Here is a 144179-nt window from a genome sequence, read left to right on the forward strand (position 1 = left end):
TTCAACATACCTCAATTCAAACTGACATTGTGAAGCCACATTCATTGAGTTTCTATTTGTTTTCACCAAGTGGTCTTCTACTACGTGGTGAAAAGAAAATGAAAACTAGAGATCCATTAATCAAAGCAAACTCAGTCTCTTATGTGATGTGTCTAGCGAGTTGCATGTGTGTGGTCTTTTTAACATTGGATTCATGTGCTGTGAGTGATGGCCAGAAATGGCAGAAATGACCAGCTGTCATTGGAGTTGTGGCATTGATCAATCAAGCCCCAAGGTTGCTGGGGGCCACTGGGTGGCATGTTCTGTGTAACATGATGGGAATGCAGGTCACAAAGAGCATGTCTCCCTGTAACACGAGCTGTGCAAGGACAGCAAGCTGGGGCTTATGGAGCATTTCTTTTTCCCAGCATTGATACACACTTGATACATGTTGCATGTATTAATGATACATGATGATTAATCATTTTTTCATAGAAATGACCTTTAATATGCTTAGAAACCTGGGTTATATATCTGGATTGCTCTTTCTTTAAAATACTTTTCAGATATTTTCCACTGATGTATAGTCTTTAAAGCTGTATTTCTCTCATGAAAGGTGATACATGACTTTAGTGCACTGAAATAATAATGATAAAAAAAAAATGCATAGGTCATAAGCTATATAAAACAATTCCAACTGCAGTATTTTCTAAAGCGCAGGAGAGAAATTATGAGAAGAAAACTCAGTAAAGCTCAGGGTGGTGCATGGTTGCCATCTTGTGGTTGATTACTAAACCACACACAGTGCTAAGTCACAAATATCCAGCTTGTTTACGTAGTTGATTTTCTTATCATCTCTCTGGCAATGTGAATCAGTGCTTTACTAACACAGTCCTCTTATATAAACCTCCCTGGCTGCACAGCTCCAGCACCTCTAGTCAACACTAGCACATATTGTTGTAATGTATGTATTTTACACATTTTTTTCCCCTGTTCTTTCTTTCTACATATTTCCTACCTATTTTTTCATCATACTTCAGTTTTGCACATCCATTCTCAGATGAAAATATACAGATATTTATTCATCATCGAAATGGTTACTGTGAATTGTGAATTTGCAACTGAAATTATTTTCCTGTATATATTTTGAAGATCTTTCTCAGTATTTTTCATTTTGCTGTTACCTGTTGTTGCTGTCTCTGCTGCTGTAACACAAGAATTTCCCTCACGAGATCAATAAAGTACATTTATCTTATCTATCTTATCCAGTCCATGTGAAAGAAGCTAAGCACTGAGATCTGATGGAGTGTAAGCTGGTGCAGGCTCCAGCTGTTTGAACTGGACAGCTTTGGGCATGTGCCAGTTTCGGCAGAGCAGTTGGCAGGCCAGCTGGTAGTGGAGTAAGAGTTTAAGGCAAGAGGCCTTTCTTTTGCTGTGGTGCTGTTTACTAAAGAGCACAACACTGAGGGGATTTTACACCCACTCTGCTAAATAAACACAAAGCAACCTTTAAGCTTTTATTTTTATTAGGAAATAATAGACCTAACAAAAACAGTCTCTCTCCAGGTTAGGAGACAGATCAAACATTAGGTTCTTATCACAAAATTAAAAATATGACCCTCTGCGATAAATTTGCAGAGAAGGAACAATAAAGTTAATCTACGATGCCTTTGGAGGAACATTCATAAACACACTGCATTTACTTACATTCAAGTGTCAGTCATTCACCACTAAAGCAAGACTTCACTTAAAAAAGAAAAAAAGTCCTGCACGGGTGGCACTTGAAGATAAACACATTTTGCTGGAGCAACTTTCGAAACTGGCTTCATATTAACAGCAACCAAAGAGTTAAAATCAGCTGCACAAAAAATAATATCGTAACATGAAAGGTCCTTTCAGTGTTTTTTTTCATGCTGTGGTTCATTTACCACAAATTACATTCCTGTTGTTTGGACTGTTTTTGGAACATAGTTCTCCAGGCTCCACTTCACTGTTTTCATGCTCTTACAGAATAAAGGAATACCTAACTGCTGAGACTTAGGTAATCAGCATCATTTTTGCTCCTACTTTTGTCAGAGCTGCACTGCTGTTGCATGGTTACATGGTTTTAAGAGGAGAGTGATCCAAAAGGTTTTTGCTGAGCTAACATCCTACAAAAATGTAGGAGACATAAATAACAGTGGACATGATGTTCACTTTGATGGATTACTGAACTCAAGTTTCAAGTCTCTGCAAGTTGACTTTCATGCCACAATCTCAAGAAGCCTGAATGTAAGGAAAACACAATTAATGCACTACATCATACTGAAAGCATTCAGTGTAAGTAATTTGGGGTAAAATTGAAAAAAACACTGGTACAGCCATTAATAAAAATTATTGTTATACTGTTGTGTTTGGAACAATTATCATGGATGGAACAATATTCACAGATGGCAAAGTTTTACCAAAGCTTGAGCTAGACCCTGTTCTGGACCCATGTAAGGAAATAAATCTCTCAAATTGCTCCTGAATTTCCACAGGTGACTGCTGTCAAATATATCCAGGTTTTATTCACATCTGAGGCTCTCTGGGAAGATTTACTTGGAAAAAAAAAATCATCTAGTCTTGCACAAGAAAAACAGAAAATACCCCTGACACAGTTAAGTATAGAGCGTGTGTGTGTGTGTAGAGCTGTGTACCTTTGCTTACCTGGAACTAATTCTCTATTTATTCCTATCTCATTTCTATTTTTTCTAATAAAAGATACTAAAAGTTAAACTGCCAGATACAGAATAAGGCAGTGTAAATATCAATGACACAGTCCCAAGGAAGAAGCTCTTTTAACCTTTTTTGTTTACATTCTTGTGCAACTGTAGAAATGTTTTAGAGAGCTGTCTAATGCAACAGTTGTATGGTTAAAAGACCACAACTACATTTCTATGATGCACTTGAGAAAAGGCCTTTAATTAAACAGTATGGACAGAATGGATGACAGAAACAGGATATTGGTTTTATGAAATGTGCCCTAACCCCAGCAGTATGCCATCCAGCTATGTTGTGGATTCCGAGTGTCAGATAAGAAACACCAGTGACGGATATTGTGACTTACTAAAGAGAGAGAATGAGAAAAGCCACATTGAATACAAAACGTTATGTGAGATTAATTTTTCAAACAGTGAGCATGCAACAAATATGAAAATAAACATGCTTAACATTCTTGAGGAATTCTACTTTGGTCACAAATAAAGAAATAAATAAAAACAATACAGTCGTCACGAGTCACTGTTGTCTGAACTGGAGTCACTGGAGCTGCTGGTGGCAGAATCTGAAGAACTGCTGCTTCCAACGTGATGAGATGCAGCTTGACTGCTTTTCTCTGGATGAAGGGAAGTAAAGGAAAGACCATAAACAATTAAATATATGAATATATGAATATAAATATAATTATATTATGCTGAGGAATCCTAGTATTGAAATTCTTTGAATTATTAGCACCTTAACTTAGCTCAAATGTCAGGAAGGAAAGCTTTGCACTTACTTTGAAACTTCTTAAACTTCTGATACAGACAAGACTTGACATATTGCTCCAGCTCGCGCAGAGTGGACGGCTTCAATACCTCAAAGTCAATCTCGATCCTCATCTGGGTTGGTGTCACACATTGAGGGCTCTCGTGTCTGAATGATGTGCACCACGCGGCCCAGCTTCATACCAGGTAACCGATTGATGTCCAGGCTCAGCTGGTGCTTCTCGTCATATGTCATTGGCAGAGATTCATCATCTGAATCCCAGTCTTTGCTTCCCTTCCACAACTGCCTGAAAAGGAAGACAAAGCAGTCAAAGGTCTCTATGGAGCTGATATACTCTGTTAAGAAAGTTCTTCAGTTGTATAAAATGTCATACCTGGAGCTGGAGTTTGAAGCACATTTGGAATTTGTGCTGCCTTTGTTTTGCCTGCTGTCCTTTTTCTTGTTTTTTTCTTTTTTCCTCTTTGGTTTAATTACAGGGCCTTCAGAGAGTGCAGCAAGCTGTTCATGAACAGCTTTAAGCTAGAAAGAGAGTCAACAGAAGCTGGTTACTGTGGTGCCACATAACAATAATAACCATAAAAGTGCCAAGAAAAATAGCTGCACTTAGAAACCTAAGAAGTTGTATGCTAGGAAGTGGGAGCGGGTACTAGCACTGTGTGCTAGGGTCCAGCTCAACATATGATTTTATCAGTCAACAACATCATCTCCAGTTAATATTCTTTATGCACCCATTTCTCCCTGCTGCATACTGAGAGCCAGGACGCAAGGTGGCAGAATTAGTTTTGGAAATGTTCATGCAAATGGTCATCATAAGGTCCTGGCAGAGCGCAGGGCAAATCTCATCACACACCAAATCCCTTTTAATGTTGCCGTATGGAGCATTATTGATCATGTGATCCCATTTTTATATACAGAATGGTGACGGTTGTATGTTGGCAAAATTGAAGGAGCTGGCTGAAAAACATGTTGTTGGCTCCAGAAAACTCTCATCTAATGTGAAATTAAAACAAACCTTTTAATGATTTGGTATGTGGTGAGGTTTGAACCTATACAAAAGCTATATTTTCATTGTATTAAACAGCAAACAGAAGATTTAACAGGTAGCTCACGCCAGCATTTGTAAGGAAGATAACAAGTTAATGAATGCATGAAGAACATGTCTGGAGAATACAACAAGCCTTTGTCATATAGAGATCTGTGCCTAAACCCACCTGTTCTGCACCCACCTGTTCTTGCAACTCAGCAAGTCGGGTGGCACGCTCCTCTGCAGAGTCTGATTTGTCCCCGCTGGAGGAAATGCTGCCACTTATCCCACTGAAACTTGTGCTCTTGGTGGACATGGCGTTCACTGGTGAAATCAACTCCACAGGCTCATCTGGCATCTTTGCAAACCTCTTTTCAAACACACCCTAAAGACAAGTGAAAGTGAATTGGAACGCTGAGCTTAGAGAACAAGAAAAAATATTTAGAACTCTTTAATTGTCAAATTTAATTATTGAAAACACACCTGAAGTTTTCTGGCCTTGGTGACAACATCATGATGTGGAGGGTTGTATTTATAGCAGTTAGAAAAAATTAGTCTAACATCTGCAGCGAAGCCTTGTGCATCCTTGTACTCTCCTCTTTCCATTTTTTCCTGTAAAATAAAACTCAAGGTCAGACATTAAACTTATGTGATTAATAGACAGAAAGTGTTTATATGTGTAAATTTATATGTACCTTAACAGTGCTGAGGTCCATGGGGTATTTGATGATGTCATGGTAATCGTGTAGCTGCAGGGCTTCAGCATCGACAGGCTTGTAGAAAGGCCAGGCATAGGCTGCGTGTTTTTTTGAGAGCATTTCCTTCATGATATCATTACAGTACTTGAGCTGCTCGCTCAGTCTGCCCTGTTCAGTTTCTTGTTGAGGCAACTCCCTTTCTTCAGAGTCCCTACTCGAAGGATCGATGGCTCGCCCCGTGCTTACATGTCTTCTCTTGCTTTCTGGTAAATCACTCAAATTGGTTATGACTGCTGAGGAGAAATCAGCCTCTTCCTTCCTTTTCTGCACTTTCTTCTTTATTGGTACAAAAAACACCACAATAAGGTAACATTTTCCTCATGCTCTCAGGTTTTAAATTTATATGACTGAGGGACAGAGACACAAATGGTGACTCACTTTTGGGGGTGTTGTCGCTGAAGGACATGTGGTCACAGTTCCATCCTGTCCACCTGTATTGATACAGATTTAAGGAGGAAAAACTGAAATAATGCATATTTTAGACCTCAGTGTAGGGTGCCTTTGGATTTTTCACTTTTTCCTTGTTTGTCTTTTCTGGCAAAAAAGTGGTTGCTGCAGTGGTAGGCATTACCAATGTTATACAGTGTTCAGGCACACAGCATAACTTGCCCACTGGACCCACCGTTTTTTCCCCATTTTTTTGTGTATTAGTATATAGTGCCTATGTTCAAAGAATAAAAATGAACTCTCTGGATGCCTGAGCAGCAGCATTTCACACAGAAACATATGTATATTTTAAAGGTAATAAGTAGCCTAGTACAGCTTTCATACAAGTAGAAGTTCATTACCTGGAGAGCTATTTTTTCTGCCCTTCCCTTTGGTTACATGAGGTAAAATCTCCACTTCCCCCTGAGGCATCTGGGCAACTTTTTGCAAGAAAATCTTCTCCAAGGCCAGGGCCATCAGTACTATGTCATCTGTAGGCTGGAGGACAGGTGAAAACCTATGAGGATTGTGTGTGAATTTGTGATGAATTTCCAATCACAATTCTCCTCACCTTGTTATATATGTAGCAGTTGGTGAACATGGTGTTGAAATCTTGCATGCATTCACTCGCACTCCAATAGTAGCTGTTCTCTAGTCGTTTCTTGATGGTTCCCAAGTCCATGGGAGATGTTATTATTGTGTGATAATCCTAAGAAAAATAAATAAAATAGTGTGTCAGATGAATGTAATCTTGCTTTTTGCTTCTGCCCCACAACTTGAAAAGCATCTGCAAAGGTTGACTGATAAAGAAGAGTTTGTTAGTGTACATTCCCTGCATTCAACACTTCATGTGTTAGCTCAAGCAAATTACACTTTCTTACTTCCAGAATCACTCAAGTTCACTGCAATTTGGGTCTTTACTGTCATAGTTTTGGCCATCATTGCTATCACTCATGAAAAAAAAAACAAAAAAAAAACATGGTACTCATCGAGTTAATTTGCTGGAATGTGGGAACATTGCAACACTGCAGGTCAGACAGGTCAAATAGTCAGACAACTGGAAAGAAAACTCACAAAGCTAGCCAGACATATTTGGAAGAAAAAGCAAAGCCGAATGGTAAAATTATTACCCAACTATCTAACCTGTCTGTTCAGCTGAACACTCAGTTTCTGGTCTCAGCTGGTAACATAACTGATATAAATAAATGATGGCAAAAATTACATGTATGAAGACCCAAGTTGAAAAAACAAACAAACAAAAAAAACAAAAATAAATATTTAACAAGATATCTGGCCATGCATATAGTTTTGATTTTATTTGCTGAGGTTCTGAGATATCTGCCTTTGGCATCTCTGCCTCCATCCTAATTCATTACAGATAACTGGAACAGTTTATATATCATGTCAATTCAACACCAACATCTCAAACAATGCCCTAGTTACTCAGGATAATCCCCAGTTTCGGGACTAATTAAGACCTACAGCAGAGATCACTTAAGGATCAGCCCCTATTTTGCAAGTTAATAAAATTAGTTACATTTTGGAACTAAAGCATCTACTTCAAATTAATAAGTAATTAGCTAAATGCTAACTAAGACGTTAAAAATGCAGTGATACAGGATAAACCAATTAATTAAATAATTCAGCTAATTTTAGGGTTATTTCTTCATGTATGGCTATAAGCTGTAAATACACACTAAGATTGAGGTTGAGTGTAACACATTCCAATGTCTCTGTACTCACTGTGGTGTGTTGTTTAAGTGGGGAGTGCATGAGGATTAGGAGGATACCAAAGCCAAGGGAGAAACAAAAACAGTAGTGAACACAACTTTGACAAGAACGCCAAAAGCTGCGATGAAAGAATAATGAAAACAGAAGAAACTGAAATATTTAGAAGCAATTTTACTCCAGTGAAAGAAAAAAGGAGAGCAGAGGTGTTTCCACAAGGCAAGCCAAACACATACGACATTTTAGACTGTACAGTTACACCATGAGGAAAGTCTGAGGGATAAGGGGTCTGAGGGGTATTAATATCACACAACACTTGCAAACTACTCACTGGTAGTCCAAGAGTGACTGCATCCACAGGCTGGTAAAAAGGCCAAGCAAACTGGTGCCGCCACAGGGATCTGATCACTACATTCTGCATGTACTGTAGCTGGTTGGTCCTTCGGCCTGGCTTGTTGAGGTTGATCACCTCTGGAGGTGGAGGATTCACAACTTGTGAAGGAGCTGGGGCTGTGTCTGCTGACATGATGGTTGCAGCCAAAAGTGACTGGTGAACACAACCTCCACTGGTTTCTGTTATCTTCTGTGAATTCTGTGGCTTTTGCCTGTCAGCTCATCAAAAGGTCTGGGGGAATACCAGCCAACTTCATACATAGTTTTCATACCACACAAGGTGACCTGTGGATATATAAAAAAAAAAGGGTATGATAGTATGGCAGACAAGAGTCCCCCCAAAGATAAATACAGAAGGTAGCCTCTACTGACAGTAGTATTCTGCAGCTATGTTTAATTCATTCTCAGATTTATATGGTAATTTTGATCCTTGTTAAAACCTACATAATGTTTATTGTAAAAAAAAAAACAACAACAAAAAAAAAAAACATAACAGTGAAAGCATTAAGACTGCATGTATTCTGACTTTCATGTATATGTCAGATTTCTTTTATCCATACAAATGCAATATCATGGATTTGGCCAGCAGATGTCGCCATCTGTTATTGTGTCAATTGCTTGACAACAGTGAACCATTTTCAAGTTACTAAATAGTGATTCAGTGCCTCAGGTCACCCAACATGCATCTGATGTATACACTACCAAGTCGAAAGTTTTAGAACACCTCAATTTTTCCAGTTGTTGCTGAAATGTACATAATGTACAGTCTCAGTGTACTCTGAAATTTATATAGGAATCATCTTAAACCATAATTTAATCTATTTTTTGACTCATTCAGCAGCTGAACACACTTGTGGCATTCTTGTTTCCTTGAAAATTAAACATTTTTTGAAAAATTCACAGCAACACTGTTGCTGAGGTTCCCACAATGTGTTGCTCTTGTAGGCTGCTTTGCTTTCACCCTGCTCTACAGTCATTTGCTGCAGGATGGACCCCTGACCAACTAGTCTTTTTTTGTACTTCCCACCATTCAGTAACACACTTTGCTCCAATGCTGCCTTTGTGCAGTCAGAGAATTTGCAAGTTATCAACAGAAATTGAGACACCAGTGGGAACTATTTGCAGTAACTTTCAACTAACTTTTTTCTATGAAATTAACATGCTTTTTCAGTTTTTGGTGACCTAAAACTTTTCTTTTTTGTTACCTTGGGAAGTTTACCACTGAGGTTTGTACCATTTAGGGTTATTCACTGAACTGTTTAAATTTACGTAAAAACAACAACAACAAAAAAAAAAAACCTTTGACCAGGAGTCTTAATGGTGAAGTCTTTATCTTTTTTCCCCAAATTTTACAGACCAGTTGGAAAAACAGTTCTGGCCTTTGCAAGCATGTTTAAAGATTTTAGTGGGCATGCTCATCAAATGTTGAAACATGAACAGAGTGGACAAAAACACATCAAATCATTGATCTAAACTGTGAACCACAAACTCCATACCGAAGTAAACTGTGAGTTTACTTAAGTAAATACCACAAAACATCATTTCAGCTGAAAAAATGTTTTGAACCACTCACACAAATGAATATGTCCAGTGGTTCTCCACATACACAGCTAAATGATTCCGAGCTGTGCATCCATGTTTTTATGTTTTACAACTATTGTGATTCATGTGTTTTTCTTCACCTTTTAGACAAGCCAAGGTGTGCCTGTATCATCTGTGATGACTGAAATGTTTGCTCTATGACATTACATGTTATTTTTTTTATTTTACAGTTTACAGTTATCAATAGCAGCTTTCTCTGGCTAGGAAAAAACACTGACTTGTAGAATACTGATTTCAATTCATCTTAATAAAGCACAAGCAGTGGAATAGAGAGCTAATGTTAATATACAACGTAATACTGGGGTGTTTACTTGTCATTTTGTACAGGAAATAAGATATAAAGTGAAATAAATGGCATATTCACAGGTATCCTATGCGTTATATCAATAAATTATTTAACCTGAAAGCTTTAATGTCTTCACATCGCCAGTTTTTACATGAGTAAATCAAACATCGCAGTATTCGGCAATAGGTAGAGATAACGGCTGAGCAAACATTTAACATGGAAAGCTACAATTAAGCTAACGCTGGGTGTGTTGTTAGCTCAGCAATGTGACGAAAATAAACGTTGACGATACCATAACTCGATAAACACGTGACGCCATTTCACGTTTTACTACATTTAATACTCTTTAATACTAGATTTTGCGTACTATAATCAAGTCCAACAACGCTGCTTTGTTTCGTGGTCAAGCTTCAGCATAAAGTTCTCACATGGAGAGCCTTGGCGGAGCAGCTAACCTAGCTCTTATCCTCGGATAACGGCAGCACAAACGTGTACTTGTTTCTCAAGGGGTGACGTGAGAGTCACGGGTAAAACATACGAGACAGGCTGCTGAAGTTTTTACCAACTCGTCCAACTTATTTTCTTATGAAGACACGTTGGGACGACTGTTCAGGAGCTGCTGTACTTCAGAGGACGCTACATCACACAGAGAAGTCTCACTAGAAAGCCCACTTAATTGCACGGCGTATTGTTAGACCAGCGATGGAACCATGGACTAAGAAGTTTGCTACTGAAACAAACCTGCAGCCAGCGAACGTGCTTTCCTTCCAAAAGTAAAGATGGGTGCTGCCACCTAGTGCACCGGAGCGTATTCAGGCATACAGTCTATGATACCAATACATAACAATATAATATAAAATAGTTTTAAAATATTAGCGATGACAAAAAAATGGTGGTCATAGTTTGTTGAAATGGTAGATATTTACCAGTCACAGTGGGCATTAATAAACATAAAACGAATTTATAAATGTACCACCATGAAGATAATTTGCAGCTGCAGGCACTTACCAGAATTGTCCAAGATATTGCTCCAAAGTACACATAATAAGTTGTAAGTAATATAAAAGGTACAGATGTACAAAGCTGGACAAACAAAATTAAAACAATCCAGAAATACAGTGCTAAACACGGTATGCCTTTGACACTTTATGTCCCTCATTATTTTCCGTCACTTCTTATCGTAACACGCATGCGCAAAAAATCAACAGCACACCACATTCCCCGCTTCTCTTCGCAGCTTCCTTCCCGCAGTCAAACATCCAGGAGCAAGCAGACTGATTTATGCTTCCTACACGATCGTCTGAATAGATGTGTGTGTATTTCTCTTACCAGTCTTCACGAGGAGTAACATTCTGACGGTGGAGCTGCATCAAATTCCTGTAAGTATCGTCTTATGACTAATTCCTCATTGTTTGAATGGAGGGCCCCTCCGTAGCAGCTCTGGCAATTTGTCAGCAGCATCAATGATTTTATAGAAGAGGGCTACATGATCAGACTGCCTTCAGTTGTTAGGTTAAAACCAGTGGGTTTAAGCGTCGTTACCTCTCTCTGCCGGAGTTTAAATCCCAAATGTTGAAATAATCATCGTATTTCCTCTGCGATGTAGTGCCTGATGGAGTTGAAGGGTTCCGTTTTAGCCTTTGTTTGATTTTCCTCTAACAGCTTTGTTGCATTTAAAACACAAATTTCCGTTAAAACATTCGAAATGAACACATACTAGCCTCGGCTGAATGTGTAAAATGTTTCTGTTTACCTCCTTTAACATTAGCTGGGCAAATTAGCATTAGCTAGCTAAAGCTAGCTGAGAAAAGCTACATTTGTAGCTAAAGCAGAAAACAGCCTTACAGGTCAGGTCTTTTAACCACTAAACAAAAGGAAAATAAACTGTCATATGCCAGGTGATTCAAGTAAAACACTTACCGAGAATTACATAGACATTTCCAGTAGCTGCAGAGCTCCACTCTGTTAAATACCTGCCATGGTTTATGTGATTAGCATACTTATCAAAGCAGTCACCGGGGATTTATGTTAAATAATTTGCCAATGAAATCTGACATATGAATCTTTTGGAGGGACCAGTGTTACCTTAATTATTACGGATATTAACCAGTGCAAGTAATTAGTGTAATTACTCATTTAGTATATATTTTATAATTTACATTAAACACCAATGTATCACCATGTGTTGTGTTATGATACTGGGGTGTTGGTGGGTCCTCTTATTGCAGACCTTTTAAATCTGGAACTGTTCAGCTGTTTCACATTTGAATAATGATTGATATCAAAACCCTTCATGTTGCTGTGTCCCACAGAACTCTCAGACTCTGTACAGTTTGTTTCACATTGTCATCCTTGGTTGTCCGGTGAATGTAATAGCACTTACTAACTTGTAAATGATTTATCTTCTAACTTGTTTCAATATCTGCATCTTCTCTGTCTCAGGATCGTGCACAGCAGTAGATGCTAATTTCCTCACCATGGCAACAGAAGATAAGAAACCAGACACTGATACAAAACCCCCAGTTGTACCATCAGCTTCTGCCAGTCAAAGCAAGGTTTGGATTTCTTGAATATTTTAAGTGTTTCCCACAGCTTTTCATTCTGTAACTGCAGCATATTACCAATTCGTTTATTTATGGTAATTATAGGGCAGGATCAGGAAATGTCTGGAGGTGGGACTTGGGGAAATATTTTTTTAATAGATAAATGTTTGCTCACTTGTCACACGTCAGTGGAGATTTTTAAATGTTGTGTTTTGTTTTCATTCACAGTCTGCACCTGCCAAGCCAAACTACAGTCTAAAATTCACATTAGCCGGCCACACCAAAGCTGTCTCCTCTGTCAAATTCAGTCCCAGTGGAGAGTGGCTCGCCAGCTCCTGTGAGTCCCTTTTCCATTTTCAGTGTTGATTCCTTAAGCCACATACAGGAAAAGTAAATTAGGGCTGCAGCTAATAGTACTGCAACTAATTAATTAATTAACTCTAATGCAAATTATATTTTAAGATATCTTTCATATACATTATCAATGCTATGTCATTTTGTAAAAAAACAGCAGTAAACAACACTGATTGCATACTTATTTTGTCATCACAGCTGCTGATAAACTCATCAAAATCTGGGGAGCGTATGACGGCAAGTTTGAGAAAACCATATCTGGACATAAACTTGTGAGTTAAACAGGTTCTCATCTTTACTGCTGTAAGATTTTTGAGAGATTGAATTACATTTGTTAGAAGTTTTTACCCATGTGAATTTCCCAATTCGGGATCAATAAAGTACATCTATCTATCTGTGTGTCTGTCCAGTCATAGGATCCTTAAATAAAAACGGTCAAAAAACTCTGTAATACCGTGGAGTTGATATTTACATTCATTTTATGCTCGCTGTCCTGTTCAGAGCTGTGACCAATTATTTCCTATGAATCCACAGGGCATATCTGATGTGGCCTGGTCCTCTGACTCCAACCTCCTGGTGTCTGCATCAGATGACAAAACCCTGAAGATCTGGGACGTCAGCTCAGTAAGAGAACAGTTGTACTTGCACAGTTATACACACAAACTGGCTTCACAACATTGCCAATCTAAACGTGCACTACTGTAAATAAAGGGTGGAGTGTGATTGGTAAGGCCCTGTAACATTATACATTCATGAGGTGTGAAAATGAAATCCTTGCACACTCTTAGGATTCCTATCTGTGGTTCCTGTCTACGTTAAAATTTTATCACTGTTAAAGCTGCAGTTACTTCCACTGTGTTAGCTGAAGATGGTCTGATGCTGCTTACGCTTCGGGTGACAAGTAATTGTTCACTTATGTTGGCAGCGAGAATGTGACATTTCAATTCATTTTTCTTTTATACAGGGAAAATGCCTAAAAACTCTGAAAGGTCACAGTAACTACGTCTTCTGCTGCAACTTCAACCCCCAGTCCAATCTTATCGTGTCAGGATCGGTGAGTATGAAGCTTTTGGCATGAAACAAGCAGTAAATGGAAACCAGATGTTAGACCCTTTCTAAAACACTCACTTCAAACATTATAAGCATGTCTCTGTGTGGTTTGAAAAAAGTAAACAGTGACAAACGCATGCTTTTTTTTGTTTCTAGTTTGATGAGAGTGTAAGAATATGGGACGTGAAGACTGGGAAATGTTTGAAAACACTGCCGGCTCATTCTGATCCTGTCTCTGCTGTAAGTGTTTGTTTTTTTTATTCTTACCACTACTTGGATCTTGTGGTCTTAAGATTAATATGGAACCAGTAATATGATGATCTGTGTCACCTCACAGGTCCATTTCAACAGAGACGGCTCCCTGATTGTGTCGAGTAGTTATGATGGCCTTTGGTGAGAATAAACTGTATTATTTCCCCACCCCAACTCTTTTTTTTTTTTACACAAACTTCACAATAGTCATAACAATCAAATTCAGCAGTTTTTTTTTCACTGTTACTCTAGGTGTGAGGCTAAGTACACCATTAGACACGTTGCCTCTTTGCCCTCAGTAATAGCACAGTGGAAAATGTCAAGCTGGGATCTTATATGTCACAGCACAGCTTACAGCATCTTTTCCTGTTTCTATGAAATGAAGGAAATTATCTGAGGTCTTGTCACTTGAATAATAATATAAGATGGGTGCTTAATAGAAATGTCCTATTTATAAATATAAAGGTCATACTATAGTACTTTGACAATTAGAAGCAAAGTGTGACTGCAAGAGGCAGATGTAATTTAATAAGCCATATTCTCAGTGTATTGGTGTATTGGAAATGCTAATTAGTATTGGCACCACTACAGAATTGTAAAATTATGATGCTATGGTAGCTCTGCTTTTAACTGTGGACTGGCTTGTTTGTTGCATGTTGCAGGTATAGTGGCATTTGTGATCAGTTGTTTTCTCATTTAGCAGAGAGCAGACAGACAGTTATGCCTGAAAAATGCACAAACATGCCATTTAACGTTCTAAAGAACAAAAATGAATTAAGTATCCAGCAGGATATTAATTTTTACAAGAAATATTTGTTGTGGTCAGTTATATTTAAATCAGCTGGGCCAAAAGTGTTAATTTTCATGTCATGCTGTCACATGTATAATCTTAGTTTTAGAATCTAGACACTACCTTAAAATAAATGACAACTCTTATTATAACATAACAAAATTTGCTACATAGTTAATAAGCCTGCTGCTGTGTGTCTCTGGCTGGAGGTTTGGCTCTCCAGACACAGTTCAGTTATCATCAGTGCTTATAAAAATAAGTCTGTTTTGCCTTTGACAGGAACTGGCAACACTCCACACAGTACATATGTGTGTAGCTGGGCTGTTGGCTGCTCAAATCAGTGAAAGTCTTTCTTCCATGAAGAATAAATGCTCTGCTTCGCTTTTTCTCATGGCTGTATTTTGCTGCTGCCACTTATTTTTAAATCCTGATTTCATGGCAGTCTACAGAATGTGAAGATGATAAAATGTTTAAAAGGACTGTACAGACTAAACATGAACACTCTCCATATTCCTAAGGATGGAATATCCTAACAAACTTAACAACTGCTAATTACATGATTTTTTTTTTTACCCTTCCACAGCCGAATCTGGGACACAGCATCGGGGCAGTGTTTAAAGACACTCATTGGTAAGATCATCCAGTATGTGCGGCACATCTTCACATCCTCTTGACCTGGTTCTATTGAATCTGTTACAGAAAACAGTTGAGATTAGTGACAGAAAATCCAACAAGCTCTCTCTGAATTTAAGCAAAAATGTGTGAAAATAAATCAATATTTACCTCTGGTTATATGCTGAGTCTGCTCTCTTTCTTGTGTTTATTTTAGACGATGATAACCCTCCTGTGTCATTTGTGAAGTTTTCTCCCAATGGGAAATACATCCTGGCTGCTACACTGGACAAGTGAGTATGACATACCCACAGCAGTGTGAAGTCACTGATCCTTTCTGTTGTAGAGGTTATTGTGTTGTTTATTTGCTTTTTACCAGCAGAGGGCAGTATAAAACTATGATAAGCTTTCTTCAGCTACAGTTGGGTGTAAACAGAATGTACATGAACTAAATGTGATTGTTGATTTTTACTTTGGTTTGATGTTGTTTAACAGATGTACTGCTGTATTTGTATTTATTTTTCAGCACGCTGAAGCTGTGGGACTACAGCAAAGGAAAGGTGAGCTCTGTTCTGTTATGAATTCATGTTTTCAGATATACTCTTTCTGAATTATTATACTATATACTATTTAGTTTCATCTACAAAGAGTGTAAATTATTATGAATATATTAACATGTAAATATCCACTACTGTCTCCATGTTGATGATGGGATTTGAGTGTGATTAAATTTTTCTTTTCAGTGCTTGAAAACGTACACGGGCCATAAAAACGAGAAGTACTGCATATTTGCTAATTTCTCTGTCACTGGTGGAAAGGTAAGAGCTCTCGTTTTTATAAGCACGTGTGGTCTATTGATAGTTTAATTATGTCTCACCGGTATTTTTGCGTGTTTATTTACACTTTAAAAAAGATGCGCACAGATTAATGTAACTCACACCTAAAGCTAAGTGGCTGGTCTCTTGCAGTGGATCGTGTCGGGCTCAGAGGACAACATGGTTTATATTTGGAACCTGCAGACAAAGGAGATTGTGCAGAAACTCCAGGGCCACACAGGTACGAAGTCGTATTATCTTAAAAAGACAGATTTCAAGTTTTAATAGGCTTAAAATCTGAAACTGTCTTGTAATGCAGTGTGGCTTGTTTTTCACTAAGCACTGGTTGACACATGCAGGTCATTTACGAAACTCTTAAGAAGATAAGACAGAATTCATTTTAAAGATTACTAAAGATACAGATATTTGTGGCCGAGTTTAAATAAACTATTCTGGGCGTAATATGTTTACAGAACTTTCATTTGCATATCTTAACACCTTTTCGATTTTCCTTCTCGCCTCTTTTCAGATGTTGTTATTTCGACCGCCTGCCACCCAACAGAGAACATCATAGCATCTGCGGCTTTAGAAAATGACAAAACCATCAAGCTATGGAAAAGCGACTGCTAAGCCCTCTTGGATCTTTTGGGCCATTCATATTTTTCTTTTTTCTTTTTTTTCTACATTTTGTTGTAAGAAAAGAGGACTTTTTTTTTCTAACAGAGAACTCCCGCTGGATGCAGACGGCTTTCAGGTAATGAAATTCAGCAAGGAGAGCCAAACGATGAGACACATCAGACCACACACCGTGTCAGCCGAGACAGTTCTGCAGTGGACACACCCCGTCGCATTTGAGATATTTCACCTGTCTTTTCACATGTGCCAGATTTTGTTGTCTTGTAAGGGAAATTATACTTTACAACAACACTCTGGTGCTTCAGTATTTTTTAACACTGCATTAATTGATGTCACTGCTTCATACCAGCTCATTTCTGGTCTTATACAATAAATGTAACAGTCATTTGGCCTTTTTGTATGATTTCTTTAGTCTTCTTAATTTGTCTGTGTAACTGTGTAGTACTGTCTAAAATACTTAAACGTAGGAAGGTGACTTTGACATCAAGCTTTAAGTTTAAATTTGGTACCTAAGGCCCTTTTGTCTTTTATTTATTCAAGTGGTACCACTATTACTATTCTTTTTTTCACTTAATGTCAAATGTCAGATCTTAAGTAAGCGCTGTGTGCCATGCCAAGACTTATTTCCCAGTTTTTTAAGTTCTGTGCTGATTATTAGGGAAGTACATGAACAAAGTCAAAATGCCTCAAGAAAATGTGATGTCACATACAGTAATACAATTACAACAAATATCTAAAGGATATTTGTAGGATTTTTTTTTACAACCACACTGGAGCATTGATTTGAGATCCTTACTCCTAATTTTAACGTTTTACAGTTCACCACGGTGACCAAATGCAGTTATTTTGTGTTGTAGGATTTGTACATATTACACTGTCATGTATTGTGATTTGATTTTTTTGGTGTCTTTGTTGTTTTGTTTTTTTTCTATAATTCCTTCTTCTTTTTGATTAGCTCATAGTTCTGCACACAAAGCCGACAGCCTCTGTTCTCAGTAGTTAACCTGGATTTTTGTGGAACATGTTCGCATTCGACAGCTATAACCTGCAACTTAATAAAACCAATTTTTGTATGTTTCACGTAGCCGAGTCGTGAGTGAAAACATCTTTGAGTGTTTACCGGGATCCCTAACGTTACACGCAGAATCAACTGGCATCAGTCAAGCTCACTTTAAGTTTTTTAATAACTTTTTTCTGTCCATGAAAGATAGAACATCAGAGAACAACCCACAAAGAACAGATGACAAAATTCCACCTCCTTAAAAATAGACAAAAATATAATGAAAGAAGACATTCCCATCTCACAGCGACAGGTTGAAAATGGCGAAGTAAAGGCGACACAGTTACCAGCCAACTATTCCTCTCATTTTCAATCTGAAAATGTTATCTTTGCCTCATCGAATAAGCTTTTCCACAATGTATACAACAGCCCACAGAAGAAAAGGCAAAGAACAGAGCACATAAGCAAGGGATAAAATTACCTTTGTACAAAAATAGATCTTTTCCAAGTGTTTTTTTTTCTTTTTTTTTGACTTGAACATTTTACTGTCTATGCAACAAAGAAAGCAGTGATTGTGTCACAAGCTCAGCTTTTCCTGATTACACTTTTTGAACATACAATTGCCAAGCAACACACACATTTTGGAGGGTTTAAAGACTTAACCTTTTTTTTCTCTCTCTCTTTGATAGTTTTTTGAGGTCCCATAAAACTGCTGAGGAGCTGGTTCTTTTGAGTTTCTGCTGGTTGATCAATATTCATTTTATAAAGTCAAGATCGAAATGCTAAAAATTTGTGAAAAAGAAAACACCTTAAAACTCTGAGTTCAAGAACACCTGGTGCGCAAGAGTTTGGTCTGAAAGACTTGCCTGCTCCCTCTTTTGATGCTGGAAATACTCAAGGAACAGATCTGTTGATATATATTTATAAATATATACACATATACATATTAACAAAATATAGCTTTATGTTATAAAGCATTCATGTAGGTTATCATTCTATGTAGGTGATCATTTCTTTTTCTCTTCTAAAGATCCTTGTCTGTCCATTTCCTGCAGGGGAGTGAGCTCCCATGTCTTCCACTTTATGGCTTAAGATATCTGCGGGAACCAATCACAGTAAACTAAGAGCAGGAGACCTCATTACACTAAAGAGAACAGGAGGATTTTCAATTTAAAGTTGGGTCACCCTGACGAAAATGCATACATTTAATTGCTTAATATCTGCTTCTCTTGATGAAAATCTGCATTCCTTTAAAAAATAATTCAACAAATCTAGCCCAGTCGTACAGAAAAAGCTTAAAGAGAGTAGAGTGAGAGTAGAGTCTTTGCCAAAATGCTTAAATTGACAACAATTTAATTAAAATTTAACTTTTCTTTTAACAGACAAACGAGTCATTTCCAGAATATAAATACTGTAAACTGAGCTCAAGCTGGCAGTCAATACTGTCCCCTGGATAGTTTGTAATAACACAGGCCACCTCATTGAAACTTTTGAGTGATAATAAAGCAACAAGCCAATAGTTCATACTGAAGTTATTGCTACTTAACAAGCACAGACACTGAGGTTTTGTCTGATCCAAAAGAACATTGATGATAATAACACTGTAAGAAAGTGCTGTCTTGTTGTCTGATTAAATAAGTAGAAAAATTCAAGTAATGTTGCAGTGCTGCTTCTCTTCCACTAGATGGAGCTCACAGCTCTTAAATCTCCGCCATATCGCTCACTCGCTCATTCTCCTATCCAAACTGCTCTGAGGCTGAAAGTAAATGTCATAGTCCTGCTTGAAGCGTACAGTATCTGACATTTCAAAGCTGGCGTCTGAACCGGGTCTTTGCTTTTTCTTCATAAGGAAAAAGATCAGCGGATGTCTGGGGATCAGTTTCTCAGAGGTGGATTATGGCCCCAGTGGAGGTCCTTCAGTGATGCACATCTGTGAAACCAGCCCTGAATCACGCTGAGAGAATGATGCATAAACATTGTTTCATTGGTGTATTGGTCAGAGTTAGCACTCTATGGAGTCCTAATGGTGCCAGCAGAATAATAATTAGATACTTTTTGTGACTTTTTTAACAGACTTTATTTTCAATTAATAAGTCGACAAATTGAAAAAAGCTGTAATGAGCTGAAATCTGAAGTTGGGTCGGATATTGACAATTGGCCAATAGTAGCTCCTGTTGCTCATGTGTGGGTCGGCGTTATTTCAATTTTAAGTGACGCTTCAAATGCTATAAATGAAAGCTTTCAAAAAATGGAAACTGTGTGATGTTAAAGCAGTTAACAAATTAAGGCAGACTATATTGAGGACATGGAAAGATTTAAAAGCCTTTTTTTTAATCAGTATTATGATTCAATTTTAAAGTCTAATTATTATTTAATGTAAAAAAAATCATAATAATTTGAATCCTCAAATGGAAATGTAATTCTCTTAATTTACTTTTTACTTTCAGTTTTATAATGGAAGATTTAAATGTAAATCTGATAATTGAAGTTTTCTATATTAATTGAAAAAAAAAAAAAGATTCTTTACGTGGCACTCTAAAGACTCCATACACTCACTCTGACCATTAACCGATGTAAAGTGGTATATATACAGACACTGGAGAGAACTCCTTGAATTTAATTCTCTTTTAGTCCTTTTCTCATATCGCACTCTACCATGTCCTTATACTCTGCTATACTCCACTGTTCCATAAAACACTTTGAAATGAGGGCTAAATGGCTGTTTGTTTTCTATATAATCAGTCAAGGCTGAATAAACCAGTACAGAATTGGGAAAATAATCTAAATTAGATTTCTGTTCCTGATCAGGAAAATATTACAGTGGACCCACACCTCACAAAACATTTGTTTTAAAAGGAATTAGACCTTTTTAAGCTGTAAGTAATATGCACCCGCTCTGTGGACAATCTTTGGAAATGCACTCGATGCATAGTTTTGCAGCAGCTGCAGCATTTAGAGAAAAGGAGAAGAAAAAAAGCAGAATATGGGCATAAAGCATATTTATACATAACATGGAGACATTTAACATTTCAGTTCAACTTGAATGACACTTTGTTGTCCAGAGAAGTGCAGAGAGAGCGAGTGTGCGTGCCCCTCTGAGGAGGACAACAATTGGGGCAATCCTGATTGGGCCCGAGCCAAATTCCACCTCAGAGGTCGATTGCATCAACATCAGCTCTCCGTTTAGGAACCCGACTCCACTGTCATGAGGTTAAGTGCCAAGTAACAAACAAATAAACAAATAATGGCTCTGCTGCAACAACACGCACTTCTGGTTACATGAGTGTCAAGAACTGAGGGTCTGACGGATGGAAACAGAGGTAATTGTGCATTGCTGTTGTTAAAATGAAAACTGAAAATAACGTCAATACTGTATACGGTTGTAACTTTCTGTACAGGTAGATATGAGGTGTTTTGAAAAGCTAATACCCACTGCTTTGAGCAGAGGGATTTCTGAGTGTGGAGGTGTAAATGGTGTGCTGAAATTCACATGAAATAAGAAGTGGGGAGGTTGGACAAGGGACGAAAAGGAGCTCAGGGGCTGATGAAACAACAATGCTCCCCCACAGATGAGACTGTGCGCTCACTTTCAAGCCATCCAAGTTTGTTGTGATCACTTGAAAGGTTTTGATGAAGGCCATATGTTTAAAACAGGATGACAAAAGTTGTTCCAAGTCGCTGCGCTTGCTGGTTGCCTTTCAGAGCCTCCAGAGATGCTCTTGTAGCATAAAGCTAATGTGAGGCTAATTTACAACAGCCAGCATTTTCCTATGTGCAGAAAGAACAGCGCAGGTTGTACATAACAAGCTCTCCCAACTCTTTATCGATCAATATATTAACTGAAGGGCTGATTAGTGGACTAATAACGTCGTCCTCCCCGATGTTGCACAGTGCTAACAGAGTAAGACATGGTTGTATTTGTTGGAATTGGGCAGAGACCTGAGGTTTTTGAACACTTGCAGTCCTGTTAACCTACCTCTGAGTTCTACTCCAGAGAGCTCACACTTCAAAAACAGCTAGTGCAAGACCTGATGTGTTCAGTCGAGTCAGGCAGGAACGGACGAGTTCCTTTAAGCACACGTGTCTTTCTCCCGCTGTCCCTCCCCAAAGTTAAGTTCAGTTCTGAAAGACAGAGAGGGCTCAGGTCCAAGTCTAGACAGCCCTGAGGCTCTCCAAGTCCACGATTGTCCCAATCACAATGCTGAGTGTCTGAATATGACATCATCACCAATTTTTTTTGAGTATACCTGGAAGCATAACCGTGGGTGTTAAAACCTGATCATCTCCGCTTTTTCTTGTCAAGGTGTAGGAACAGCAAAGATGAAAACGATGGCTCAATACGTTTCTTTTGTCCTCTGTCCGTCCTCATTTCAGTCCACTGTTGTCACTTGTGTTGTCGTGTGATTTTTCATATATATATTTCTTATTTATATATTTTTACAAGGTATAAAACAGACCCATAGACATGATGATTTCATTGTTTTCGAAACACATCAAAGGGAGCCAAGGAGAGGAGGGAGGGAGGAAGGGAGAGGTTCTCCAACCAAAGTCGTCACATGATCTGTCCCTTGCTGGAGACAGGATTTTTAAAAAGAACCCTGCTCCTGATCCAGGGCTGGTGGGAGATGTAGGGGAGGGGGAGGCGGAGGGAGGAAGAGGAGGAGGAGCGGACAGGGAGGGAGGGAGAGTCAAACCCTCTATGCTATTATGTCATTTGATGCGGAGCTTCTAGCATCTCCATGAGAAAGGTGTCGATGGGCGTGTCGCCGATGAGTTTGAAGAAGAACAAGTGCTCCAGACACTTGAGGCCAATGGAGCGCAGCGCTGGTAACCGCAGCAACAGCTTGGCAAACCTGTCACAACACAAGACCAAAATAAAAGACGAGACGAAAATAAAATGTCGCATTGCACATTGGACAGGAAGACGGAGGGATGAGGAGATGACCCAGAAGCATTGCGATCTGCTTCAAACTACACGTAGAGTACATGCAGTACCTTCAGTACAATGTGTAGCTGCCACATGCTGGGCTGTGTGCAACAAATTCACTCTCAAGTGCTACATACAAGTTATTTCAGAGAATCTGCAGCATTCACAACTTTCTCGTACTTTCTCTCTGGTACGCATGCAAGTTACAAGTGGTCCAAGTCTGTTGTCTCAGTTGTGTACAGACAGTCTGACATGCTTCACAGGGTTTGACTTGTTTGACTTAGAACTGCTATTTTTTCAGTTTGTTCCAGCTCTTCAAACATGACTAGCTGGCTAAATTTGTTGTCTTTTCATCTGCTGATTTCAAACAGCAGGACTTGAAACTCCACACGCAAAGTTTTCCTGCACTTTGGGTAACATTTCTGTGAATGAAACCTGCCCTGAAACGGAGTAGAACAACTCCTCGTGAACAGCTGGCCGTCCTCAGGCAACAAGTTTGTGCAGTTAGGAGAGTTTGATGACTTGGAACTCTTGTACAATTGAGCCTCACGGAAAAAACGCAAGCGAGATTTAGGAGAAGAATATGAAAATTCTCTTGCGTGATGCCTACTTATTGTCAGACATTTAAAACTTCTTTTCAGACCTTTTCAGTCAGATCTTATCCTCAGAATGTTGAGATTACAAATGGAAATTGAAAGGAAAATATATGGGGAAAAACTTTATAGCATTTTTCTTTTGTCATTAATTCAATGCCCATTTGATCAAACCAAAACATCTGGTGAAGAGAAATTGTGTATTAAAAGAGAGCAACAATAAGAGTTTTATTGCAAGCTACTACTCTGTAGCATCTGATAACAGGGTCAACTCAGAGCTACTGTGTTGATTAAAATTAGTGCTTGTGTGGATATTGTGCATAGCAACTGTAAATTTTTTTACCTTATAAAGGCTCATGTGGATTGGAGCTTTGGATAAATGCAAGTTGCGAGCTCTACTCTTTTTTGATTTCTTTATGTGTGGATTTAACTCAGCGCCAGAGTCTGGGGATGTGCACAATCATTTCTGTGTTTGTCTTCATACCTGCCAGGCTGCTCGGGGTATTTCTGTTTGCAGTAGGCCTCTAAAGACGCATAGACTTTCTCTCTCAGGGCTTCTACCTCGCCTGGGTTGGATAGACCTTTAGAATCTGTGGAGAAACACACAAAAATAAAACATAAACATCAACAACAACCTGAAAAATCCTGCTTGTGTAAAGTTGTGCTGCTATGGTTTTAACAGTTAGACAGGAAAGACGTATCACGTGTTTGACTTTATTGCATTCTTCTTTACACTGCCAGTGAACAACTCAACTGGTGTAAATTGTAGTTGAATGCCTTGCTCAAGGGCACCTTGCAGGAGTTTATGATGGAGAGCACAGCCTAACTTACAAGTTGAGTTTTAACCTCGAAGCCTCATTGTGGACGTATGTCACCACATTCTGGGTTAGTCCAATTAGGACTGTAATTTCAAAGCTGCGCTAGTTTAAGCTTCACTGGAGGACTCATCTTTGATTAACAACACAAATACATCACTGATTAACATTTCTGATGAACAAAGCTTTGTGCAATTGATCAACAGTGAATGAACATTTGTTGTTAATGGTTGGACCAGATCACAGTGTGGGAAAAGAAGGACTGAGGGCCTTTTTACCCTTGGCGTCCCCTTTCTCTGCCGCCCCCACCCTTTGCTTTCTCAGTCAGGCCAATCTGACGAACCCCTAATTAACAAGGAATCAGGCCGAGAAGTGAACCAGGGCCAGCGAGCCTGGATGTGGCCTGGACAAAATGCGGGACACAGAGGACCAGTGTGTGGGGGCCACTGTGGATCTGTGGGACAGAGGGAGGCTCCCATACTGAGTCATTAAAAACCTGGGTCACACTGATGGTTTGGTTTAGTAAACTCCAGTGCCATATGGATGAGGTTTAAATACAGAGCAGCATACTGATCTCAGGACACATGCCAAGGCAAGACTCACTGCCAGAGGCTGCTTTGAATTCACTGCTCTACCTTCATTCATCAATTAAACATGTACTATACCAGCTTTTATTATGTACTTTTTAAATTGTTTTTATTTTATTTTATTTTTTTAACTCAGTGCTATACATAGGTGGGACCACATCATTTTTACAAGTCACAAGCAAGTCTCACTTCCTCAAAAAGCCAAAGTTAGGTTCAAGACAACAAAGACAAGTCAAAAACCATTTCCCAAATCTCATGTTACGGTAATGAGGTCAATCTGAGCCACCAGCACTAAACCTAAAATGATACTCCACCCAGCATCTCATATTTTAGCATCAATACTCTTTATTCGGCTTGAAAGGTTAATGTAATATTTGCAGTTTCCTCATTCTTCAGATCACCTTACATTCAGTCATTAAAAAAGACTCAAATGGGGACATGTTTTTATTTATTTATTTTTTTCTCCTGCAGCATAATCCTTTTCTCCATCCATACGCTTAGTCTGTGCCAAACATATGGCTGAATACGCTGCTTCTGTGTCCTGCTATCATCCTTTTGGAGGCTGTAAACCTCCACTTGAAGATCCATATTTATTTGAAAATATAAATGTTTCCCAAAAAAAAAAAGATGTGCAGTGGAGAAGTGGATTAGGCTGCAAGTGTGGTGTGGTTTGAGAAGTTTCTATGGATGTTTTGACACGTCTTTCCGCGCTGTGAAAAGTTGTTACCATTGGAGTCGATTGTAAACAAATTCAGGCTGAGTCAATGAGGAGCACATTTCATATTTCACATTCATACCTCCAGCCTACTGTGGGTCTTCAGGTCTTAATGTGTCATATTCTATTCTAGCAATATTAAAATCTGTTGAATGCCATTTTACCTTGTTATAACTAGAAACAGCAGCAGCCCTACAGCTCACAAAGATCTTTGAACTTTAATAAAAGCTCCACTTATGCTGCAGTCTGATTTATGGCTGATTCTTTTGGTTCAAAGTGAAATTCGATCTGAAGTAAAAAAAAAAACAACAACAACAACAACAACAGACAGTATTCTATAGAACATGGTCTTTTAAAGTCACACGTCTTTGAAACACCTCATTTACACCTTCACAGCAAATGAAATCATACATATTGTGATAGTTACCAGGGTTGAAAAGGACGATAGCTCGAAGGCACCCCAGTTCTGTCTTATCCATCTGCATATCCCTCATCTTAGACACCAGTTCTGTGAGCACTCTGCAGGCAAAAAAAAAAAGTCAGAGATTTGGCTAATTTAAAATCAGACATAAAAATACTATTTCAAGTGTGTGTGTGTGTGTGTGTTTAATCGTTCTTGGCTACTAGACTATTTTTGTCTTATATCAGAAAATCAAACAAGTGCCAGAAAAGTTAAGATCACAGGAAACCATTTGAGTGTAATTGGTACAGTTTTGTAAATGACACACCACGCTTCATGTGAATTATCCAGATCTAGACAGGGACATTAAAAATATGTTTTAACTACTATCCAGCTCACATCTATTTAAAAACAAATAATACACACAAGCGTACTCCCTGCCCACATAGGCACAGTTAGATCAGTGGAAAAGTTTACAGCCCTGCAAAGTAATTATATTTAGTACATGGTTTTCATAAAAGGAAAGCCACAGAGTAAACACAAGCTGTAATCTAACACCAGCACTCCCACTGTCTGCGTGTGACATCACTGGTGGGAGTGTCAGTGCACGGAGTCGCTCGAACTCCTCACCCCTCTTTGACTCGGTCACACCCTCTCCCCGGCGCTCTTTATTTTCCCTCTCACTTCATTTCTTTTTCTCCCCCACCCGCCCCCCTTCACTCTCGGATAGTAAAGTCAATTGTGGCTCTTAGCTCATTCTAATTCAATTTGCTCTGAGGAGGAACAACAGGGCTGAGAAAAAGGAAAAAAAAAAAACAGAAAAAGAGAGGACTCAAGTGTTTAAGTTAATCAGGCTCTTCATTTGTATGGTGAAGAGAGAAGGGGGGAGTAGATAAAATAACATTATCAGTTCTCTGCATCTTAATGCTTGCCACAGTTAATGCAGAGATGGAATATGTCCTGTGGCTGTGAACGCTGATGAGCGAGCACAGACGCTGGTGATTAGAGGGGCAGAGACACAAGAAAAGAGAGAAGAGAAGAGGAGAGGAGACAGACAGACTATTATTGGTGTGGATTTGATGACAGCACCTGCAACTGCTAGTTCACAGTTTGACGGGCATGTACACTACAACTGCAATCTTCACTTTCAAAGTAAATTACCTAAGTGATCAAGTGGTGCCCAGAATTGTTGACAAATAACACTGATCAATAAGAACAGTGAATACTTAATACATATTCTCCTTGTATCTTTTATAACTTTCCAAATCATATACCTTTCAGCTCCAGGTGTAACGCTGCTGCCTGTCAGACAGACTGCTGCCCTGGAATGTCAATAACAGTCACCAGGGTGGTTCCTGCACACACCTGACTTCTCTGTGTCTGACATGGATTTTTTTTTTTTTTTTTTAAACATTTTCTGAACAGTTTGATACTTCTGTGTGACCCCAGATACATAAGTGCACTGTACTGGAGGAAATCAATGGTTTCTGTGCTGCTTTGCCTTTCATGATGCATGCTTTGATGTAATATTTTGGTGAAACAAACCTAAATGTCAAATGCTATAAAAGCTTTAACTGTTTTCTAATGAAGGACTTCTGAACTTCTAAGTATTGCTTTATTAATGGTTAATAAATGTTTTATTGATACTTCATTGATCAGTAATATGATATTAATTTAGTCAACATCTGAGCTACCTAAAACAACACAGCAAATTCACCTGAAGGAGTATATACACTGGTCAACTTTGCAAGCAAAAAGGTGATAACTGGTAACTGGTGGCAGCTGCTTCCATTAGTTTAAACATGGATACTTCCAAGTGGAGGAAAGTTTAGTAATATGGTAATAATGACCTGTCAAAAATGGCTCCCACTCCAGCACTATGGGCACTGTTGCGGTGGACATGCAACCCAGTTGCCAACAGGATCCCATCTTTAACCGCTATCGAACGGTGCGAAAATGATGCAATGAGGAGCTCATTCCAACCTGAAGGAGAGATGGGAGGAGAGGGATCGAGGAAAAGTATGAGAGGGAGAAAAAAAAACTAAGAAAATCCCAGTACAGAAGTTCACACAGCATTCAAGCAAAATGAAACTGACAACAAAGGGGGAATTTCAATGAATCAATTAAGCTGTGCGGCAAAAGCGTGTAGCTTTCTCAAGCACAGGCGTCAGGTTATTACTAAGACATTCGAGTCATGCTTTCTGAGGGACAAGCGTGTAAAAGGGATGAACTGCGCCTGCCATCACAATAAAGACAACAGGCTTGATGTGCCAAAGCAGGGGCTTGACACAGAGAGCACTGAAGACACAAGACGCTGTCTTTTGAGTGACAGGGCTCCTTTAACTGTTCTGCCTGGCAACACTTGCCTCCTCTCCCCAGAGTTGAGTTGGGTATGAGAGGAGCTGTGATGCTTTTATCTGTGATACAGCAGAACTAAAGTGGTTATTTATAGAAAACCTGAGACGAGCTCTCCAGAAAAACGTCTCTCTCTGCTTTGCTGAAGTCTCTCCATCAGTGTATGTGCGAAAGACAAGGAATGATGGGAGGATTTTTTTCAGGGTAAAGGGAGGAGGTGGATTTATAATATAATGGTGTAATTTGGAGTGACAGGTAGGCAACGAGGGCAATGTGTTGGGAGAACCCAAAAGACCTTCCTGCATGTGATGTTGGTGAATGTAACAGAAGTGACAAATGATTCATTCTCTGTTTTACATTGCTGCTTGTGTGATCCTGAGGGGTTAACTTGCTCCTCCACATACAGCAGATACACACAATGAGCTGTTCTGACCTTGGTGGGTCTGACTCGTCTCATGGTCACATGACCAACAGAGTTATTCACCAGATTAGTCTATTCAAGTTCTGTTTCAATTTTTCTACCCAGATACAGACGCAGAGCTAGCACTAGCATCTGCAATTCTCATAGATGGTTTCCTCTGTTAACTAAAACATACTCCTATTTTTGCTATATTCTAACATAAATGGGTATCTACTGCTGTACAGGATCATAAAACTTCTTCTATGAACTCATTGAAGCCCCTTTTTGACAGACCTGCTCGTAGAAGGATGACCTGGTCATCCAGCGGCAGCTCAGAGAAATGGGGGATCCTCTTAGCCCACTCCACCAGGGTAAAGAGCTGTTTGTCAGCCGCCTGACAGATATTTGTCACTGGGTCGTTGGGCTGCGGGAAAACAGAGAAAAACAGACACAAATCTGGAAGTTAGAAATTCAGGTAATGCATGAAATGAATAGGTGTCATATTTTTGTTTTACTCTGTTTCTCTTGGCTGAGGTGTCAGGTGGGGTTACCTAACAGCATGCATCCACACACACACACACACACACACACACACATTCAAACTAACATGAGTACTGCGCTGTGAATAATTTCCTCTGAGGAGGAGCAAATAGGAAGACAAAACAAACAGTGATTCTGTCCCAGCTCGTGGAGGAAATACCTGCAGAGAGCTGCTGGTGAAAAAACAACTTTCGCCGAGCAGACTCTCTCTTCTGGGACCTTTTAGCCAACACACAAATCAGCCTTTTGGACAGCTAGTGGAGCTCAAGAGGCCCCCTCGTGACACTCTACTGACACTTTACCACAGAATAAGCTCTTAGAAGCTCAAATGGGACTATTACCAGACCAGGCAAGGCTTTGTCAAATCTGCAAATTATTGCACATAATGATTATTCACATTTACTCACAATAAGGCTTATATTAATGACTGTGTAGCTATTCTCTGGTCATGTTACTGAGATGTAATTCAACTAACAAGACCTAGTTTCCTTTCAAAAACTCATAAATAAATTCATGGCTGTATCTTTTTTTCCTCCACAAGATTCATTGTTCAAGGTCAACATTTCTAAGTAGAAAAGAAAATTCATTGAGTTTTGATGAATGATAAAAAACAAGCTGTTCTTGGTGGTGGACTGGACTGACTAATAGACCTCATTGTACATCGTCCATTTAGAGCTCAAAATAGGAACTCTGCCTAGTTCCCCCATGAATTAAAACGTCAAGGTAAATTAAGGAAGGCTACAATCCTTCATTAATTTCACCTCATTAGACCTACTTAAGCCTTGAGGAGAGATGAGCATAAAAGCTGAAAGAAAGGCTAAGGGCTGATCTTACAGCTCAGAGATATGGACATATCTGATATTGTGGTAATTATGTTCTGAAATGTGTTTTCTGAGAGTCTTTTCTACTCCACCAGGGATCCAAATCTGGTTGTGAAATTGCTGAATTATGGAATCTATTTATTTAGTGTTTCTTTTTGTTTTGTTGTCCCAGAAAGAGTCAGATTTAAAGAAAAAACAGGTGGCCAGAATCTTTACATTCCCAGAACGAACATACCAAGGGTACGAGCCCTGTGTTCTTAATGTTATCTACAATGCTGAACATGAAGAGTCTTCTTGTTAAGATGATCATTTCTGTGCATAATTTAAGCACCAGTTCAAAAACAAGACCTGCCTGTCCTTAACTGTCCTGATACATCAGATTGGGAGGCATTATTCTCCGACCCACAGGGAGTTTACAAGCAGTGGTGGAATACTAATGCAGCACTCATACAATATGACTGATTCACTGCAATGTAAATCCATCTGGGAGAGGGAGAAAAAAATCCCAAACAATACTGTCAATCTCTAACGAGTAATTTACCAGCATCCCAGGAGTGCATACCCCTGACATGTATGTGAGCAAACAAAGGCTTTATGCACACGCTTTTGTGCATAATTTTAAATCAAGTAAACATCCTTAAATTCTAAGCATCCCTGTGTGAACTCGCACTCTGACAAAAACAGTCAGCAACTTCTCCCCAACTTCCTTTGCCAAATCCCACTGATCGATGCTAAAAGCTCGGAGGATCCCGACATCAACTGCAGCTCTCGAGAGAAGATTAGTTCAAGATGAAGGAGAAAACATCCCTCCACTCACACTCTCCTTTTATAATTCGCAGGCCAGAGACTATCCCATCCTCTCCTCCATGTTCGCTCCCAGCGGTTTGAACCTCACACTGACTGCAGAGTATCACAGATATGCAGCTGAAATATGAAAAAACTTATACCAGACACAAAGCCTACACTGTTTTGAAAACTGTTTTTTTTCTTCAGGGGAAGAAAGAAAACAGGCATCTTATGAATATTTCAGCATCTGATCTCCGTGGGAGACGTGGACGGCACAGCTCAGTGCGACAGTTTTCGTGAGCTATGCTTCCTCTAAAAAACACATAAACAGATTCAGCTAATTCATTCCAAAGGGCAGCCCGAGCCAAAACAAAGAAAAACAAAAAGGGGCTTCACTGTGCGCCACGGTCGAGCCACCCCTCCTCATAAGAATACAAGTCCCAGGGTTCTCGTTAAACACGACAAGGCTCATGAATGTTGTATGACTATCTTAGCCATGTTTACACTGACCTGGTTTCTTTGCCTCTGTCTGTGGAGATGACAGGGGAGAGGAGCTTACACTTTCCTGCAACAATCCTTGGGCATCACATTACTGTACTTACTGTTCAAGTCACAGAGCAGCATTTAGGATGTTAGGAAGCCACAATGGACGAGCCCACTATGACCTGTGAGGGAATAACATTAACCTCAACGTATAAAGGTACAAAACTCCACCTGGGAAAATCTCATACATACTTCCACTTCTCTTACTATGAAAATCGCTCTGATGGACAGCTACAAATGTGAAGCAAATAAGCAGGAGGAGACTTGGACAAAAAACTACACCATCCACATGAGACAAAAAGTAAGACGAGAAATTTTAAGTTACTGGATCTCAGCCTCTTCTTCTCTTCTTAATGCCTGCCACAAACATCACTGTCTTCACTCTCAGAAAATCAAAGGCTTTATAGAGCACTCCACCGATGTGGTCGATCATCCCAACTTAGAGAAATGCCAGGCTTGCATACTGTCCTATGAAATTTTCATCACTTGAGGAGAGGAGACGCAAGATTTGCCTTTCAATTTTTCATTATTCTGCTTGAACCAGACTATACTAGCGTGACAACAGAGAGAAAATTGAGTACTCATACAGATCAGCATGAAAATGAATTACTCAAGTGCCCCAATTTTATAGTGAAAGAGGAAGCTGTCCTCATATGCTAGCATGGGGATGAATCATGAGCTAATTAGCATCTTAATAAAAGCAATGTTTCCCATCTTAAGTTCAACAGAAGATAAGAAACTAAACTTTTATATAAATTAATGCATATACAGTAAACCAGCCTTCCAGAAATAACACAAAAAATCAAAGTAAAAAACACCCTAAGAATTAGTGCATGATAGCATCTTTTCTTCTTCCCCTTCTCCTTAAGAGAAGACCTCTCCTTGTCTGATTAAAGGCACATTACTAATGCCTGTTTAACTCCTGTTCTAGGTCACCATGAGATAAACACACTTTATTCAGATCCTGGTCATTAGACAGTGGCGGTGGTCTATTCATGGTGTACACTCGTGGCCTGGGCCCTATGATTAATTATAGCACGGGGCAGCGCCTTTCAATGGAGACCTTGCAGGGGGGAGGGGATGGGACTTGGAGAGAAGAGGAGTCCTTGAGGTCAGGACAGCCTGTATGCTTGACATCCTGGGCTCCACTTTGGCTTAAGCATCAGTTCACCCAAACACACACACGTGTGTTTTCTCGCTTACTGCCAGTGGTATCTAGCCTTGCTGATACTTTTGGTTTTGGTTTCCTAGTTTTTAGATACAGCATGTGTTATTTTTCCCCACTTTTCCTCTATGTTTGGACTGCCCACTGCAGTACTTGCCACTGTTGCTCTATGCGATAAACTGCCACTCAAAGTTGAACTTTCTGCTCTGTTGTGTTAGGGTAGCTGCCAAAGTTTGAGAGGTGAATATCTTAAAACCTTGGCACAAAAAAAACAAACTATCTGGACTTGTAGATATTGGACCTTTAGGTTTTAAGTAAGAAAACACTCTGGATTTGGTAAACTGACCTTAAAATTACACAAAACAAAAGTCAGTCAGTTGGCAGCAATTACAGGTATAGAGCATGGCACTGAATATGCTTAAAGAGATATTGGTATACAGTGAGGAATGATCATGCATCAAGATGTAATTACCAAAGAATTGGTGAGCTACAAACCTGACATACTGAATTAAGGCAGGGTTGATGTGGTTCAAATCAATATAACAATATTAATATGGATAGTGTCTTACATCAATATACAATTGCCTCAGAAAGTACTCAGACGCTTTCACTTTATACACACTTCATTGTGTTGTAGATTTAATTTAAAAGTTAAATTGTTGATGATTAATCTATACTCGATATGTGAGTGATTGAAATAAAATGAAAAAGTGAAAGCACGTTTTAGAAATGATTGAAACTTATTGAGAATCAAAAATTGAAATTTGTGATTTATTGAAGTATTCAGACCCTTCATTCACTATTTTGTAGAAGTTTTCTATGGCAGCAATTACAATTTCAAGTCTCCTTGGGTAAGTCTCTACAAGCTTTGCACACCTGAGTTTGGGCAGTTTATCCCATTCCTCCCAGGAAATCCTCTCAAGCTCCATCAAATTGTCTGTGAACTGCCATCTGCAGGTCTCTCCACATATGTTCTATGGTGTTTAAGTCTGAGCTTTAGCTGGGCCACTCAAGGACAATCAGACTTGTCCTGAAGCCACTCCACGCTAGCGCTGTCTCACTGCTATAAAGGCCTGATTGATAGACTGCTGCTGAGATAGTCATCCTCCTGGCAGGTTCTCCCATCTCTGCAGAAAACTCCTGAAGCTCTGTTAGAGGGACCGTTGGGTCTGTCTTGCCCAGTTGCTCAGTTTGGCTGGACGGCCAACTCTAGGAAGAGTCCTAGTGGTTCCAAACTTCTTCCATTTCACAATTATTGAGATCACTGTGCTCGTGGGAACACTCAAAGCTTTAGAAATGGTTTATACCTCAGCCCTGACCTATTCTTCAACATAATTTTATTGCAGAGGTGTTGATGTGTGAATTTTGTTTGCCTTTCTAATCTATATCCAGTCAATTTAATTTCCCACTAAACACATCAAATTAAGCAAATCGGATGCACCAGATCACAAGAAGAGGGTCTGAATACTTTTGTAAATGACAAAACTTTTCATTTTAGTTTTTGATTTTGCAAATATTTCTAAAAACATGTCTTTACTTTACAAAAAGTTTCATACCATAAGTGTAAGACATAAACTAATGATATTACGAATTAATTATGTTTATACTGTGATAACAATTTATAAAATGATAGTCAGAAGTATGGTCACTTTTGTAGCTTGTTAAAATGATATGATTCTCATATGATGAAATTATGAAATTCTCCACCCTGTGCAGCACACCAGCGCTGTTTTTATTTTCTCTGTCAGTCCTTCAGAAAATCTCCTCTTCTTGGTGTCGGGCAGACAGTGGGCATCGAGGGACCCACTGTGGCTGAGCCCAAACACACTCAGTGCATTAGTGTGTCTGAGCTGCTAGTCACTCCCCTGTGACTCCCCTCTCCTTCTCCCTCTCCCTAATGTCAACGCTCATCTCCTACATTTCCATCTGGGCCCCCAAAATAGCTCCCATTTACTCACATAACAGCCTTCACATTTCTACCTTTACTTCACAGGACATTTCCCTCCCCTGAAGCAGACGAATCCCAGAATCCCCTCTTGCTCTCCCTCCTCCAGTCTCACCCTCTGTCACTCCCCCCTCCCCCCCACCTCCTTTGGTAGGGTGATGCACAGCTCCTCTGTTTCTCATGTTCCAGCAGAATTCCTGAGAAAGCTGAGGCTTTGTGGGATGCTTTCAGGAATAGTCTGCCTGTTGCATAATTCATCACTCTTAGTCTCCTCTGTGTCAAAGACAGCCCACAGTCCCCACATGATACTGAGGGGATGGATGAGGAAACTCACAGCTGAGAGAAGGAGCCAATAGAAGTTGAACAGGTAAACCAGCACTGTAGACAAGAAGCACTCACCTCCAAAGGGACCAAAAAAGAGGGGACAAACAGTACTCATATCTAATGTTCATTAACATCTCTACCAGCAGGCAGCAGGGTGCCAGCTTAAGACTCCACAACAAAAACAATCACGGTTTATTAAACAGGAAACAAAAAATTAAAATATCTTTTAAATATTTTCACATTGAAAAATAACTGTACTCTGTGTGCAGACTGATTTGGCTTTGGACTCTACAGTTCAATGCAAAAATGAGATACTGTATAGGAACTACTTGCAGCTGGAAAAAATTGTGAACAATGGTGGGACAGCTCCAGTAAGGTTTTGGAAAGCAGAAAATAAAGCTCAAGCCATAAATCTGAAAAACATTTTGTTTTCTCTTCGGTGAGTTTTACTGGCAGGAGCTTTGGACACAGTCATGGTTTGACTGACGGCCATTGGCGAAATGTTTTACATCATAACCTATTAATGCAAAATGCATAAAATTTCTTCATATTATCTGCATAACACTATATTATATATTAGTATTTAGTATATGAGTAAGCGTCATTGTGTCTTTCCCAATTACTTCAACAATACATTTCAGAAGAAAACTGTTCAGATTCCCATACTGTAAACTAAGTATCTCAGACCTATGTCTGAAGTGACTAATCCTGTTTGAGGTGATTAATTTCAATACATTTGCAAGCCAATCAGAAAACAGAATTTCAAGTGACCATGTTATTGATGGATAAAAATAGAAAATAGTAACCATTTCTTCTGGTGCAATATCCTAATAATTAACATGAGAGAAAATACCAGCCCCCATGATACATGTGTGTGTATGTATGTGTATGTCTATGGGCATGAACATATGCCACAGTGTGTAAGTATTTGCCACAGAATGTATAAAAATACTAACTCACCGAGTTAGATGGCACACCAAGGTTGGTCTCAATGTAGGTCTCCGTTTTGGGTTCCACCGCCTGCTCGGCTTCCAGGATCTTCTCCACGGGCATGTCCTCATTGGCGCAGCTGGTGGACTCCACCTCGTTCTCATTTTTGTCCTTGGCTCTCTGGCGCTCCTCCTGAACGGCTGCATGTAACAAAACTGGTTCCGGTCACTACTGCTGTTTTTTGTTTTGTCTTTTTTTACAATGTTAATGATTTCAAGAGTACATAAGTGATGTGTAAAGAAGATTCAGGATGTAAGACTGCAAGCTTCAGTCAGGGATCAAATCAATCAATAGCCTTTATATATCAATATACAATACACACCTCCAAATTATAATTAATATTAATATTAAAATTGAAATAATGCACTGTTATACAAGTAAGTAACTGTTTGCAAGCATGTTAACGATAATATCTTTGTCAAATAATTATTAATACAACTTAATTCTGCAACTTTTAGTGCAGGTTTATTCATACAGATTTACAACGAAACCTTAGCCACTGCAGTGGAGTACAATTTCGTGATTTAAGAAGGCCATTCTGTCTGTTGTTTGTCAAAAGTCAAAAATATGCCATTGTGGTGAAGGTTTTTACATTTTGTTCCAATTAAGTGTTCAAATCAAACCAGGGGCTCTGCACTGGGAACCACAATGTTGGATGAATGTGAGATGACTTGATAAACAAGATGTTTTTTATTGTTTACAGATGTAATAGTGTGTAGAACAGCTTTCAACACTGAATCTTCCCTTTCATTAAGTGCTTGAATTCTGCTGATTTTGTGAGAACAACTTGTTCAGACTTTGGTACATCATGGATACACAGTTGGTCCTTGTTTGTATCTGCACACACTTACACACATACAATGAGTGCACATGCTAGAGTGTGTGTTTGCTTGCTCATGTCGAATGTCTGCATGTGTGAGTGCCTGCTTCAGTTGGTGTGTCTTGGGTGATCCACTGAAAAGTGCTTGACCCTGTATGTATTATGCCAGTAAACATATCCAAGGGAGTTCAATCATCAATAATTGCTTTGACAGAGCGGATGGAATATATTTAAGACCTTAGACCTACATTATGCACAATGCAGCAGCATGGAAATGTTCAAGGACTTCTCTCAGTATCCTTATCAAAGAGATGTGTTTTTCATGTAGTGCTCAATAACAAACAGCCGGCTCCTTTTATACACAAATCATTTACAGCCAGATAAATAATGTATGGCCTCTCACTCCTTCATTATGCCATGTGTGGTCACTAGAACAGCTTAAATTAAAAAAAAAGCCTGAATACAGATGAATGAACTTTGCCTTGTAGATTTTTTTTCCACGTCTGACTGACTGAAGCAAAACCATGTTGGTTTTGTCACCTGATTGGCTTGGCTAGGAGACACAGGAAATGGTTTATGTGCTGCACAGACAACGGGACTCACTGTGGCCAAGGCAAGAGAAACCGCACCCCCACCCTCAAGTAAGGATGGAAAAGATGTGTGTGTGTGTTTTGTCTTTTCAAAAGGCTATAATTTACTTAAGACACCACAGAAAAAAAGTACTATGGGTTTTTATAAGTTTGTCCTCCACACATGGATTAATAAAAGTTTTCAACACAATGTGCTGTAATGATAAAGAGCTTTTGGAAATTCAGTGTCAGCATGTAAGCTTACATACACACCTGGAGAACAACCCTGCCACATACACACACACACACACACACACACACACACACACACACACACACACACACACACACACACAGACACACACACACACACACACACACACACACACACACACACTGGGTTTGCAGGATGATCTGTCTTCTTACGTTTCCCCTACTCTGGTTTCTTTTCCAAGTCCTGAATCAGAGAGGCCGTGGTCTTGTTGGGGGGAGCAGGGGTTGTTAGACGAGGAGAGAGAAAGGGGCCCCACTTTAGAGGAACTGCTGTCTGGCGGTGGAGGTCAGCCCAAGGGTAGAATACTTGTGTTGGAGTCAGAGAGAGGTGAGGAGGGCTGAAATCATGTTAGCTTTATTCCCGCCCCCCTCCCTCCTTTCCTCTCCTGACTGGGAGAGCATAAATTCATTTAATCCTGTTTTTCTGTGGATTCGCTTAGCTTTTGGGCTACTGCTGCCTTGTTCTCTAACCACAGCCCTCAGGGTGCAGGGGGAGGCTTAGACAGCACTGTGAGTGAGGCAAAAGGCAGTAAATGATAATATCCTTGAAAGGAGTAAAGAGCCCAACAATGATATAAATAAAAGCAAGAGGGAGGGGAGGCCAAGTAAAGGTCAAGACAAACTGGCCTCGGATAGAATAGCTTCCAAAATGTATTTGTCCAAAAAACATGTATTCCTCTTGTTCAGTCAGCTCCATCCAACACACACACACACACACACACACACACACACACACACACACACACACTCACACTCACACTCACACTCACACTCACACACATGTGGTTAACACTTGTTACCATCTTCAGCTAACCTGGCCATAATGTACATCGCTCAGTATAATCTATGCACTCTATATCTGCATTCTGTGACCATACTGACCATAATGGCGAGAGGCAGTGATTGATTTATTCAATGTGCGAAAGAGTGCTTAACAGCACTGCTAAGAGTGCTAATATTTTTAACACCCTCACAGAGTGTTAAAATTCACACCTCACTGGCTGTTTTCTTTTTCCACCTCTCACACAACTCAAGTCTTTCTGGGCTTATCCACTATGTAATCTTTCCTTGAAAGTGCTTTACTGTACTGCCCCACAATGAGTCACAGAGGATATTTGCCAACTCAATATTTACAAGTCTGGATTGCTCTCAAAGACTGGAGAGTGATAAGTGCGGCATCAAACAATTCCAACCTTTTTCAACAATGCCAGCACTCAAGAGGCCACCTCATTCACTGGGACAATATGAAGAGGATGCAATCAATCAAGCAATTCTATTAACAGTGTGAAAAGGCTTCAGTCTTTTCATGCAGATAGATGGCTAAGGCCTTAATAAGGAAAATGTTTATTTTTTTCATTTTCCGATTCCTTTTTTGGATTTCATGAAGGTGTCACTTCAGGGGAGCAGTGTCAAGAAAGCCTGAGATTTGTACTTGTACCTGCTCAGTCCAGGTCAGTGGTAAAAATGGGTGATCTTGAACCACACCCAAGTGGAAATAACAAATCACTTGTGGCCTTGTAAACAGTGACTATGTAGTTTGTTTATTCATGTATTAGTAAGTAAATACATCACTGCTTATAATGCTGTGGCATTTGGCCCGGATTCAGACTGTCTTCAGTTCACTAGTATGTGCAGTTTGTTGCTAGCTCAAGCTGTTACACTCAGCATAAAACTAGGGAACCACTGTTTAAAAAGTGAATAGCTCAGCATCAGCTTATCTGCATCAAAGTTATTACTAATCATTTCTGTGTCTTTTGCTGCTAGTATTCACAGCTGAGCTGACTTTTTTGCATATTACACAACTGACTTTTTTGTATTACAGCCTGCCTCTATCTATCATTCAAAACCAAAAGATAACCAGCTTCAGAATCACAAATGTCATGCACAACAACAAATCCTACTACACACACACACACACACACACACACACACACGAAGGCACATTGTCGGCCACCAAGTCACTTTGACCCAGAGGACAACGCCAGGGTTAAGAACTTCACATGTATGTGCTCTAGTCATTATTACAAAATGGTATTTTGTTAGTTTGCTGCTGTTTACCCAACTGACTCTACCTGTAAGTTGCAGAAGGAGGTTAGATTAATATTTCTTGAATATACACACAAAAGCCTCAAATATACAGTCACTGTAGCTAAAATTAGTAGCTGTTGTTGCTGGGATGGATTTCAGTATGTTGTATAGTTACTTTTATAATAGAGTCTCTCTAGACTTGCATCTGTGTTTGGAGTGGTATAATTTAAGTTTGCAGGAATATTTTATTGTTGGATCATGAATACATATTAAGTCCTTTCTGTCCATTTCTGGATGATATGTTGGCTGACTCTGACTCTTAAAGCTTTCAATGATATACTGAGTAGAGTAGGAGCAGATGGCTAAACGTGACATGTTTGTTGTCAGGAAGCTTTCCAAAGTAGCATCAGTAAATAACAATGAGCTTGTGATTTGTCAGTTGTGTTTTGTGTTTTGTTTGGCTGTACTGTACTGCCAGAGGGGGTGCACAGATATATTCCTTTTTCAGTTTACATTTAATTATTTCACCAAATATACATTAACCCTAAAAATGTGATTTTAAAGTTAGATTAACAGTCTGTCTTCCACAGCTACACTGTCTGTCTGTGGCTCCATCATGTGGCTGATTAAATTCCTGTATCTATTTGAAAGGAACAGGAGCAGTATGTGCATTCCATCAGTAGTCTGTAATTTGAAGAATGTGGTGCACATTGTCACTATGCTGTGCTATTACAAGATATTTAGAAATTTGACTACTTTGATCAAATTTTGTGCCTTAAGTATCACGCAAAATAAGCACGTAAATGTTGTGTTTGTGAAAACAAGCCAGTGCTAAATAACTAAGTAGGACTGTTTCACACCTCTAAGTTTACACTAATCATTAAGAGCACGGATGGTGACATCCAGTTGATACAATGGAAGCAGAAGTTCACAGAGTTCCATTGTTATGTTTTTATTTCTCCAGTCTACATCAGTGAACTCCCTCAGGACTGCCTGTTCTCACAAACTCTCACTCTGTTTCCACATCCAGTAATGCTGGGTTCCTGGCGCTGCAACAGCTGAATGCATCATATCCCCAAAAAGTAGTGCTTGAAGCAGAACATCTTTAATATAGCAGAGCCTATGGGTGCAATGCACAGCATGATGTAGAGCAAGAATCACAGCTGCTTCTGTAAAATTTGATAGAGGCAGGATGGGAAACAAGCTGCTTTACTTGTAGGAAGCAAGTAAGAGGAGACTTCATCTAAAATGAAAGTCATATCTCATGCACTATATGTATTTTTTGTCCAGTTCACATCTGAGTTTCTGTTTCTGAAAAGGGAACATTTTGGATTTGCAAACAAAAGGAAGAACTATAATTTGCTCTGACTACCATTTTCTTCAAGTTATGATTTGTGTCTTTTTCTACTGCGTCACACAAGCTCTTCTATCGGACGTAAATGCCATTACATGAATGGACCTGTAGTCACAGTGAATGTACTGGCATCTGCTCAGAGTGCCATGCTCATAGCAGTTTGAGAAGACACCAAATCAGACTGGATTAGTTTGGGGTACACTCTCAAGTGAAGTCAGTCTGGGCAGTTTGGTTGGTATAATACGAAGGTGAATGCAATGCTTTAAAAGGGAATGAGATTATGTGATTTAACTGGTTGTGAATGGCGTATGATACCCGCTGATAAAATAAGCCTCCTACTCTGATGGTATTACCAAATATTATCCAGGTGTTCTGTGTGTTTCTGGTTGCAAAAATATGAAATAAATTCACCATATGTACTACCTACTGAACTACCGTACTGTCTTACTGTGTGTCTATGTGGATTAGTACAGATTTGAGGGAATGGGTAAGTTGGACTTTATCCTCAACGGTATGTGCTGTACCTTCTCTCTTCATGCCCATGGCTAAACACTTCTGGTAGCGACAGTACTGGCAGCGGTTCCTCTGGCGTTTGTCGATGACACAGTCCTTGTTGTCACGACAGGTGTAGGTCAGGTCTTTGCGCACCGTCCTTTTGAAAAAACCTTTGCAGCCCTCACAGCTGTATACTCCATAGTGTTTACCTGAAGGGAGAGAAGGAGAGAGTTGTTTTATCTATTAGTAGTACAAAATCTTTCCAAAATCATATCTTCCTGTCTATCCCAATTATTCAGTGTTGTTTTGTCTGATGGGCACACAAGGTAATTAGATTGTTGACAGCACTTTTACAGTTTGATTAAACATACAACCACACAACAGCATACAGGAGGCAGCTTCTAAAGAAGCTAAAGAGCAATTATGATCAAAGACCTATCAAACTGAGCTGAGTGTGTGTTTAGAGGTTACACTGAGGTAGCTGGGGAAGAAAAGAGGGGCCTACTGAAGGCAAGCTGCAGGGGGCCCCCATGGATTTGCGTTACGGTACTGTTCTCACATCATGTTGTCTTTCCCCCGTTCCTAACAGCTTTTTTTTGCGTGATGTACGACGAATGAAGTCCATTAGCATTCTCCAGTAAACTGTTTCTTTGTTAGCTCTTTGCTGGTCAGACCACCAGAGAAGATAAATAAAGCCTCTGAGCACAGTTAAATAAAGCATGACTTGCTATTAAACATTGTTTTGATTTTCCCCTGTGGGTCCACGAAGGACCAATGACGCAGGATGACACTAAAACTGTCTAATGAATTACATATCCAGCTTACCCGGGGCAGAAAACTTTTCATGGTTATCCCCAGAAAAACATTTAAACACAGGGTTATTTGTTAACTGTGTGAAAAGTTGGACAACGCTGCAAAGAGGACTGTGTGAGTCATTAGCTCTGGGCCAGTTAGCCATGGGTTAAATGATCCTGTGGTTAAAGTGGTTAAGCTAGCTTTTGACCAAATGATAGCCCATGATTAAGAGAACTCTGGAGTGAGCATGTGCTGTGTGAAAGGGTCAGAAAACATCCAAGAGAGAACACCAATAATGAGCAACTTGAGTTAGAACTTGAGAATTATATGCAAAATTAAGAATTCACTTGAAACTGAGAATGAAGACATTTCACAAAGTTTCTAGTCTGGGATGAGGCAACACTTTCAATCTCCAAAAGTAAGTGGAAGTAGATGACAATGTGACAGCTGGAAGGGTAGAATTTGCCTTTTTTATGGTTTGCATCTTATGTAAGGCTTAGCTGGGCAGGAAAAGCCATTAAAAAGGTCTCAATAGTTTTACTGTGTCACTGTTTCAGTTCATATAGACTATACAGTTATCACAGTAATACTGACATGTTACTCCACTATCATGTATCAAGACAAACCCTTAAATACTGCTGAATGTATCTTTATTGTATTGAATGTATCCAAAGGCACCCCAGTGGAGATGTGCCAGCACTTCTACTGTCATTGTTGGTTGTTCTCAAAATCTGCCTCCAGTCTTCATTCTTCTACGAGCAGGCCCAGCTGCAAAAATGAGGGGAAAAAAAAGACGCCCACCCACACCAGGGCGATGCTGGCGTCACCATGCTTCATGGTGGGGATGCTATGAGATGAGTGATGGGTTGTGCCTGGTTTCCCTAAGACACAGTGCTTCTCTATTTCAGTCGAAGTTGAATTGAGGTTTGGTTTCATCAGACCATGTAGTGCAATCTTTTGCCTCATGATTTCACTTCTTTTATGTGCTTTTTATGCTGCTGTGCTCGTACACATTTTGTCAGGGGTGGCTTCTCTCTGGCCTTCCTGCCATTTAGCCCAGATTTGTGAAGAATTCCACCGACTGTTGTTGATCCAGGAAGATGTCCCACTGCAAGGAGCTGCAGTATGTAGTTCTGCCAGAGCGGACCATGGGGCTGTTCTCTGACCAAAGTTCATCTTTGGAGGTTTCTCAGTGTGGTCAGAGCACTAGTTTAAGTAATATTCTTGGTAGTCCCATTTTCTTTTCATTTGGTGATGATGGAGCCTTGTGTAATCCCAGCTGCCGAGAAATTATTTTTATACCATTCTCTAGATCAAAAGGCCTCCCACAATTCTTTCCTAAATTACACACAAATCTCACTGGACTCTCTGATCTGGGTTTGAATCATGTGCACTTTTAAATATATATCTCCAATCAATTCAACTTAAATAATTACATTTTATCAATGTAATATTTCTAAGAATCTGTTGATAAACCTGACTTTGACGTAATGTATAATTTTGTACACAATACATCAAATGAAATCCCTGTGAGGACAGGACATGGTTATACAGTGGGTGCTCATCCCAGTCTGATGTCACTCACCTGAGGAGCGGTCACCACAGATGGCGCAGATGTGTTTGGTGAGTGACAGGGCTGTGCCTGAGGGCTGGGCAGGCACCTTCATCACACCGTTGAGGCCCAGCGGGGGCTTGATGTCCTCCGTGCTGCTGACTGAGTTCATCGGAGAGTTCAGCTGGAACATCAACACACACAAACACACATGCCGACAGGTCACGAAGCAGCTCCCCCTAAACTCAGCACAGGTGACATCATACACCCCATTACACATGCCTGTCACATAGCACAGCTGATGCAACGTAGTTAGCTGATGACATTAACTATTGAACAAGGGCCAGATCTGCAAAGGTTTGGTTACATATACAAATGGGGATATTAAGAGAGAAGGATATTATGACTTCTGATACTCGATACAGATGGTCAGCAGTCCTAGCAGCAGCTCTTTTTGCCCTCTTTCATTGCTCCCTCTGTCTGTCTCTCCTCCCTCCTGTTCCCCTCTGTTTCAGATCTAAATCTGGCGCAGCAGGATCCTGCACCACTCCACCCCAGGAACTCTTTTATTCATGCTCTCAACAAGCCCCGCTGGCTCCCAAATGTTCAGTGCTAGCATAACTCCACTGCAAAATTTAACAGTACAGCGGAATAAAGAGACAGTATTTGTTTTAGCAGCAGTGCAACTGCAGCCTTAAGTCTTACTTCAATTGCTGCCTACCTCCCTCTCTGAAAAAGACCAAATCCATCTCAAAGTGACCTCCCTCCTTTTGATGAAAGCAGGGAGCAAGGGAAGACTAATTATTCTAACTAGCTACATGCTGTTTCCAGAGGAGATAAATGTTAGGGCGCAGGATATAAATTATCCTAAAATACTAAATGTACTGGATGGAACAGAAGCTAGTTACCCATTTGCAGCATCTGATGAAAAAAAAAACACAACCAGGCAAATGCTAAACTGACATTACACTGCAGGAAGAGAGAAGAAATGAGAAAAAAATTGAATATATTCAGACGAGTGGATCCCTGATAAACGCACCCACAACAGAGCGCTGAGGGACAGAGCAGAGTTGGCAGAGCAGCCACATGGACTCATATAGCCAGACGTGTTTTCATTAGGTTACCACATATGAGATGTCTGACAGCACAAACACTTTTTGGCTCTAAATTTAACTTACTCTGTAGCAGAGGAGCCCTGTCTCTGTCTGCAGGGACTGGTCAAAACAGACGAACCATTTTGTTATTACAATGATGAGACAAACATGATAGTCTGAGATAGTGTGTCACCCTCAGCTGTGTTTACGTTCATGCAGCAAGTACATTTGCTGTACAATGGAAGAATATGGAGATGTATACACCACTGAAAACAATGCCCTCTCTAATACACCATATATAAACCAAACAGCAATGGAATATATATGGATGCTGGCAGGTGTTTCCACAACTCCACACAGAGTACAATTTTTTTAGTTTCTATTTTTTAGTACAACTATGGATTATTTGAATAATTATGACACAAATTCCCATTATGTACTGTGTAATCAGATGTGAATACTTAATGTATTTATAATTAAAGGACTACTCTAACGCTTCCATACAGTTTGGAAGACACAGATTTAAAAAAGAGAGAACAGTTAACATTGGTGAGATATCCTAACCTTTAGTTGTTTGTATGGGTGAAGCTCCCAACAATCCCAGATAGTAGGGTTAATGTCATCTTTTTCTAAGACCATCTCTTCCAGCGCTACAAAAACATATACCACTGTTTTCACATACTGACTAGTAAACTGGCTTCACTGTGAAATCAGTGTCTCTTTTATCTATGTACGCCACTTCCATTATTGGCCTCGAACAAGACTACTGAGCTTGTGTGGTTAATACACAACATCAGCTCTACCTGCTGCTGCAGTGATGAATGTCCATGCACTGACAAACAAATGCATCATTTGAGAGAAGCATTGATCAAAAGCAACGTAGAGGAGTTTTCTGAAACCACCCAGAGACACCAGAGAAAACTTCAACATCTGTTATTGTAATAAAAAGCTGAAGTACCAGATGTGACACACATAAAAACATTTCTATGCAGTAAACATACACATACTGTATATAATTCACAGATGCACAGACACAATATACCATATGCACGTGCATGTGACACAGAACACACAAGCGTGCCCAGAAAGTGTACACACTGAGCTGCTGTGGCTCCTGGCATCTCATTTCACCTTTGAAAAACTCTTACACTCTAACATTTGATTCTTCTTAAATATCTTCAAAGTTAGAAAAACGTCAGCAATGCCATGTAGGCCTACATTTTTGCTTGGAGCTACAATATATCGTGCTTACATTGAGTGGAATATTACAAACCAGTGGTGCTTTACCATCACATCAAATAGAAAATTCTAGATGTCCTCTGCATCATTTTAGACACACTTCCACAGAATTCAGCATGGCATATGTGGTGTCATGGGAACTTGACTCGAGAGCCTGACTGGAATTTTTTTTTTTTTTTTAAATAAAGCTTATATGGGTTTGGATGTTTGCCTGCAATTGAATGATGGATCCACTGGTGGGTTCAGTGGGTTGAAAAGGTTAAAGCCCTCCGCTACACAGGAAAACGTTCAATTCACACCCTAACACCCACTCCTGACCTGCTATTCACACTCTGTTTATACAAATACACAATGAATGCAACACACACACACACCAGGCTAAGCTTCAGGAAAAAAAGAAAAAAAAGATTATTCTTGGGTTATTATCCTGCAGCGCTTTCCTTGTGGATTGTATACCTAATTTCATTATTAGTAAAGGGGAAAAAGGAAATCTTTTGGAGAATATCAACTAAGCATAGTTTATATTAAAGAGATACTACGGCATGTGTGCTGTTTAAACTGTCAAAACAAGTATTGTTTGCAGTATTTAAATTAGCAGACACACAGGAGTACAAGAATAGTTATTATTGTCAGCTTTTTGTTGGTGTGTGATGAAAAAGCCTTTTTTGCAGGGAATAGGATGATTTTTTAGAGAGCGTCTGTAAGACACAAAAGGACCAACAAAGCTGCATCATTTGTTTGGAACCAGCTTTGGTGGCATGTGCACACACCCACATCTCCATACATTCAGCCACATGAACACACACAACATGAGGTCTTACCTCAGTTAAATGCCTGAGTCTAGTCTTTTCCCCTGTAGCGTAGCGCTAACAGAGCTGTCTCCTCAGCTGAGATCGTCTCTATCAAACCCTCTGTCTGCCTGACAGAAAAGACTCTTCCACTCACAATCTATTTTCAGTAAACCTGCAACTCAATCTCAGAGACATTACTCCCAATGGTTGGGGTGGGCATGCTGGGGGGCCTTTCTTTCTCTTCTGCCCATGGCGATGGAGGCAAGGCAGGGGGATTAAAGTGGCTCAGGACTGGTTCTGGAAATAGAATACATGTGCCCTCCCCTACAACACATACATGTGACCCTTCACAGGGTGGTATGCCAGCTGTGTGTACAGCCATATCATCTTGGGAAACCCCTTTACAATCCCTCTCCTTGCATTCTGTCTATGTCTTTTTTTTTTTTTTTTTTTTAACAGAGTTGGCTTCCCTTTCAAACTTTTACAGACAGAGGGAGAGAAACAAATGAGGGATATTTAACATCAAGGACTGGAAATGTAGGACATAAGATTCCCTGCAGAACAATGTACAACACGAGCGCCTGAAATGCTACAGCTGAATACCACCGTTTCATGTGATGCAGGTGTTACGTAACATGCTCTGGAGGACATTTGACTGGTACATCCAGTACAGTGGGGGTCTCTGTCTGCTTGTGGGTGTCAGATTCTACACAGAACTGATATATGTGATTATATGTCCTCTGCCACATGCTGGTTTCAGCACACTGATGGAATATTCAAACATGTAAAGGTGATTAATTAATTGTCCCTCTCAGGCGTGTTAGCCCTGGAGAGTTGAGGTTTGTATGTAGAAGTCTTCAGGATTTTTTTTGTCTCAGAAGACAGCAAGGACTGGCCACCACGAGATCCCAGAGCCCAAAAAAACATCTTGTTTGAGAAGCTGGAACCCATAAATATTTGAGTAAAATGATTAATCAATTCCTTTGATCAACTAATCAATCAGAATTTCTGCACTACTTTGTACTATACCCACAGGCTACAATAGCCATAAAAAATGGGTCAAGACAAATACATTAATAAACAGAGAGAAACCTTCATATCTCCTAATAAATGTAAACTTGAGATTACAGTCAACAATTTGATGAGGTATCATCTCATCAAAAAGTCTGCAGACACTGTTGTGAGTCGACTTGGCTTAATGTAGTTGTCTTTCTCAGTCTTAATTCCTTTTAATAGAAAGGCTCATTTTGGCAGCAGAGCAGGTCCTGTAAACTATTAGTATGCTACGACAACACGCACGGTGGTGGAATAAAAAGAAAGGAGTCGTCCCTCGAGTGTACAGAGGAGAGAAGGAAAGACGAGCGCAGACGGTGGAGGCCTCTGCTTAAGACGGGCTTAGCTCGATTCAGAGAGTCAGAGCACAGACTTTGCTCATAAAGACACTTCAAAAGGAGACATCAAATCCTAGTGCGCCACTCCTCAATGCACAACCCTCATGTGGAACTTCAGTTGCTTTCCAGTTCAAGGGCACCTTTGTTTTTCTTTTTTAACAGAGAAAGTTATCTTCACAGTATTCCTTCAAAACGCCCTTATAGAATTCCTTCATGAAGCTATGCAGGGGCACAACATAGCCAGGAGAAGAATGTTCTACTTTACAATCCAATGTTATACAGTAGATCTCATTCTCCAACCACACTTTACTCAGGAATGATTAACTATCTGTAACTTTAATTTACTTTTGCTTCAAGGGAAGAAGCTAATAATGTCCAAAGCTAGAATGTGAAGAGCACGGAGGTGGGAGCAGACAGGATACAAATCTCCTGTTGACAGGAGACAACACCCAACCAGCTGCCTCCTGAGAGGTGAGGACAGGGATCAGGTGATGATGTAGCCTAATGATAACCCTGTTCCACCTTTGACCTCTGACACCTCTTGACAATCACTTCCTTCCAAAAGCAAACTTATCTCGGCAGTCCCACAAAGAATGAGAGGAATGAACTCTCTCCTCATCCCTACAGTGTGAGTGTGTGTTTGTGTGTGTCTCTAAGTCTTATCTGGACACGTATCAGCAGAGATTGGAGGGTGAGGGGTCGGGTTTCACACAACGGGAGTGTGTTTTAATGGAACCGCTCTTCTGTGGCCTTCAGGGTACATTCACAGCAAGGCACCCTTTGGGATCAATTACGCCACTGTTACAAGTTTGAAAGACACCTGTTTGAACACACATAGCTTACAAACAAGCACAAATCAACAGAACAGACACGTGGGCACAAGCATGCACACAATTCGCAGAATAGTTCATCCTGCAGTTCAGCTATTTGTGGATGTATTTAGGGGTCGTCTGCATGCACGTCTGTCATGAAGCTGTAAATTTAAAGTCACACTCAGGAAAGGAAAGGAAAGGAAAAAGGAAAGATGGATTTAAGCCACTACAATATATGCTGAGTGACTTGACAATTCACATTACTATGCAAATTCAAGCTATTACTGTTCTGAAAAACTAATTTAGCCCTACTATTTGAAAAGACAAATAATAATAATTTAAAAAAAACAAAACATGAAAAACACAGAGGAAGATTTAATAAAGCAAATGTTATTCTCAATGGGGCCATATATACTTAGCAAAGTTAAATTAATCTCCAAATGTTTTAGGAATTAGTCATTGTGTTGAACACAATCCCTCATCTGAATTTGAAAAGATGTGTAAAGCCAAATCAAACCCCCCAAAACTTAATTTTTACAAAAACAGAATCAGTAAAGATCAAAATCTCTGGTACCTTTTAAAATAAGAGGAATAATAAATAATGTTTTTAGCAGAAAATACTAAGATGACTAATAAGATAATTGCAGCCTTGAGGACTTCAAGTGGAAAAGCCTACCCGTTTTTTATTTATGAATGCTTTTAACGTTACAACAACAACTCATTTTGTCTGCTCTTTTAAGTGTTCCTGGAACATTAATAAACTGTGTTTTTGGTCTTGATGTTGTGCAGCTTTCTCTCCAGGTCCTTCTGGATTAAATCAAGAGCGTTAGCAGAGAATAAAATGAAACAGCAATCCCAAAAATTATTTCACTTTATTCTAATGGCTTATTAATGACCTGTAAGTGAATACATAGTTTATTTATTAACCATTAATAAAGTTTATAGTGACAACACATAATTCTTTCCTAAGCATGCCTTATTGTAAAAGAGCTCCATGATTATTGTCACTCAACTCTAATAAAATGCTCTCTACTCTCTCTCCCAGTGGATAGAATTTAGGAGAAGCAGACATTATTCTTGACAGCTCGGAGGTTTCCAACACTCACCCCATGCTGCGCCGCAACAGATAAAATGAATCAGCGCAAGCACTGCTGGCACTTGTGTGTGTGTGTGTGTGTTTTGACAGAAACTTTTGTTACAGTGAAAAATCGGATATTAAGACTATCAGTGGCATGAAAGGCAGCCAGCGTCAGAGCTCTGAAGGAGGAATACACACAGTGACTTTCAGCTGTTGTCTCACCTCGGCATGGCAGTATCTGTGTGTGTGTTTGCCTAAGTGTTTTTGGCATCCATGGGAGTGTGCGTGCACATAGGGGCGGCTCCGCAGCACGCATATATGTATTTTTAATTTCTGTGCCAGTTGTGTGTGTGTGTGTGTGTGTGTGTGTGTGTGTGAGGGACTGTCTGCATATGTGTTACTGGGTTTCATGTCTCTGTTTTGTTAATGTGCACGTGCATAACTGTGTCCTTTTGGCTTTGTTCGTGTCTGTATGTGTCTGTGTATGAGCATAAGGGCTGTTTTCATGGGAAACATTGCTACTGTGGGCACTGACACAGCAGCTCTTACAACACTGGCATCCTCTCACACCAGCCCTCTCCCAACTTTTACGTCTTTTTTCAGTCTCTTCACCTCTATTTACATTCTTCAGTGTGTTTGAATTGCGGCAGCCTGCTCTCCCTTTCCTTTGCTCTTTTCAGAGATAAAGAACACATTTTACAGAGCTTTCACAAATACTCTGTTTAGTTCAGTTTAAACAAACTCTGATCCATTTTCTTGTTTGGTACTATTGGTTTGGGCTGGGGTGAAAACTGCCAATCAAACTCTGGTGCGGACTCAACAACCAGACCAAGTCTTTCTGAATACGATGGTATTATCCAAATCCAAGTGGTGTGGTACATTTGTGGTGTGCAACATGCAACAAAAGGAACCAACAGCAGCATTTTATGACTGCAGATATGTGATTTTAGCATGAATCCAATAATTAAACTACTATAAAATCCGTCTTCTGGCCATGAACTGTCAAGAAAGTGACCTCTTGAATAGTATGACTGAATTTCATATTTATGCAAATCATGTGGTAAACATGGTAACATGTGTGCATGTCATAATCATATTTTAGCAGCTCCTCATTACAAAAAATAAGTGAAATGTAATGACCACAGAGTAACTGTCTCCCACTATCTCTACCATAATATTGTTGCAAACAATAGAACAGTTTGTTATGTTTCTATGTGGTTGTCATCAATAATAAAAAGAAGTTGAGAGTCTAGAGTCTAGACTATCTCTCAACTTCTGTTGGTCTGGACTCTAGACCAATAATGCTTAGAGGTTCTTTGTGAACTCTTTGTGATACCACAAAACATAACTATACATGTACAAACAAACATGAACTGGACCAGTGTGAAAGCCACCTTAAGACTCATAAGAAACAGAAATACACTTAAAACATACAATACACACAGATGGATATATTGTCTGATCTCCAAACAATTTGCCTCTAATAACATAATTCATAATACCTATTGCCACTCCAACTAGTAAACAAACTTGTGGTAGACTTATGGTTGGTTGATACATTCAAAATTAAGTCTAACAGTCCTGCAGCCTTGACATCCGCGCTGTGTTGTCATCTTAAATACTACACACCTTTTCCAACAGAATTCAAGGATTGAGAGAAAAGTTTAATAAACAGCTTTTTCAATTCTGATTCTGAATCTGTAAGCAAACCATAACCTGCTCTCCCAAATGTAGTTTGACTGTGTTTGTCTGCGGTTTGCATCCATGTAGCTTGTTGTGCAGGGAAAATTGGTATGGACACTTCCAGATTTTATTGAACTGTTTGCGCTGTCATGTGGTAAAACCAGGTCTGTAACTTCAAAACAGTCTGTGATAATGTATAATAAGTCCAAACATGGGTGTGATCACACTTACTTATGTCATCTGTCTGTCATTCTGTGACAAACTGAAGAATTGTTCCTCTGTTTGTTAGTAAGTCCTCCAGCAATTAACTGACCATCCATTTCCATTGTCAATTAAGCAATTAGTATTTCCATTTTCCAACACTAAATCAACCTGAGAGTATTCTGGTAGTGTTTCCACTGTTATGTCCTCCAGCAAGTTATTGAACACTGTTTATTGTCTAACATATCACTTAGAGATGGATCAAGAGGTATTTTCAGTGTCAAAACGAAAGCCAATCCAAAGATTAATTCTCTAGCATGTCCATTATCATCAAGTCATTCATCATGGTTTTCCCAATGTTCTCTGGCATGCCACATGAACATTAAATGAGTGGTATTTCTTTTGTCAAATAGCACATAATCCCACAGTAACTCAAATAGTATTTCAGTGTCAAACCACCACTGAATTTGGCAGCAGTTAGATTGATTGTATCCTGCAAGTCAGTCAGTAGTATTTCCATTGTCCACCATCCAGCAGATAATGGACTGGTATGTCCACTAGCAAGTTGCACAGACACTGGTTTACATTTTTCCGTCAGTGTTATCCAGTGAGCAATTGATTAGCCTTTCATACAAGATGTGAGGGCTGTTTGACACCAATTCTAGCAGAATGTATTCTGATGCTCATCCATTTTTAAGAGATTGTACATAAAAGTTAATAACGAACTTTTCTGTTCCTTGCAAGGCAGTATGATGTTATTAGCCTAGAGCTTTTGCTACAGATGTCTTGGGTTAATGGGGCAAATTACTGATAAAAGTAGACAATACAGTTCTACAGACTTTCTAAAATGGTCTCACTGCTCACCTATTGGCAAACCTTGGTCTTTAACCTTTCAACTTTACAAATTTTACAGGCGTGTTACCCTTGAAAAGAAAAGTTGAATTAGTCATACAGAGTCATTATACTTTACAGACATGCCACAGTGCACATGTCTGTCCACAGACAGTGTTGAGTTGCTGTAAGATCACACCACCAGATGCAATTAAAGCCCTAAAGGGATTATTTGAAGCTTTAAAATAAATGTGGCATTCAAACCGCAATGTCTATAGTCTGCATTAGGAAGGCTGCTCTCTGAAACTTAAACCTAATGTTACTGTTCTTATCCCTTATAGCTGCCACCTCCTAAATGGCTTGTCTCCTGTGTGGCCCCACACACAAGCCAGAACACACACCAGCCCGAGCATTATCATGCTGCACACTGTCAGTTCTCAAATGATGGCCTTGGGTATGTCTGACAAATACAGGTGGTCCAAAATAAAGGTCACAGCCATTATTTTTATCAATACAACAAACTACTCGGTTGCTCTGAGTTTCTTTTCTTAAAACACTGCTTTTTCTCATCCACTGATTGTACTGTACTTTCTGTGCTGTCATGATTCTTTTAACAGAAAAAAACACTTCCTGCATGAGTTTCATAATAAAAGCCTTCCAGTAGAGGGAGGGGTATCTGCACCCTGCAGTGCTGGAGCAGTTTTAATATGCAGATGCAGGAAATTTGCATTAAGAGCAAGCAGCAGCAACAGCAAATAACAAGGCAAATCGGAAACTTCGTACTAAAATGTTATAAAGTTTACTGTATTTGAGTGACAGGAGTAATTTGACAAAAAGACCTGTCTGTAAGAGTAGCAAGGCTGCCTCTACAAGAACTGTGTAGTAAACTTTTAGTGAAGCACAACTTAATTAATTCTACACATTAGTTGCGCTTCCTTGAACTACCAGCACTGGGGAAAAAAGTGGTCTCTAAAACCACTTGTAATTGCTACCTGGAGACAGCTTGGGCAAAAAAAAAAAAAAAAAAATCTTTTCCTCCCATCCATTTGAGGGTTGATTGACGTTAGAGAGCCTTAACTGTTCCCCTGGGACCCTACACACAGCCCCTTTGTGCAACCATTAGAGCCATGCAACCATGATGTCATGCAAAGTGACTACAGCGAGGTCCATCAAAGACTGGAGCAGCGGAATGGACCTTTATTACTCCCACACAGGAAAAGGGGCTGAGGTCCACTACTCTCCCACTATTTCTCTCCATTTCTTTCTCCTATGTGTGTCTGTGTGTGTGTTGTGTTTTGGTCTCCTAGCGACCCTAACCTAAACACGACATACCCAAAACGGGCACATGACATCAGCGTCGCCTCTCATTTATAACTTATTAAGCGCGTGTTCCATTTCTTGTAAAACATTTACACCTTTTTCATATTAGTGTTTCTTCTTGTCCGACTCCAAAAACACTCAAGCTTTATATGTGTTTTTAAGCCATGCTGAGAGACACTGGAGGCCTGTTGTTGGTTTAGGATTCTCAGGGAGGTTTCGGTGGGAGAGTGCGGAAGCCAGAGGGGTACATACTTAGCCGCAAAATGGAAAATGGGAGACGGCAGTGGTCCGATGATAGAGAACACCCCCCCCACCTCCACAAAAAACAACAGCCAGACAACTCTCGCCATTGTCATTGGAAGTGTAAAATATGTTCCAACTTCTGCGTATAATCCCTTCCAGCTGCTTGAAGAGCTGCGGTGTCTGTGATCGAGGGATGGTCTGTATCATCAGTGAGTTCAAGCCCGCAGACATGACCACTGATGGGTCTGATCCTAATGGGCATGGCTGTGGCCTGGCACCGCCCCCAGACCAGATACCCAGAGAGATGTCTCGCCATCTCTCCCTCATATAACCCAGCAACAACAAGAAAAGAGATGACAAGCCTTACAACAAAGAAAACCCACAGAATGAAAGTGTGCATTTTGCATCATAGGCAAATTCTTCCTGTCATAATACGTTTGTTGACAGTGTGTGTGGCCTTCCTCAGGACAATGCAGATGCTTTTCTGATCTTCAGCATTATACACAAGAGATAACTGGGATGCACTGAACAGATGCAATGCACTAAAAAATTTCTCACTGGCAAAAAAGAGAAAAAAAAAAATGAAGTCACAGTATGTCAGTGTGTCTGGATGCTTGGGACAGAGCTGAAGGGGAAGTACAGTTGTGTGAGATGTAAGAATTGGCTGATGATAAAGGACCTTCTCTCTCTTTACATGTGGTTTGGCTTTTGGAGGACGCAAGATTCCAGTGAGAATGGGACTTTTGTTCATCCCGTCCCAGGCTTTCATCAAGTTGTCATTTAAATCTTTGATGTAGAGGACAGTTAAGCCTCATTGTTCTTGGTTTTTTATTATTTTTTATTGAAAATTACAGATTTTATTGCTCTTTTTGGTCTTAAGAACAAATTTTTACCTGGATTTTATGTTTTCAGGCATCTAAAATTTGTGTTTCCAGTCACATGAACACACTGATAGTTAATTAATTAACAAGGTCATGAAAAAGAAAAACAGTAAGATGTAAGAACAGAAAGACAGTAAGATGTAACTATGGAGTCATTTCTTTCTTTTATGACACCATTAAGATAATTAAGAATAACACAATTCAGTATATACAAAATGTGTTTGGTCACGGGTATATGAGTTTACAGTGAGTGTGTGTGTGAGTCCATGCCCATGAGTATGGGTGCGTGTGTGTGTGTGTGGTTAGCATAGGTGGGGGTCTTCTAATGGGCTCTGGGCGGTTAAGTAGGGGAAGAGACTGAGCTGTGACCTCGTTCCAGTCAACTGCTCATGAAAACAGCAAGTCAGCCAAGTGTTAAGAGCAAGTGGCATACGCCGTCTGACTCAAATCACGTCTCATCAAAAGTGCCGCGCCTCGTGACCACAGGGCCCTGCCACCATCTTTAACCTCAGAGCCGCACACTTGCATCAAACTGCCAATCTCCACCCTCGCTGTCAGCAGCCTCTACCGGTCTCAGTTATGCAAAAGATCATGGTTCACAGCTCAAATTGTCATGAGTACCTGTCACATTTAGGACAGGATACCATTTCTATGCCTTATGCTAAGTAATAAAAATTGTTTTTTTGACAAGATTGTTTTTCTTTGACAAAATTTCCAACACACTGCCAGCCACTGCCTACTTCCAGTACTTGATAGTTTGCAATAATTATGCTGCAGACACAATTCAGTTGTTACTATAGAAGTATTGGAGTTCAAGGTCAATGTAGAGTCAGGATAAGGGAGGCTAAATGTTTCTTATGCACTTGGTCTCATTACATTTGCATGTGGCATCATGAAACGGGTGGGAAGCCTTAAAGATGAGGGTGGTGCACTTTTCCGGACTCTGACCCTGACAAGCCCATTCCTACACCCTTGATGAAAAAAAAGGTTTTGTAGAAAAACATATTAGTTATTCTAAAAATTGACTGATAGTTGAAATTCGGGTGTTTTATGAAAACTAATATTGCTTTTCAATATCCCTCTCAAACAATAAAATCTGAACAGTACAAACTTCAAAAAACAGTGACAGTGATGGTCGTTTTTTTTTTTTTTGTTTTTTTTTTTTAGTCTTGTACTTTGATGGCAGCTGTTTCTGCAGATTCAAAACAATACAGCACCAGAACCACACCCATAAAACAAGTTAAGATACATTCCATAATTACTGTACATACATTAAAACTGTCACCACCAACAGAAACAGCTGTTACCTGCTTTTTGAGCAGCTGTTTAAGCTGGCTAGATTGGCCAAGGGGCAGTAACAGAAAGAAAATGCATATATGTATTTACATGCTAAATTTATATGCTCAAACAGTTAGCAAATTAACTAAAGCTTCTCATATAGATTCATTCAAATGAGACAGACTGAGCTGAATCAACTCTAATGTTTGCTACCTAAACATCTGACCTGCATACAAAGTATGCCGCTCCGGGACAGAAACAGCAGAGCAGATGAAAGTGTTGGAATTAAAAAGTGTGGAAGAATCAGAAAGAGAGGGGGAAGTGGGCTTTCTAGCAATGAAAGATTCCGTCCGCTTTCTGAAAGTGCCCCTAATCCACTCTTAACTCCATTACATGTGGGACACTTTTCGTTTTGAAGGCAGTGATAAGCCCAACAATAGTGAGGAGAGTCCATTCCAAATAGCATCACATTGCCGACGCACTTTAACACAATTATTAACAAACACAAAAAAGGGCAGCCACTGCATTTTGGGGGGAAACAATTTCAATTTTAGATATGGCTCCAGACGGAAACTGGGCCACTGCAGGCTTTGATGTCTTAATTGTGTGCGTGTGCGTGTATGTGTGTGTGTGTGTGTGTGTGTGTGTGTGTGTGTGTTTTTTAATACCAAAGAAGCCGAGGCTTATTGATGGAACAAAAACGACAGAGACGGAGAGCGAGAGGAAATGGAGATGATGTGAAAGAGACAAGGAATTAAAAAACAAGAAAAGGGGGAAAGAAAGAGGAACAGAGAGAAAAAGAATGAAGGGATAGAAAAGAAAGCAAAATATGGCGGGAAAGAGTGACAAATATGCCTCAGATATGGAAGAAAAAGTGACAGAGCTGTGGAATCCCAGCTGAATGGGCCTTGATTAACTGTGACACAGGGTCAAAGCAGGGCCTCAGTCTGCTGGGGCCTGGCTTAGGAAAATTATATGTGTGTGTATGTGTGAATGTGCAAGTGTAAGCAACTGTAATTTGCACTTCTGAGACATGTGAATACAGTTTCTAAGACATGATACACAACGGGCGGTCGGGTGAGTTTATACTAAGTTGAAAGTAAATACACATAAAAACCTCATGTTACTGTGGTGGAGGCAGCTGAAGATGAGGGTTTTGGTTTTAGAATGTGACAATTTAGCTTAATAATTCAGCTCACATTTTGTATGTATCTCTTGTTTATTTAAATGAATGTTTAAACAGGGTTAAATGAGAAGATCAAAACTTTTATCATGACTGTACAAAAGCTGAATGTAAAACAAGTCTTAGGGTCTTGTCATCACTGTGAGGTTGCTGACCAACCAATAGACACAAATAGTGAGATACTGGAGTTTGTTGGTTTGTTTGTTTTTTAACCTTTGGACAGAGTCAATCTAGCTCCCTCCTCCTGCTTCAGGGACAGAACGAAATAACAACACTTACAAAGAATGTGTTTTTTTTTTTTTTTGGCCAGTCACATTAGGGCTGATACTCAATCTTCATAATAAGGTTAGCATAATAAGATATTCTGATACTGACATGGTGTATTGGATCACATGCATCTCTCACTTGTGATGAATGAGGTCAAATTCTTAAAACCAACTACTTGCTTCATGTTCTGCGGTATCCTGTAGCCGCCACCATAATCATATGGTTCCTGTGTGTATAAACTTTCTTTATGCACTTGCACATACATGGCTGTGGATGTGTGTGAAATGCATGTACGATTTGACATTTTGTACATTTAGTGAATGTATATATACATTCATGTTTAAGTTTTACAATATCCACATGTTCTGGGGAGTAAGTAACCCTGAAGACAAAATATTTTCATATACTGTCAGTATGTACAAGAGTGTATATGTGAATGCATCTGTAAGCATCTGCACGATATGTATATACAATATATGTATATTTAAAGTGTGCATGCACCCACATATTTTTTAATCTGTTACAGGCCTCACCTGGGGACTGACGCTGGGGCCATAGCCCATGCCCGGCGAGTTCATGGAGTGAGGGCCCATGGGTGAGCTTATGACAGAGAAGGGTGAGGCCATGCCGTTCATGGGTGAACTCAGCGTGCTGATGGGAGAGTGGAGAGAGCCAGAGGGTCCCATGGACGTTGGGCTGAGCAGAGACGGGTGCATTCCCCGGTGGGATGTGGGTGAGCCCAAGGGCGAGGAGGTCATCTGGCCTGAAGAGTCTGTTCAGAAAAATAAAAAAAAGGAAGGACATTAGAACGAAAGCATTTTATCTTGAAGATGTCAGCGGAGACTGGTGTATTGATTGGTCATTGTTTCACTGTATAAAAATTTGTTTTACATCTTGTGGCTTTTCATGTTAAAGAGGGACCTTTTCAGCAGTGATACAGTTGAACATGGATATAAATAAATGAATGAATAAAACAACAGAACAAACGTTTATGATTTACAAAATGAAGCAGATAAAACCACATGTACTCTGAAACTAACAGATTTTTAAAAAACATTTTCATACTCTAGTTTGAGTTTTTTTCCCAACCAGAGCTGTTGGCACCAAGAATCCAGCACATCTGGTGAAGTGTGAAAACAGTTGTCGAATCTGAGCACCGTCCAGGAAAATGGACAATTCAGCAAAAACACTTGAGACAATTAAATCTGCCCATAGCTCTTATTGAAAAGAGGAAAAAACGTAACATGAGAGTCGGTGAAGGCTTCCTATCTCTACACAGTAGAGTGGATCTGTCCCTCAAAGAGAAGAGTTGACCTCTTCACGAGTGCTTCCCTCAGGGATCTGTGAGGACAGGATGTATATCTATAATGCATGTGGCTGATGAAAGGGGTAGTGGGCCCAGCAGCAACCATGTTTCCTAGAAATTACGTTTCTATACTGCTAAGCTGCAACAGCAAATCTGTTTTGTGGGAAACATAATCGCTGACTGGATTAACATCACATACATTAACAGCAGCGGAGCTTCTTGGAGGTGGTTGGGGTGGATGGTTAAAGTTTGGTTAGGGGAAAGATTCTGGTGGGAAACTAACAAGCTGTCTGTGAACATTTACAAACATGTTCAGTCATAACAGATTTGCAACTTGTGATATAAGCACAGAACGTTTACAGAAAACTTAATGTGGTCAGATCTTAGTCAGGGTTGCCGGGAGAATTTAAAACACAATGTTGTATCGCAGCTGAGGGGAAACATGCACCAAGATTGAAGTCAGGGAGAGTGATAAAGATAGAGGCATATATACAAGCTCATGTTCTTTCTGTCTTTCCTCTCCCTCCTACACTTAGTCCTATACTCTTCACCTTGTATGAGCGGGCCATCTTCCCATCAGCTGTCAGTGCTGAGGATATAGGACAGACAGGAGTGTGAGCAGAGAAAGAGGATACTGTGGTGTGTCACTGAGAGTTTGGCAATAGGGCTGTATGTGCACTGATAGTAACTCCCTCCCCTCCTGTCTTGTCTTTCAACACCACCCTCTACTCTCTCTCTTATTCCTCATTTATGATCATGTCTGTCTTTGCTGCTATCTGCCTTTCCTTCTCTGTCCCTCTCTTACTTCTATCTAATCTGTACATCATGGAGGAGGGAGCCATCCTCTTCTGTGCTTCAATTTTCTTCCAGAATATTTACCTAATTTGTGTCTAATGGACAAGCTAGCAGCTATTTTGATTAGTACATTTTCAAGCAAATGCCTAACACTCACCCTTAAATGTGAAAATTTTAGCTTTTCCTTGTTACATTATCATGAAGTGAATATTTTAGGATTTTAGACTGTTGTTTGCACATTATAAGACATCTGAATATGTCATGTATTTTTTTTAGTTGCCCACAAATTAATTTTTCTATGTCACAGTACTATGACAGTAGTCTATGGTGAGGAGGACACTTTCATGGCAATACAAGACTTACAGAAATTTTGCATCAAAGTGATGACATACATTTTTCAAGTAGTTAAAAGACATTTCCACATCATGATTCTATCTTTTAACCATTCCTCAATCCATTTTCCCATAAATGTTTAATTTACCATATAAAATCATGTATACACTGAGCTAGAACGACTTATTCAAAACACCGCCCCCATGCAGCTGATATAAGACAGCTTAGGTTCACCCCTGTTGGTCTGTTGTCCTAACATACCCTGCTTTTATACCCTGTCCTATTTTGACTCTACAACTTTGCTCTCTCTGCAGTGGGGACATGGATGTGTTATGTAATGAGTGAGAGCGTGGCTTGTCTATCACACTCCGACGTTTCATAAGTGACCAGGTTCCTCTGTTTATGCGCAGTGGAATAAAACTGACGGATGGCTCAATTAGTTGACAGCCGAGAGTAAAGAGCCCCATTCACAGAATTTTTCCTGGAGTGCTTTGACTCTGTCCCAGCTGACTTTACAGGAATATTTTGTGTGTTTGTGTGTTTTTTTTGCTGTGTTCCTGTCGTAAAATGGCTTGTGAATGTAGGACAAAAAAGGGTGAATCTTTGCATCTTTCTCCCTGCATCAGCAATCCTCAGAGCAACAACCTAACTGCCAGCTGAGCCAAGCCAAACACTTCCTGCACATCCTGCTTTGCCTCACGAGCACTTCCTGTAAGCACACACACATACATATACACATGGCCCCTATCCTTTTGAAAACAAACACACATCCTTCTTAATAAAGGGCTAACAGCAGCTCTGCATCTAGCTGTATTAGTTCTGTGTTTAATCCTCTGACTGATACCCCTTGAGCTTATATCCCTCTGATTACAGTTTTTTTTTTCCTAAAATGCGCCCACACACGTAATTCCTGAAAAAAAAATAAATAAATAAAAACTCTCCCTGAGCCAGCAATTCCCATAACCCTTCTCCAATTGGGTTTTAATTCAGGCAGATAAAGCGAGCTGTGGTATTAAGGCTGCCAATCTGCCATTGTAGGTCTCAGCAGGGGGGGAGCTTGGCTGACAGAGTCCCAGCAAGGCCCCACCTCGAGGGGGATGACAGAGACGGGCTGGGAGGTAGATCAGCCTGTTTATGTCTCTTTCACTCCCATTCATTCCTTATGTCTTTCTCTATTTTTTGGAGGGGAGGAACAAACAGAGCAGAACATTAACTGAAAACTCTCCAAAAATCCTCTCTCATGTTCTTTTTTCCAGATGACCATGAATCTATGTGGTCATATTGTATGTGAATGGTCTTATTTGGGCAAAGCTCCCAGAACATATACATATCTCAAAGCAAAATGCGTGTGTGTGTGTGTTTGCACGTCTCTGTGTGTATGTTTATTCTTGTTGGGGTTGGGTTGCCAGTGTAGGATTACAGCAGGATGAAAAGGACTCTGTCCTAATCCTCCCCAGAGAGGAGAGGAGAGGAGTGGAGAGGAGGAGAGAGGAGAGGAGAGGAAAAACGAAGGAGGTGAGAAGAGGAAACAAGGAATGGTGGAAAGAGGACATGAAAAGATTAATGAAAGAAGAGGAAACAAGAAGAGGACAGGAAAAAAATGACTTATGAGAAGAGGAGAGAAGGGGAAGAACTAAAGATGTATGAGCAGGGAAGAGGAGAGGAAACAAGGAGAGGAAACAAATAAGGACAGGAGGACAGAGAGAGGTATAAGGATGTATGAGGAGAAAAATAGAGGAACAAGTATGGAAGGAGAGTAGGTGAAAAGGTGCACGAGGGGAGGAGAGGAAACATGGAGGAGAGAAAGGAAGGAGAGGAGAGAAGAGAGGAAAGGAGAAAAGGAAAGACAGGAAAGACAAGAAAGTTAAGACAATATAAGAAAAACGGAAGAGGAAAGGAAAGGAATGGAGAGTTCTTTTACACTGACACTGCAGCCTGCATTTTTTTTATATACCTAATTTCATTTCAACCTGTTGAACTGGAAAGGGAAACATGTTTTACGAGCAGTCTTGAGAAAACACTGCAAGCTCCAGCAACCGTTTGTACTACCTGCAAAAAGCATAAAATAAACATGATTGCAAGATTAGTGTGTGTATATAAAGCAAATAGGTGAGCAAGGGCAGGGCAGGGGGAGGGGGCGGTAGAAACATAGTGAAGCATCTAAGAAGTGAGTGGCAGTCCTCCAGGTCTCCTGAATGCCAATACACAAAATATTTAGACAGGGGTTGAAAAGTGCTTCTGAGCCTTGTCGTTTGCAGCCTCACCTGTCAATTGGCTTGGATCGCTAGGCACACAAAAGCACAACTGACAGCTACAAATAAGCAAATTAGGACCCATCTTACTGGCAGGCGTAGACAGAGTTCTCCACTTATCACTTCTTTACTGCACACAAGCATCTCCTATTTCTAAACAATGCTTCCCTCCCTCGCTCTCTCCTATTTTTTTTGCTCTTTTGTTCCACCACTGGGTGTGATTACACAGAGGAAATCTGCCAATTTGTTTTCTGGCTGTTGCAGGCTCGTGAGTGTAGAATATGATAAATGGATGATTGAGATAACAGTAGATGATGAGACGAAAAGGAGACGGTCCTCAACAGGAAAATGACAGTGTATGGCGTTTGTTCAAATGCTCAGAACAACTTATGTTTACAATTTTTTGACAGGTGATCTGCCGTGTTGTGATTAATGACCGTCCTTTCCAGAAATATGACACCTTTCGGCTATTTGTTCAGCAGCAAAGGTGGAAAAGGTACAAATTGTTCAGGTTTGTGAAAAAAGCAAAAGGAATTTTAGACGTGATGTGACTGCCATGGAAAATTTGGTTTCAGGTTCAGCCTTGGCAGCATGATTTGTTGAAAGTAAGTTAAAAATGTTTTAATAAAGAAAGAGAGGTTGAAATCCACTTTAAGGCTGTTCTACAAGAATGGTTGGGCATGCAAAACACCTCACTTCAATGCCAGAGGCTACAGTTCACATGCAGTCCTTCTGATTGTAAACATAGTTCTTATACACATGAAGGTGAAAACCTCCTAACTAAGTTTTACTTGCCTCAAGTTAACCAGATCTTAACTATAAAGGCAGCAGGTCAGCAAACACTCACATGACTCATTTTTGGAACAGTCATACAAGTCATATTGGGAGGCAGTGACAATCTATTTTGACATTTGGGTATGAGAGAAAGAGAAGCTTCATCTGTGGTCACTGACACTCTATTTGTTAGTAGGGGAAAGCATATCCTGAAGGAACAAAGCGGAGGGTGCACTATTTGTCAGCTAAACATAGCCTGTGGTGAGAGGTGACAGACTGAAGGCTGAGACGGCCACTGTAACACAAACCTACCCGACTTTCCATCTCTCCTTAATTCCTTTTGTCTTTTGCAACCTCTCTCGACTGCGTGGGTCGGGTCAGACACAAGACTCTACTGATAAAAAGGGACAACAGCTGTCTCTGCAGAGAGGGTTCTTCCCAACTACTGGTTCCCAATTGTGGAGGAGTCTCAAGATACAAATGAGGGGTTGGGCAACGATACACATACAAGAAAGATACAAATACAAATGTTTATTTTGGTCTTGTTAAAAATATGTTAAAACATACTTTTATTGTGAAGTTTACAACTGTGAGTGATTAGGCTTTTTCCCTTTTCATAATATTTATGCAGGCTTAATCCATTTTTTAGTTAGTTTTTAATTTCCACACGGGATGGAAAAGCATGCCTCCCTCACTTTTGTTGTTACTATGACCTCAAGACAATTAGTGAGTGACGTACTGTTTGACTTAGTGTGCAATTTTTGATACATTTTGAAAAAAATTCTCAATCATGAGCGTGTGCCTTTGCACAGGCAGACAGATGCTCATTTTTCACTCTGCGGTTAACTCTCCTCCTCTATTATTCATCTACTAGTGCCACAGTGGAGATTTAGTGGATCACCAGGGCGTGGGATGCAGCAAAAACAGAAAGGGAGAGCTCATAAATCTGAGTAAATCACATACTTTATGTTCATTTACCGTTTTTGCCTTTAAATCTCGCCACTCGTGACAGTCAATAGGCAACGATCATGATGATTTGGGTAGTTTGCGCTCACAAAAGAATGCACACAGCCGTCCCAGCTTTAGGTTAATACCACTACAGCTTCTGTCCAATCCCATATTCTTTGACTTTGTTAGATCTTTCACTACAGTACAAAAACACGCACACACACAAATATCCAGACTGGCTCCATTCAGATGCTTGCACAAACAATGGGTTTTCTATACCACCCTGCTGGCAATGGGTCAGCTGACGGATGATGGCATTGGTGAGACAGCAGCCAGGAAAAAAAAAGATCATTTCATGGATTGACTTTGGCACAAATGAAGCAGTCATGAGTCACTTGCACCTACACCACTGCACATTAGCAAACTGCGGCTCCTCTGACAGAGAACTGGATGAAGCTGCAGCCCAACAACAATGATGCAACCCAACCTCCCAACCTCCCAACTCCCCCCCCCCCCCCCCCCCCCCCCCCCCCGTTGATTTGAGGCGACAAGCTGATTTTTCTGTGATTCACAGGGACGTTTTAGGAGAGGCAGGTGAGTCAGTTTTTGAAGCGCACGGAGCACCGCAGCACAGTCTGGATGAAACGCTAGTCATTAGCATTTCTCCGGATGTGTTCAGAGGAAGAGGAGAGAAGAGGGGGGAAAAGATACAACAAAAAAACCCAAGAGATTTAGTCAGTTGCGTAAAAACCCAGATCCCAAAATAACACAGGAGTTGGTATAACAGCTTCATTTTTGGAGTTTTGCCGCTGATGTCTATATCACCATGACGACAGCAGGCTGATGTTTTACTCAGTCTTCCATGATGCTCTGTGTGCGTGTTTCTGTGTGTTTCAGCAATTACATGATTATTCATCAGCTTATTGTCATCATCACACTTCTGTGATTAAAATTAAATACTGAAGTGAACATGTTTTGAGTGCTGCACATATACACGCAGTATATAGTTTGTGTGTGTGTCTGTGTGCTCATCAATTAGGGAATGTGTCTCTACTGTCTTCCACAAAGCACACAGGTCCAAAGAGTAAATATCCCAGTCTGACTTTAGATAGGGAAGAGGTAGTGGGAGTCTGTGTGTGTTTAGGGTGGGTGGGAGCTGGTGTAAGGGCGGGGCCACAACTGGCAGGTGAAATGTCGACATGAAAAAAACATGAGGAGTTACCTTTGCACTGCACTTTTTTATATGCTTAAAGTAAGTTTATTATTTTTCAGGTAGTGCTCAGAATTAATGGCAATTAATTTTCTGGTTGTTTTGAGACTACTAAATAAATACAGCATTGCCAGATTTTCTATTATACATTGGGGCTATCTACATTGCCAGGGTTTTTGAAGCTTTTCAGATGTTTGATTATTTTCCATCTTTATGAGCCCTTTGAAGCATGATTCTCATTGACGATCATTCAAACGTATTACTTTCCCTTGTTGTGAACCATTTCTACAACAACTGGTTAAGGCCCTCTGCAATGTACCAAAGACCTTCCTGTTTCACTACTACATAAAAACACCAGTTTTCTTCCTGTATTCTTCTCATGTACCCTGCTAGAAAGCTATTTTTGTCCAATAAACAGACACATAGTGCGAGAGGTATTTTTATTCAGCCTGATGTAGACAGTGCGGCCACACTGAACAGAGAAAATGTACACTTTTGAAGTCCTGATGCCTCATTTCTGGCTTGATGATGGTTCCTCCTTTTTATACCTTATTTTGTCAGAACATCTCACTCATTACTACATGACAGGAAGCTAGAAAGTTCACATCTTAATGTGAATATGGAAACCTGAGACTGATCAGAACAAATTCTGATAGAAAACAATGTACAAAAGATCCAATGAGAAATGAGTAGTTGCAGATAGTACCATTTGATCAACACCTCTGAGACTTGGAGCTGAGCAGAGGACATCACAGCCTTATTAAATGCACAAGGGACGTTTGACGCAAACAGGGTTTTGTTCTTAGTCGTTTGTTCTCCTTGGTCTTTGTACTTTTTATAATCCCCTCACAATTTAATATACAGTGCAGGAGAAAATAACACACAAGGTTTTTCCCCTCACTCTCATTACTTTTAATCCTACATCCTCATTACACCAAGCAAGACAAGTGAAACAGAAGGTGCAAAAAGCCACGCGGAGATAAGGGCGTTTGCTTTAACAGGAACTTCTCTCTTGATGAGATATTATCAGACAGAGCAGCTGCAACTATACAGTAGCTGGATCTTTGTGACAGTTCTAATCAAAAGTATGCAAGCCCTCTTTTTTACTGTCAGTTAAGGCCCCTATCTGTTGGCATCCATGATCCAACATGAGCAAAAGAAAATGTGTGATAAGTGGCAGAAAAGAACCAAAACAGGCCACCCATAATTTCACAGTAGGTGGGCCACTAACAACCATCATTTGATACACTGTGTTGATATAAACCAATTCTTTTTGCTTGCTGAAACAACTGCCCTCATTAAAGACTTAATGCTTTCCCTCCCACCTTCCCTCTACTCTTTTCAGTCTCTCACAAGCTCCCTTTATTTTCCTCCCATTTCCCAATTCATTCCCCTGATAGCCATGTGGATGAGAGCGGCAGCTCCTGGGGCACGTCAGTGCCCTCAGTAACTCTTAAGTGTCTGAAGAGGCCATGGAGCCGTGGCTGGCTGTGGCTGGGTGCCAGCTAAGCCACAGATTACTGGCGCTATTGCTAACTGTGCCCCGACAGCCAACACTCTGATCTGCTGATATGGCCTAATTGTTCTCTTTAGCTCAGAGGTGATATACCATCTCTCCCTAGCAGCTCACAGCACCAGCTGGCTTTTGAGCAGAGCTGCGCGAGACAGCGCTGACAAAACGCTGCTGAAAGCAGCAGCCTGGAAATACTTCAGTAAAAAATATCCAACATACTACTTGTAATGCTCTAGTCTTACATGTAGACAAGATCGATCTAAAATGATTTGGAGAGAAGCCAAAGGCCAAAGACAGCTTGACCAACATCTGGTTGAGCAACTGGAGAAAATAAAAAGGAAATGAATCAATGTAATGAGTAATATATGTGGTTTTTGCAGCGTTAATGTTTTCTTTAAAGGGCCTTTTAAGAAATTTGGTGCTATCACCAAATGTTTTTTTTGCGAGTTTAATGTCCTTTATTTTTACTTTTTCTTCTCAACACTTAACAGGATTCAGATTGTACAAGCAGATGTGGTACTGACTTCAGATTTGACAAAATGCTATCAAACACATACCCTAAATGGCCTGAGAGCAGTGTGGGGTCCCCATTAGGGGCTTCACCTAATATGGCCCCATTTGAACTACAAATGTGTGCCTTTCCCTCACTGAAAAGAACATATTGCTACATCTGAAACTGACAAGAGAGCAACAAGTGGAGAGTAACTCACAAGATACAAAGAGAGTAAAGATATTACTGAGAAGATGTAATATACAAATGAATAACAGCCAGCGTGGTGAATGCCTCACACTGGCTGTCCTCCGGTTGGTGGCTTATGTCATGAGCAACAACTGACAATAGCAGTTGATCAAAGGCATGGCATGGAGTGATAATTACCACTGCAGCCTGTGGAGCAGCCGTCAGAAGAAGAAGAAGATTACATTTGCAGCTGATGCTCTTCTGCTCTTCTTGAGGATTCATTACTTTTTCAGTAACATGGCAGCTTAGCAAGCAGCAAGGGAACACTAAGTTAATAAACTCCAAGATGTTGAAGAACAACAGGCTTTTTGAATAACCTTAACCAGACAAAGTAGAGGCTCTTGGAAGATTTTTGTCTGCAGACTGATCATTACATGAACACTTCAACTTTGCTGGTCCGATTATCTGTGTCCCGCCATTAAGGAAAAGGGTTGACTTCTTTTCTGCATTATAGATTAGAAAAAAATAAAATACAAGAATAAAAAAATCTGATATTTATCAGACTATTTAAGCCCTCTTAGCTGTCATGTCTGAGAATATTGTGTGAATCCAAGAACTGGGGAAATGCAAGGCAGCCAGGAAGCTATGATTCATCAAGCTTCCTCTTTGGTTGCACCAAGAGATAAAAATCACAACACAGGCTCTTATCTGGCTTGCTCACTGCCAAAGCAGACTTGAAGGCACATGGCCGAGCATATACATATACACACAAACACAGAGAGATAATAACATGACAGCAAAGCACAAGATTGAGCGCAACTGAACAAGAGCAGTTGCAAAAAATCTGATAACTGCTTTTGATTACTTTTCTCAGTTGTGTTTTCATAGCTTTTAACAAAAGTAAATCAGGTGCAGTAACGCAACATTGATCTCAAGCAGGTGTTCAAGTCAGAATACTAACATTGTATAATGAAATGAAAGAAAAAATGCATTCTACAAAGGTTGGGATACGACATATTTGCAGATGTGAGTGAGAAAAGTTATGCAGGCAAATTGGTCAGTCCTGACACACCAAAGGAACGTGAATTAGGAGTTGATCACATGCAGCTAAAAGATTTTAACCTCTTGTCACTGCCCTTTAGCTAATACAGGAAATCAGTCCGTACCACATGCAATAACATAGACATTTCTGAAACCAAACACCAAACTCCTTTCCAAGCACACCTGGTCTGGGCATGGAGCTAGTTCTAGGGTCGGACAATAAATAAAACTTATCAAATAATATGCATATCTCACCAATCTAAATAATCCAAATTGCAATTAAGTGCGTATCAAGAATTCAGACCAGAGACTAGTGGTCTTCATCTTAAACCAAAAAGTCCAGTTTTGGATCTATTCAAAACAGAGAATGTAAATAAGAAGGACTGGATGACAAATGAATCTACAAGGTGTGTCCGCTCACTTTCTAAGTGCCTTGTTATGACTCACTGGTAATAAAGCTGTCAGTCAGCAGAGATTAATTATGCCAATTACTAAGGAGGAAAAACAAACTGTCCCTTCTCTTTGGTGACATCAGGAAGAGGAATTTACCACTTGATGACTTATTCAGAGGCAGCGGATGATTGACAACTTCCATTTGTGTTGAAGAAGTACTGAAGCACATCAAAAGTTGAGTAGTGTGTGTCTGCTGCGTGTGTGTGTGTGTGTGTGTGTGTGTGTGTGTGTTCCTGGCCAACACTTGGACTGAGCCCAAGGCAGATGCTGGTGAACACGGCGCCCCATGTCCAACCCCCCTGAATTTTGAGAGGCAGTATCACGGCCCATAAAAATGGTTACTGTTCTCTTACACAAAGACGGACATGTTTAGATGTGATTTAGGATAACAGATCCTTTTCAATTTGTGTCAGCTCAGGCAAAAGAAGCTGGTTCACATTTAGGTTTTGGGTCACAGAAATAATATCAGAGCCTTTCTTCAGTGGAAAGCTTGAATTTATTGACTATATTACAAGCCTTTGAGACATTCCCCTCCTCTTTTTCTTTCATTTTTTTCCCTCTGATTATTATTCTTTTGTTCTAGGCTGTGAGGTGCTGGTCTGTTTGTAATGAAATCCAAATGCAGAAGGTTCTGGCTCCTGGCCTTGAGCTGGAACTGCCCCCCCGCCCCCCCGGGAACAAGCTTTAGATAAAGGGAAAGAGGAGGATGGGCAGAGACAGACTGATCGATAGACAAACACATAGAAAGAGAGATAGAGAGATTTATAGACTGATACGGGATATTCAAATGGGGAGCAGGAGGAAAGGAAAGTGCGAGAAGGTCTCTCAGAGAAAGCTGGAGATTGTGGGGGCCAGTCAGAGGGGATGGAAGGGGTGGTGGTGGTGGGGTGGTGGAGTTCGGCGTCGATGGGAAACTATGCGTGTACGTGCTGCAGGAAGAGGCCTCGTGAGCCGGGGGGAACACACACACGCCTCAATACAAGGAGGGTGGGTGTGGGGGTGGGGGGTTGCATGTCCTGAAGAGTGTGTGTTCTGTTTGTGATTGTCACTGGAGGAGTGTACTTTGGACCGGTGCGTCGACTCACAGCAAACAAATAACACAAAATCCTGCAGGGGTGGAGGGGCGGGATGTCAGAGGCAACGCCGTATCCAAGATAAATAAACAAAATCATGAAAATATAGCTGCATTGAGTGATGAGGCTCGACCTTAACGCGCCCTCTCGTCCGCCCCTTCTCCTGCTCAATTGCACACAGACAGCCCGTCCAGTACACACAAAATCAATTAACTTTTGGCCCAATATCAATAAAATAAGTCACATGGACAACTCAAACAGCTTAAGTCAACAGTGTAACCTGAATACTTCACTGAATGCACTGTCTCAAATGCATATTTCATGGCAAGTTTCAAATGAGCTCCTTTACTAACACTCATCAAGTGAAAAAATCTAACCCCAACTGAACCAATGGTGCTAAACCTAAAGCTAATTAATCTACAATAATGTAAAACAGAGAGAAAGCAGTAAATCTTCATGCTTGAGAAGCTGAAAATGTTGAAAAATGTCTTAAATGATCGGCTCAATAATCTGATCATGTTTCAGACCTATTTCCATTTCAAATCAGCTTGTTTCAAGAATTATCTGGAAGTGAACATCAGTGTCAGGACAGAAATGAGACAGATCGATGCACTAGAATAAAGAAAAATGACTGTTCACTGTGCATATTTTTGTTATTTGCATCTGCTGTATGAGTCTTTTCTTCCAGAGAACAATGATCATGACTGATTTAAACTGTCTCAGCCTACAGAGATGATTTTCAGGAAGGCATCAGATCAAACAAGGACATGGCTCTCTGGTGATTTACCAGCGTGGGCCATTCTACAGGGGGTTGGAGGCATGTTAAAAAAAAAAAAAAAACCCAAAGATGGTCGGCTGAAGTGTTGTGGGCATCGGCAGGCCCTTAAGTGGAGCTGACATCCATGTGGATGAGAGCCGATGGATGTATGTCTCTTTATCTCTCCCTGGTTTTCTTGTGCTCACGTTTAATTTTCCCCATCCTCCTTCTCCTCTCTCCCTGTTTCCTTCAATTTCTTTCCACATCTTTCCTTCTCCCGTCCCCGCTCATCAGAGGGACTCCCCAGAGGTGGAAGATAATCCCAGTTCGGAGCAGCGAGTCTTTCATGTCCTGGGAAGACATGCTAGTGAGAGTGCTGCCAGCTCTCTTTCCTCTCTACAGATACCTGCATCAGCTTCCTGGCCCCACTGTCTCTTCTCTTTTTCTACCTCCCTGCCCTCTCTCTTCCTTACTGTGATTGTGTTTTCACCCATGTTTATGTTCTCTTTCATTATGAAGGCACATTGGTTCTGCTGGGGACGTGACTAACACTACTAGCTTGTGTTTAGGCAGCACAAACACAACACAAACACCAGGGAGTTGATCTGTCTCCAGGTGCTGGAGTTCAGCAGCAGCACTGACTGCTGCTTCACTCTTTTGTATGCTCTGGATACTAGTGAGGAGCCCCAGGAGGAATGTTACTTCAGAGTGCCGCAAATCCCCAAAGCACCAGTTGCACCCTGGCTAAAAAGTTTTGATTCAGTGACCGTAAAAGACAATTTATTTCTTAAAACAAGTTAATGTAATGAAACCTTAACAGCTTGTCCATGTGCTTTAAAGATCCAACCTCTTACGTGCAATTATCTTTAAATCAATTGTGGACCTGACCCATAACCTGACTTCTACCCTACAAAAGATTCCTATTTTTAACTTAGTTAAAAGTAGCCTTAACTAGGCTAAACAGGGACATTCGATAAATCAGACCACATTATAAAACACACACACAAATGAACTGTTCAGCTTTGCTTTGAGTATTATAACACTTACTATAAGTACTAAGTAACAGAAGGTTAAATGACATTAACAAACACACCATAGAAGCACATTTCATGAATGCCACTAGTCTTATTTTTAGAGGAAAAGACAAATCATACAAAAGCAGACAACACATAAACTCACCAATTCCTATAATGGTTGTTAACGAGAAAACAGTATCAAAAGACTACATCTGCTACATGATGTATTTAATGTCTATGGAAGAAAAAGTTAGACATATGTGATCATGTCCGCAATTCTCAGCTGTACATACAAACACAGGCAAAGCTTTCACACTTTTAAAAGGCAACAAAATGAGTCATTCTTCCAGAGTCTCACCACTAAACAATGATCCCTCAGTCCTATCAAAAGGCTGCCTTTCTGCAAGGAACTTTTTTCCGATGATGCAATGATGCAACACACATTTGCTGTGACATTTGTGCTGGGAAAGTCATTTTCTGGAAGGTCCGTTCCCCAGCGATAAAATCCATATTTCTTTCTGCCTGTGCCTCTCATGGCCTGGATGCCCATGAATTACGTGTTGGGATTGGCTTCACGACAGAGGCCAAATAAAGTGGGTGTTATGATTGGCATGGACAGCCACGGTTGAGAGAAACAGGTGTTGTTCATTGGCTCACACCGATGTGCCCATAGCAGCAGAGCCTTGTGATTGGTGGAGGGAAGACACCACCGCTCTGGGAGGAAGCTTGCTGATGCCGGGCATGTTTGTGGGCACGGGCTGGCCGAGGCGGAGGGAGGAGAGGACGAGGGGGGTAGGGGTGGGGGTGAGTAGAGGGCGCTGCGGAGAACAGACCACCTGGATCACGGGCCTCAAAGGCCGGCCTGACAGAGTCAATCTGAACAACAGTGAACAGAAGACAGCCAGTCTGCTGACTTCCCCTCTCTTGCATTTTCACTGGCAGCTTTCCAACAAACACACGCTGTCCAGCAAGACTTTCAAAAGGAGCTTCAGCTTGGGTTTTTCCACCACGCTAAGGGGGATTTTTTTGTTTGGCTCTTCCCAGTGAAAAGAGCAAGTAGATTAAAATGCTCAAAAACAGTACAAATAGTCAAGAATCATTATTAGTGTGGGTCTTAAAGTATATTGATATGATCAAGGGGTAAAAATTAGGATGCTCTAAAAGAAAAGAGGTGTCTTGTTCTTCACCCAGTGTAAAGCAAGATGAGATTAAAAGGCAGAATGAATGGCAAACTGCCAAAGAATGTCACATTTAATATAATTAATAAAACCCCAAAGAATGGAAAAGCATCCTTTACAACATATTAACAAGTCATTTCTGTTTATAATGAAACTATCTATTTAAGAAATGGAAGGATTCTGATAGTACTGTAAAATACATTTACAAAAGACACTTTTTTTCACATTTTAGAAAATGCTTAAAAAAAGTCCACTTGCATTGGAAACAGGTTAATTTAATTTTACTGCAATAGTATATATAGCTTTTATTTCCTTCTTAAGATGCTTTAAGACCTCAAATGTGATCAAAACGGACACAGTAAGGAGCTTTCTGTACTGTTGACAAACAAAAACTTACAGGACAATGTGGAGTTTGTATCTCATAAGCCCATAAAGAAGCGTGGCAGTTTGAAAGAGTTAACAGTATATTCATGCTGTTTAAGGTCCACGTGGCTGTCACACATTAATCCCTTGCTTCTGTCATCCCCCCAGCCTCTCGACTCAGCCCTTTACACTACAGAGTGAGGCTGACCTGGGCTGACCTAGACACTGGGTTTCTGTCAAGTCTAGGCATGGGCTTCAGACGTGGTGCAACAGGAGTTATTTCTTCACTTAAGTCTCCCTTTTTTCTTCCTTTCTCTTCTAATCTTCACCCATTTTTTCATGATATCCCTGCCTCTCTGTGCTTTGACAAGTTATTTTTTCTGCCCTCGTGACCCTGCATCCTCATCTATGAGGTCATTCAGCCATGACTAAGAGTGGTCCTTAGGGTAAAGAGGGTGTGGGATTCCTCTTCTTTTCCTTGCTGCCTCCAAGGGCACTGTGTGGGGGAGGAGGGCAAGAGAAAACATCCAAACATCAACAGAGGAGAAAGGCTCATCCAAGTTAGCAAACTAATGGGAGAGGCCACTGACAGATAACTCACACACAAAGACACAGCTCCTCATTACCACACACATGCTGCACTGTTTTATTTGGACTCAAAACCATGCGATATGCTGAGACTCAGATGCCTGACTGCCTATCTCCCTTCAGCTGAGAGAAAACTCAGAAACTCTGTCCTCTTGCCATGGGAGTGTCAGAGCAGGACAGTGAGGAGGACAGGACTCCCGCGGTCACACGTTGCCTCTTGAGATAAGTCATGAATCTTTTACAAACACACACACATGCACACACACATGCACACACACTGATATCCCACCCACAGAGACATGATTAACATGCCAATTAGACCAGGAAGCAGCAGGCCTCAAGGCCTCCTTTTTTTTTTTAGCCATAAATAGAATTCAAACACACCATACAGATACAACGCCATGCATGAAAGCACATTGCACACAGGCATGAATGCATAAACATATAGATACCATGAAATCATCAACTGATTCTTCATTCCAATACCCACTCCCATCCACCCACACATAATATACAGATTTAGACATAAATAATAAACATGATTTGCCTCTCATTTGCTTCCTATAACCAGGAATGTGAAAAATAGCCATGGAGGACGCAACACTCAACGATCAGTCAACAGAAAAGTAATAGGCAACTACTGTAATGATTAATTTTTTCATGTTTTCTCATGAGTCATTATTTAATGATTAAAAGAAAGAATTCAAAGAATTCAGAAAACAGAAAGAATTCAATAGAAAAATACACGCTCGCAGAGCCCAAGGAGACATCTTCAAAATGCTTGTTTTACCTGTAGTACAACCCCCTAAAAAACACTCATTCTGCAATAGAGAAAACAGCTAAATTTTACATTTAAGGAGCTGGACCCAATGAAAGTTTGGTATTTATTTTCATAATAAATGACTTCCAACAATTATTTTCAGGACGTGATCGATCAACTAACCATTTCAACAGTATAGCTGAGTTATAGTAGTTGGGTTTTTCCAGACACAAAAGATTTTTAAAAACTGGATGATGGCACCACAGATTCTGGGAGGTTATGATGGGCAGTTGACATTTTACAGATTGATAAATTCAATTACACATATCTAATAGACTCACTGGTTATGAAAATAATCATAGATTCATCTCCACTGTGGAATATGGCACAGAGCGACATGCGGCAGCGTCATCTGAGGGACAGACACTCGGATGAACCAATCTGAGCCCTGAAAGCAGCGCTGCGTGGCTTGGCCTGACGCTGACTGATAGCTGGCTGTGGATCCTGAGGGGCATCGGGAGTTTAATCACCCATAACCGCAATTACAGACATACACGTCAGACTCATAAAGCACTGAAACAAGATGAGTGCCTCCCTCCTCTCCTCCCCTTGGCGCACATCAGCCAAATTCTACTAACACTCAAGGAGGAGCGAGGGAGCTGAGGGCATAAGCTCAGGGAGAGGGAGAGAGAGAGAAAGAGAGAAAGAGAGAAAGAGAGAAAGAGAAAGAGAAAGAGAAAGAGAGAAGAGAGAGAGAGAGAGAGAGAGAGAGAGAGAGAGAGATCCTTACCTATTGCATTGCATTACAGGGAAAACTGCAGCGCATTAATTAGTGCTTTTAATACACTTATGAGCCATAAAGCAAGTTGTGATGCACTCACTGTGTAGCAGTGTTGCCTTGTTGTCAAAGAGATATGTCTTAATTCTACTGAAGATATGTGAAGATCTCTAAGAGCCTTGAAATACAAGATTCAAAGGACTGAATTACTGCATCAGTGATTGCAAAAAAAAAAATCATTAACATATCAAATACGCAAATCCACATACACACAGTCATACCTAAAGTGTGCATGTGGATGTGCATGCGAGCACACACTCTTAATGATCACATAAAAGCTCATAGTACACCGTAAGACAGGCCTTAGGATGGATTAAGATGCAAGCCTTTATCAGTGGGTTCCCACAATCCCCAGTAGAATATCTCAGCTCTCTCTCTTTTTTCCCTCCATCCACTTCCCCCACACCTCAGGGATAGCGCTGGGAGAAAGGGAAAAAAAAGAAGAGAGAGAGAATGATGGAGGATGGTAGAAAAGGAAACATGGTCGTACAAGTATGCTAATGGACAGGCCATGGACAGGGGGTCAGCTCATTTCACAGCCCCACTGTTAGAAAGGAAAGCAGCAAACAAGATTCAGTCATCCTTGCGGTTATAATAAGTCAAGCACATAAGTGCATAATGAAGGGGAAGATTAGCTCTAGTAAGTGAATAGGATTGACTGTCAGGGGTCACCGGGTCAAACTGCTGTCATCTGCAGAGGGTTGACAGGGATAGTGAGGAAGGCATCGCATGATGGAACAGATTAACTCCCTTTCCGTTAACTTTATCTATACTGGCCGTGCAGTGAAAGCAGCATGTTAGCAGCAGCTGCAGCTGCAGTTTCTACACTGGATCTGTTCTGCCACTGTACTGCTGGAGGGGTGGGGGGGGCTCAGAAATGTTTTGGCAGTTCTTATGGACCAACACACAACCATGCATGTTTGTAAGAGGGAAGAAAACCAAACCCAAAGGAATTCATGTTAGAACAGTGAAAAATAAAACTTGTTCCAGCATTTAATGCCTATAAGTGAAGGGATGAGACAGCTGGAAAGGAAAGCGCTAAGCTTTTAACATTCACACTATTAAATTAGATTCACAAAGCACCACACTGCAGAAAGTGTGATCTGGAACATGCATGTCCAGCCTGCCACCAATAGAGGGCCAATTTACACCTTTACTCAGTGATGCTGAAGTGCAGATTAGAGACAAGCTTCAGAGGCAACCTTTGAACTCTAGAGTTGACCAGGGCGAGCGGCGGGTCACAAGATCACTAAAGCAGTTAATGGATGAAACAGTGTCTGCACAACGCCGCCTCTGTCTCCCACACACGGCCCCTTCGATAAATAAGCCCTGCTCCCGCCAGGGGCGATGAAACTATATGGACATGAACAGTGGAGGAAAACATCCCTTTTCCCCTCATCCCCACACGAACACACACACACACACACACACACACACACACACACACACACACACACACACACACAAACCTGAGTGTTTTCTCCACTGCTATCGTCAGTGAAACCTTCCCACATGATCGGCTGCAATTGACTCGTCAGCTGCACAATGATGTGAGATAAAGGGGATGTGCTGCCCTGTGTGTGAAAGGTCAACGTTCTTTTTGGGTGCAGGCGAGCACACACTGTGTAAACAGGACAGACAGGGGGATCAATCACACAGACCGTATTTATTGGCTTAGTTGGCCGAGAAGCACATCCGCTGGAACATGATTCAGGACTAATCTCATGGAGAAAAAGAGCAAGAGCGACAGAGGAGGAACAAGAAAACAGAGATGCGAGAAAAGTCATAGAGTGAGATGGAATAAGAGGGAGGGAAAGGGAGGATGGGAGACAGAGAGACTGAGTGGAAATGCCTGAAATTTGATTAAAAGCCAAAACTTTTTTTTTTTAAATCTGGCTTATCCCGATTTAAAACACCACTGGATAGACATGGATGCACAAAAATGCCACCTTAGGTGGGCAGCAGCCATCAGAACAGCTGGTACTTGATTAACTATAATATTGTCACATCCACTTGACTTTATTCACATATTGACAGTTGACGGAAACACACTGGTTCACATTTTATTTTTGCTAAAATTTCAGGAATTTGCTTCCAACTTGGGCAACATTTTTCGCAGAAATGTAAGTAGAGACAAAGAGGGAGGCAAGTGGTCTTGCTGATCCTCTGATGCATCATTAGCAGTGCTCCGGCCTCTTAGTTACACTGAGAAATTGCAGTGCAATTCACAGTTTAATGAGGGAAGCTGGGGAGGAATATCAAACACTCTATCACATCACACAGACTTCCCAGAAATGACACTCAGAGATAGAAAGAAGATAAATAAAACAATGTCTCTGAGCATTCTGTGTAAATGTGTCTCTTGTCATATATGATCGGAGGTTTGTAAATTCATGCTGATTGAGTGTGATTCTAATTTCCTCTCATTTCTGAAGCATGCTTTTCCTTCAGCTTCCCAAGCAGCACACAAACAGGAAGGCAGGGCCCTTTGTCTTCCTGGTTTGCTGCGCTAAGGGACCTGTAATATAGAACATGGAAGTAAACACGCAGAGGAACTAACAAACTTGCACTGTCTTATCCTGTACACAAGTACAGATTTGATTCTGGATTACGTAACAAATCTATATCTGAACAACGGAAGCAGCGGCAAGTGTGAACCTGAACGACATTTGACAGACAATTATTTGCCAAAAAACCCAGGTGTAACTGATACAAAAATACTGAAATGCATTTAGCAAGACGTTCACAACAATCCCGGGATAACAAATTGGCATTCACATTAATCAGTGAGACTTGACAGAAGTCACCCACACATTTCTCCTCCTCTGGCAGAGTTGAAAGGATGGAAGCTGTTTGCATCATTCAGAATGTAAGTGCAGTTTGATGTACAGTGTGAAGTAGCAGATAAAACATCCTGAAGGATTTATTAGTGTCAGTATATGCCTCTGGTGGAGAGAAAATATGAGAGATGTTGTTTACAGTCACTTTCATGTACACCCTTTCTCTCTCCTGAAGCCACTGCTCCACATTTATTGCATCTTTGAAGAACATTTTGAGTAAGATCTTAAATAAAGGAAGGCTCTCCTTTCCTACACCTTAAGCCCCAACAACTGAATCTCTTGTTCTAAGTTGTAGCAGCTCTCTTACAGTCCATGTTGGAACTTGGTTTTCCATGTTTACTCAGCAAAATCTGTTCTGGCAGTAATCTGGACGTTGCTCTGCCTCCCTACATGCTCTTGTATGTGAATTTTCCCTGGAATCCTTCAATATTTGATATGGCACAGTCTGTGAAAACTCCCCCGCTGTTATTAATGTCATCCAGACCTGCAATCCACTGGATATTCTGTACATCTCTCCGTGTACTGAAGTGTTTTATGGGCCTGCCTTCGGGGCAGTCTGCTCAGTGACAATTCCTTGCAAAGGAGCTTTGAGGACAGTCATGTAGACAACACGTGGTTTGGCTTGTCCTGATATGTTACCACTGATGTGTCTGTCACAGATTCTGTCAAACTCTGTTTCTGGGTATTTGATGGCTGATGGGAGTATGTTTGAGATCTGACAGCCAGGTTATGTTCTGAGTAATGTCTGTTACTGCTGTGATGTAACTGACTTTCTTTCTTGAGGGTACTTGGGGACCTTTAGACAGAGAGCACAAATCTGGCATTTTCAGACTCATGTGAGCAGTTTTTCTGTTGTGTTTTGTCTCAACTTGAACAGCATGTCACCAGACGATTGACAAGGGAGAGACAAAACTTGGAAATGGACACTGGAACTAAAAGTCAGGATATCTCATGAGGTGCAATACTAAATTGGTGGAGTATCCCTTCAAGTAAAAGTAAGCATGGAGTGAAAGGCATTTTTCATGCTGTTTTCTTCTATATAAACATATTATGGATAAATATTCATTGTATATAGAACTCTTATAACACACATAAAGATGGGGCACAGCACATTTTGCTGTGACTACTATATATGAAATCTGCACAGAGATACCAGAGATACGGGATATCATATTTTGAACATTACCACCATAAAAAAGCAGATCTCTGTTTTGAATTCTGCTGACATACAAACACTTGCTGCCGATGTGGTTACACATTAGGTAACATTCTGAATGATAAAAGATCAATCAGACATTCTCCTAGCGGTTAAAGCAGGCCAAAGTCAACTTCTCATCTCTCTTCTTCAGATAGTATCAACATCTTGAGTGATAACTCATGCAGTCAGATAACAAAGAGCTGTAAAGCTGTGTCGTACATACTGTTTGTAGCTGCTCAGAGAATAGGGTACTTTTCAGGTTACAATCATTATGTAACCTGTAATGCTGCTGTGTTTGGGAATTAATTTTTGCACTCCAGCGTGCTTAATGTGTTTGGTTCACAAATAATGATTATGCGGTAAATCAACAAATGCTTAATTATCACATAAAACTGCGGTGCCATCAGTGATAATAGACTTGTTTGTTTTTACATAAGCTCTAAACACTCTTCATAAGCCCTGTGACCTTTGGCAGACAGATGGAGGGCAGAAAAAGCCACAGCCATCCCTTGTTGTATTAAGCATAATGATGTCAATGGACACTCTCCTATACATGTGCTTCATTTCACATGTTAATCGTGTCTCTGCTAGTGCAGATGCACATCAACAACAAATATGACAGTGTATGGAGCATCACTGTTTATACATGTGCATTTGACACTTGATACTGTCTGTATGCTTGTCTAATTTCAATTTGAGCGCCGTGCCACCGAGCAAAGTCTGAATAATGGAACTGGCGGTGTGTCAGTGTTGGGTGAGACATTGCCACCACAAAACTAACCCCGGTGTTGTGTAATCATCAGGCTCATACACACGTGCCCTGCCTGCGTATCACAATACATGGAACAGATGGCAGGGAGGGTGTTAAATAAACACAAATACATGCTCATTATCAGCTAGGGTTATACGCAGCTGCTGCCGCTTGTTTTGCCTTTGACATAGATGTTCTATAAAATCACACCCTGATAAACTCTTTACATGGGAGGGTTAAAAACAAATCACGGCACAGGATCCAAACACAAGTCACTTTCTGGGGGTGGGTGGGGTGGGGGTTTAAACAATGCGGAGGCTCAGCTCTTCCTGAACACTCGCCTGGGTGGTACTTAGTAAATCTACAGTGCTGTCAAGCACAGCTGGCAGAGATGAAAGGCACACAGCCTTGTAAATACAGTATACATACGTATACAAATGCATACATGCATGCACATTTGAGCACAAAGACACAAACACCTACACCTACACACACACACACACACACACACACACACACACACACACACCTATACACAGACTGCTCCTGCAAAAAGCAAATGCAGAGGCATTAAGGCCTGTTGCAGCTTTTCTTTCCAGCATTAAGCTCTTGTCCTGATACTGTTGTCTCCCTGGGAGTGGAGATCTTTATTTGACGAGCTTTAACAGATAGGGACGAAATGTTCCGGGTCCTCTAGATGGTTTCATAATATTTAGTGCAAAACTGTCACGTAATGATTAACTCCTTCCTGGGCAATTCTCATGCAGCCTCAGGGGGGAAACAAGCAAGGCAGGTGAACGCATAAGCAAGGAAGACACACCCATGACATGTAAAATGTCAGAAAATAGTAAAAAATTTCTATCACTATTTCACAGAGCTGAAGGTGTTCAAATAGTTTGTTTTGCTGCAGTGAAAATGACTAGTGATTAATGACCAATCAATCACTTCAGCACAACTCAAGAACAAAAACGAAGACACCTGTTGCACATGGTCCTGTTAAGCATTTTATATATAAAGCAGTTGTTTTTATCTTTTTCATTTCACATCACGCTGCCCCTCTAGTCACTTTAAAGGTTTGTGAACCAGGAAATCTAATCAGTATGATTCATAAAGGTCTGGCTAACTGAACCACACAGCAAACCATGTGATAAATAACAACCAGAGATATGTCAATGCTGAGCCACTGAGTTTTGACACCCCCCCACACTCTCTCTTGATATTAGTCTCCCTATCCCCATCCTCATTTCAAAGTCAAGCCACCACTGCTGCACAAACCACGTTAGTCAATTAGCTCAATGTCAGTGACTGTAATGGACTTGTGGACATGATGCCCCTGTGGCGTTTGGTGCGCTCTTTCACACAGGCTCTACTCCATCACACAGTCTCATTGACTGAGCCGCCTGCATGGGCAGACACCAAAGGTCAACTTTCTGCAACAGTTCCCCCGCCAACGCCCCAGGTCTCCCTGTGCCGGGAGCACATGGAGAGTGGGCAAGAGCACAGTTGGACTAAAGGATAATTCCAGTTTCTTGCAATCTCTATTTTTAATAGATTTTGCCTTCATTTCTACTAATAATCCTAACATTGGACTGAGCAAGTCACTTGTTGAGCAGTCAGATGGTCAAGGAATGAAAAAGGCAATGACAATATGATCCAAACTGTAATAAACTGGCTTTAACTATCCTTCCAATATTGTTTTTCTTCTACTCTAAACAACCACTCTTCACTTTTTAGACTTCCTCTCAATAGTTGTCATTTGTTTGGTAAAACAGGGGCTAAAGCTTTAGTGTCACCACAGCAGCCACGTCTGCTCCTCGAGGGCCGCCAGCTGCTCAGACCAACACCAAGTCCCGACAAGATATTTCCATTAGCTGCTGCATTACCATCACTCCCCCCTCTCTTTCTTTCTCTGTGCACTTCAATAAGCGGCTCTCTGAGGAGAAAGCACGTGGGAGTTGCAAACGCTTCTCCCCCACTTCTACCTCTCACATCCCAGCATGTAGTGGCCTGCATTAGCGCACTCGGGTGGGCTTGTTGCTGTGCAGCAGAGGCATGTGACATTGGGAGGTCAGGGCTCTGCCACCCTGCCTCCCCCACCGTACTCACACATATACACACTCGCATCTTCTGCAGACCACGCTGACCCTTCATCCTCTACCCTCCAACCCTCAGCTCCTGGTTTGCCCTTTGCAGAAGCACAAGGGCGGAGCCTGGGAGAGCTGGGGCGGCAGGTGCTACGTTTCTGACCTTCCACTTCATGAGATCGGCTTTGGTGACATTCGGCTCAAGAGCTCGGTTGCACTGGCTTTCCCTCCCCCCACCACCAAGCTGGCTATAATGCCAAGCGTGTCGAATCACTTTAGCATCAAAATACCGACAGTCCCCCCCCCCCTTCTGACTTCTGACTCCTCTCCCCTGTCTCTCCCTCTCTCTCTCTCCCCCAACATCCCTGACTGTCTGGCTCTTCCCCTCTCCCCTGCTTTGCTCCTCTGGGGGGTGAGGGGGGACACGCAGAGTCTGATGATCTGTAGCTGCCGTTGCCCTTCAAATTCCCATCGACGAGGACAGAGGCAACTGACCGTAGTGAGAGGGGGAACAGCCAGAATCGTCGCTGACAGCAACAAGCTCCCAGTCCATTCTAAAAGGACACCTGAGCTCCCTCACCACCTACTTAACACACAGGCCAGTGAACAAACAAGAAGTGGACTGAGATGGACGTGCAGAAATTTGACATAACATAATGGTAGTGGGGGATAACATATAAAGGAACTGAAGAAAGTCCACTGCCACATAATTAAACATCGAGACCCAGTGTTTCAAACTGCAAAGTGACACTACAAATTTCTAAGGCCAAGAAAAATGTTCCTGCATTCTTGTGTTGTTGTTCCTCATAGTTACCAAAGCAGCCTCGGATGTTGCAAGCAAAGCATAACAACCAGGAAACGCAAGGTTCCGAGAGAAAATAAGACTTAATAAATAAATCACAGAAATTGGCCTCTTCCTTTGGTCTGGCCTTGTCCAAATATCAGGCCCTGTTGCTGTTAGCTGATCCAGATGTTCAACACAAACTTTTTGGATTCTCCATCATCTTAGTGAAAATAGGAAAAACAAAAGAGGCACCCTATTTCATAGCATTTCTCAAAATCACATCTTACTTTGCCCTCTCGCTCTTAATTATGTTCATCTATCACAACACATATGGTAGTTTTGTTTATTGAGTAAATAATTTTTTTCTCTGTTGTATTTTCAGAATTCATCCCTGCCTGTGGTGTATTTTTCAGCACATGAAGAACACATTTCCCAATGTTTGTTTGCTCAGTGGAGTGCAGTGTGTCATGAGCCAGCCTAAATGTTCTTTTGCAAATGTGACACATATGCAGTTCTCTCATATCCCAGTCCTCCCATGTTTATCTGCGGTTAGAGGAGGCGAGTGTCCCTCAACACTTAGTCAGCCTCGCTGATATAAACATGGCACTCAGGATGAGGTTTACCCAGTCAGGAGAGCTGAAGTGACACCGCAGCCTCCGAGGCTGATGCTTCTATCAGCTGGCCATGGCAGAGATTGAAGCAAGACTGAGATATCTGGGCTAAGATGTACATATTCATTCATATTCATGCCATTCGTTAATTTGCCCATATACTTCAGTGGAACTCAACGTGATTAACATACTGTTCTGTGTTAGGCAACATGGGGCCTGAAGAATGAGAACTTGCTTATTCATGTTTAATTAAAGTTACTAAAAAATGCACGGTTTCTTTTTTTCTTTTTCTTTTTTCTTATTTCCAGATGCAAAGCCTCACACACTGTACTGAAAAACCTCACTCATGGGGTCGAGATCAACTCCGAGGAGAGCTGGAATCTGTGGCAGAATGAAATTTCACCTCTTCTATGAAAACTGCCTCTAAGGGAATATTTCATCTACAAGCTAAATATATCTAAGGATGCAACAGAAAATGTATTTAAAATAAAATGACTGTTTTCTGCTTGAAATAGAGTCCTCTCTGATGATAAAGGGAAAAGGAACAATGGATACATTTGTATTCCGCTCAAAAAATGATAAGGCACTAAATTATGCTGTACTCCTGATAATTTAAATTAAAATGTTTCTTTTGTGCTGCCATGATCCAAATTTAAAATTCATAATGATAGCCTTTGAGAATTTGAGAACAGTTAAAAATCAAGTTCAACTGTCAGCCGCCAACTCCACCACCTTTAATTACGCTGTGGAGATGACAATGACTGTGTGATGATGGGGATACGACCACTTCCTGCCTGTCCCCTGTGTCCCTGCTCGCCTCTGCTCTCCGCTGGGTTTGGGCTGTAACAATGAGATAGTATTTCACTCTGACTGGTGCTGCTGGGGGATTATAGGCTCAGAGAGTTATCAAAGGCTTAGTCACTCTGATTTCTAGTGACCTGCCGTGGATGGCTGCCGTCACTCTGTGCAGCGCGGAGACCTCCACCTCTGCAGATGCATCCTGGCTGCTGCTGTGGTGGCAGCTGCCCACCAGGGGCCATGTCACATGAGGGAATACCACTGACAGACATGATGGACAGGTATTATGGGTATCAAGTGAATCTCCTTTGGATAAAAGCACTGGCAGAGTGGTTATTAGAGAGATATCTGGACAAGGTACAAACTCATTATTAGACACTGCCTACCCTTAAAGTTAATCAAAGGTACCTTCTTAAAGCTGCACTAATCAATATCTTTTTATTAAACAATGGATCAATTGATTAAGTGTAATGAGAAAGCTGTTGTTTGTACTGACAAAGTCACAGAGGTCTGTAGTTCCCCTCAGTTCTGTGGAGCATTTTAGCATCTTTAAGCTCAGGTGCTGCAGTATCATTGTTTTGGTTCACTTTCTCCACTCTTGTGAATATTGGACCTCGTGATGTGAGAATTTGTATCATTTTTTTAATTTGAAAAGAGCCATATTTTTCTTTCTTTTTTTTTTTTTGAATTATCATCTGATGTCAACAGACAACAGATGTGACGTTTTGTAAAACCACTACAACAAAGTAAAATTAATTGGCAAGGTTTTCAGCAGTGACCCTGTATACTGCGATTTAAAGGGATATTAATTAGACTTGAAAATCATTGTGAAGAACAGCACAGGAAGGCAGTGTGGTTCTTGGAAACCACAGCCAATGCATATCACAGTTTTTGATAAGTTTAAAATAAATTCAAAATTCAAAGCCAATTAACTGAATAGTCTTGCAGTGCTTATCCTAGTTTTGACAAACCCCAGTCCTCTGGCCTCAAGTAAACCCCCTACCATTAAAAAACACAGATATTAGCTGTTTGCTGCATGAGATGAGTCATGATAGTTGAATTTTTTTCTATTAAAAATAACATGTAGTGTGTGTGTGGGTTCTGATGAATGGGGCCAGGGCCCATAATCTGCGACTTGCTGTCCTTTGGCCCCTCTGGTTTCTGACCTAGCAGGAAGCAGCCAGGGACAGCGCTGACTCTGGCCAGCCAATTAGAGCATGGCGAGCGAGGAGCACTCTAAGGCTAACGAGCTCCCTCTCTGTGACCCTCCTCACCTCTGCAGGACCCCACGATGGGAAATATGAGGAGCCGGGAGCCACTTTAACTCGTCAAAACCTTCCCTATCCCCTCTCTTCAGCCTCCTTTGCCCCCACCCCCCACCCCAACTACTAGTCTCAGACCCTGCTGTGTGACCACAAGGTCTACAAACACATGCTGCTTCTCTCCAGAGCCCCACCACATGGCTTTTTACTGCCATGCTGATGCAAAAAAACATTGCATAGAAAAACAATGAGCACGTACACACACATTCCTTGCACAGAGCTGGAGCTCTGTCACTTGCATTTCCCTGTAGTTTTCTCTGGCCTGGTTGTAGGTGGAAGGGGCAATGGAGCCTCTTTCCAAGTACTCTGAATAGTAAATGGGTTCCAAATTAATTGGCAGGATTTGTGAGGCAGTGAGATAATTCTGAGGCACTGTAATGAAGTGGGACTGCCGTGAACACTAATGTGGCTTGGCTTTGGGTATAATTGCTACTTATTTACACAAAACAACACCAATAAAGAGTGGCGAAACAAAAGTAAACAATACACCTTGTGTGTAAATCTCAGCAGGTAGAGAGAAACTGAAGACAGTCAGATCATGTTGGTGCGTTTCCGTCACACCAGTCAGCCACATCCAAAGCTAATGAAATAAAAAAGAGGGGGAGCCAGTAATAATCATCTACGTCCAACACCCCCACCCCCTTTTCTCTCCAGGCAGAATTGGTCCTGTCATTTGGACCCTCCAAACACGGACCATATGTGAGTTCAGCCCTGGCAATCAGACTGCATTGTGGAGCAGGCGGCTGAGTTCATCAGGAAAAAATTAGCCCGCCGCTCTGCAGGCCTCGCTCCCATTGGCCAGTCACGCGGCCCGCTCCGTTTGAGGGCACCCCAGACATTCCTGCGGATAATCTTTTCCATTCCTCTACTCAGCTCGGTGAGGACAGACCAAATCACAGCACAAGGCCTGCATTGTGAGGGCCTTTTCAAAAAGCCCTGTTTTCAATGCCGTCTCTCTTTTACGCTTTCCCTCTCTCTCACCTCATACACCACAACTCCAAAAAAAGAAAAAAAGAAAAAAAAAAAAAAACAAAAACGTTTTTCCCATCATGACTCCTTTTTCTAATAAAAAAACACTAAATGATTGCTTTTTTGAAATAATCCTGCGGAAAAAAAGGTCCCGAACACTACGTTTCTCACGGTCCCTTTCCAGTAAGAGTTTGTTTTTGAAAAGCCCAAACAATGTAAAACCACTGAAACCAGAGCCCGGCCACATCAGTGTGCTGCCTGGAGTTCAGCAGATCGCTGCTGAATACGGCTCCCCGGGCGAGGCTCACAAGCCTTCCCAGAAACCTCCTGCTTGGTCACCGCTACACGCCTCGCACCTCCCACAGCAGCTTGTCATTGTGGCCGTAGTCGGGCGGCTGGAACGTCGAGATTGGAGGACAATCACACAAGCTGGGGACACTGGTGGATTTATAGTAACACGTTCCATAATTAGACCCATGATTATTACAGGGTCCATAAACTTTAGACTCCAGGCTGTCCAACCCGCTGCTGCTAACAGTCACTTCACTTTCTTTAGTACACTCTGCTCTTGGCTGCTCAGGAAGCAGCACTGACTTTGTTTAACATCTCCTGTAGTGAAAAGGCAACAAGGAAAGATAGTAAAATCTGACTTTTCAACACTTTCACTCCTCCTCTCCTCTCCATTTGCCCCTTAGTCTGAGAGAGACAAAATAATCTTAATGTGACTCATATCCTAGTGTGCTACAGGCCTTAAAAAAGCCACAACACAATGAGGGAAAACCTTCGATTTCCGTCTTTGTTTTCCTTCTTTTCTTTGGAAAGAATACACTTCTTATCCAGATGCTCCTAATTGTTAAGGAAACATGTCCACCCTTACTGCAGGCTGTAACAGTGAAAAAAAAATGTTGCAATCAATCAAGATAGATCTGTATAATATGCAAAGATGGGGGTTAGGTTGGTGGAAACACTGCACCTCAGTGATCATGCTGAAACTTGTCCATGAAAAAGTATTTGCCTGTGAAAGAGAGAGTAGTGGGTTCTCATCTTGTCTCCACTGAGACATAAAAAAAATCCAAAGAGAAAGCAAGATATTTGGATTTACATGTTGTATTGGCTTTTAAGAAGACTAAAAATACACCAATATATATGTTGTTGTTTCTGCAGAGATGTCAGACTGCTGAGGCAGATGGGAATCATGTCCCTGCTGCAGAGTCAGACTGAGTGTCCTGCTATGAACTTGTCACTTTGCAGTTACAAGATAGTTGTATGTAACATCCGGTCCACGTTAACAAAAAATGCATTCACTGTATGAGTACAAAGTATCCATTCTTATTTCCATTCTCTTTTCAAAGAATGACCTCACAAAAGGTTGTTAAGGACAGTGTTTCTGATCCAATACTAATATAATGGAATGATTTAAAATACCTAAAAGACCTCAAGGCAGTTTTGATAGATTTTGATACTTGATGGAAATACACACATATTTTTATTGTAATATAAATTGATCTGGTTTTGTAATTTCTGCTGTTATCTAGAACTTATGATACTGAGCCTTGAATCTTTTGGGCAGTTTTAAAAAGGAAGAGCACATCCAAAAAACAAGTATATTCATGCCTTTTGTTGAGCATTTAACCATTAAGTTTTTCTCCTCATGTGTCCTTGCTTAGAAAAAAGTTTCCAAATCAAGACCACTGGAGGACAGATTTAACAGAACATTTAATAGCATTTACTGATATGTCTTTAAATCCACTGAATCACATCACTGAGCAAATTCCACTAATGCAGCACTGAGCTAACTCAAAACAAGACAAAGAACAAAAGCAAAAACTACTTAGGAATGATAGTCCATAGTACATTTGTTTATCTTTTCAGAACCACCACAAAGTAACAGAATAAGCCTACGTACTTTTAAATCTACCTTGTATTAGTTCAAGGATAAAAACTCTGAGGCATCTAGCTTTAAATTCAAACAGCTGCTCTGGTGGAGCTGTTTATATGTTTATGTGACATACGAGTCATGCTCTCCTCACATGACAGGCTGCTCAGCTGCTTTCGGCACTGACACTGCAGAAGGATCAAGCCTTGGGGATGGAGTGATAAATGTATCAGCATTAACCACATGTTCTGCACCAGTCGGTTCCCTACTCATTAGCCACATACCAGACAATTCAGTTCAGAATACCCAATGAAGTCAGACCCTGCTTGCTGGTGGTTGTGGTGGTGTTGATGGTGGGGGTGGGGGGTGGGGGGTTAGGGCCTAAGGTATTTGGAGGAAGGGGCTGATCTCAGAACCTGTCTGTTAACTTGTCCAACACTGGGGCTCCACATGCAAAGACACCATTAATCATAAAACCTTGACTAAGCACTGCCCCCAAAAAGGCCCCGATCCACACCTCTGACTGGAGGCAATGGTGTGTGCATATGTGTTGCAGAAACAGGTAATACTTTACACTGTATGCCAGTTAAAATAAGTTATCACATAAACACAAAACAGATCTTAAAAAACCATTTGTACATATTTAGAAAGGGTTTTTCTTTCAAGATAATATTGTTACTTTTGTTAAAAACAGACCATACAAAAGATTATGGTAAGACATGATGTCTTGATGTCTGGAAAGCAGATTAAATTAAATGAGATGTGAAGCTATTTTGGATGATTAGGGAGTCTCATTAGGTGCATCAGGTCATGGGGCGCAATTTAAAAATAACAGGTTTCTCATGACTCATTTTTCTAATAAAAATGTTTCTAACCTGCAACTGGTGATTCACTCTCAAAAGCATCCACCCACTATTTTGGTAAGAATGCATAATAACACCAAATGCATTTCTTACCTGGTAGTTCACTGAAGACAAATGCATTCCCCTGCATTTTACACAAGAACTGACTGAAGTACCTAAGGAGCAACAGTTCACAGAAGTCAGTGTTACCTGAGGATAGGCGACGCTGATGGAGGGGACACACACCACTGAAACAGGAACATGCCTCGCCTGAGCGACCTCGCTGCATGGGAGGAGCCAACGAGCACTGGGGCTTCAGGAACCCTGCAATGAAAGAGATGAAGAGAAATAAGAGACAGGAAAAAAAAAGATAAAGAGGACATAAAATAGAAAGAAAAAAGGGTTTCTGGGCAATAGATGATAAACAGGACTCCTCTGAGCATACGACACAGGTTTAACAAAGGCTGACACCAGCTGGAAAAGGTAAATGCCAAAATTAAGACATTGCCTTTAGAGGGTCTTTGTTTTGTGCTCATGGGGGGAAAAAGGGAACAAGACAACAAATAAGTATATATTCCCTGCAGCATCATGCCACCATCAGACCCAGCCAACCTCTCACATTTAAAGCTCTGTGGCCATTTGACCCTCTTCCTAACCTGCTCACCAGTGGCACTGCACCACTTCACTGTTTGTGTCATCTGTGCGGGTATACCCAGGATGAGGGCTACACGATAGTGGACAAAACCTGCAGAATGCTGGGTGAGGAGGAGGAAAACTAAAGGAAGACAAAAAGTGGTCGGGCACAGGACAGAGGTTAGCAGCTCTGTGTGTGCAAGATGCCAGATTAGGCCCAAGTGCCTTGAGGGGCTGGACGAGGCCGTCTTACTGTCTGTCTCTGGGGTCAAAGAGGTCATTTTCAATAGGGAAGTCATTATCCGGCACAATGAAGCAACTGAGCAGGCTGTACTCCCTCTGGACCAGCATTCACCAGTCACTGACATCATTCAGCAAAGAAGAAGAGCAACAAATAAACCTAGACTGACATAAATAGCTACAACTTTGGGAACTATTATTCAAACTACAGCACCCTGATACTCAAAAGTGGTTGAGAATGTAAACTGAACCTAACGCTAATGGCACTCTTCCAAATTCTCAGTTATTCCTTAACCATATCTTAGGTGGCAGAGTGGTATTTGATTACATGATTGACACTATAGCCTCTAACCAAAGTGGAAACTTGTGTGTGCACTTTGCTTTCCTCAGTCAGCGGAGGATTCACTCAGTCTTTATCGACTGGGTAGCTCATGCGGATCTCATTGGCATCAGCAGATCTCTGCAAATCCAAACTTTATTCATTCCTCATGAGGACCTTTAGATTTCCAGCAAATATCAAGAGCAGTAGGAGGAGGAGCCCCCCCCCCCCGTCACTGCGTTCTGAGCCCAATAAAGCGCCTTTATTTCCACCATGAAAAACATGTCACTCCAGATGAGCTCAGAGAATGACATTTAAAACAGGCAAAGGGATACTGAATTAGTTCCCCATGATAAGCTGTCTGGGATGCTGATACTTTATGCTTAGAAGTGTGTGCCATGTGCATGTGTCGCAATGAGGATATGTGAGGCGGGGGGGTTGGGGGGTGGTTGTGTTAATGCCCAATGCATTTTTCAAAGCTTTGATTAGTATTACAGTTGAAACAGGGACTGACAAGGCAAAGCAAGCCTGGACCAGCAAGAGCAAACACAGACAGACTGAGATCATCCCGAACATCATGAATTAAATAAAACAGATGAGGAGGGCATTTTCACTGTCTCATTAAACTAGAAGTAAACATGTAGCTCCGGATATGCTTTATCTCATTATTTTTCTGCACAATGCAGCTATTGTTGTTATCAGATGGTGGAAAGTGTCAACACAAAACAACAGCAATAACTCTAAAATGCAGTTTTATGGTTATCATTAAGAGTAAAGGCATGCTGGAAGGGCATGAATAAGAATGACAATTTATGTTAGTGATTCTACATAATGACAGCTTAAAAGCTGATGGGACTTGAGTCAAGACTGTGTGGGTGACTAAATTCTGAATAAGCTGTAAATTTGTTGTCAATCATTACGCATTAACATCACCCCAAAATACAATCAAACATGTTTTTCCTCTTAGGTTTGATGCCATCAATTGAAACCAATTTGGGATAATTTTACCAAAATTTGGAGATAGCTGTCTATCATCATGTCATCACCCCACCACAAGAATTCAAGTTGTTTAAAATTGTATTGTATTCCTCCTTTGTATCTCAATACTCATGGATAAAGTGCATGCACTCTGGGAGAAATTCTGATTCAAAAAAGTCCTAGTAAAATCTACTTTATTCTGCCACATTTTCCCCATCATTTCCAAATGAATCAATTCTCCAGGAACACGGCACATTCCTGGTTGTACAAAAGGGGTCAAAGGGCAAACAGTGACACATGGTATAGAGCTCTGAGCAATGTCACTAAACATTAAGACATTAACATATGAGCCCAGGCTCCAAGTCAAGTTGGACTTTCCCAAAATCAGGAGTAAACTAAACAGACAGCAGACCCCCTCCCCACAAAAAAAAAGGTCCAGCACTGCAAGCCATCTACTAGGATAGTGTTCCCACGAGACAGAGAAAATGCTAAGGCATGGGGTTCAAACACATTGGAGTTTAAACTAAGCTTGAAGACAGAGCCAGAAAATGGAACAAATTAGTTTGAACCTGAACCTGATTTCAGGCTCTCAGAGAAAGAAACTTTATCCTTTGATATTCTCAATGTAAATACACATCTATAGATTATAAAACATTTGTTCTGTTTTTGCGAAGTAATGCACAACACCCTGGGTTCCAAGAAATTACATTTCAAAAAAGAAATCATCAAACGTTCAGTTACTTGACAGCTGTAAAAATATTCGAAAAACTATGGATTTGAGAAGCATGTACGTGTCTTTTTCCCACTGGTGTCATAAATCATTTTCAGTGAAGGGCTTTACTTTTCAGGCCTTGAAGTAAATGATGAAAGTGCGGCAGTAGCATGGACGTGTATGTGCAGGTTCAGGATCTGCTGTCATGAGTGGTAAGGTTGGTACATGTCTCACCATTAAATCTCTCTGTCACACTGCATCATTATGTCTTGGCTGGTACACTGTAGCAGGACCTTGATTACAGAAATGTTTGATCTCAGTCTTCACTTCTAAGCAGTGAGGATCTCATTGGCTTTAATAATTGCATGATCCAATCTTCAGGCGACAAGCTCAAACCTTCTCCCCACCAGCAGCCAATCAGCATTATCCTTATCAGCGATCGTGGGGAATCAGAGCAATGTAAACATGCTGGGGATTTCCTCATTAAAGATAGGCTGCTAATGAAATCGCATCCAGCATTTACAACCTTGTGCTAATGAAGGCAAGCCTTTGAGATGTTCTGCTAATGAAATAAGAGTTTTTATTGATACAAGGCTAATAAAAGAAAGGCTTAATGACAAGGGTCTAATGAAACAAAGGTGTGTAAATTTGCCATTATAACAAAACTCACTGATAAGAGCACAGCTGAAGTATTTTCATTAACAGACAATCCTCATTTATCATGGATACATCAGTGAAAGCGCTTCCAGACTTTACAAGGTCCCACAAACTAAAGTCTTTTGAATGAAATACATTCAAGCATTTATGAGAGTTTAAGGGATTGCAGCCGAGCTCTCTTAAAGCGTAACGATTGTTCGTGTCCTGTGTTGCCAGGGCGATCAAGCCCAAGGTCAAAGTTCATTGGGCCCTAAATGCATCTCCCAGGTGCAATAAAAAAAGTCTTTCCCACATGAGACTCCAGGGGATAAGGTCCTGGTAGAGCGCACGGAAGGACAGACCAGCAGAGGAGCCATCAATCGCCACGGTTACCGTCGTGAATGCCATTCACCTTCAGCAGTATGCCACTGCATAGGACAAAAGAGTTGACTATGAATGACCATTGAATTCTGATATGACTGTTGAGGAGTAATACAATATCAATAAGGATACAGTGCATATAATTATTTTTACATGTAGACTGTATATTGGCCCTCTGTCCGTGCTCTATGTGACAGCATCTAGCATGTGACCAAACTATTAGTAAATTAACTGTTTAAGGAATAAAACAATTGTGATAATTTAATCAATATTTTCAGACATTTTAGAAACTAAACAATAATTGATTAATTTAAAAAATCATGCACGATTAGTAAATATTGAAAACAGTTGTGATTTGCAACCCTAATCAGTACTATGTAACATGTATCATGTTGTCTTACAAATGAGAGGCAGAAGGTACAACAATTATCATCTAGATGTTCGTCCCTTAAGAGAGCAAATCCCTTGCAACACTGTATGACACCAACAATTACCACTCTGATGAAGCCTATGTGATGGAACAGCTCTACCTTTTCTTCAGGTCTGTGAGGAGCTAAAAGGCACTTCAAGACCCCTCAGCTGATAATCAAACACTTCTCATCTGAGTGTTGCATCCCTCTCTGATCCCAGTCATCAGCATGGAAAGCATCTAGCCCTGCTCCTGAGTATATCTGCTCCATCAGCAAACTGTCTTCCCTCCCATTTGATGATAACCATTTTGAAGAAAAAAAAAAGCCACATTTCAGCATGCCTCTAAGCTCTTATTTATCTCAACCGGAGCAAAGCCTGAGCAGATCTATCACAACAACAAAGCAAATCTCATGAAGATTACTGGAGGCAATACCTAGATGCTGATCATACTATGAGACTTGTTAGAAAAACAGCTTTGACGAATTATACACACATGTAAATCCTTTTGTTGTTGATTCTGCATGTTTCTCTGCTTATCTGGATTGATTACACGCCAACTTGCAATTTCAGAATGACTACCACTGGGTTGAAATTCCAACCTAAGGTAGACCCCATTACTGAGACCCTGAGGGTCCATGAGGAGCCAAGCCATCACTGAGAGTAGATCTGTTGAGTCCTAAGACTTTAGTATAAATGAGCAGTAGTAGTAGCTTTGAAAAGAAATCACAGGCCTCAGCCATACATTGCATATTTCATTTGGCACAATATAGTTGGATGGCACTTGTATCAAGGTACACATAGCTTAGAGAAAATGTGTAGAGAAACTGAATGCTAATCTACATTCCATTGTGTAGCTATAGATTGTTCAGAGCCTTAATTTGATCTGCCTTGGATGAATTAGGGCAACATCAGTCACCTGAGGGCGTCTTTTGGCTCTAATGGAAGGTTAGACAAAATCTGCAGAAACAGATACTCATGAGGACCTTGGTTGGAAGACATAATTCTCAGGTTCAGCCACAACAAACCAAATCACTTGCAGCTTAACTTCCTTAACAAAATGACAAGAAGGTTGATGCTATGAGTAGTCCTCAGTTAGCTGGAAAACAAAAAGTGACTGCAACTGTATTTGTTTATCAAGTTTTGAGTCACAAAACCAACTGCTGTTGAGGTCTGCACTGGCAATAAAAAGTTAACTGGACAGCTTTATTGAATGACTTATTAAGTGACTGTGTTTTGCGAGAGCTAAACTGAGGTGCTTTTGAAATGAACAAGAGCACCTTTCTGTAACTGCTGTTTCAAAAAAACTTGCCTTCCTACTTTGTCTGAAATTGAGTCTGCACTTTCACACAGTCTCAGGATAATGAAAGTGGCAGTTACCCTGGTGTGGCATTTGAAGCTGCAAGGCATCTGTAGAAAAGGTAGAACTGACAAAGATGACCTTTGTAAAACTGTAACTTTGGGACCCAGCACATGTCTGTCTACAAACCATGAGCTTTAACTCTTATCAAAGCTCTTCTTTTAGACTTCTAAGAACCACTAATACAATAATCCTTAACTTAATCAATACATAAAAAGCTTAAATTGACAATGTGATTCTGCTAATTAAAATATAATTCAAATACTAATTAAAATAAATGGTAAATCCTAATGATTTAATCTGGATATGTTTTTTTCCTTTACATATTACATAGTGCTGCTGATCCACTGCCCTTGTTGACACCAGGGTTATGACTACTCTCACAGAGCCAGACATAATTCTGGCACTTTGAAAAATGAACACACGTCTGGAGACAACTAGTTGAAAGTGTGGTTGTGGTTGTGGCAAACGCTGCCACTGACAAAGCTCCGCCCACAGGCCTCCTTCCAATTCTGTTGCAATTTCTGGTGTGAATAACCAACCCCATCACCTCTACAAGTCACTGGATTGGTTGGTATAGATTTTTTTTTTATCTTGGTTTGATTTTTTTCCCCACCACACACATTTCTATGCCAAAACAAAACTTGACTGCCTCCAGACATACAGTACACCTGCATACATAACGGCTGTAAAGTTGAGTTATGACTGAAGTATTGTTAGAGTATTTAATGCTGAATGACGAATGGATGTATTTTGGCAGTGGCTCCATTTCTCCCAGTCTCTCAGGTTCACCTTTCCCACAGAGATGTGCTGCCTTCTCTCAGGATTATATAAAATGTTACAGTGCTGAGGTTAAGCTTAGATGACACCAAAGCAGCGGCTCCTGATAATTTACAGCAGTCATTTGTCTCACTTACTGTGACGTGATGAAGCCAAAGGCCAGCCATTGGTGGGCAGCTACAGACAGAAGGGGGGGGGACTAAAAGATTGTGGTAAATGAGGTTAGAAGGGAAGAAAAGAAGGGGCCAGTTCAAAGACTGCTTGTGCACATCAGAACCTTTCTCCAGGGCAAATAGGGGAACAAGGGCCTCACTGCAGCCCAGCAGCCAGAGCAGCTCCTGGCAAACGACTCTAATCAAATTTGTGTGATTGGACTCAGAAAAAGCTGCAGGGGTAAAAGAGGCTCCTTTCACACAGGAACGGACACAAGGAAGCATTTAAAAATCTACTATCCCTCTGCTGATCTTTACAGTAGCAGTTCACATGACGGACTATCTGCCCACGCCAACAGCCCTTGGCACAGCACACACTGACCCTTTTTCTCAGCTGTGAAATATCACCACCAGAATGAGAGAGATAAAACTTTGTTTTATGTACTTCCTCCAATGGATCACTGGTGGAAATTCACCCAATAGTTTGTAGGATTCACCCTGGTCTGCACTGTTTCAAACTAGCGTCAAAACTTCTATTTTTAGCCTTGATTAATGGTTGCAATTGGATACGGTTCTGGCCTTACTTCATGGCCTTGATTTTCCTTGATTGTAGCTGACATTTTGGAGTGATCAAAGCGAATTACCTCTAGCAACTTGTGTTAAAATAAAGCTAGGCTTCAATGTATGGAGATGAATATTCTATATAGGAAAATCTGATGCGTCAACAGCAGAGGTGCTCCAAGGCAGAAAGTGAGGTGTGGTACAGCATAGCAACCTGTGCCCCACTCACTGCCTGCCTGAGCCATGGTGGAAGCTCCCGGAGCACGCTTCCTGTTAGCCTGTTAAATTGACTCCACACACACCCACGCTCCCATCTCTACAGGAGCGCAGAGTCTCCTATTAACCTCCTCCTGCAACCTCAGCCTAGTACATCTTGAATCCAACGTACTGAGGATGTAAACATGTACAAACACCCAAGGACAAAACAGAAGGAAGGACTTGTGCTGCCACCCACGTCCTGTTCTTCTCCTCCAAACAATATGTTCTATAACTCTGACCCAGATTCACTAATCAAGGTTGATGCATGCTTAAGTCAAGACATTTGGTCATTTTGCCTTTGTTAGAACACGGCCTTCTGCACACAACGTCTCATCCAAGCAGCGTGGCACATGTATAAACATTCTCTCAACTACACTGAAAATGTTTTTCCTCTTGTGAAGGAAGCTTTTACCTATATTTCTGAAATGACTGATGATATATGATTTGCATAATGAAGAGCACTTTTAGTTTTCAGAACAAATTACTGAAAACAGATAATCAACAATGACATTTTCCTTATGAAAATAAAAAGTGATTCCAACTTGTTTTTAAACACTGATTAAGATGATGACGTGCCCTTCCAAAATGGAAACACAGCTGCATAAAAAGCCTCATCAAAAGAAAGCCAAATATACATATCATGGGAAACAGTATGTTTGAGCCTGTGATGTGAAACATACAAATATGAAGCCGTACATAATTCAAAACCTGAAACAAAAACATCTGGGGCCACAGCTGCTCTACATGGGTGTGCACTGAAAACCAGAGCAATAAAAAAACTCTGAAATTCATAATACAGTAGAATAAGAATTACACAATACAGACCACTTGCCGAACAGTTTTAAAAACGGGATTAAGTGCACTCTTTGGCTAAAATGCCTCTTTATGTTGGAGCCACTAAATACAGGGAATGGGGGATTTTAAAACCAGTAATGTTGATTCCTGCTGACTCTAAGGCGCCATTAGGGAGTAGACTCCAGAAGGGAAAAATATTGGAATAAACCTGTCCAGGATTTCAAATCTACAGCAAATTGGTTGTAAAGTGCACACCTCAGATTCAGTATCATGATTTAACATTAAGCCAGGCTGGAATGGGAAAGACTTGGACAGGAAAACAGAGCTTACAGGGCAAAGTCGAGTTTTGGAATGAAGAGTTTAGGCCAAGATAATGAATGGAGACAACAGGGTTCTCTCACTGAGTAAACCTTCAAGAATCAACGTTTCATGTTCCAGATTAATGACACGGTTTAAGACTGCAGTACCTTGAGAGGGAGATGTTTTTCAATGTCAGTCTTGACTTAAAAATTCAATACACTTTGACCTGGCATCTCAGCTCCCAGCAAGCCATTTAAAAAGGAAATTCTGCAAAGCAAGTCATTATTTCTGTTTGTGTGAGGCTGTAGGTGGAACACAGTCAAGGTTTTCAAAATACAAAATTTGTGAGGACTGAGGAAATCCAGTTTAGACTGTTACATAAATTTGTGTTCACAAACGACGATGACATTGATTTTTCCCCAAATTTAACATCTGAAGTAATTATGGAAAGGCAAACGCATAATTAATCCTGAGGTCTTTCGCAAAGACTTGACAAGGTCCAAGAAAAAGCTGGCTAAGAATCTCAACTTACTTGCTCTTTGGCTCTTTATGCATGTTATGAAAAATTATGAAATACTGCAAGGAGTCAGACCTTGCTCAGCCTTTTAAAGTCAGCAGTAAAATAATTACTTTTAAATGGGCCAATCCTGCAAAAACTGTTCATGATAACAGACTTTGACTGAATTTGTTGAATTTTACCTCAAAAAACTCAGCAGAAGTGATTAGTCAAGAATGATTATTCTTCTTTATTCATTTTTTCACCCCTATGATGCCATTCAGGGAAAATGACTTCCCTCCCCATGATAATGTAGTGTCCAGACATGAGAGGTCAGTGTAATATCTTGAATACAGTACTGCCCTATGTGATTAACGATGTGTTCTGTGATAGGAATCTGGTGCCAAACATATTTTGGTATATTTGATTAAGAGAAATAAAAAGAACTTACATTTCCACTGAAATTTGTTAAGAAATGGCAAGCAGGCACCAAGCAAAATCATCAAGCATTCTTTTTCACAAAGCCATGACAGTGAAAGCTTTATCACCCAAGCTACATTATTAATTCATATTTGCAATAAGATAATAGCTTGTAATAGCATATAAACCACTTGTTATGGTGACATAGAAAATAGGTTGTTTGGATACAAATATAAAAATGTGTAAAATCACTGACATGAAGGGAGTACAGCTTTCACTGGGAGAAAAAGACAGCTGAGGCTGAGGCTTGTTACGGGTTACAGTATTATCCCAGAGTGTGAGTGATCTCTTGTGCTCTTCAGGAATGGATACATGCCACGCATTCCAAAAGGCAACCAAGTCGCTCCACTTGAGGCTGTGCCAAGCAGGCTGCAGCTGCTCTTACAGGGATGTCCATCTACAGTTACAGCTATGTCCATGTTGAACCCCAATACTATATTTTGCCATGCACAAATAATACATTCTGTATTAAAAGAAAAAAAAGAAAGAAAGTCAGACGTCTACATTTTCAAAAGAAGTGAGAGCTTTTCAGATTAAAGCACTTTGAAGATAACTATACTACTGAAGTCTTTGGATGACACAGTTTAAGACTGAGGTTCCATTTGGATATGCTTTATTACTAAAATATATCATAATCTAAAATCAGACAATTGTCCACATGTTGCAATGTAATGCAATGTGACATGTGCCTCAACATGTGCAGCATCAAGACAAGGACAGAAGTGACACCAGTGCTGTATTGATATACTGTTCTAAGATGAATCATAACCTTGAGATATTATCCCTCTTTAATTACATTTCAGTGTTATAAGATTCATATTACTGACAAGGTAACACATCCCAAAAAGCAACAGTTTTGTTTTTTCGAAAAAGTACTGTCCACTGCATCTTTCACAGCACCATCAAATCAATCAACAGACTAAAAAAAAGATGTGTTGACTGACAGGTCAGGGCCACCAGAGGACCCTCGAAACCCACCCCCCCCAAAAAACAAGAACAAAAGTCTCTGAAACAGTCCTCACAGTGCTGCTCAATGAAAACCAGAGTAAAATCTGACCTTCATCTGATATTCATCAGTTGACATTTCTGACACAGGAATGATTCTGCTTAACCGTCTTGTGGGTGAAAATCTTGAGGATGTCAAGGATGACAAGATGGACTCATGACTTCAGTAATAACCTATATTCTGCTGTCACAACACCCTCCATTCTCTAAGTGAGTGTCGTTTCCTTCCTTTGACAGATGTCTTACTCTTAAATTTGTACTGGGTGCATAATCAAGGACAGAGTTATTGGCCATATAGTTAGAGATATTAAAACATCAGGAGGAAGAAGACAAATCCTTGGATCAGTCATGAAAGGGAAGAAAAATACAGACAGCAGAAAACATGGGGGCGAACAAAAGGGAGAGGGATGGAGAGGGAAAGAAAAGGGAGAAACAAGAGTCAGAGAGGATAGAGGAAGACCAGGAGAGCAAAGCAACACTTAGAGAATGTGGGAGAAAGAGAGAGTGAGAGAGAGAATGAAAGAGAGAAAAAGAGGAGAGACAGGCAGAGAGAGGCAGACAAAACTAGGTCAAGTCACATGACTGGGATCGACTGCAGGCAGGATTAAATATCCTACAGCATGTGGTCATTTACACAACAAATGTAGATTTCATTTTATAAATTATTTCTCTTCCATGGGGGATGACGCTTGGCATAGAGAGTGTGATTCTACACTGAATTCTGTCTGGAAGCAAGGCTTTTCAGTGAGCACAAAAACAGAGCATTAAAGACTTGAGCGAGCCGTTCCCTCTGAGACAGGAAACAAAGCGAGAGAGTGAGATAGCATGGAAATGATCCTAACAGGAGGGAACACGGTTCCACTATGAGACAGCTCCATTGTGACAGGCTAATGGCCATAACATACACTGCCCATTATCCTGGATAAATGCAAAGGACAGTGGGTTTTTAAGAAACAAAGATGTCACATGTGACAGCTCTGTGTAAATATACCAGCAAATGGGTGCAAAATACACAAACTAAAGTAAAATAAATGAATGTTTAATGCAATGAACTGTGTTTCACCGCTGTGCATTACATTAGACTCGAGCCACAATGATCAGGCAGTTGATTAGTTGAATGGCAAGAAATTAATTAGAAACTCTTACAACAATCAATGATAATGATAACAACTTTTTTTTCCAAATTCTGTGGTTTCAGCCTCTCAGATGTGAATACTTTGTTTACTAGTCAAAGCAAGACATCTGGAGACATCACCTTGGGCTTTGGGAAACGGTGTTGGTTATTTTCAAGGTTTTCTTACAATTTATTAACAAAAAAACTCATCAGTTGATTGAGAAAAATTATTGACAGATTAATCGATAATAAAATAATCATTATTTATCGCCCCAAATTCTTCACAACCATTCATTTTTGTACAGGCCCTCCACAGTAAGGTGGGTATAAAAAAGAGCATGCATCACTTTTTGTGTGGCAATACAATTTTGTGTCAATATACCATCCAGCACTTCATCAATGAGAATATAAGTCAGTGGTGGACTCTGACTGATTCTATCTTATTGTCACAGTGAGGAATATCAAATGTGTGACTGAGATGCACGTACAGCATAATGCAGAGAGGCATGTTGTGAGATGCAAAATGCCACTGGTTCCCTGTCAACCCCTCCCCACTGCCACCCACCCTGCTCCATCCAAAGAGGAAACTATAGCTGCCAATCAAGCGGAGGACTACAGGCTAAGCTGGTCATAAGCTCAGTCAATCCCCTGGAGTCCAGCCTGTGGAATACCAATCATTCATTCACATCTGTGGTCAGACGAGACCGGGAGTCACACACAGACAATGTATTTATGTGTGTGTGTCTGCGAATGTGTCTGTGAGAGAGAGACAGAGAGACAGAGAGCTGGGCACTGGACTAAGAATTGTCATTGGCTAACCGCAATTTCAATAAGTGAACCCTAACTGGAGATTCCCCACCAGATCTGAGTCAATCAATGTGATGTAATGCCACTGACGACCTGGACCAACACATGGCTCTTCTCTCCAATCAGTTTGACCCCCGGGCTTTCAGGATCACGGGGCCCAGCACAATGCATTTAGAGCACTGTGTTTTAAAGCACAGATAAAGGAGGCAGCTGCTGCAATGAAGATCAGATCTACAGAGTTGTACCACAGTGAGGAAATTATGTACATACATATCTCTCCTGCTGCAGTATGTGCTTACATGGATAAACTGATGGCTTAACAACACTATTTTTCAAAATGAAAATGGCATGTAATTGAGTATGTCAGTCTTACAAAACGATGATGGATTTTAAAAAGCCTCCATTTTGCGTAAGGTATAATCCTACCAGGTTTCACAAACTGATAATGATAATTCTGACATTACAATGTCTTTGCCAGCAAGATAAAGTGATTGGATTTTAGCTGCAAACATGTTCCACTAGTTATTATGATTTTTTTTTCTTCTTTAAATTAGTAGAAAAAACATTCCTTTCTTCACTTTCTTAAACTTTTGTAGCCAAATATACTGTAGGCTCTTAAATATAAAACCAAGTACTGTAACTAAAGTTGTTAACCTGTTTTTTTTAATGTATTTTCCCAATGGACAGGTGTTGCTTATATTTCCACAGGTCTGCACCTCGTTGAGAGGACAGTCTCTGAATTGAAGATTTATGACCATTTTCTTACCTCAAATGTAAATAATCACTTGCCTTGGTATTTATTGGTGGCATTTATGAGATAAAATATGAACTTATTCGGTTAACCTTAAGAGGTTTATTTGAAGTTTAACTGTCTACACCAGGAATGAGCGCATAAGCCCTAAGGTGCATAAAAATCAAATTAAGTACAGCAATAAGAATAAGGTTTATTTTGATATTGTAGTGAGGTCCAGGTCAAGAGGTGAGGCACCATCTGAGGGCTGGCAGCGTAATCCTTCTACTGAAATGTCAGCGATGACATCAGTGCACGTCTACCTGCAGATGCCGCAAGATGCGATGAGCCAGTGAAGCATAAGGCTGCTCCAAAAATACAAAATCTGCCTTCCAGGATAAAAACTCTTATCTCAAATAACAATTACTGACCAAGAGAGGCAGACCATCATATCAGCTTAGAGCTGAGCAGTGGTGCAAGGTCATTCAGCAGGGCCGCAAAGAGATGTCTGCATATGTAATAACCTAAAGGCACAGGGAAAATGCTTCCCAGTGCAGCTCAGTCTAGAGGTCATGTGTATTACATGGCCCTTAGGCAGTCCAATTCACATTTTAAAGAAAGCAAGACCCATACAGTCAAGATTTGGCAATGAGATACCTCTTTCCAAGAACACTAATGTCACTGATACTGCTGGCTTGTGTATATTTGTGCCTGGCTCAGAATCTCAACTATGGCTCAAACAATTAATCAATTAGCTGACAGACAGGATCATGTAAGTCATTTATCACGAAAAAAAAAATTCTTGGTTCCAGCTGTATGTATCTGTATGTATATCTTCTGTTCTGTTTTCTATAATGTATATTGAGGATCTTTACCTCTGGAGTGTTGGTCTGACAAAACATCTGACGTTTTGAGCTGTGGAAAATTCAAATTGTTTTTACTATTTCCTAACACGTTATTGAGTAAACAACTGATTGAAAAAAACCCAAAACAAAACAGATGTATTGGAAATTAATATAATCATTAGTTGCGGCCCATTCAAATTCAAATGTAGTATAGTTTAAATGTTTCTGAAATTCATACTGATTTTCTACAGAATTTCAATGAAAAGTAAAATCACTATTCAAAGGAGCTGGTTTGTTTTGTTTCATTCACAGAAAAGTTGGTGTTTCCAACTGCAAGAAGACACTTCCTACCTTAGTCCACAGTAACATATTTCACTGACAGTGAAAGAGAAAATATAGAGAAAATGAATGGTTAAACTACAGTCTTTCATTATTTCAATATAGAAAGTTGTAGATTTTTGTATTATTTATCAGATTTTCACAAAAAATGTTTAAATCTTAAAAAAAAAAAATAGCCATTGACTCAACTGACCTGCAAATATATCAGTACACATCCTCATACAGGTAAGAGGGGTTAAAACTAATCTAACATCACACATACATTGAGCCGTATCATCAACAACAGCATTCCTCGAGTGCAACTTGTCAGTTCAGCTAGGCAGACAGATGTAGGCCAACTGCAGAGCAACTTGGGGGGGGGGGGGGATCAGCCCAGCATCTTCATACAAGTGGAGAAGACTGGCCGAGTGAAAACAGCTTGTTTCTCTCAGTCAGATTACCTGATAATGAAAGAAACTAAAATAACACCTAAAATTATATATTAAAAACATAATTATATTTGAGCTGAAACTTATGTATGTTTGACATTTTGCTAGATAAATAATTTGACTGATTCATTTCTTATTGGTTCAATAGTAACAGCATTATGTTCCCTGAATTTCTCTCTTCACCTTTTCCATTGCTCTCATTCACCGTCATAGGTCCCTCTCTCTGTATGTCTTTCTTCCCTTCCTTTCTCCATCTCTCTCAACCAGTCCTCCCTCTTCTTCCTCTGATCACTGCCCTGCTCCTGCCTGTGCATACTGTAGCTCTCGAGGGGCCCCAGCATCAGTAAGCCCATCAGAGGGAGACCATGATGCACCTCTTTTGATCAGTGCACTTACCACATTAGCATGTACCTCTGCGCTCCCCTGCTCTCCCTCTGCTCCCCCTCTGCTCCCCTCCGCTCTGAGTAAGCTACCTGCCTGTCAGCGCCGCCAACCCACAAGGAGCCTCGACCAGGTAAGACAGAAGGTGCTCAGAGCTCGTCTGAATCTTAATCACTAATGAACACAGGCTCGCAATGCCACTGATGAGAGGGGAGAGAGCCGCTCTTGTGATCTCACAGAGGAGACGGACAAAAGCCTCGCCGTGCATCTATAATGTACTCTAAGAGCCCCATAGCTCAACGCAGTGCGGTGGACTCGGTGAAAGCTGAGTGAGACAAATCGACTGAAGATGTTGATTCAGTGTGGAAGCGTTTTTTTTTTGTTGGTCTCTCTTGGGACTTTATACCTCAAAGAAAGCCTTGTGTTTTCATCCGTCCTTTTCAATGACTACAAACTAATACATGAAAACTCGTAATTTGTTTTTGAAATAAAACAAAGGTAGCCTGTTTGCGTTTTAATCATAAAACGCAGTGACTCTTTCATGCTGCACCAGAGACGTCAGTTTTATTTCTGGTGAAAACAAAACCAAGACGTTATTTTTCACGCTATGATTTACAAATGTCTATAGAAAATTTTTAGAAGATTTTTTTCTTTTTTTCTCCTGCTTTTATGAGGGGTTGTGTTTGGCCAAGGCCTGGCCTAGGTCTGGATCCAGGCGGGTGCCCTCTCACTTGTGTGCCACTTAATTAGCAGGCCTTGCACAAAGGGGAGTTGGTCACATGGGCCCAATTTGGCCTGCTATAAAGTCTGCAAGGGCTCAACATGCATTACTACAGGAGTATTTACGCGCCTGCTGCACCAGGGTAAGAGACTTTGAAGATGCAGAAAGCAGGACGAACAAGAAGAAGTGAAAAGCAGGAGAAAAAATAACTGAAATGAAAGGAGGGGACCCTTAAATTCCAGGGAATTTTTCCAGATGTTGCACAAATATTCTGCTGAGGCAATCCAGATGTGCTCACTCTGTTCATTCCCTCCTTCTGCTCACTGTTCCAAAGACTTCTCTTTCTTCCCCTTTTCCTCTCTTTCACCCTCTCTTTCGCTTTCTACAACCCCCACTACCCCTCCCCTCCTCCAAGCAGACCACATCAGTGTTCCCTGATAGTGCCTTTTAAGTGAGGGCTTTAATAGCCCCCAGGGCACCTTAGCATCCACTAGGATCCTGTAATAAACATCCACTCTCATTCTCTTAAGCACATATGCGTGTGTTAGAGTGTGTGTGCGTCAGAGAGAGGGAGATTAGGTGCCTTGTTTTATCGCTCTTTGGATCAATTAACAATTAACTCTGTTACTAACAATAGCTCCACTGATGCGATGAGAAAGAAAAACATGCGCTGAGTGAAACAAAACCTAAATAAAAACATGCTTCCTGCTTCCTGTTGCCAGAATCCACACTGATCTGGTTTTGTTTCCCCTCCTTTTCCATTGCTTCTCCCTTCCTCCCTCCCTACCTCCATACAAACACTGTCATGTCTGCTGTGGCTGCTCCTCTCCCACAGAGCATGACCCAGTCACAACCCCTGACCTCCCCTCTCCCAGACAGCACACTGATTCTCAGCTGCTCCACTCTACAGCGCTCCACACAAACCAGTTCATGAATCAGTGTGTCAGGGACTCCCAACTAACATCACCAGTTCAGAACATACAGCACAAGTTATAGCATCAGCTAATCATCCACATGGCATACATGTGCAGACCTGTACATGCTGACACATACGCATACCACCAACACTCACATTCACATTCTGATACTCATACACAGGCATACGTGCATACTACTGCTGCAACGACTGGTTGATTTATCCTTCATTTAATAACCAGAGTAATCAACATGAATTTTGTTGCTCAACTTTCTTCTCCTATACAGCACAAACAAACGACTTGTAGAGACAGTAGGCTATATGTGTAATGAATTTAAAACTTATTATGTTAATGATCAATTATAATTCTTTTTATTATCAATTAATTGTTTAAGTCATTTATCAAGCAAAAATACCAAATGTTCTCTGGTTCAAGCTTCTCAAATGTGAGAATTTGCTGCTTTTCTCTGTTTTATGTCATAATTAATTAAATATCACACAGAGTAACCAATTTAAAGATAATGCCCTGGGATTTCAGAAATTGTTATGGGCATTTTTCAATATTTTCTGACATTTTAATAATTCATAATTAAGAAACAACAGCTAAATCAATAATGTAAGTGTTTGCTGCAGGCCCAGTCCATGCCAACAGAAACACACACACACACACACACACACACACACACACACACACACACACACACACACAAATACAGTCCATAAAACTACACAGCTGCACACAATTCTGTTCAATAATGCTCCTGTTCCGCCAAACAACTCAACGCTCAGATCTGTCCTGTTTAATCTGCAGCCTTCTCCTGTTTCCCAGTCTGGGCTGAAACAGAAGAAAGCATCCTAAATGTGACACTTGAACTTGTCAGAGCCGTTTGTGCAGGCAACTGTCAGCACTTTGGTATGTAGAACACTGATGACAAAGACATGGCCAGCACCTGCACGCCTGCCTGTCTCTGTCTGTCTAGTAAACCTGGTTGCTCAACTTTCTTCTCCTATACAACACAAACAAACGACTTGTAGAGACAGTAGGCTATATGTGCAATGAATTTAAAACTTATTATGTTAGAAAGTCATGAAAAAATTACACACTGTCATAAAGCAATGACACAATGCCTTGTGCAGTGCATAATCCATTTACATGAGACTGGACTGAGAACATTTTCCCTGGTGGCACAATTCAGTTTTTTCAGTCTAATAAGCAGGTTAACAAATTCTATAGCCAGTATCAAAGGGCATTCAACTCAGTCACCACTTAATACACTTCCTGCAATCTATTCCTCTTACTTTCACAGACAAAGTAGCAGTTCTCAGTATAAAAAAGTTCTTCCCATGGTCAAGATGGCTTTAAATTAGAGCAATTTTTACATGTTTCATAATGTCTAATTTTATGTGGCCTTTACTGTGTGAATTCAGAGCAAACCCTGTCTGCAAAGCAAATTTCCCCTTTGGGGCAATAAAATGTTGGACTCAAATAGATTAAATGTTGTGGAGAAAGGAAGGGAGGGAACAGCCATTTAAACACCTTCAACCAAATGTCACTCAGCTACACACAAGCAGACGGAGAAGAAATTTCAGTTTCATTTCAGTTGAGCTCTTCAGGTGGAGTGATTGGTACAGCATGTTCATCTGTCAATATCCGTGTTCCATGTTGTCGGTGTTGTTTTTCCAGATAGACAACCCATCCCCCACTCTATTCTTAACACCCTTCCACCTTCCTGCCGTTAAGAACATTCCTAAAACCAGACGGCCACAGCAAGGTGACAAAGCCCTCCAGACTTCTGTTCAGTCTGTTTGTAGCATGTGCACATGCGTACAGGTGTGTGCGTTGAGGCTGAGGGGCCACAGTCTGGGCGGATGTATGAACATGCTAGACCTGCAGGCGTCAACAAACAGTTAATCACACTTTCTCTACTGCAGGCAGAGGAAAAACCCACAAAGGAACCCTGTTATCTCAAATATGATCTCTTTTTTCCCTCTAATCTCTCTCATGCACGGTAATTTGTAAAAATAATGTGAAAGTTACAATTCACTAAACATGCATATGCTTTGTATCCATTTTTGAGATGACCTGTGTCAGTCCTTTATGCATCTGCTAATATCCCTCAGTATTCTCCATCTCATCAGTAATCCCCACTGTTTGGTAGCTCCTGTAATGGATCTCCTGTTTATCATAATTGCAGTCACAGCCTCTAATCTTACAAACTGGTTTAAAGGGCCACTTTGCCAAAGTTGAATTTGAATCATGCTGCTGTAGAGTGAGAAAGTCAAAGAAAACTTTCTGATGCAGGGTGCCTTGAGAGCTTGAGAACTCTGGTTGATACCTGGTTGAACAGTCAACTATTGTTAATCTAAGGCAATCTAAGGTAAGGCAGAAGCAACCAAAAACTCACACGACAAAAGATGACAACGGCTTACGGTAACATACATTAACATTACTTTTACTACATAACATTGCTGAGGGATTGATATTTACGTATACTGTACAGCAGAGCAAAGGCTAATACAAATAGAAATAAAAATCTGGTGTATGTGATAACAGGGGTATATGTATATCTAACACAACAGTCAATTTCTGCAGTTATGGATGCTGTAAAAAGATAGTTCTTAATAGCAGCTGGTTAGCAGCACTCTTATAGGGGAGTAGCCGTGCAGCATTATATTATGGGAGTACTATTCACAAACATTTCAATTGGTCCTATTAGTAAAACAGTAAGAAATAATGCCATTTTCTTAGAATTTTCCCTCAAGATTAAATCCAAATAAAGGCTATTCACAAAGCATCTCAGTATGGACTAAGTAGGGTGTACTTTAGTGTAGCTTAGGAATTTCTTAAGCAGGGGAAAAAATAGCTGCAGGAAGTGGATGAAGGGGGAAAGTTTTACAAACGATGAATCAGAGGAGCTACAGATGCAGTGATATCTGTAATCGAACATGATCTCATCAGAGATGTGTCTGCATTACTCACTTAATGAATCAACATTGTTATGTCACTGATGCTATTTTACAGCCTCTGCAGACAGTTCCTTTCTAATCGCCTCCAGATACACACACCTTGGCTTGCATTAGCCTGGCAAACTGACAAATGAAACAGATAAAATAAAGATAATGCCAGGTTCTCCAGAATGACATTGGAAAACAGCAAAGTTGGGCATTTTATTGGTTAATTGGAAGGTTTTTTTTTAAGTAACACATATTACTGCTTCATCTGCAGGTTGAGTGAAAATGTGTGTAGTGTAAAAACATAACCGTACAGAACTGAAGCACTGGCTATTACAAGCTACTTGTGTTTTGTGCCCATGGGCCACTGCGCTTTATTCTGTCAAGGTCTAATTTAAATTATGGCTGTTCCTAACATAAGTTAATTTTCTAAGTATGAAAGCCTTTCTGTGTGTTCAGAGCACCATATCTCATCCTCTCTGAGGAAGAAATAACTAAATTTCAATTCTGAGTTGGGACTGTCCTCAAACTGGCAGTATAAGGCTAGCTCAATGGGGTCAGTTATCACTTTCATGCCAATGCAAACCTCTACCTCACTGGAAGGAGGAAAAATGGGAGATATGCGAAACCAGCTTTGGATGTACCTTGGCAAACCATGTGGTATTTAAAATCTTCATTCTTCTATAAATATAAAAACATTCATATTAGCTTTACCCCGTCTCTATTGTTTCCTCCAGACTGCTTTATTTCAACTTTCAAAGAGCCATTACATGTGCCTGTAACATGTGTACATACAGCATTTAATCATGGGGTCATGAAAATGGTAGCAAGCACTTAATCTCATGGGAAAATATTAATACTGGACCTAACTGATCACAGTCAAGATGTGCAGGCTTAAATATGCATAATTTTCACTGTCTGCTCTCAATACTGCTGTCTTCTGGTTACACCCAAACACCAACCCACTCATGCACAGTCACACATACACACACAGAACATAACTGGGGGATTTCTGTGGCCCTATGTCCAGCAGTGTGTGGCAGCCCCACCTCTCCCACCCCTGGCATGTGGCAAGGTGACAGACAAACAGCGACAGCAATGGTGGCTGGGGGTGGGGGGAGTTGGGGTGGGCGGGGGGAACGTTCGGACACCTCATGTCCCTCCGTGCAGCCTCAAAAAGAAACTGCGACAGAGCAACGAGAGGCACGGTCTTAATTACCTCGCTCTGTTTCTGCTGCGGCGGCAAGTGTTTACATGTACATACACACAGACACACACGGGGTGTTTTGAGTATGAGCGTGGAAAAAGGCAGGGAGGGTACTGTGTAGACACCTGAACATACAGTTTTATAAAAACAACTTCTCAGTTGGAGTCCATAACTTAATTCTTATTCTTTCTCTGTAGAGTGCAGAAACATCAAACACATCATTCCAGCTTTTGATCATGTTACACACTGATGATATCGCAACCAGTGTAACAGATACATATTATTACTCCATGTGAAGCAATGATCTACTGTGGTCTAATCTTACTTCTGTGACCTACTATACCATTTGGGTGCAGAAAATGAGATTCTACTCGCTCCTACTACGTTGTTCTACATGACCAGTTTAAGTGAAATAAATCATCTTTTTTTAAATCTGTGGTTCTCATTGGGGCCAATTATAATTAGTGTGGAAAAAAATGTGGGCATGAGGAAATATAATGACATGAAGGAGCATAACATATCTAGGATTCACTCGATTCGTCATCCCTCTCCAGCGAATACCCATCAAAGCCTATGTGCTCATAACTTAATTACAAAACACATCATAACCGCCAAACAGCCAAGATATTTTCATGCATTACCACTATAGAAGAAGAGTTGACAGTTGTTTTTATTATTGAAAACATGGCAACTTGAGGATTGTAGAGGAGAGGAGAGGGTAGTTAGCTTCTGACAGCTGCTGACTTTTTTTTGTGGTTTCTTGGCAGCGTTTTAATTTCACAACACACATATGCTATGCTCTCTCTTTTCATTTCACCCTTAATCATATTGTTTCTTTCTCCATCTTTTCCTATCTGGCTCTGTGATGCACACAGGACACTGAGAAAGAGAGTTCTGGCTAGAGCAGGGCAAACTGACCTTCCTCTCAGTGTGAATTATGAGTGTGATCTGGTCAAATCCCCACAGAGACCACGTTTCCACTTCAAAAGAGTGGCTGTACGTACCCTGAATACTGCCAGCCCACAGAAAAGTCATTCAGACACTCACAGGACCTGCTATAAACCCTGAAACTAATGGTGCTCAGATGATTCCAACACTGAGTAGTGAGTGTTCACAGCAACAACCAAGCTTCTACAAATCCAAACTGTGAATGTGAATTACTACTGAAAAGACTGGTTGATTTAAGTCATCTAGCAAGCAGAAACACCAATCATTCCCTGGTTTGAGCTTTTAAAAACTGAAGATTTACTGCTTTTATCTGCTCTAAATCAGCATACAATGAATATTTTTGGGTTTTGGACTATAAGATGGGATTAAAAAAGCAACATGACGACGTCACCTTGGACTCTGGGAACTTGTGAAGGCCATTTTTCACTATTTTATTGACTAGACTTAGGCTAATCCGTAGTTTAAAACTCTGCTGTGAATCACCCAAAATCATAGATGGTGGAGTTTTCGAGATGGAGTGAATGAAAAATGACAGAAAAAAAAGGAAGGAAACAGAGACAAAGAAAAAAACAGAGGAGTACAAGCTACTGTCTTTAAACACTTTAAACAACAGACTGAATGCCAAAGGCAAATTCCTGACATGATGGAGCATATGGGGAGCAAAGGTCAAGGTTTGAGGTGCAAAGTTCAGCACAGCCGTTATCAATAAAGACCTCCTGCAAGCGAGGAGCTCCTTACACAAATAATTAACGAGCGTTTGAGTCATTCCATGATTTGTGCATCAGAAAGCCTTCCAGCACTTTCTGATTTGTACTATGTTTAGAACATAAACAAGTGTGGGCTGCAGAGGAGAGACGAGAGAGCATGACAGGCTAAAATATGCACGGTTTTATCTGGAGCCAACGCAGCTTCTTCTTAGTCATGAAGTATAATTAATGCTTTATACTGATCAGCAGAGATATTCTATGAACCAAAAAAAAACTGGCCTACACTTCATGGCAGTTTACTGTAATTAAAAAAAACATATTTGGAGTATAAATCTTTTTACACTTGCACAGTCTGGCTTGGATGTTGGCATGGGTGAGGGGTGGGAAAGTGGAGGGTGGGCACATAGAAGACAAACAAATTTTCTTTGATTTCCTTGAGTTAAAGGCCTCGAGGGTGAGATTGAGAAAGAGAAAAAAGAGAAAGGAGAGGGAGAGAGAGCTGTCACTTTAAGCCATTAAGTCTCGCTATAAAACTCCTCCAATAAAAATGACAGCTGCAGCCCCTTTTCTCAAAAGGGGAGCAAAAGCATCACATCAGGAACACAAAACTGGACGGCCGTAAAAGACAAACTTGGCCAAATGCTTTTGGCAGTGTAATTCCACCAGCCCACTCCCACCACACACACACACACACACACACACCATTCCCGGCACCCTCCCTGTATTACCTTTGTTCCTGAGTTACTGCCAGAAAAGGAATGTAGCCCTCTCCCTCTCTCTCCCCACCCCACACACACCACCATGAATCTCACTTTCTCATCAAAGACCATGAACTTCATTGATTTTGGAAGCAAGCGTCTATGTGAGTATGTATGCTGGGGATACCTCGTGTTCCCTCAAACAGAAAGCAACAAGGAGTTTAGGTCCATCACACACTCACCTCTTCAGGAAGTGTTAAAACAAGCCTTTGGAGTACTCAATGGGGCACTTTTCAACAGAGTTTAATTAATTATGACCTATCAAAAGAGGACATTTTGTTTCATACAGCTCTGTAAATCATAAAGACTGTAGTAAAGTTAACTTTAACACTGATCAAAGTTCAGTGTAGAATATTTCTAGAAAAACTGATGATCCCATGTAACTGTTTTAGGCATGATTTGCCCAGGACTCTCAATCACTTTAAAGAAAAACTGGATTTGATTTTGACTCTGTGTGAAAAGCTTTTGTATTTGGACAACATACTGTGTGACACCTTCTATCCTCATGTGCAACATTCAGCTGGTGAAACTCCATAATGTCACAGTACCTAGGTGCTGATGTACGTGTTTGTCACAGAATAATCAACCAGACAAAAAATCAATACCTACAAATCAACTGATGCGTATGAGTGGGAAAAAAAGTTTTTTTTTCTCCTAAAATTCTTCAAACACTCTCCTTTCACAGTCACATTGTTTATTTCACTGACAGACTGTCATAATCAGCCTCATATAGCTCTGACAAAAGGACACATTCTCCTTTCAATGTCATCTCTCCAGTCTTCATAGCTTAACGTCAGACATGGCGGGGGGGCTTATAGTGGGATGAGGCAACACATCAGTATACAGTGCCAAAAGGGGGATGTCGTCATCACGGGCAACAACCGATCTATAATTGTAAAATGTACTTGCAGTCATTTCAAACAGTTGCATGTCAGAATTTCTAATGCAGCACGACAGATAATTACACTGAGTATGCGGCTAATCGATACGTTCAAGGACTTCGCAGATAGCAGCGTCCTTGAAGTGGCCAATTAACAATCGGCACTCAAGTGAACCTTTGATGGAGCAAGTTTAAATATAAATGGTGATTTAAGGAATGACAGATTAGGCGATGAAAAGGCTGCTGATACAGCATATGGTGTGGCTTGGAGGAAAACATGAGATCCAGCACTGCTGTTAAAGTGTTCCTCCTCACTTAAACAATCAAGTGATGAGCCTTACACCAACCAGATAAGACTTTGCTGTCTGTATATGTGCTGTCAAGTGTCTGTATTAGCTACTCTGGTGCACATTTAGGCAGACTGAAATTTGAATCACTTTCAGCATGGACACACAATACGGTGCACCTGTAATAACAGCCTGTCAGTGTGTGTAGCACTGGCGGTTTAGCGTATTTCTGGGAAGCCACATAAAGGGCAATGTGGCGACAGTGTCAGTGAGCGGGGTCTGTAACAGAAGAAAGCCGCCCAGTGTCTCAGAAGTCCCAGTGAATCTCCTTGGTGCGTACAGGCAGCTGATGATACGTGTCGAGGTGTAACATGACGCTCTCATGAAAGAGCAGCAGACACAATAACAGGGCTCGCCTACAGCTCTGTGCTGTGTCTCTGCTACAGGGGACAAGGGTCTGCTCTGTTCACTTTGACAAACTTATGGTAGTGTTCAGCATTAATGATTTACAGTGTGGTGTGCATCTGACCGTGTGTGTTTAGACTGGAAATTTAAAGGATCCATTAATAAAAATTAGACTTGCTCTAAGATTAATGGTTTCCAAACAGAGTAAAACGTACACCAAATTATTTAACTTTTTGTGGAAATTCAAACATGTCCTGTGTTAGTCTACTATTTAAAATCATGACAGCTGAATAAATGCCCCCTTTTTTCCCTTAAGTCCTTACTTTCTGGAAAAATGAAGCATGAAAAATGAATGTGAGAGTTGCCACTTCTGCCTCTACTACAAAACAGAAAGTGCCACATTCAGCAGCTTTTCCTACTAAGACTCCTATCCGGGCAGAGATCAGTGTGCAAAAATAAATGGAGCGTTTCCAACCACACAAAACAGACATCAAAATTCAGAAATGACACCAGTGTAGAGGTCCCCATTATCCCACCTGTGCCACCTGTTTGTAACTAATAAGTTTGCACTAATCTCAACTTGAGCTTGAGCACAGTCTTAAGAGAAGAAGCTGAAGACTGTCCTTAATAAGTCAAACAACTTTACTTAGGCACAGCAGTAGTACAAGTTCAAATCTCAATTATTCTGCTGCATGAGTTCATTTTAAACCACTAGTTACACATACAACGGAAGCGAATGCAGCCACAAGTTAAACCAAGCCACGTGAAAAACAACATAAAGCTTTTTCCTTTTTTTTTTTTTTTGGAAAAAAAAGCCTCCCATGCCTTTCTATATTTCTCTGTTACCAGAAGACTTTAGGGAAGACACACACAATTTAAGTACAGTACATACGCTAGCTTGGTACAGACAACACATGCTAAAGAAAAAAAAGTAAAACTGAAAAAAACAACCACTGATTGAAGTTAGAGAAGTTAAAACTGCTGCTGAAATTGTTTAAATTTCTTCAGTCCTACTTGGTAACGCGCGTAACATACGATAAAGTGTAAAGCTCGATCTGAATGTACACTTTTCCACACGAAACTCATATAAATTTAAATATGCCGACGGTTAAAATGAACGTGCAAAGTTGAAACAAGTATATTTAATTGCCGCGCACGCGAGGAATGCGCACGGTTTATTCCAAGTGAGATGTCACTCCGTATCAAAGCGAAATGTCATCAGCTCAGACAGTAGCATTACATATTAAACATAGCCAAGAAATATGTTTTTTGTTTGTTTCAGAATAAAGTATGAGGCTGTGTCAAAATGTATTCAAAGAAGGTAACGTCCGCTACAGTTCGTCAACAGCTCTAAACATGTTGATGCATTTGGCAACTCGCTCCACGCGCTGTCAAAAGATAAAAGGAGGCGAAAAAAAACGCCGCGCGAGAACGTTTCACACAAATCTGCCGATCAAAACCCTGACATTCATAACGCAGCGAGGCTTTGTCATTAAACAAACAAACTTACCCAATGACAAGAATGGTTTGGTTTCCATGTCTGCCTGGTAGGTTAGCTCATGCCAGCTGAGACGGCCGCGTTTGGGAGTTTTTCGCAGGCGGCTGCTGCTCAAGCAGACCAGACCAGACCAGGACTCTGCTTCTGCTGCTGCTGCTGCTGCCGCTGTCGCTGCTGTGATCCTCTTCGAGAAGACGGGACTCGGCTTAAAGCGGTAAAAGTGACAGGTCGATGTCTGATAGTCTCAGAAGATAACCTAATGTTTCTACCTAATGTTTGTTCACTCAGCTGCTGCGCTCACACTCCTCTCCTCTCCCTCTCTCGTGCTCGGTGTACAACAACTCCAACTACTGGATCTGCATTGCAAAAGGGACCTGTGCAGGGGGTACTCCCACCAACGTAGACCGAGCTGCAGCGACACCACGGATACAGGCGGGAGCCTCATCGTGAACTTTGAAATTCACACAAAGGAAAGAAAGAAAAACATAAATATACAGCACATTTCATCTTGGATATTAAAAGTGTACGGTTTTCCTCGAGGTAGAGGTTTTCCAAATTCACGTGGGGCTCTTTCAGCTGAGCAACAGCTTCTTATTCTTTTCACTGCTTATCTCCTGTTATTTTAACCTGGTCACATCTGTTGAACTAGGGCTGTTGGCTCAGTAGATAGATGTTTCAACTGCATCTACTCACTGCTGAAGCAATTAGCCTATCTCTCTTAGAAGCTGCTACAACATTAAGAAAAGATAAAATAAAATAAACACACACTTACACAGTAGGGCTGTGGTTTGATAGCACTTTATCCCATTGAAATCTGATATCAAATCTGCTGTAGAATCAACATCCTTTAAAATATCTTTGGTTTAGCTTTAGCCCAAATTTGCCTGCATGTTTTGTACATTGAGATTTAGATAAAAACAAACTCCATTCTCCCTAAAGAGCCTAACAAAACTGTGAGGAAAGAAATAAGCTTAACAAATCCAGATATTTTACCAACTTCTGGCTAGCACAGCCCAGTCCTAACAATGAGATACTGTGTTTTTATTATGTAAAACAACAACAAAAAAGTAGATCCAGACCAGAAAATTGCGCAAGAAAAAATGTTACACAGTTACAATACCAATATTTTTTCTCAAAACTCTCCACTCTACATCTGTTAATGTTTATGATATTCATACTGTGATTTGCCAACATGGCATAAAAAATGAGGGAATATCTATGAATTTATTGCAGATACATAAAAGTTTGGGGCAGATTCACATAAGATCCCCTAGGCTAGCTTTACAGCAAGCGGCAGCATGCTCAATTTGCATAACTCTCACTGTATTGTACCAATGTTAGATCTAGATCATCTTGCTGTCATTGTTCTTGCTGCTATATCTGTTCTGGCCCTGACAGTTTATGCCTAATCCAAGACACATCCGTTTTGCGTGCACCTCCTCTCCTTCAACGCTCAATCCTGTACACACAGAGCAGGCACATGTTTCAGGAGAGTGAGAAATGTCCTGCTTTGGCCCAGATTGAAGGAGAGCACCACAGACGTGGGCTTTATATTCTCCCCATACTGTAAAATCCCTTATGCAGTGCACATAGGAGCAATGCAGCACATACTGTATATAAGCCTCCTGCAGCCATCCTCCAGGCCCCAGTGAGCCTGCTCCTATTAAATACCTGAAGGTGTTCACCACGTTTGTACTGAGGCAAGATACATAATTAATGCAATGCATGGCATATCAAAGATCAAAGGCGGTTGTGCAAAAAAAAAAAAGTCTGACTGGGCACTGATTCAAGGTGTGTTAATGTGCAGATGTGAGAGAGAATGTGTTTTTGTGCATTTTGTGTGTTTCTGTGCAGATGTGTAGTTGTTTCAAGAGAGAAAAAAATGAGTCCCAGGGAAGACAATGCTTGTGTGTGAGTTTTTCCTTCATGTATCTTCCAAGTAAGCAATTATCAATCATCAGATGGTGTCCTATTATTAGTCTGATGATTGGTAGTCATACTTATGATATTTGCACGATGATGTTAAGTGACTTAATTGATCGGGTAAATGCTCATTGGGAGAGGGAAAGAGGGAGGGAGGGAGGGAAGAGCAGAGATTGGACATTCTATTTGTCCTCACTTCAGAAGGCTGTTTTGCTTCAGGCCTTGACTCTGTAATAGAAGACAGACACAACATGGTCTTTTTAAACACCTCGATCAGGCCAGGTTCTCTCATCGGCCCGCTACACCGAGCTATTTAATCCTCAAACTTGGGCCATGATTAATAGCGGTCTGACCCTTCACCCCCATCCATATAAATTCTCTTGAGGCTGTTTTGGCTCTACTTAATGCCTCACACCTCTGCTTGCGGAGGACCTCGAGTCTACACTCTTAATTGCAGTATCTCTTGGCTCAGTTCTTTCTCTTCTCTCTCTCTCTTTTGCCGTCTTTTTTGGCCACTTTAAGCGATGTGTCTGGGCCTCAGGGGATGAGAGACCACCACTGTTACAATACACTCTGCTATGGTTGCTTTGACAGCCCCCCCCCCCTTCCCTCCTCCTCCTCTCCTTTCTGCCTCTCCTAAAGTGGGTGATAAATGAGACAAGAGCCTTTTGGTCTCCTTTGTACTTTGACCATTCACAACAAGCTCATCCATAAAAGTGATTATGGCCTCTTTGAATGGCAATGACAATGGTTTCCAATCCTGAGGAATGTACAGATAAATATAAACTGCAATTTTTTCGATAAATTGTTTTGTCAACAGTTAGAAAGTAGTAAAAAATGCTCAGAACATTTTCCAAGGTGACATCTTGAAATTGCTTATGTCCAACAATCAAAGACATTCAATTTACAACAATCTAAAGTGAGGAAAAGAGCAAAATTCAAATTGATTTAGTTTATATCAAGAGGAAATGCCTGACATTTCACTTTTTTGAACCCTAATTCCACTTCAATGTGACCAGTTGATTGAGGGCTGAGGAGAAAAGGTGTGCTACAAGGAACACAAAAGCATGTGAGATCATTAGGGCGTTTGCTGAGGTGTTCAGCATTGTCTGCCCCAAGGGAAGGTCTTCATCGTCACAGCCCTGGGTTCACATTCCTTAACCCCGGGGTCAGGGCTTTTGTCTGAGGATAGCACTGAGGCAACTTCCCCTGCGGAAATCAACAAGAGCTGACACACTCAACACTGGAGACGCACACAGAGGCAGGAAGGGGGACCATCACACACACAGAAGCACATAGGGGCTATTTTGTCTGAAAACCAAGAAAACTGCAAGCGCAGATGTAGAAGGACCATACAAGTGTATGCAGTAAATACAAATCACATGTTCAGAATTTACATTGTGCTGACCACTTTCAAATGCATGCTCTGCAGTTTTGGAGTTTTTAAGGTGTTTTCCCTTCCGTTTTTGGCAGCAATTGGTTTCTATTCTCTCTGTAGAGTGTTAAATTTCTTGTGTTGTGTAATCCATCACCATAAACATGTGCCAATGTTACAGTAATGCAAACAATTTGGATCTTATTTTCTCAGTTTCACCATCATTACTATTAATTATGGCAACATTGCAGTCACCAAAGTAAGATCTGGAAACAGACTGAAACACAGGCAGCCAAAGAATAAGACACATTCATGTTCTTGCCTGATTATCTATACCAATTCATTTGGCGGTAAAACCAAAAATGAGCACATCTGAGGAGGGCTGGGAGTGCCAATCTCAGCAATTAACCTAGAGTATAATCTTAAAAACTGGAATCTTGGCCAAATACAATTTGACTAAAATGAAGGCAGACTTGATGCTTATTTTGACAATTTATTATGATGATGATTTTTATTAAACTAATATTAGGAGTCTGAAAATAGGTTGTGTGCTGTACCAAAATGAATGGAGAAGAGAATTTACAAATAAAACTTACAAATATGCTGGTATGGTCCATTAAACATAATTCATTGACAGCAACCATGTTTTAGACCTTTTAGTCTTTGTGGAGCGCTTTCTATTTTTTTTTTATACCATAGAGTACAAATGAATATATAAACCTATTAAACATAGATTTCAGAAATAATTCAGGTTTCAAATGCCATGCCTACAAAACACATTTCACCTCATATACACAACGCTTTTTTCTCTGCTCTGTTTTCACAGACAGAGTTCATTTCATTGGAAGTGCTAAGAGCTTTGTGGATATCTGCCCATCAAATTGAACTGATAGATGCCATGAATCCAGGCACGGGGCCAAGAAATGGTAGTTTAAAAAAATAATCACACAATATTTTCCTAAATGATCAGAGCCCATTCTGCTCAGGGCTGTTATCAATATTGAACATTACTTCAGCTGTATCACTGGCTTGCCACGCTGGGTTTTTGAATGCTGCCACGGGCAGATGAGACTCCCTCAATGGGAACGTCTGAAGCTCAGGCATGCATCATTCTTTAATATCATATTAAAGTGAAATTGGCTACGTTTAAAGAGACACAGCGATAAATCTGGCCAGCACTTGGCAGAGGCTGGTTTTATCATGGAGGGGAGAATCACCGTCCCTGCAGAGCATCATCTTCTTACCTACGATTGAGTCCAGCATTATTGCCTGGTGATGGAGCTACTGTGCTGCTAGAGCTGACAGATGAGAGAGTGAATTATGGCTGTGCAAAGGGTTGAAGGTGTAGTCAAACATTTCTACTTTTTTTTCTCCCTTTTGGTCTGGAGTTGAAAGAGGGCAAGTGATGTGCATAAGTATATGTTGGAAGGTTAAGAATAGAATTCATTGCATTACTGGTTCAATCATTAATTTGTGCGGGATTTTCTGCCAAAAACCACAGAAAAATTTGTTGAAAGAACATGAAAAAATGATTTCCTGTTCCCATCTAAAAAGTCAAAGATGTGTATAGTTTCTCCTTCAGGATGTTCCTTTCCATCGGTAATCCATCCAAACCAAACAGCTACTTTTTGCCGGTCTGTCTCCAGTGTGATTGCTGTGTGCAGAAACTAAGAATACAGGTGTGATCACACTTTCATGATTTCCTGCAATACCATTAATCTTTCAACTTGCAAACTTGAGTTTAAGCAAGTCTATAGCACATTATGTAAGATCTGTCATATTTCAAGCCCCCGGTAAATCCTAGCAACCAATTCTGTTTTGAAATTACAGCAGAACTCCCAGGTCTACAGGATTTCCTGCTGTGGGTAGAATGTTACCAATTTCTTTTGCAGTCAAATGTGCTGGAAACTACAAGTCAAAGTGTCGACCGTCACTGACTAGATTCACTTGAGTCACTAATTTAAATATTACAGAAAGCATTTTTTGGGGGAGTTGCAGTTTTGTCTTGAAAAGCTCAGCTGCTTTGCATTGCATTGTTGCTGATCCTGCTTCCTAATCCTGCATTGCTCTGCAGTGTTGTGACTTGCAATTAGAGTAAGTCCTGCAAGACAGTGATCCCAGTTCAACCCTGTTGGGTGAAATTTTGGAGGCTGGATAAATGAGTTGTCTATTTTTGTGTTTGCTTCTTTTGAAAAAAATCTTTCTCGACATGCATGTGCTTTAATGTGCTTCAGCTCTAAATGCATAGGGCAAATGAATGCGCTAAGATTTGGAAACTCATCTAAAAAAATAATTAAAATTAAATAAAGGTAAAAAAAAATGCATAAAATCTAAAGATCTATAACTAGAATTTGCCTTTTCAAGTGACACATTAACCTAGAGAAGCGTCTGCATATCAGATATTGGTCAATAGATGTGTCCTAAGTGACTTCCTCTCCAGTCAGTACAGTACAGCTGAGAGAGAGTGCGACACTGTTGGACTTCAGCTGGGTAAACATTCCCTGCCGAGGCCAGAGATCTTGTGTACACACAGGTCACAGCGCACGTTCAGCGAGGGGGCCTCACAGCCGCCGCGAGGATGGATGGTTTAACCAGGCCAGAGTCCATGTGGGCACAGCAGTCGAAATATGACAAGAGACCACCCCATCTGCTGGAACCATTAAGCTTGGATGAACAGATACCAGCTCGGGTTAGGGCTGTGGATGTGGCACTTCCACCCCTCTCTTGCTTCTGTATATACACACACACACAGTTTGCAAAGATACACACACATGCGCGCTGCATGTTAAGTGGTCCTCAGATAGCCCGTGAAGGAAATAGACTCAATGGTGCTTGAAAGAGATAGAGTCATTTCACTGAGAGGAACAGCAGAATGAAGTGAAGTAAGAGGACACCTCTTCTGTGGCTTCTTAAATGTTCACCTACAGACCAGCAGTGACAGTCACCCACACATGCACATGAGACCATACCTAATAATAAACCTCTATAATTCAGACACAGCAGATGTGATAGAGATAATAATTTTTCCTTGCTGAAATCGAAGTCATTTGTCCTGTCTTTGAAAGGAGGCCTGTGGAGATGTCAGGGCTAGACATTACTGTGTCTGTGAGACACAGTTAGCCTAGGGGATCCCAAGAGTAACAGTGATGCTATTTGTCTGGATTAAACCTCCTCAAAGGAACTCATGTTGCTGCTGCCAGTTAGACACCCACTATTTACCATCTTCATCTTTTACAGTATTCAGACCTTTGTTTTTGTCTAAAGAAGCATCAAAAACGCTTGGCAGATCTCAGTGAAATGTGGTGGAATGTTCATTGGCCAGGGACAATTACATCTCAGTTTTTTATTTCAGCCCATCACTCCACATACTTTAATCTCTCAGTTCATTTTTGATTTCCAGGGGGCATTATCAATGGTTGCAGACCAAAATGACTAGGTTGCAACTGAACTGACTTAGAACCAATCAGAGCAATGAAAAGTTTTACATAGCGCAGAGCAGCAGAAAAATGTAATGTTTGCTCTTCTTTTAGAGAAAATACACCATTTAGTATGTTTAATAATGTCACAACAGACCTCTCCAAGGCAGTGGCAGCCATTTTGGTGGTTAGTGAAAGTGCTTCAACAGTGCTCCTCTGTCAGTCATTATATAAAACTAGCCCGATCAATGGTTGTGAGTGACCCAACCTCTCTCAGGACTGATGGAAATATGTCTGAACAGGATGGGGGTCAATCCCATCTGCAAGAGCACATAGATATGAGTCTGCTGACTGGCGTCTGGTGTATTGCTTTGTTCAAGGCAAATTTCACAGTACAGGCAAAGCCAATTTCTGCCAAAACTGGTGGACTTTTGGCAAAACGGTTGCCACTCTCACTCACAAATTTCACTAAATTTGGTAAATAACATACCATACTAAGGCCAAAAAAAGTTTTCAGTGTATTATTTGAGAAGTAAAACTGTTCTATAATTTGTTGTCAAAATCTTCTGGTCATGGTCCATTTTACATAAAATTCCATAAATCTCAAATCATCATCATCACGCAGAGGAAACATAAATTGTGATGACACATGAAAGTGTCATTGTAAAGCACTCCTGCAAATGCTGGTGGCATTCTGCTCACAGATAGTGCTGAAGAAGTTTGGGACCATGAGTCAGACTCAAATTTTTCACAATTCATCTTTGTACAAGGTCCTAGTTTTCAGGATTTCTATATCCTCCAAAAAATTATGTGTCAATTATGTGTACTTTGATGCAGCCTCAGGTCCTACCACAGGGAAAAATGTTTTGACATATTCTATTATTGAAATTAAAAATTTAGAAATGTGGTGGAATGTTAGTCCATTGGCTGTATGGCCTTGGCGGAGGTAAGCACTCTCTGGATATCTCTAATTTCTTTATATATTTATTTCACTGGATGACGAAGGATTTTTAAAATCAAATGTGTTTTGAAAGAATTTTGTAGGCCTTAGGAGTAATGTAACTTATGCAACACATTGAAGATCATTTGAATTTTAAAGTTCCAAAAGTCAACCAAGAAAAAAAAAGAAAGACATTTTCAAACTTTTCATTCTAAGAGCAGCTCTATCTTGTCAGCAGACTACTGGAGAGCCGCCCTTCCTTCACACATTATCTTCCTGTGAACTGTGAGCATAGCGCTGGATGTGTTTGTGTGTGTGCATGTCTGAGCCACACTCTCACTGTGATTTACAGCACCCCTCACACTCTCGCCTTCTGTCTGCTGGTCAACTGCCATGGTGAAGGCGGCTACAATGCCCAGGCTATGAAGTGCCATAAATCTGGACACTTCCTACCACTGTCTCCCACTTCAAGGGGAAGCCCGTCCTGTTGCAAATGTGATTAACCCTCTTCCTCTCTATCCACAGCCCCCTGCACACACCCTGCAGCCTCCCACCTCCTTCCCCCAACAAGAGGCCCTGCTGCAGGGGGAAAACAAACAGGGCCTCCTTCACACCTTAGAGGCAAAAAACCTTCCAGATTTGCCAGTCCTTCCCTACACAGGAAATAACTAATAAAGTATATCCTAGACTAGGCTGTAAGTTGTAAAATACTAAGAGAAAATTAAACAAAAGTGTAAAAATTGTTCTCACAGAAATATACCTTGTGAAACTGTTTGCAAACTGATGGTACAGAAATGTACCTAATGAACTGTAGGCTGTATTTTAAATAATGTATTGGACCTATACAGACTGCACAGAAATAAAAATAAAAAACTGCACAAGTAAACACAACAGTTCAAGCGAGGAGTTACAGTATTCCTCCCTCACAGTATGCTAAGTATGAAAGCAAACACTTTTTTCTTTAAGTTTATATGAAAGTGCCTCTCAATGACAAAGTAAGAAAAAAGTTTTCAAAAGGCTTTCAAACCACAAAAGACTCGTTCAAGATGAGTGAAGCGATGGTCCCAGCATGCCAATTTGCAGCTTAGTAAGGAAGTTTGCTCGGAGCTGGGAGGTTTTTAGAGCAGGAATAGAGTCGTGTTGTCATTGAGCTGCCTGAATGCATCTATGAAATTTCAGATGAAAAAGGGGTGGGGGTGGGGGTGGGGGGTGCTGTCAGTGGAGAATGGGTCCTTCGGTGAACTGTGGCATCAGACTATAACATGAGCCTCCAGCTGAAGCCCCAGCCTGTATAGTCTGCTCCAGCCCAGGCACACACACACACACACACTTACACACACACACACACACACACACACTTGAAACACACAGAAACACACACTCATTGTCGCCCACGTGCACACAAAGAACAACACACACAAGCTATCTGTGTATCCACCCGCCTACTTACACACATATATAGAGAGACAGATACGCACAAGCATAAATATGCATATTCAAGTGCGTGTGCGTGCACACACACACACACACACACACACACACACACACACACACACACACACACTCATTATTCATGGAGAAACACACACAGATGCTTGATCTCCCCGCTGTCAGTCAGGCTCTCAGTTTTGGGTTCCAGTTGAGGACACTGATGTAACACTTTTTGTAAAACTTTAGATGGTCAATCAAGCTGTGCCAGTCAAATTTCTTTGAGTACTGATGTAGCATGAAAAAGACTAGCTGGCTGGTAAATAATTTGTTATTTATAACATGAACATAACAGATTTTGACCCCTGGTGTGTTAATTGGCTGGGAAATTACTAAAGCAAATCATTTGCATTAGAGGTCAAAACCCATTTGCTGCTTCTGCCAACCCATGTCTTAGTGGTTACTGTAAAACATATTTGCTAAATGGAATACTGTCTCTTATTTAGCATTAGTTTATGGTACAGGTGCTTTGACAGTTGTAATCAATGCAAGAGCTGATGTAGATTCATGCACTAAACAATATGTGAAGTAGTTTCTGAAAGTAAATTCTTTTCAGGTTTCACTGCTACCTAAGGTAAACTTTATCATCACTATTACTGCTTGGAGTAACAAAGATTAAGGTTTAAATTGAGATGTGTGTTTTTTTTAAAATAAAAAAAAAAACGTAAAGCAAGATGGAGACCATGCCATGTAAGTAACCACTGGTTTTGTATTTACACTAGAATATAACCAGAAATACATGTATGTCTCACTTCATAACAGAACCTACACAAAGTATTGTTGGTGGTGCTTCCTGTATATGTTGACAGTCTGACTGCCTTCTGTCTCACTTCTATGTTTGGTCAGTTAATAATCTATGATGGTGGTGTATTGAAATAAGTTGTGTGATCATAATAATGATGAAATCACACTGTAAATTTAAAGTGTGATGGAACTGCTGTTTTTATGACAATGACAATTTAAGTATTCATGTGAGCTAAATGATAATAATGCTAATGCTAAATGATGATGCATCTGCAGCCTGCATCAACATCAGTATACCTGCATATACTATACTATAGACGTTACAGGACAATATACAGTATATACTTGGCACAACACTCATAAATGTTTGATTCTTACATGTACAGTTACTCTAATGTTCTGCTACTCTGATCTGTGTAAACAAGGGATGGACAGAAACACATGTAATAACAATATACTGTTTAAACAATGTGCAGTAATATGAAAATATATTGTATAATAGCTTGTGGTTTAGAGTCTAGTGCAATGTATGTCTCAAATTGCCACATGAAGGTCTTTGGAGATAACTTTGCAGATCTTGCAGATCAAACTGCTTTCTCTTTTCTCTGTAAAGCTGTATTTATATTTCTGAAATCTTTTTAGTTGACATTCAATCAACTATAACGATCATGCAGAAGTATTACTAGTACGGTCAATCGTACTGAGAATCAACACTTTATATTCTCAAAGCAGTTGATATGGTGTGTAGTTTATATGAGATTATCATGACATTTAAGAAAAAAAACCCAAAAATAATGAAGTCTACACATGTGGCTACTCAGTGTGGGAGCCCAAATGACTGTGCTTTGGAAATCCAGTGTTTCAGGTTTTAAGATAATACTAATGATAATTAGATAATAGTGATAGCATGTCAAAATAGAAAGTAAACAACCACACACAAGGTGACAGCCAGTAGTGACTCACATACATTCTGATGACTAATTTTCATGTCCTGTTTTCTTTGTTAACGGGCCTTGGTTTAGTGTGTTGTGGGTGACAGAGACTTGCTCCTCTGTGGGCTGGTGTTTGATCAGAAATTATTCAGCTGGGACCCCCTCCAGTCTTTACCTCACCTTTCCTCCCCTAATAGAAAAACACTGATATCATGAGGCCATTAGCCATATAATGATTTACACTAAAGAGACCTGTGAAGGAGCCGCCACCTGCTACCATGCTCTTTTTGCCCTCACTTCCCCTCCCTCCACGCCTACCTCTGAAAGCATGATGAGGTCATTATGTTGTTATTACAATAATGCCATCAATGAAGTCCCAACGCCAGTAACAACACCTGTTTGATGTACCCTCAGGGACATACTCAGCAAGCAGCCGGTGTCTTTTATTTATTTATTTATTTTCTGCTGCTGGGGAGAAAATAAATAAGTGACAGAGCGACACTGTTTATGCAAATCTCATTTCACATGCATCTTATGTCCTGCCACGCTTGCTTGGCAGTGCACAGCTGAGATTGTGGGGCAAATGACAGTGCAGAGGCTTAATATGACTGATTTCCTCTGTAATGATAATGCGATTGAGCACACTGTTTGTGGCGAGCACAAAGGGCCACATGAATAAGAGAAGGTTTGGAGTTAAAGTACAAATGATCAGAGGGACTCTCTGGGCCACCCTTCTTCTCCTCAGGCTCATACAGTAGATACATTAAAGCATGTGTTACTTCTCAGGCAGAGTACAGTCTGCTGTGTGTGTGTATGTGTGTGAGAGAGACAGAGTGGATCACACCATATGGAAGTCTTCAGTGGGTGAAATCTGCTATTGTACTGAAGCGATGTACGAGTCTATTTAATGGATTGCTGTCAACATGTGGTATTTTTTGTATATATTGTGTCACTCTGGCGCTCACTTTTTATTGTTTTCTTCACATTGATTTCTTCTTGATTTTTTGGCCACCTGGGGACAGTGGAGACAGGCTGTAAACACAACCCAGACAGATTATCCATCATCACAGATATGACGAATAGTGGCTTATTTAGACATCCAGCTACAACGGAGCCACATTATCATTCATTTGGAGTCCTGTTTCTGGCCACCTGATGAATGCAAGTCGAATATTCATACTCCTTTTAGTTATATTTTGCTCCTCCCCAACTCCACTATGTTCCCCAACTAGTTGTTAGCTTTGTCTGTCTTTCGTTTGGTACTGGGCAGATAATGTGTAATATTTTTGCTTCTAGAAATGACAATGATGAGAGCAGTGAGAGTGATCCAACCAGCAATAACTTTCATGAATCAGTATTCCACTTCTTCCTCCTCCTCCCCTTTTTCAGTGAATGTTATTGAAATCAGAGCCTAAATAAAGCAGAGCAGGTTTCAGAATATCGCAAGTGTCTGATAAAATGCAATGTATAAGAAAAGAAAATAGAATGGCCATGTCATGAATGGGTATTGGCATTGAATTTATAATCTACCAGTGAGCATTCTCAAATCCACTTCTTTTCAAAAGCTGTTGATTCTATCTAGTCATCAAAGTGTTTCTAATTCAGTGTCAGTGAATTTGCCTATAAAGAGGTGCATTAAATGAATATCAAAAAGCGCCTGTGTTTCTTGTTGCACAGAAGAACCAGACAGAACCTCAACATCAAAGCATAATCATCCATCACATGTCCACATGTTGGACAGATACCTCCACTCTGACAGAGCTGCTGTCATTTACATAGCACAGCAGAGAGACAGAATCAAAAGGCAGAGACATCAAAAAGCTGCCAAGATTTTTTTTCTCTTCATTTCTGCCTCTCCAACCTCTCCATCCCCCCAACTCCTAATCATCAACCAAGCGGATTAGCATGTCACTGCTGGGTATCCCATTCTCATTCAGAGGGGCCCCAGATTTTTTTTTCTCTCTCAATTTCTCCCTTCTTCTGGAGAATCTGCCATTTCATCCGAGTGTGCAGGAGTCGCCAGTCGGCTAACTTCATTGTACAGCTGGGGTCAGGGGCAGGTCAGCTCTCAGGATTCTCCAGAAAGGAGAGGTCCTGGCCTTGCTATGCCCTGCAGTCTGAGCACCCTCACCCCACCCCTGGCCTGTCCTCGTCTTCAGCCTCCCTCCAACTCTGCCCCCTCAGGACCACAGACACTCTGGAGGTCAGCAGCCTATTTGCGAGGACACTTGGCTCTCCACAGGGGGTGAGATATCCTTTACAAGAGCCCCTGTCATCTGCACAGTGACTAATGAAGCCAGCTTGGTGACAAGTACTGATGAGCTGCCCCAGGCTGGTTTGGGGTCCATCGCTCCACTGCTAATGACACCAACTGTGGCTCTGACTCTCCGACTCCTGCCTTGGCAAGTTTCTAACGTGTGGGTCTCATCAGTTGTAGGTTCTCAGGCCACAAACACGTCAGCTTTTGTTTATTAATAAAGCTCAGTTTCATGCAGTCACCAGCAGCAAGTAGCTGCTGGCTCTTTAAAAACACTGGGTTCCCATGGTCTGAAGCCTCATTGGCATCCGCACAAAGGAGGGTGATGAATGGGCCCAAAAGGCCTGATAAAACATTAACATGGACAGTTGGTCCGATGGGAGGAGCAGCACAGATTAAAAGATGACTCAGTTTTTGCGAGGCAAATTTCATCCTTTTCATCCCTGGTTTTCTCAGTACAGGGGGGAAAAAGTCTTCAGAAGGAAAAACAGAGCTTTGAAAAACAACAAGACATTAATGAAAAACAGCGTGCTGTCGCATTGATGTCTCATTATTTAGTGTCTTTGTGCTGTGAAACCTACGCATGCAGGGAAAAAAAAAAAAAACTAAAAATAACAAGAAATAACAAGAAAACCTGTAGCATCAGTGTTTGGTTTGCTGAGATGCAAAACTGGACACAGAGCAGCGCTGTTCCACCTCTGGCACCACATCAACTGGGGCAGAAACATTCATTATTCACCAGCTCTGTGCATGAATTATGTAATGTGATAGGTCATTCCCAACACTTTAGATGCAGGAGTTTTAACAGAAAGCAAATAAGGGCTGCCACAGGACAAAGTAGTGCACAGTGGAGCAACTCCACCAGCCCATAATACATTTACTATGTGTGAAGTAAGTTTCATGTTTCTCTGTCTTCCTCCAGCAACATTTTTTTTAACCAAATAGCATACATTTTAAATCAAACAGTGAATAAAAATAAAATAGTGAATAAAAGTGAAAATATGTTGTCATTCTGTCATATTTTAATTTATTTGTAATAACTTTAGTTGTCTTCTGCACCATCTACCTCTTTGCCTTGACAAAAACTACTAAAAATATAACATTTTTTACATTATTATTGTTGCACATTTACATTTTGGCAAATGTTCTAAGCTTAAGGGCAAAGGAGGTTTACAGAGTTGGTCAGACGTAACATTGGTGAAAAGATTAATTTAATTAATTTGTTTACTAATTTACAATATGTTTAGTACAAAATGAAGAGAAGTTTAAATAACATCTGTCCCTGTCTGACAAAATGAAAACTTGATATATAACTTTTTTGAAAAGCCATAACATATTCAAGAGTTCAAGGGAGTCTCAGGGACATATTTTAAATTTCACTCAGTTACACCTAGCACACTCTGTCTCTGTTATTTTTCATCAAGTTGTTCCTCAAGAGTAAAATGGTGTAGAGTGAAACAAAATACAGACACCGCTCTGTTACAGGCTTATGTAAGCTTATGTAACACAAATGAGGAAGACAGGCCTTGGTCTGTACTCAGAGTGGGCATGCTACCAAATGATACTAATGAACTTGTATAAAAATAATGCTCTCAAATGACCATAAAAGCACCAAAATTGTTCAAATGTAACCTTACATCTTGGGTAACTGCTTGCACCCAGTGACTGGTTGCACCCTTGTAAACAGATCAGGCTGCTTTGGTTTTGTTGCACTTGTTACTACACCAGTCAATTTTGTGAGCACAAGACAAATAAATATCTTAAATCTTGAGAAGTCATTCTGGGACAGCAGGGAAAAAAACAGAAAGGTATCCATTACATACAACTGCGTCAGGATCTTAGAATGATTTCAACATAAACGTTGAATAGTTATCTGTAGATTCACTCTGTAGCAAGGTGATATAAATGACAAATGGACTGTCAGGGGCTCTAAGAGAACAAGTCATAATTGAACCATCTGCACAGACTTTGCTGTAAATATTTCAGCAGTTATGGACTAACTGTTCCATCTGTGCATCTGTGCATCCCTCCCTAGTTTTCTTTCCTCTTACTGTTTTCTCATAATGTGATTTATCAGGGGTGGGATTTCAGTCTTTAGTAATTTCTTTTTTTTTTTTTTATCCTCATGTCTTTAGTGTTGGGGGTTTTATTCTTTAATGTGCCTATTTCTAAATATATCTAGTTTTCTAAAGAAGGGAAGAAAAAAATGCCACCCCCCCCCAACCCCCCACCCAACCTGAAGCGCTTATAGCTCCATGGCAAGGATGAGAGAGAATATTTAATTTTAAAAGATGAAAAAAAAAAAAAAAAGTGTCAAACCCGTTGCTGTGCATGCAGCCAGTGAGGCCACAGCTCGCTGCTGTTTTTCTCATGCTCGCCTGCTGTGAGCACATGGGAGGGAGTCGGACTTATTCTTTTATTTTGTTTTCGTTTGTCTGGAAAATATGAAATTAGTCCACAGCAATATTCTGGGCTGGAGTTCTTTGTAGTCTTTTTTGCTATACCAACAACTGTATTTACTTGCATAATTTATTCCCATTTTTCTTGTTTGGCTCATTGCATACTACAGTAGAGGTTAATCCGCCACCAAGAAGCTCATGCACATCTAGCCTGTAAGTGCTGCTAAATGCATATATGGTATTGGATTTATGGATTATTTACAACAGTCTTTACATGCGATATATAGTTTATTGGTTGGAATGAGTCTCTGTGCATTATCTGTAGATGGATGATGGAAGCTTTAGCTTTAGAAGACTGTGGCTGCTTTTACCCGCCTCCACCCATTTCCTCCCGCACATATAAAGTATGTGCATCAGTTTAAAAATGATCTGGTATCTTCTATCAGATATCAAAACTGACATTTGCTTTCACCTATTTTGTGGCCTCCTTCCGTCTAAATATCTTTTCTCCAATTTCAATAGAGGCCTCTAACACAAAACATAACGCACAGAAATAAGAAAGCTTCCGTTTTTACATTGCCCTTCCTTTGTTCTTATGTCTTGAAAGAATGGTGGGAAATGGAAAAAAGAAGCTTAGCGATAATACAGAGGAACAATAACGTATGCACAAGGACTTTGGGACAAAAACTAATCATGTTTTCCACAGTGGGCTGAAGAACAGAACTGCATGACAGAATTTCAACCCATTTTTTCTCTGTCTCTCCTCTTTCCAAAGACAGCGCTTCAGTGTGAGGGTGAACAGAGAACGAACCCTATGGGATTGCTCTATTTAAATTCCTATACAGTTTGACTTGGGCCTTTGTCTGCAACTGCTCAGTGTCTTCTCATTGTTCGCGTGTAATATCCTATAGGCTTTGTGTGAAAAAGAGCAGCCGCGCAGAGAGAGACCATTTCCGTCCAATTTTTTCTACAAACTGACACAGGCAAAAATCTCATATCGCACATCTGGAAAATTCCTCTAAAGTGTGACAGAAAACATATAAATGGCTAGTAAAGGCTGTACCAATGAATGGGGCACAGACAAGGCAGTGTGTGCAGAGGTAGAGGCCTCCTGAAGCAGCACTGGGTCTCGGTCTTGTAAAAATTGCTTGTGCAGGAGGCATCAGGAGTCTTTAAAGCCTCTTGTCATATACACTTAAGTGTATATAAGGGAAGGTGGGTGAGGGACAGGAGCTTCCCTCCTATACCCCCATATATCTCTCCATGAAAATAGATCATTTTTGAAGGACAGCGAAAGGAAAAGAGAAGAGCACATTTCACATTTCTTGTGTGATTTCACAAGACAAGTGGGGAAAAATCTTTCATATAGGTTTTTTGCCTTGTATGCCTTTTACATGTTAAATAAATATTTCTCATTACATTTTTGATAGTCATTTAGTCATGTAGGTCATTTCTCAAGTAAAAATACCAAACTTTTGCATTTCCAGCACCTAACATGTGACATACTGCTGCTTGTCTTTCATTTCATATCATTGTAAATTGGTATCCTTTGGCCTGTTAGTTTGACAGGACAATTACTTTGAAGATGTCATTTTTATTTTTTGACATTTTAACCATTGAGCAATTAATCAGTTGACAAATTATTGATAACGAAAATAACTGTTAGTCCTAGTCGTACATGAAATATGAAATTCACCCTGTGATAGATATCAGAGGGCAGGTAATTAGAGCTGAGGTCCATTTTTCCACCTCTATTATGTAACTGATGTGTTGTACAGAGGCGGTGAGTTCATGTTGTGTGGTGACCATAACTCTGTCCATCTCACTACAGTCCTGGTCCCATCACAGTGGGAAGTACGACAACAAGACATGTCGGCGGCTTTGTGCATAATTACAGCCCGAGATGGATGGCTTGGTCCTGTCCGCGCCCAACTGCTCCCATCCATTTTTCTTCGTGATGAACGACGGGAGAGCCTGCACCCTGTCATCTGCAGTGTCGCTACTGGTTGCAACAGTAAATCTCTTGCTCAAAGTCACCCTCGCGTCGAGATGGCAAGGCGGGGGGATGTGGTGAACTGGATTGGTTCTCCTCTCAAACGCATTGACATAAACACACGACCTCCACTGCTGACTCTTCCACATGGGAATACACAGCAATGTGGGACATTTCATGTTAACTTTGTGGTTGATGAGTGTACTGTACACTGGATTGTGTGGCACAAAATATGTCTCTGTCCTAATTAATCAACTGGTGAAGAATTTTGTCCACGAGTGAGGGAAGATTAATCAACAATAAAAGAGGCTTCTACATGTGTCAGCGGTTTAATTTGTGAACTGTGGAGGTATCAGATATTTCAACTTACAAAATGCAAATATCTTCCCATGATTAAATTAAACAGTTTTATTACCCTACCATATTATGTGTGCATGTTTGTCCTAACATTAACTTGTGTCTACACTAAAAATGGAGAGTACATGCAACTGCACAGACAGCAAAGAAAGATAGAGAAGTAGACACGAACAGTCATGGATTCACTCTAGTATTGTAAACGTATTGTAAAAGCAACAATGGATAAAGCTCTTGACAGGGAACCATATATATATATATACACACACACACACACACACACACACACACGCATACATGTGTGTGTATATATATGTATATAACAGCACCAATGCATTTCTCGTCAATGTGGAGCATTGCATTGTAGAATTGTTTGTGGAGAGTAATGTAGTTTACAGCACATACAAGGACACTTCTTTCATTCCCTTATTGAATTTTTGAAGGCACTATATAGCGGATACAACCAGTGGTGGACAGTAAATAAAGTGCACTATATGGTAAAATGGGAGTGATTTAGTGTTTGTAAAAACTCAGTGATGGAGAGAAAAGAGAAAACTCAGTCTGACCCAAATCCAGAGGAGGGTCCCCTCACACAGATCTCTTTGAAGGGTTTTTCTCTCTTTGTGCTCTCCCGTTCAATACCGGAGTTATGCCTTTGCCTCCCAACTCCCCTTTGATAGCTGTTTGTTCTGTGTGGCTTTGACTAAGGAAAAAGCTGTGTATGAAGAAGACAGGACATTAAAGTCTCAAAATGTTTTATATGCTGTATTTCTCTCACTGAGGCTTGCTCTGTGCATCTCTGACTGTGACCCAGCAGTGCCTCAGATGCCGTGTGCATGTTTTTGTTGTGGAAATTGGAGAGTGGAAAGGTGGGACGGAGGGTTAGTGCAATGGGCTGTGTTTGTGTTTTGTTTCTGCTTTGTGTTTTTGTCGCTTTGGGTTGTTCCTTTCCTCCTGTTCATTCCCCATCCTGGATCTTGCAAACTCAGAAAGTCTCCTCACTCACCTCTTTCTCCCCTCTCTTTTCTCTTTCTCTTTCTCCCCATCCCTTGCTTCACTTCTCAGGAAATAACCTTCTATTGCCTTTTCCAGTCCCAGAGGACTGGGAGATAAAATCCCTCCTCGGTCTACGAGTTTCTGTGAAGATAGCGTAACAGTCTTTTCTCACAGTCACAGCTCCAGGCTCTGTGAGGAAGCCTCTGCCCATCCTCCCCTCCCTCCCGTTCCCCTCCTCCCTCACTCCCTTCCTCTTTCTAACTTTCTCTTTGCCAGATCTGAGCAGTTCTCAACAAGGTATGATAGTTCTGAGGAGACAGTGGTGCAGAAGTGGCAGCTACCAGCTGCCACAAAATCTCCCTCACGTTTTCATAGTTGCCGTCCTGGCTGGTGCTATCACTGTGCATAATTTCCACCAACATGCCAAAGCTTTTTACAACAGTTATCACAGAGAAAATAACTCTGGATTTATACTGTTACTGTACACAAAAATGAAAGTATATTAAAAGTGCATATGTAAGTTTTTGCTACCGCTACATAGCCAACATTACAGAGACATTCAGCTATCATTGCGTTTACAAGATAAGAGGTTAGAATGTGCTCTCTCATGTTGGAATGAGGGCTGATTGGATGCTACATTGACTCACTATTACAAAGTGGTGTTATGGAATGGGCTGAGGCTAACTGGTTAGCATGCAAACTTAAGTAGAAGAAAAGAGGTGATAGAAATAAAAACAAAACATTGCCAAGGCTTTCCACTGCTAGGCAGCAGTTTAAAATCTAGGTAAATTCACAGAACTGATATAGACAGTAAATGGTAAAATGGTATTGCTCACTAATTTTCACCAAAGCCACTCCTCATGTGACCAAAGTTTATGTTTCTTTCTGTAAAAAACCCCACAATTCCTCATAATTTACATTAAAATAAATCATAATAACATCAACTGAGATAGTATTTATTTATTTAAAAACCCACAAAAATATCTCATAATCATTTTTTTCGGATATTTGTATTTTGTATTTCTTTCTTTAATCTGACTTTCACTTGTTTGATATGAAAAACATACACCAATTGATTCCCTTGAAAAAACAAACAAAAAACTACTTTCCATATGGATACTGAAACTTAAGCTCCTGTCAGTTTGCTATATTCTACACATACAATTTGTATCGTAACCGATGTAAACAAAGATATGCACTAACAGTGATGACTATCAGCACTGATGCAGTTTATAGAAAGTAGCAGTAAATACAACCAACTACAGATGATTGCACATGGTGGCTGAGCGCAGGCGGGACTTGGTGTGTGTACGTGTGTGTGTACTGTATGTGAGTTTCAGTAGCTCTGTGTCCCGAAGCGGATAGGCCATGATGTTTGTTTAACCTTATCAGGGGTTGTCATCCACTCTGGTCGGTGTAGAGTGGATTTCAAAAAGGAAACTCCATTTATTACCTTCATGTGAAGCTCACTTCCCCCAGAAATGAGCCTCATGCTATAAAAACAACCATTCATATGCAGTGTTATTTGAGCAGATCTTAAGCCTGCTCTGGTTATGTAATTGTGACTTATCTTAAACTCTGTGTACAGAGGTTTGCACCACAATGTTCTAACATCTACAACCCACGATAAGACAGAATGAAAGAATACACAATGAAAAACAGCTGTATTTCACAAAAGTTTATATGTTTGAATAAATAAAATCCTTGTTTGAATCCTCGTACATATTTGAAATGCAATTTTTTGGCTTGGAGAACACATTTTGCAACTGAAAAAAAATCACATGGATCTTTTATGGATGATGATGGACGATGTCTTTATTTTAAAATTTTCCTGGCAAGATTTACTGCATGGTCCAAGAGAATGATTAAGAGGCAGTGACCTGTTTGTTTGACCTCCATTCATTTTCTTTGCTATTTTAATGATTCAGACTCATTCTGACACGTGGCACTGTTGCCTCAAACAATAACCAGTGAGCCTTTCCAAGAGGTTAAATGCCCTCATTGGGTGGTGATTAAGGATGAAAAATCCCACTTGAGTGTAGAAAAAAGAAAGTTAACAGCAAGTTGACACATCACTATGCCAACAAGAATTTATGACAAAAAAATATCTTATGTCTTGTTCAAAGAAAAGTGTCATGTCTAAAGTGTCATGAGATGACAAGCTGCAAACAGGTGCAAAAAATATGGCAAACCTTCATAACAGCTTACATCTCTGGTGGATTGAATGTATGGTCTGATGAAATCACAGTTTTTAAATTACTTTTTTCTCTGCTCTCTTCACTTTTCTCTTACTGCTCATGTGTACCCCTTTCTACCTCTATGTGTGTCAGAAAAAACTATATAAGCTGGAATTACAACCACCACAAACAAATTGTATTCATATGCAACTAATATGCTTTAGGGAAATGTTCTGCTACTTGGACTACATTCATTGCTGTTCTGCGTGATTAAGGTTAGAAAGCTAAAACTGGTTAATGATGGTAGTGAAGTACATAACATACTTCCTGCATTTGCATGAAATGTTCCTGTTAAAATTAAAGGGACATTCACAAGTTGTCTGAGACAATAATGTTGGTGATGTCATCAGATTCAGCTTGAGACTTCAAACTTTCTGTAGAAACCAATGCATTTAAAAGAAGCAGGAGTTGAACTGACATTTTATGCTCTATTACTGTAATGAGGAAATGTTGTTAATATATTTTACAAGCTGCACAAACGTTTATGAAAAAATGCACTTGTCTTCATCAAACATATAAGCATAGGGCCTCATTTTTGTCAAGGGTGCCCTGCACAGTGTGTCAGGGGCGTGCCAAGTGCAGTTGAGACTGCAGTGCACTTGGAAATTGGGTGGGATAACAAAGAATATATTAACATACATTATAGGAGGGTGTGTTAGAGGTTGTGACAATCATGGCCAATCACATTCACTACTTTCATCCCCTTTAAACATAGGGCTCTCTCTCCGTCACAACACACTGACAGTTTGGGAATCCTGTGGAGGGGTATGAGTGCAGAGTTATTAGCGAAGAGAGAAGTTTCAATTAATGTGATTTTTTTGTGAGACTGTGTGAACTATTTTCAGTGTCAGTATCCAACTGGCCTGTTGATTTCCAGTAGAAACTGAATAATTAATCAAAACGACAAGCTTTATGTGCACATGAATACAGAGGCTTCTGTGGTTACATTTTGCAACAGTCTGGTGTTGGTTGCAAAAAAATTTAACCAGCGGATGTGCTGTGCGTAATTGCGTATCACCCCTGTTAGACTGCAGATGGAACAGATACCTACTCCCTTGACATGACCTTAAAGACAGTCACTAGAGTAAGGGAAAAGCCTTCAGTATAGACTCCTTACTAATTCATGCATTACAGAATTGGCAAGAATCATTAATTTTTATTCTGTTTTTACTGGCATTAAAGCCATAACCACATAACTTTTTTGTCAACATGATCAGATGTCAGCTGGTTGAAAAAATGTAAAGTAGTCGCAGGAAAGACAAGCAAGACATGAATCAAGGGAGTTGTGTAATTTTTGGGAGGTTTAGATGGGTGTGATTTTACAGGATAAAATGACCAGAATGCTGTGGAACAGAAGTTTGCTGAGCTGTTGACCTGCTCTGAGCCAAACCCTCCATCGCACCTCTCCTCCCATTAGACTGCACAGGGAGTCACCGTGATACCAAACCGGCATAACTGAGAAAACAAACATGGGGCACCACAGGAAAAAACCAGTTCACTGGTGGGCCTGTGTTTCACAGAGACCACAATTTTACTTTTGATTGGATCAAGCTACTTTTTCACCTTTTGAAATGAACTCTGGCCTAAATATGAATGTTAATTCTGTGTATTCTCTGTATCATCTTGTGGTGATTCCCCAGTCAGCCATTCTTAGATCATGGGTTCTGTATTACTCAACTGAATAAGTCTGTTATCATTAGTTTATTACACACAGTATGCACCCAACAATCTGTAAAACTATAGATTGTCTCTGTTCAATGCCTTGAAGGTAGATAAGTGTCTCTTTCTTATGAAGTATCCTCTCATTTCAAGACATTTCATGTTTTTCACTTTTGTTTTGTTGTTTGTACACTTCCAAGTCAATTGTCCAGCTCTGCAGTACAGAGCCTTTATACTGTAACAGCAGCAACAACAACTGCATCCCCCAGACTTTTGGACACTGCACTGATTCACATCTCCTACACACTTGAACAACGCCTGTAATGTGTGAAAACACATAACATGTGCTAACTGGAGCTGAGTGGGATTCTTAGACAAGCCTCAATGTTCAGTATTCTCGTGGTTGATTTACAATGTTGTTGTATGATTCCAAAACCTGTGGCACAGTCACATCAGCGCTGGCGTGGTCCCACTCACTTCATCTGACAATGCAGGACGCAGGCCAAGCATGCCTTGGCTAACTGCCTGAGGGAAAATCAACAAGGAGCATGCTAATTGTATTTTCATTGTTTACTGTCTAATTCTACATGTCGGGGTGGGGTTCCAGAGTTTGTTTTCCTTTTTTTTATTATTGTTTTTGTTTTGGAATATAAATATTATATGATAATCTAAAATTAAAGAGGAAATTTGGCCTTGAAGCATAAAACTCAAGGAAAGGCAAACACAGGATGAACAGATTCCTGGGGGTAGGTGACATGAAAGTATTTATTTTCAATATTCAAAGGAGAACTTAAAAATCTATTGTGCATGAGCAGAATGTTTGCCTAAAAAGTTCAATAAAGGAGAATGTTTTCTTGCCTCACCAGCCCAAACCTTAACCATCAGTAACACTTGGACACACCTGCAGACTGATTCTACTCCCTGTGACACTGTAAATATGTACTTTGTCTGTGGTCCTCCTCTGTGAGGTCAAAATAATGGGTTCAGTGTGTCAAGTTCATGCAGGCTAGACTATACAACATAATCACAGAGGAAAGGTCATGTTTCCAGATGAACTCTTATGTCTATGTTCCTCTGCAAATAAAGAAAAGGCAATGACATCTGTGCCTCTACTGTCATTTAAGTTAAGTAGCATGCAATGCACAAATTACTATTACTAACCATACACTAAGAAATAAGTGGTTACACTGATGCTAAAATGATAATGCTATTGTGGAGTTTAACACTAGGAAAATGCACTATATTTAATGCCTTACAGTAACATCAAAGAGAGCTTACAATGAGATGGATTTGCATTTTGTATAGGTATAGGTGTACTGTAAAATCAGAAAAACACATTTTAGAAAGCAAAATAAAATAAGAAACTGAGTCTTCAGTCAGCTCTGTGAGGCTGTAATGGAGCCAGGATGCTAATGTCAGTATGTTAACATGCTCAAAACGATAATGCTAGCATGTTGGTCTTTAGCATGTATTTTATTTACCATATTCACCATTTTTGTTTAGCTTGTTAGCATACTGACATTTGCTAATTAGTACTTAACACAAAGTAGAGCTGAGGCTGATGGGAACGTCATTAGGTTTTCAGGTATTTGGTCACAAACCAAGACAAAAAGAGTCTGATGATGGTGAATAATATATTTATTTGCAGAATTTTACTTAATAGTTGTTGAAATATCTCAATGTCAGTGGATCATCAAAGTCATAATACTTCATCATCTGGGGATCATGAAAATCTTTGAGCCAATCCATAAAGTACAGGTTTGGATATTTGAATAAATTAATGGAAACTTTGACACTCTTTGATGGTGCTGGGGGAAAAATTTGGTGATCACTAATGTCATTAGGATTCATCCTCTGGCAACCACGAATGTCTGTAGAAAATTTCAAAGTAATCCATCCAATAGTTGTTGAGACAATTCAGTCTGGACCAAAGCGGTAGTCCAACTGATCCACAGACCAACATTGCCATCCCTAGAGCCATGCCACTAGCATGTCTAAAAGTGACACTATCATGAATTGCATTGTTGTCAACATCCATAAAACGTTTTGTGACACACAGAAATGTGACCTTTTGTTTGCAGGACACACAAACTACAACCACCACCCTGAAATAAAATACAACATCAAAAATAATTTTTGGTCACACTCCAAGTCTAACATTAACCAGATGGTAATCATTCGCAATATCCACAATGTCATGTGCTGCAAAAGTAACGTTGTCATCTCATTTGCTTTCTGCTTATTGAAATGAACTGATTAGCCATTGTCTGAGTAGACCTGTTTTGTTCATGTATTATATAAAGACACAGAAATTTCTGACAAGCAAAAACACTATATATAACAAAATATAATAAAACCCTGACTCACATGTTTCTTAAATTACACATTATTAAAGTGTTTATGTCCAGAATCAAAGCAGGGGTTGAACTAAATGTTGTGGGTGTTACTCTTCTGTTTGACCTCCTAACCTTGCAACCCCCCGGCTTTTCCATACCCGGGACTCCACCAAGTCAAGCAGAACAAAATAAACAGCAAACATATACCGTGACCACAGCTTAGAGTGTCAGCCTTTCACTGCTCCATTCACAGAAAACCACCAGCGCTGCCTCATTTGAAATCCACACTCCCACCGTCACCAAAACACATCTACACACACACAAGCAACCGCAGACACTCACATTTGTAAATCTATTTTAAGATTGCGACAATCATCTCACTGTGACTTCAGTCCATAAATGTTTTAGAAAGCTGCACAGGAAGCCCTGTAACTCTTAAGAGCCTGTAATTAAAATGCTGCATGTTGCAAAAAGTAAAGTGCTAAAAAATACTATTTCAATGAGGATAGACTGAACACAGACTTGGCAGCAATATGTTATCTCACTGGATGTAAGATGAACCTTGTAAAAGCAGCCAAAAACTTCAAAAAGAGGAAAAATTAAAGTAGTTTTAGGATTAATAAAAAAAAAGATAAAGCAGCCACAAAGCATGAGTCTATAACTGGAGTCTACATTACAGATAATAGAGGATAACAGATAATTAGATGCTTTGTTTATATAAGGAAAGACAAACAGACCCTAAAGAGCCATGTCACCTGAGGTAACATCCTTAAGTGCTGCATCTTTGAGGGACAATGATTTGTTTGTGGTTAAACAGTCATTTGTATACTGGAGACTCTGACCTTTCTCTGGACCCTCAATCTGCATTATGCGCTCATCTCTATTATCCGCATGTGTGTGTGTGTGGTGGATTTGTATATGCTGCTACATAGTCATTAAACTGCCATCTCTGTGTCCTTAAGGCCAGTTATGGCATATGACAGCAAAAAACACAACATGCTACTATTAATAAGACTGTCTTTAAAGCATGTTTTACTTCCTCTGATCATAAGTTTTGTCATAATCAGTAGGTTTACACTGTAAATGAGGTAGTGTTAAACAGCAGTGTCAGCCTCTCGTGGCACCCCGCATGCAGGATGTTGAAAGTGTAAAACAACAAGCTGGCAGAGGAAACATGAGTAAATACGGCGCATGTCTGTTTCACAACAGCACGCAGTCATGCAGAGTGGCGGAGACTGTGGTTTCGCTTCAGCTCTTCACCTCTTTTGGTGGAAATCCAGCTAGACTGGCCAAAAAATTTCATCCTTGCGCTCAGAGAAGAATATTCTCCTTTAGCTGCTTGGTCAATACTGCCTCAATACTTTGGTGTCAAATTAAAGGAAAGCTGCCTGTAGTCAGCCCTTGCTGGTCACACACACCAGACAAAGGTTGCCAATTTTCTCTATTTTTACTCGCTCTGAACATTTTGTTTTTCTGTGGCAGAAGTCACACTTTCCATAGCACTATTTCCGTCTGTGGGTTAAAGTGCAGTGCAGACAAAAGAAAGAAACCACTCAGCTGGCTAACTTCCTGTTTTCTCAAAAGGTGCCTGCTACTTTAGAGTAGAGTAAGGTATATGTACTGTATACACTGCAGTGGCCTTACATGGTTGATTGAGCAAAATGCACCCAGGAGAGCTTTTTAAGCTATTATGTGTATTTTTACACACGGGTTAGAGAACAAATTGAGCATTTCACGAATCAGAAAACACCGCTTTTTCCAGGCAGGTTTGGAACTAAAATTTTAAAGCATGTACGTATATTTCCCTCGTCTCCCGCTCCTGTGTTACTCTACATGGTGGTACAGTGTTGGTGCTTGAGCAGATTGCTCCTCTGAGAGCTTGTAAAGTTACTGTGTTTTCTCACATGGCTGGGAAATTAATTGAGTATTTTACAAGAAAGAAAAAGCCCCATTTCCAAGAAAGTTTGAAAGCAGCCGTGCAAGCATGTACTCTCATCCTCCTAATTTTGCCTCGATCACTCTCTTAATAGCTCTCTTCTCCTATTCATTACCACCACCCCTCTCTCCCTCCAATACACCACTAATGAAATGAATAAATCAGAGCGGAAATGTGAAAGCTTGTGGGTTTAGTTCAGGTCGTGTCATAGTAATATGAAACAAAGGCACATGGAGACACATTACACATTGCAAACCCATCTGACACCTACGTTTTTTTGCCTTTGCATATCTTCCCCCTTATCTACCAAATATTTACCTGCTGCATGTCTTTCCTAATTCAAAGATCCTCTTCTCGTCTATAGCACAACACCTGAAAATTAAGGATAATTTCTGCTATTACAGCAAATGATTCCACCCTTGTCCCATGAAAATGGCCAGCAATTAGCTAATTTCTCCAATTATCTTTGTACCTCTGTATATCAGCACAAATACATGTTGCATCAGCCAGACCCTTCTTTTGTGAAGTACAGAGTTTTCAAAACACACCATACATGTCACACTGAGCTGCAGGGGAATGTATATAAAATGCTCAGTATATTGGGAATATTTCTATTTGATGTGGTGTCGCAGCTTTAAAACATCATGTGTCTGAATATTTCATCTGAAGTGTTTGAACGAGCAGATACAGAGTATATACTCTATGTGAAGTCGAGCAGTTTTGGGGGAAAAAAATATTTATGAGGCATTAAAGCTACTTCAAGGCAAAAAATCAGAAATGTTTATAACTTAAATTCATTTAGTAGACTAAGGAGGACTTGATTATCATTTCACAGTCATACAGATGTTTTTTATCATATGTGTTTAAGTCAAAAGGTACATATGGATCTAGACTTGCAGCACACTTTTAAGCTGTAGAGAGACATGTATGAGTATGTCTGTGGCATTTTTTCCAGTTACAGACTCCACCATCTGAGCACACACATA

General features: G+C 40.5%; 2 protein-coding genes and 1 pseudogene across 3 annotated transcripts; 1 reads left to right on the forward strand and 2 right to left on the reverse strand.

Annotated features, from left to right (window-relative positions):
* Positions 1–2892: 2892 nt before the first annotated feature.
* On the reverse strand, positions 2893–10438 carry LOC108880295 (bromodomain-containing protein 3-like; annotated as a pseudogene).
* Positions 10439–10890: 452 nt separating this feature from the next.
* On the forward strand, positions 10891–17835 carry LOC108880297 (WD repeat-containing protein 5). The gene is made up of 14 exons (XM_018671752.2): positions 10891–11082; positions 12146–12258; positions 12475–12583; positions 12799–12872; positions 13135–13224; positions 13565–13654; positions 13807–13890; positions 13988–14043; positions 15276–15322; positions 15522–15597; positions 15831–15864; positions 16048–16122; positions 16273–16360; positions 16649–17835. The coding sequence occupies exons 2-14, from the start codon at positions 12181–12183 to the stop codon at positions 16747–16749; spliced, it is 1002 nt and encodes a 333-aa protein (XP_018527268.1). The 5' UTR covers positions 10891–11082; positions 12146–12180; the 3' UTR covers positions 16750–17835.
* An 86-nt stretch (positions 17836–17921) lies between these two features.
* On the reverse strand, positions 17922–118075 carry rxraa (retinoid X receptor, alpha a). Of its 2 annotated transcripts, none has more exons than XM_018671746.2 (11): positions 116221–118075; positions 90002–90115; positions 58373–58611; positions 43581–43731; positions 41230–41409; positions 35632–35816; positions 28842–28971; positions 27643–27775; positions 25820–25911; positions 23760–23865; positions 17922–22608 (listed from the first exon to the last, which is right to left on the reverse strand). In XM_018671746.2, the coding sequence occupies exons 1-11, from the start codon at positions 116246–116248 to the stop codon at positions 22461–22463; spliced, it is 1506 nt and encodes a 501-aa protein (XP_018527262.1). In that variant the 5' UTR covers positions 116249–118075; the 3' UTR covers positions 17922–22460. The 2 variants fall into 2 exon arrangements, with proteins under 2 accessions (XP_018527262.1, XP_018527264.1); XM_018671748.2 differs by having other exon boundaries at positions 35632–35801; positions 116221–116847.
* Between the last annotated feature and the right edge of the window lie 26104 nt (positions 118076–144179).

Source organism: Lates calcarifer, linkage group LG9 (genome assembly GCF_001640805.2).
Source record: "Lates calcarifer isolate ASB-BC8 linkage group LG9, TLL_Latcal_v3, whole genome shotgun sequence".
Lineage (NCBI taxonomy): Eukaryota > Metazoa > Chordata > Actinopteri > Centropomidae > Lates > Lates calcarifer.

Excerpts from the sequence above, each read along its gene's own strand:
- LOC108880297 (XM_018671752.2), top strand. The coding sequence starts at position 12,181 with ATGGCAACAGAAGATAAGAAACCAGACACTGATACAAAACCCCCAGTT. Across the intron at positions 12,259-12,474 it reads CTTCTGCCAGTCAAAGCAAG|TCTGCACCTGCCAAGCCAAA; the intron begins GTTTGGATTTCT and ends TTTCATTCACAG. Across the intron at positions 12,584-12,798 it reads AGAGTGGCTCGCCAGCTCCT|CTGCTGATAAACTCATCAAA; the intron begins GTGAGTCCCTTT and ends TTGTCATCACAG.
- rxraa (XM_018671746.2), bottom strand. The coding sequence starts at position 116,248 with ATGGAAACCAAACCATTCTTGTCATTGG. Across the intron at positions 41,410-43,580 it reads CTGTGGTGACCGCTCCTCAG|GTAAACACTATGGAGTATAC; the intron begins GTGAGTGACATC and ends CTCTCCCTTCAG. Across the intron at positions 23,866-25,819 it reads TATCGTCCTTTTCAACCCTG|ATTCTAAAGGTCTATCCAAC; the intron begins GTAACTATCACA and ends GTTTCTCCACAG.